Here is a 144,179-nt window from a genome sequence, read left to right on the forward strand (position 1 = left end):
AAAACCAAGTAACAATTTAGTTTCAGAATGAAAAGATCTGGGTAGAGAAGGAAAGTGGACAATAACACAGATAATGTAACTACCATAATGTTCCTCACAGTATGTTGTAGCAAAGAAAAAGATCAGAAGCTACATACTTCAGAAACAAAGGGGAATGGGCCAAAGACAAAATATTGGCATGCTAGAATTTTTTTTACCTTAGAAAATATCTAAGAAAGAACAAGGGACACTTCACATTTAACCACCCACTGTCAATATGCTCCGAGTTTACCTCAGGATAAATCAAAATGCAAGAAAATGGCCCAAATGAATTAGAAAACTTCCTGCAACTAACAAACTGTTCTCATATTTAAAGCAATATTTATCTCTATGTAGTTTTATAAAATTCCTAATAATCTGATTTATATGGAAACTTTCTCTTTGAAAACATAAGGATTGGATATTAATATCAACATATAATGTGAATGTCAATCAGATGGTAAGTTCAATTATTCTTTAATTTTAAAAGAGTTTCATGCTTTGTTCAAATGTAGCTTGTTAGAAAATTTCCCTTCTTTAACTCTCTTTTAGTAAATAAAATAGATAATATTTACATTAAATTTACAGTCTTTTTTCATTTAAAGGAATATCCCTGTGACTTGCTATAATATGTTAAACAATTGCTCTTAAACTTCACTAAACCCAAATTTAGCAAGCGAACTAAGCTTTGAAAAAAAAATCTGGTATTTTCATTAACTCATTTAAACTGGAATCTTTTTGAAATACATACTGCAAGTATGCTCCTCAGGCATTCTGGGGCTACATTCTAGTAGACTGTTTAGTAGGTGAAAACTGAAATAACTGTATAACATTTAAAAAAATAGAAGACTTGCACTAAGAAACTAAAACCTACCCAGTACCCAACAGTTAACAACATGACTTATTTAGTTGTTTTGGCTACCACAAAATAATGAGTTATGGAAACCATTACTTATATTTCAATCAGACACTGCTCTTAAAACACAATCTATATCTGATTTATAACCAGATCTGAAAAACACAGATTAAGACTATTCTTAGTTTATTTCTGTGGGAAAGAGCCAAAAGAAGACAATAATTGTACTCATATACATTCTTACACTCTCTTACACATTTAGGGGGGGAAAAGCCAGATCACCGTAAGATGAGTCAAAATTGGCAATAAACCCATTATGAAGAAAAGAGCGGCACTGAAGTGAAATTTCAGAACACATTGCTTTCTATATACCCAACTGTGATCTTATTTGAAAACAAGTATTTACAAAGATTCTAGAAAACTATAACCAATTTGACAACTAGGGTTTCATTCTTTATCTCCATAATATTCAGTTGTCAGTAGTTTCAGCTACACATTTAAACACGTAACGTGATTTTATGTCCTACTTACACTATGCAGTGTCTGTATATAAATTTACAAATATTATAAGTGACATTATGTACAATATTACTTATAATATTTTCCAGATTAGCAATTTTGACTTTAAATAAAAACTGGAGCATCTGGGCTTTAAAAAAATTTCAATTTCTAAATTCTTCTTTTTAGGAAGTCACTGATGGAGACTGAATTTAAAGTAAAAAAAAAAAAAAGGCTACCTTTTGTAAATTTTAACAAAAAAGGGATCACTATAAACAGATTTAAGTAGATACTGTTCTAGACAAATAATCAAGTAGCACTTGACACTGACAAACACTGAACTTTCTCTTAAACCACAGGAGCTTCTACTGTAGGAGCTGCAGCACAGAACCTTATGACAAACAAAGGCTAAGTGAATACGATTGTGAGAGTATGGTACAGGATAAAGAAGGAAAAGGGAATTTAGGCCAATAAACTTTAAAAGTCAATGAGTAAATTATATCAGAAAATCAACTTCCAAGAGAATATCAATAGTTAACTACCACAGCTATAGTAAATCTTTTCCTTTAAGAATGGAAGACAACAAAATAATTCTTACCATAACAATATACCAGTAGAAAAAAAACTATTCACATTCTAAGAGGTTTTTCTTGGTGTGTGTGTGTGAGAGAGAGAAAGAGGGAGAGAAAGCTTACAAAATTGAAAATGTGAACTAAAGTGTATTCATATTAAGATTTCGTGATAACAGAAAAAATTTAAGGAAAGAATATTTTCTTTGAGGGAAGAATATTTTCCATAACTGGTTAAAAAAAGCACCTATGAAACTGTGCTGTCAGCTGTCACAATGGAGGTTTTGGACTCTTCTATCAACTATAGCAAAACAAAAGACATTTCACAGTAGAACTTTAGGGAAAACATTACCTGGTTTAGAATCACACTGAAAGCAATGAAAAACTCTTAATTGTTTATAATATACATATTTTTCTGGGTAGCAGCAGTTGCTCCTGTACGTGCCCTTTTAAAAAATATGAAACAGAAGCAATAGAGTAGAAAAAAAATTGAGAAGAATAGCAGCAATAAACAGAAAAGCAAACAAATACATTAGAGTAAAGAAAGCTTAAAATAAGGAAACAGTACTGTGTAACTCTCAATTATACTGAGTAAAGTGCACTGCTTAAATTGTTCACTGATAATATTTTCCCTATGTTGAAAACATGAAATCTATTTACTGGTATTTTTGATATATATATTAAAAAAAAGACATTCACTGTTGCAGCCCTGATAGCTCTCCTCCAGTATTTTTTAACCATTCAGATGTATTTTGTGGGAATATTTATTCACATAATTTTGCTTAATACATTTCTTTCTAAACAAGACTGAATTTAAAAGTCTCTAACATTTTCAATTACAGTAATAACACATTAATAAATTATAAATTAACAAAATCTTCATGTTTGCTTTAAAAAATCATTTATCAAATGCTAAACCCCAGATTACCTGGAAAATTAAAGATGCAAATTGCTATAAATCTGGCATCCCAATTAAATTCTGATTTTTAAAAGTATATAAAAATGTCCCTCAAATTATTCCAAGTTCCACTCAAGAAAATTTTATTTTACCCTTTTCATAAGTTATTAAGTTTACAACCTACTAAATATTTTACCCAAATGTAGGAAAACTGCATGGAGATGCAAAGCACAATAAAATAATTACATGAAAAGAACAAACAAAAATACCCGTTAAAACAAAGTTACTGTAGCTGGAAGCACTTAAAATTGGTAATTAGTATTTTTTTAAAGTTGCATAGCTGCAAAATGATTCACTGCTGATTAACTGTTGAGCAGTTTTATTTAAAAAGGAAACAACATATTTAATAAACTGCAATTCTGTAGATAATCCAAATTTAATTAATTAAAATGTAATTATGTAACTTGATTTTTTTACTCTTTGGAATGCATTCTGATAATTTTAAACCTTTAATTTGAAGTATTAACATACTTTAGCTTTCCTATGTAGAAGTCTATTTTCCACTCTTGGGGGAAAAAAAAAAATCAAAGAACTTGAGATCACGGTCTACATTCAGAGAATGTTTTACTGCTTGATTACATTTCTTGGTTTCACATTCAAGACTTTAATTTTTAAAAAGTAAATTACGTGGTCTTCAATTTAAGAATAGATGAATGCAGGAACATCATATTGGGGAAAATAAAGGGACCCCAAACTAAAAACCAAAACAAATTAAAAACAACTAGTTGCGCAGCTCTAGAGAACTTAATAAAAAGTAAATCAACTTTTAAATCAGTTAACTTTGGTGTCTGAATATAAAATGTTCATCAGTATTACCTATATAGATGACTATTAAGGGATGTGCAGCATTTTCAAAATCCCTGTGTGTCCTTTATTCATGTTTGGTACACTGAGTTCTGTGACAATTGTCCTCTCCTCAGCAGATTTTTTTTTCCTGTACGATTGTCCATCTCTGCATTACTGAGTCTCACAGAACTTAGATTTCTGGCTGAGTGTGCCTGCATTTTTGTTTTTGCTTTTCCAGAGATAAATCTTCGTATCCTCTCAGCTTTTCAAGCATCTTGAAAAGACAAGGAAACCTGTGTAAAAGTGGATACATTTAGTTTAAGCAATGGTCCATGATAGTAATACAAATCAAAATACAACATCCATTTCCCCATGAACACTGCTTTAGACTGTAAATTTTCATACACTTATTTAGTATTTTAAAAACTGATAAAATTTGTTTTCTGCAAAAGAACAAATCAAGGACACAGAAGGACCAATTAAATCTTAAAATAGTTACAAAAAATAGCCACTAAGTAACAGTCGTTCCCCCACCACAATAAAGACTACACCAAACTACAGAAAACAAACACACACAATTAACTAAGCCCTCTCCAAGTAACTAAAATCCTTGAATTACAAATAGTGAACAATTTCCTAACTAATCAAGACCTTAGATATTCATGTATCTCTGTTTTGGGCTGACTGCTAAATTAGTACGCTGAAGAGTATCAGAAGTGCTACTTACATGTTGCCTTAAAAAAAGTTTTAACAACACTGAATCCTCTTCAAACCTGCACATTTTCTTTTTACATTTTTATTGGAGTATAATTGCTTTACAATGTTGTGTTAGCTTCTGCTGCACAGCAAAGTGAATCAGCTATATGCATGCATATATCTCCATATCCCCTCCCTCTTGAGCCTCCCTCCCACCCAAACCCATACACTTTTAATCTAGGACAGCAAAAGAGATAGGAAGAATTTATCATTTGACAAATAAGGGTAGTCAGAACAAAAGCAAAAATGTGAAAGAGCTGAAATATTCCATGTCTACACATTCTCAGAAATGACTCTTCAAGACCCATAGAGAAAGATTCCACTGGTTCACATTTCTGAGGGCAGCTGCCACCGAACTCAGGTTCCACAATGAAAAAAAAAAAATGAAGAAGAAGAAAACATTGATATATAGGGTAAGGAAACTGAAATACTGTTTAAAACCAACAGACATGCATATTGACCATGAGATGAGATGCATGTTCCACATATCCCATAACCTCATCGTGACACTAAAAGAAAAATTTAGCTGATTAGACCATGTAATAAAATATTTTATATCATAAAATTCCTTTTTCACACAAAAAAGTTTACTGACTAAAAAGATAGATTTTATCTATGGGTGAAAGATTTAGACATATTATTTTGATACGTGGAATACTAAGATAAAAATTTCATTTTATTAGCATTGTGGCACGCGGGCCTCTCACTGTTGTGGCCTCTCCCGTTGCGGAGCACAGGCTCTGGACACGCAGGCTCAGCGACCATGGCTCATGGGCCTAGCCGCTCTGAGGCATGTGGGATCTTCCTGGACCAGGGCACGAACCCATGTCCCCTGCATTGGCAGGCAGACTCTCAACCACTGCACCACCAGGGAAGCCCATAGCATTGGTTTTTAGTACTTAAAAAGCTTCTAAAATTTTAGCTATAGCTTTACTTTATTGGCCCAGATGTAAGGTGACCCTGAAGACATTCCAAAGTATCCTCCTCTTCAAAAAACACTTTACACAGTAAAATAAAAACATACATACATGCATGTATCCTCAAAATACCACTTCATCACCACACTTCTCTTAAACAGCAACCTAATCCCAATTCATACCTCAAATGTGTCAAGGTATGATCTGAATCATCTCACAGTAAAAGGTTCAAAAGCTGATACAGTTTACCCAGGCCTTCACATTTCACAGGCATAACCCTAATGTTATTAAGACAGAGGTCTCTCTCAATGTTGCAGCTCTTATTTCAGCTGCTATAGCTGCTATTAAGTTATCTCAAATATATTTTGTCAATAATCTAATCTGCTGCTATTAAATGACCCTCATTAAGAGGGAACAGAATTCCTTGAATGTGTTTATTATCTCAACACCTCAAATGTAAGACCAGGAGTTATTGAAATAAAAGGAAATGGGGGAACAGCACAGGACTAGATCTCAGGTATTATCTGCTCTAGTTTCCTGCCTCCAGTCTTAGACATTGAGAAAAGATTGTTGTCTGTGACTATCATGAGTCTCTGAACACAGAGGTTCTAACTCCTTCCAAAACAATTCCAAGATTGGCTAAAATATTCTGCCTTCATATAAAACACAATGTTTTATATCATTTTTGAAATGATAAAGATAAAAAGCTTTTCACATACATGAAGATGGCAATTAAGTTAACTATTTTTTCAAAGCTAAATGATGGAATATGAAAAATAGCAATACTCAAGTGAGGTTTTCATTTCAATTTGCTAAACATTTTCAAAAAATGCAGAATCATGAATAAGCTACATCAATAGTGGAAAACAAATTCTGTATTTGGTTTAAAATTCAATTCAATTTTTTTTGGTCTACTGTATAGGTAGGATACAAAAGTGAAAGATTAAATTGAACGAATGAATACAAATGTAACTTTCTCAAGAAACTGTTCCTACCTAATAATAGCAAAATAGCAAAGAACACAATCTTTTGATTCAATTCCCAGCTCTACTAAGGAACTAGCTATGTGACCTTGACAAGTTTCTTACCCTCTCTAAAACTTAATCTCCTCATCATCTCCATAACGGGAGTAGTTAAGAGTACCGAGCTCAAAGGATTGTTATACCAATTAGATGAGTTATAAATAGATGTAAAATGCTTAGACCAATCCCTGGCACATAATAATGCAATATAAATGCTAACTAATTATTACGATTAGAATTATATTATATTGCATTACCTAAAAACATACCTGGGAAGTTATGGTTAACAGTATGGAATTTGATTCTGTTGCTAACTACATGTCCTTGGACTGTTGGTGCAACGTGCTTCTTAATGTCACAGAACTTAATTACTCTGACCCTCAGGTTTCTCATTGGTAAAATGGGGTCATGATATTTACTTCATGGGGTTTTTTAAAGTATTAAACTAAAATTGAATAAGCTAAAGTGTTTTAAAGTACCAAAAATGTAGAGTTTACTTAATATATGACTCTCTTCAGGAAATCAAGAAAGTTGTTTTTATGTATCATTTACTGTGAGTTTTCTACAAAGTAGCCTAATACAATGTCTGGAACACATATACACACACACCCCCCTTAATTAATAAATGAGTGAATAAAAACGGTGGTTGAGAATGTATAACTCAGGTAACAGTTTAAAAAGCAATTAAAACAGAAAATGGGAGAATTACCTATACAACAGGAAGCTGATGCTTAATCTGAAGGGTGCTCAGGGCAAGATCTATTTACTTCAAACCATTCATCTATGCAGCTAGAAAAGAAAAAAACCAGAAAAATTGAAACACTTATGTTTAATTATTTATATCATAACAGTCATAATAAAAATGCTTATTCTTGACATTAATATATCTCTGTGGAAAAAAATTCAATATTTTTAATGACCATATTTGGCATATAGAAATAAAAGAATATGTTTATTACATTCTTATTCTAAGCAGTAGGGAAATGAATCTTTGCAGAATTATGCTATGAAGTACTTTAAAGTTTAAACAGAACAACCATTCCCAAAAGAGAACCTAAAGAACTACCACTTTACCAATATTCAAAATTAAAGGACAAATCTGGACAGATATTTCTCTCTTCAAACTAGTTGTTCATTTATGCAAATGTTAACCAGTTCATCCCATAGAGCAAGCTTTTAAGCTTTAATTCTTGACAATATTGCATTACATTTTAAAAGACCATATTTATGTGATGTGAGTATTGAAAACTTAATTTAATTCTATCCCTTCCTTCCTGCAATACATATATATATATATACATATATATATACAAATAAATATACCATCATCCATTTGTATTTATAAACTATTGCATGATTTTATAGGAAGTTAAATATTAGGGTGCATATATAATTATCATTGTAGATCTGCACTGTCCAGTGCAGTAAGCCACAAGCCACATGTGGCTATTTAAATTTAAATTAATTAAAATTAAATAAAAGAAAAATGCACTGCCTCAGTCACACTAGCCACATTTCAAGTGCTCAGCAGCCACATGGCTAGTGGCTACCCTATTAGACAGCACAGATATATAACATTTCCATCCCTGAAGAAAGTTCTAATGATAAACTCAAGGCCTTAAGGAGGTTAAGTAACTTGCTCAACAGCTAGGAAGTTACCCAAGCAGATTTTAAACTGTTCAACATTCTCACTGTTGACACATTGCAAATCTGCATATGCCACAAGCTAGAAGGCTTGGCTAATACGTTGAAGGGTAAAATTAATATTTATCCAACCTCATATCCTGACAGTTGGATGATAGGTAAAAATGATGGATAAATTTAAAAGGAAAGAAGGTAAAAGATCTCAACCATCTGACATTCTTTCAATATCTAAAACAATTTTTGTTGTCCTTTTGCTGTCTAAATAAACATGCCCAATTTGGCTTATGACACTTTTTTCATTCGGCCTGCTCTCTATTCGACTCACCTGGCTCTAGACATCCTCTGGTCTACCAGAATACCTCTCACGACAAAGTACTGAGAAATGAACAAAATACTCCAGATGTGTTAACAATTCCCAACACATCTGAATAGTACACCTCTGTGATCTAAAATGGGTACTTCTTACTTTACAATCATATGATTTCAGCTCATCTAGACAAAGAAACCATTTAAAATCCCAGGTCCTTCTTACATAAATTTCTATCAACCCACGTTATTTAAAATATTATATTCCTCTCTCCAAAATCCAGCAGAAAGTCACTCTCCTGATTTTGGTGCTTTACTTCCTTCGGCATTTTCTTACTCTAAAACTATATATATGAGTATTCCAAAACAATGTATAGTACTGTTTCCATGTTTTAAATTTTATTTGAATACTACTTCATTTGAATAAGGTATGCTTTCTTCTAGTGGCTTTTTTTCAGTCAATTTGAGGTTCGCAACTGTTAATAAATAAGGCTCTAGTTTTTACATTTTCACTGTGTATAATGTTCCATCGTATAAGCACACTGCAATTTATGTATCCATTCTTTTACCAATGGACACTTTCAGTGATGCTATGAACATTCTTATACATCTCTTAGCCAGCACTACTCAAGGGGTGGTACACACAGTGCTAATCCTTGAGCTATTTGTTACCAGTCCTCTAAACACACTGTTCTGATTGACTTTTTTAAGCACTGCACAGCTTTCTTAATGAAGACAGCACAGTATTGCTTTATTTCCTGGTAGAAGCTCCTTGATCTCACCCTGTACCTGCACACTAAGCAGTAGCAGCAGCGCTGTCCTGGGGCACAGGATCAAAAGTCCCTCCAGAGCATATACCTAGGAGTGGAATTACTGAGCTGTAGGATATGTACAGCAGACTCATTTGTATGCTTACTGGACACTTGCGGCTCCTTTTTGTGAACTGGCTGTCAACAACTTTTGCCTATTTTTCTATTTTGATTTGTCTTTTCCTTACAGACTTGTAAGAAGTTATTATCCAGATATTTCAGCTGTAACATAATATACACATTTTTGATGAACCTTGCTTTCTACAAAACTATTCACTAAAAATAACAGGGTTTATGAGAGAAAAAAACAGGTTAAAGGCAGACTCAAATAATACAACCCTGTAATCGGAACAAAGCTGTGTTCCTTCCAAACAAATAAAATACCTCTGTAAATATAGGATTTCTTTTAAAAGGGTGAGGTTAGCTTGATATAAAGAGGATTAAGGAAGGACTGATACTGTCTGAGTTACGGAGACAAAAGCCAAAGCACAAAATTTGAGAACTATGAAGTAAACAGGCACTTCCAAAATAAATCCCAGAGCCTAACTGAATTGGGTGTGAGACTACTTGGTGAATGGGCATCCTTAAAGTTAACTGTATTCTTCCATGGCTTGCTTCCATATTTGCTCTTATTTGATGGAGCAAAGCATTAATGTGCTGAAAAATATTATATATGAACCAGTATGATGTGATTATGCTGTCACCCTTCTATACCATTTACCAACTACAATGAGCTAACTGCATTACAGAAAGTTGCTGAAGGAGAGTACTGTTTCAGACAGCAAAACTTTGTTGTTATGAAAACACTCTGAGGTCTAGTTTTTAACTTCTTCACAGTATCATGATGCAAAAAAAGTTTAAAATTTTAACGTAGTCAAATTCATCAACTTGTCTTCTAACTTTTTATGGGGAGGTTATCTTAGCCCCCCAAATAATTCCTTACCATGAGGTTAAGAACATCTCTCTATATTCTTTCCGACACTTTAGATTTTAGTTTCCACGGGCAGTTAATTTGGAATTCTTATTTCAAATGTAAAACAGGATTCAATTGTTTTTTTCATATCAATAACAGTATTTTTTCATAGCAATAACATATCAATCGATCCCAGTGCCATTCACTGAATAGTTCATTCTTATGAACTAATTGGGAAACCAGTTTTTCCATTTATTCATGTCAAACAAACCTTATATAGCACCTATTATGTGCCAGAACTTTCTAAAAATAACTCATTTAAAACCTCAGAAGGGGGACTTCCCTGGTGGTCCAGTGGTAAAGAATCTGCCTTTTGGGCTTCCCTGGTGGTGCAGTGGTTGAGAGTCTGCCTGCCGATGCAGGGGACACAGGTTCGTGCCCCGGTCTGGGAAGATCCCACATGCCGCGGAGCGGCTGGGCCCGTGAGCCATGGCCGCTGAGCCTGCGTGTCTGGAGCCTGTGCTCCGCAATGGGAGAGGCCACAACAGTGAGAGGCCCGCGTACCGCAAAAAAAAAAAAAAAAAAAAAAAAAATCTGCCTTTCAATGCAGGGGACACAGGTTCGATCCCTGGTCAGGGAATTAAGATCCCACATGCTGCAGGGCAACTAAGTCCGCGCACTGCAACTACTGAGCCCGCATGCCTCACTACAGAGCCTGCGTGTGGCAAACTACAGAGCCTACGTGCTCTGGAGCCCACATGCTACAACCAGAGAGAGAAAACCTGCACACCACAACCAGAGAGAAGACTGCACGCCACAACGAAGAACCCGTGCCCCGCAACAAAAGATCCCACATGCCGCAACTAAGGCCCGATGCAGCCAAAAATAAATAAATGATGATAATTTTAAAAACCTCAGAACAACTCTATGAAGTTGGTACTACTGCCTCATTTTACAGATTAAGGCAGAGAAAAATTAAGTAACTTGGCCAAGATGACACAGTGAATTAACAGAGGGGCTGGAATTCAAACCTTAGGAATCCTGACTCCCAACAGCCCATGCTCTTAAACCTCCATGTTATGCTGTCTCTCCATATATGCATGAGTGTTTATGGACTCTATTCTTTCCCACTTACCCACCTATACCCTTTCCACACTGTCTTAATTAATAGTCCTATAGTGAATTTGTACAGGACAAGCTCCCTGCCCCTAGCATTGCTTTCTTCTTTATGAGTGTCTCGACTATTCTTGGCCCTTTGTTCTTTTATCTGTATATATTTAAGAATCAACTTGTCAAGTTACATGAAAAAACTAGTTGAGATTTGACTGGAATAGCATTAATAACTACATAGATTTGGGGTGAAGTGACATCTCTATGACATTGAGTTTTCCTAGCCACAAAAAGGTACCTGTATTTATTTTAAACCTTCTATAATCTTTCAATAAAGTTTTAAAGTCTTGAATATCCTTAAGATTTATTCTCAACATACTTTATTCCTGTTGTAGTTTCTGTTGCTGTTAATTTTTTTATTCTAAGAAAAAGTTATATATATTTTTTATACTGGGATATGAATGCAGCTGTTTTTCATGTGTTGAGCTCATATCTGGCAACCCAGCTAAATTCTTATTAATTTTAATATATTATCTAATATTTATTCTTTGCTTTTGATTTTAAATTATTAATAATATAGAATTTATTAATCTGGTCCTCTTCCTCTGTTAATGTGGTAACTTATATACATAAATTTTCTAATCATATATTTCTTTGCATTCGTAACGTAAATCCAATTGGGTTGAAAGGCATTACTTTCGGTCTATATTGATGAATTTGGTTTGCTAGTATGTTTCTGGATTTTGCATTTACATTCATAAATGAGAGTTCCTTTTAATTTTCTTTCTTATCCTGTCCTTGTCTGATTTGGGTTATCAAGTTTATACTATTCTCATAAAATAAGTGGGAGAACCTTCTATCATCTTCTACTTTTGGGGGGAATTTACAACTGTTAACATGGTGTTCTTTGGGTATCTGGTAAATTTGCTGTCCAACTGTTATCATGGGCTTGTTTTTAGGTTTTTGGTTTGGTTTTTAAAAAACTATTTGTGGTTTTTCAGGGTTAGTCTTAATAACTACTTATAGTTATTAGTCTATTCAGGTTTCCTATTTTTGTGTCATTTTGGACAGTATTATATTTTTAAGGAAACTGCCTGTTTTGTTTAAATTTTTTACTTGAAAAGTATAAAATTTTTCACAGAATTTTCCAATCGTTTTTAATTTCTGCCATATCTAGAGTTATGTGTTCCTTTTCATTCCTATACTGTTTATTTTTTCCTTCTAGAGACAATCTTGCCAGAGGCTAATCTATTTTATTATTCTTTTCAAAGAAACAACTTTTGACTTTGTCAGTCTCTACTCTAGTGTGTAATTTTTTCATTCAATCTTTTTCTTCTCTGATCTTTGTTTGCTTTGTGTTTATTCTGTTACCAATTTTCTAATTTCAGTAAGAACTTGGATTATTGATTTTCAGTCTTCTTAAAAATATTTTAAATTAATTAATTTATTTATTTTTGGCTGCGTAGGGTCTTTGTTGCTGCGCACGGGCTTTCTCCAGTTGCAGCAAGCGTGGGCTACTGTTCGTTGCAGTGCGTGGGCTTACTGTGGTGGCTTCTCTTGTTGCGGAGCATGGGCTCTAGGTGCGTAGGCTCAGTAGTTGTGGCGCATGGGCTTTAGCTGCTCCGTGGCATGTGGGACCCTTCTGGACCAGGGATCAAACCCATGTCCCCTGCATTGGCAGGAGGATTCTTAACCACTGTACCACCAGGGGAGTCCCTTTCAGTCTTTCTTTTAACACAAGCCTTGGATTTCACTATTATTCAGTTCAGAGTATTTTCTAAGTTCCCTTATGACTTCTTCTTTGATCCCAGAATATTTATCTTTTGTCACTGACATCAAACTGAGCTCAGAGAACAGCTTTCTGTATGGTACCATCGTTTTGTGGTTTGTTAAGACTTGTCTTATGGTCTAGTACATGATCAATTTCTACAATACTTCATACGTACTTGAAAAGAAAATGTACTAATTGCTGGGTGCAGACATACACATACATATCCATTAGATCAAATCTGTTAACTGTATTGCTCAATTTTTCTAGGTCTTAACTAATTTTGTGTATGTGTGCTTGACTCAGTGAGAAGTGTGTTGAAATTTCCCATTATCATGATGGATTTGTCAATTTTTTCTGACAGTCCTACGAATATTTTGAGACTGTGTTCTTTGGTACACAAAGAATTGAATTTTATATACTTTTATCATAAAATATTAATATTTTCTGCAATAAAGTTAATTTTGTCCAATATTAATTTAGCTTTGTCAGTTTTACTTTAGTTAATATTTTCCTGGATATAGTTTACTATCCCTTTACATCCATATTTTTCTATATCCCTTATGTTTAAGTGTGTTGCTCATCAACAGCATATCCCAATCTTTTGATTTCTTTTCAACTGGTTACTTTGATCTATTTGGATTTATTATAATTACTGATACTGGATTTATTTTTGCCTCTTTGTTTTGGTACTATTTACTATTTTCTCTATGTTATCCCCAACCCCCATGCCCTGCTTTTAAATAAAATTCCACATTATTTCTTTTATTGCTTTTAAAGTTATAGTTTTCTATTCTTTTTGTAGGTAACCTTAAATCGTCTTAAATCAAATTTTTCCTGAAACCAAGAACACTTTATGAAAAACCAGATGGGCTCTGGAGTCAAACAGACATGGCTAGAATCTCAGTTCTTCCATTTATTACCAGCTATGTGACCTTGGAGAGATTGCCTGTGGTTCCCCAGCTTATTTCCTCAGCTGTACAATGAGATTGTTACAAGGCTTATATACGATAACCTATTCAAGAAGCTATGGACAACACCTGGATCACAGTAAATGCTTAACAAATGGTAGCCTTTGGGATGCAAACAGATATGGGCTTAACTCTTAGTACTAGCAGGAAAAAGGTCATTTTTTTAAAACATCTTTATTGGAGTATAATTGCTTCACAATGGTGTGTCAGCTTCTGCTGTATGACAAAGTAAACCAGCCATACATATACATATGTGTGTGTGTGTGTATATATATATATATATATATATATATATATATATATATATCCATCCCCATATCTCCTCCCTCGTGTCTCCCTCCCACTCTCCCTATCCCGCCCCTCTAGGTGGACACAAAGCACCAAGCTGATCTCCCTGTGCTATGCGGCTGTTTCCCACTAGCTATCTATTTTACATTTGGTAGTGTATATATGTCCATGCCACCCTCTCACTTTGTCCCAGCTTACCCTTCCCCCTCCCTGTGTCCTCAAGTCCATTCTCTACGCCTGCGTCTTTATTCCTGTCCTTCCCCTAGGTTCTTCACAACCTTTTTTTGTAAATTATTTTAGATTCCACATATTTGTGTTAGCATACGGTATTTGTTTTTCTCTTTCTGACTTACTTCACTCTTTATGACAGTCTCTAGGTCCATCCACCTCACTACAAATAACTCAGTTTCGTTTCTTTTTATGGCTGGGTAATATTCCATTGTATATATGTGCCACATCTTCTTTATCCATTAATCTGTCAATGGACACTTAGGTTGCTTCCACGTCCTGGTATTGTAAATAGTGCTGCAATGAACATTGTGGTACATGACTCTTATTGAATTATGGTTTTCTCAGGGTATAGGCCCAGTAGTGGGTCTGCTGGGTCATATGGTAGTTCTATTTTTAGTTTTTTAAGGAACCTCCATACTGTTCTCCATAGTGGCTGTATCAATTTACATTCCCACCAACAGTAAGGCTATTGTTTTTTAAGAAATGGGGAAAGGGAGTTTCAATGAAGAAGAAATCTTTTCAGCCCTAACTACAAAAGTATGAAACCTGAGAAAGGTCTTTTAGTCTAATATCAATTTGGTTAACATAAAAATAAACTTACCCTTTATGATATATGCATAGACAAGGCAGCCGTGCTATAGTATCTCCCTGCTGCAATTCTTCAAGGCATATTGCACATTCCCCAGCATCTTTACTCAGCACATCCTCTGAGAAAAAAGAAAATGAGTTTAGGACAATAAAACTGAAAGAATTATGTGAAAGCTAACTTATGAAGAGTGGTGACTGGCATATTTTGTCAGAAATACATAAAACTCAGCACCTCTATTTGAAATGCTATTCACAAATCAGTGAATAATGTTTACCTTTACTTATGGACAGTGTCTCTCATTTCCATTTAGATTTCATTGAGGCATTGCAGTTACTAATTAAGAACAGTATGGAATCCTCCAACTTGCAAATGACTTTGCTATAAAACTTTATCAGTAAGTCAGTTATTTGGAATTTACTGTCCTTATGCTACTAATCAATATTAATCTGGTGCCCAAGCTAGTTCAAAAAAGTGTATAGAGTATAACATGGCAGAAAAGACATGAAAATACTATTGTAATTTTTAAAATAACAAAATTGCATAAGTTAAAGAAATCATCTTTAATACAGGACTTTAAAAAAAATCTGCTTAATTCAAGAAAATACAAAGGTAAATCAAAGCTTTTGTGTAGATTCTGAACGGGATTTTTGGAAACTTGAGGATTTCAGGCATTAGGCTCAACATTAATCCTTTTTTTCTTTTTAACATTAAATTTCCCAATTTTAATAACTGTACTATATTTAGGTCTTAATCCTTTCCCATGACAATGCCAAGTCTACTCCAGGCAGCAATTACACTAACTTGCAGGGTATTTTAATCACTTTGTTTAAAATATTCCTATGGTGAAACCCTTTATAAAGCAAAAATTCCTTTCGGGGGAAAGAAAAAAAAAGGCTCTCTCAATTTATGTTTTATACTGAAATTTTAATTACATTTTATTAACGTTAAATTTTAATTTTACAAGGATCTTGCCTAAAATAGAGTATATTAGCCAGACATACTTTGTGACTTTTTTTTTTTTTTCTTTTTCTTTACGCGGGCCTCTCACTGCTGTGGCTCCCCCTGCCGCGGAGCACAGGCTCCAGACACGCAGACCCAGCAGCCACGGCCCATGGGCCCAGCCGCTCCGCGGCATGCGGGATCCTCCCGAACCAGGGCACGAACCCGCTTCCCCCGCCATCAGCAGGCGGACCCCCAACCACTGCGCCACCAGGGAAGCCCTGTAACTCTTTTTAAATGAGGAATAATTAAAACATGCCATTAAAACTGTTGAAGAGTACACATTCTTAGTAAGTTTGGAGAACAAAAAGCAAAAGCAGGAACATGCAGTATAAATTTATATCACAAATAGATAAATTACTGGTTTTGGAAATAAAACCAAACAAGCTAAAGGGGAAAGGCTGCATTAATCTCTACCTAAGTGCTTAAACACAGAGCAAGGCAGGAAAGTCTCCTAAAATTAAGTACTTATCTGCTAGTCCCATACCTCTTATAAACAGCAACAAATTTAATTGTGCACATATCTGTAACAGTTCCTTCTAGAAAAGTCCATTCTATAAGTAGTTCCCCCTTTAGATATTCATTTTGAGATAGCACATTAAGATGAAATACAGACTCTATTTGGTCTACAGAAAGTAAGGTAGCAGCAGATGATTTACCCATAAGGCTAGAGGGGGTAAGAGGGCAACTTCCACAGAAAAAGGAAAGGCCTTAGCAAGAAGGCTTATGCTTTCAGAATCTAGGGAATATGGTTGAAGTAATTTTAGCTAACTATTGGGTAGCTCACAAGCTAATATATCACATCAAAGACTTAACCAGAAGAAGATTTTTGGGCAAGTGGAACTGGGTAAATGGAAAATGATGCCTATCAACACTCCCCTCAAGAGTCCTCTCCCCATTTTTCTTTTCTTGACCCTGGAGGTCCCAACCACAACCCCGACCCCACCTGCAACCCCAAGTCTTTCCTCCTTCTCTTGATCTCCATTTTCCTCTTATTGTTCTGGACAGGTTTCCACAGAGAGGGAACCAGTTTAATGTAAAGCACCTAACTAGTGTTAAAGTTAATTGGTATATTGGAACCCACAAAATGGAAGTCATCTCAGTGGCTCTGACCACATCCCAAACCTATACCTAAGTCAGCCTAAACTACAGAAAATACCTCACTCTCAAGGAAACCCAACACCAACCACAATCCTCCAACTCAGCTTTAGCTAGCCTACTTTGTCCTAGAACCTGCTAGCCTTATAAGGAAACCCCAGCCTCCTAGCCAATCATGCCTTGTTTTCACAGTGCCTCTTCTAAGGCCCCATAAAACTCACTCTTGTCCAAAGTCCCCTGGGGAGGTGCTTATTAGGCACTATAGTCCCCCAATCGATGGATTGTTTTTCCCTTGAATAAAGGATATCAAACTTGTTACCAAATTTTTTAGTTTTATTATTTAACACTAGGATGATAGCAATGAAAAAAAGAGGAAAAGATATGAAGGAAACACTAAAAGATCATAGTACAGGTATAATTCCAAATAATATGGAATTTTTTGTGGTATGTTCTCACCACTTAGATTTTTTTCACCACAAAGATATACTACATCGTAACATAAATCTAAGTCCCAAAACTAACTTCAAAAAATTAACCATCACTTTTTATCAAGCCTAAGACATCAATAATTATAAGATACACCATGAGTTTTATATTTCACCAAGAAAAAAATGCTTCCATTAAACTATGACACAAATCAATTTTAAGACATGTCTCATTTTTCAGAGCTGTTAAAATTTATAAAGTGTGTCTTAGAATTGATGGACTAGGGTATCAAATTTTCTATCTTTTGGAATACAGTAACAATGCATCTAGATTTAAGTATAAAGGAACCAAAAAAATCTCTATTAACATAAATTAGATAGACCAGCTTTTAAAAAATAAAAAGTATTGCCACATTTTTGCCATATAAATCTATGTAACAGATTCTCAACACAAAATAAAAATAGGTAGAAATCCACGAAGTAAAAGCTTCTGAATTCATTGTTCACAGAAATGTAAGTGTCTTAAACTTGCTTTTATGTTGACCTAGAACTACCAACTCTCATTTCTTTATTACAATAGGTTTTAAAAATCTTTTGAGTTGGGAAAATTTTAATATCTTAAAAGGCCTTGGTTATTCTGTTTATAAGAAAATTTATTTACAGTACAACAAAGACAAACCCAATCTGCACATAATTAACAGAATATATATTTTAAGAATATAGGGCTTCCCTGGTGGCGCAGTGGTTGAGAGTCCGCCTGCCAAAGCAGGGGACGCGGGTTCGTGCCCCAGTCCGGGAAGATCCCACATGCCGCGGAATGGCTGGGCCCGTGAGCCATGGCCGCTGAGCCTGCGCATCCGGAGCCTGTGCTCCGCAACGGGAGAGGCCACAACAGTGAGAGGCCTGCATACGGCAAAAAAATAAAAATAAGAAGAATATAATGATATGCCTTGCAGGTACTAATTTTAAAAAATCTTTTTAGTTTAATCTAGAATGACATATTAATGTCAGTCATTTTAATCAGAAGGTCCTAAAGCCCAAGTAATAAAAAATATGCAGAACTGTATTTTCTACGTTAAGATATATATATATATATACACATATATATGTGTGTGTGTGTGTGTGTGTGTGTATATATACATATACATATATAAGAACATTCCAAACACATTAATTTCAGTGCAGCCCAATATCCAATGTAAACAGTTTGTAATGAAATGATCTCTGCTCAGAAAATTAAAAGTTAACATTAACATATTATAGTCACTGCTCAACTGCATTTTGATAAGCAACTCTGAGTTAAAAGACAGTTCGTTCTCAACAGTTACTGCCCCAAGTAGCAAATGCTTAATTTTCAAATTTGAAAGTCTTATTTCCAATAGAATCTGTCTTTGAAGGTAGTTTTTATTTTTGAAAAGTTACTATGAAACGTGATTAACTTTTGACTGGAGGTTTTCCAGAGTATGCCCCTCTCCTACCCCATTGTGACACTGTACTTTCTTTCAAAGGGAAATTTTCAGCTTAGTAATGAGATACATACAGAGTTAAATAGGGCCTAGAAATACCACTAAATCCAGGACACTGAAGCATCTTTAAGACAGCTGGGTAAAGGTTATTAAAAGTCTTTAGCTAATCAATTGAAAACATTCATGAAGAAACCATCTCAGGCAATAAGGAGTCAATGTTTTAGGACTAGAATACCTTAAGGGTAGACTACTAACTGGCCAAAATTAATATGAGAAAAGCAGAGAAGGGAACACAAATAGATTTAACTACCATGGTTGGCTAGTATGGAATTCCCGCTCTCCACAAGCACTGATTAGTGGACAGATACTCAAGACTGTGAACAGGAAACTAAACTTGTGTTGCTTTTTCAAAAGTGTTGTTGATGTCCCACCTAACAGCTGGAATCAGTGTATTATTCCTTATCAGTCTAATTCTTTGATTTATTCACATGGTCTATGCATTGATTTAGAGGTACTGATACAGGAAAAGAAGAATTAAACCTAGAATAGAACAATGATTTTATCAAGAAGTAGGCACCAGAATCACTTGGGTATGTATTCTGCTCAACAGAGAAACAAAACAGAACAAAAAAACATATACCTGGGCCCCATCCCTAGAGATTCTGAAATATACCCCTGCTTCAGAAAACAACTGCTATCAAGGAAACAGCGTGCTGAAGTAGAAAGAGCGTAAGATTTAAAGCTGCAAACGATATATGAATTTCCATTCTCACTATTAGTTAGGTACATAACATCCAAAATGCTGGTCACCCTTGAGTTTCCTTTTACTCTTCTTTAATACTAGCACTAATAAAGGTATTCAAAATATTATAGAGATGAAATTTTAAAGACTCTTGTGTAAAAATTCATGTTATAAAAACACTATACAAAATATCAGTTTTTATCATTATCAGAAAAACCTTTATGGACTTCTTGAAAAACAAAGTTGGTCATTTATCTCTGTCCTCTTCTCCCCATTCTGGTTATCCTAGTTGTTGCAATTTTATAAAATGTCATAAATAATCCCATGGCCAACATAAACTTCTATAGGATACTCCTGACCCAGCCATTTCTAGAGACCTATTATAATTGCCAGACTGGTAACAACTCCATACAAACGATACTGCCTAATTAACTTTTAAACGTTTTGGCTTCATTCTATATTTAAAAGTACTATAAATGTCCACTTTGTTACATGCTTTTAGACGTACTTAAGTCTTTTATTAATCCTATGAGGTAACTAAGGTTACCTCCATTTTACAGATAAAGAAACTGAGGCTCAAATAAATTAGGTAACTTACCAGAAGTTACTAAACTAGTAAGTTCTAGGGTCAGCATTCAAATTTAGGGTAAGTCTTTGGCCCTTCTACAACTTCATGAATTTTGCTACAAAACAATTTCACTTTAAGAGTATAAATACAGAAGCAAACTGTTTTAGGCAACGTTAGGTTTGAAATATTAAAGGTGAGGATAGCTACCTACTTAGAGGAAGTATGCTTAAGACTGGTCATATGCTTTATCTTCTGGAGTTATTAAACTGCTATAAAAACTGGTATCAGAAATGAGCTCACACTTTACCGCTTACTTCCTTCTATGGAACAGGAAAATAGCCCTGTCCAATAGAACTTTCTATGATGACAGAAATAATCTTTTAACTGTGTTGTCCAAAACAGTAGCTACTAGCCACATACGGCCTGAAAATAGCACTTGAAATGTGTGCAACTGAGAAACTGAATTGTAAATTTAATTTTTGCAAAATGTGAAATCTATATATTTCAATACAGTAGATAAGGAACACACATTTATAAACTAAAAACTTCTGTAAACTGTTATTTTACTTATAGCCTCAAGCTCTTAATTTGCATCACCCAAAGAAATTACTTAAAATTCAAGCAGCCAAATATGCAAAATTAAAATATTTAGCAAGTACAAGCACATATCCATATAGTTATTGCACATCAAGACAACATGAAAAAAAGCAGACAGCCAAAATCCTTTGGGGTGGTGGGGGAGAAAAACAACAAGACCAAATTTGTTAGAGGCAGCCAACAAAACTCCATGCGAAAATTTCATAATCATCACAACCTTATTTTCAGATCAAGTATCCAAAGGTGTATGATCTTTTCAGCAAAATACAATGCCAAGCACTATTATGGATCAGGCATTTTTACCTGAAGACTTATTTTTTGTTCTTGAACCCTCAATGATAGCAGTAGAAAACAAAAGCAGCTGAAATGTGAAATAATCCCTAGAAAAGTCAAGAATTAAAAAAATTCACAACATTAGTAAGAAGCAATTACTCAAAGAATGAAAAATTGCGGCTCACAAGGTTTATTAATAAATACTTTCAGATATAGAGTTATATCTAATGGACTTAAGAGAAGTTAACATTAATATTCTAGATTATAGATCCGTGAGATGTTACTGTACTCAAGTATCATTAAGGGGAGTTAGAAATGATATTTAACAAAGGGAAACAGTCATTTTCACTGTAAGATTAATATATCAATAAAAACATGGGGATAACCTTTACTAAACTGTCTAAAACTCAAAGTTCATGGTCAGGGTCAAATTTTACCCTGTTTGGAAACTTCTTATTCTGATTCGATGAGAAACTGCGGGCTTCCTCTGCCTAGATGCTACTGACATTTACTGCATCAATGCTTTCTTTAGGTTAAATATAATTGAGAACTGGCTAAACACATAGCCACTTTTCATTTGCACTGTTAGAAATTTACTTTAAAATTAAGACTATTCTTCAAGAGGAGACAGAAGTTGTGAGTCTTCTGATGACTTTTAAGGAAAGATGTGTACTCTTGGGAATATTTTGGAAATTGACATTTGGCACCTTCTCCAAGAAAATATAAGTAAAATAAAATGGAACCCAAAGTACATACTCCAAACAGTAAAATATACAAAAACAACACTAACTAAAACTTATAGATTTAGCTTTCTTGGACCTTTTTGTTTCTAACTTGCCTAAAAAAATAGCTCAGGAATAAGTATTTTATAAAACCAGATACTGGGACTTCCCTGGTGGTGCAGTGGTTAAGAATCCGCCTGCCAATGCAGGGAACATGGTTCGATCCCTGGTCCAGGAAGATCCCACATGTCACGGAGCAACTAAGCCTGTGCGTCACAACTACTGAGCCTGCGTTCTAGAGCTGGCGAGCTACACTACTGAGCCCACGCTCCACAACTACTGAAGCCCGCACGCTTAGAGCCGTGCTCCGCAAGGGAAGCCACTGCAATGAGAAGCCCGCGCACAGCAACGAAGACCCAATGCAGCCAAAAATTAATTAATTAATTTTTTAAAAAAAGGAACCTAATAAGCTGCAAGAAGTTATACAAGTCATCTAAGAAATTTTTAAATTACCAACTTACTCCCCAATCTTCATACCAAATTAAGATGACTTTCCTTTACTCCCTCCCTGTTACAAATCGCTGATTTGCTAAACCCTGAATAAGTGTTAACCTAAATGAATTGTCCACATTAAAAAATAAAGACCCAAAAACTAAACAAAAAAATACCCCAAAACACACACATATAGAAAAGAAAAAAAAAGAAAAGAAACTCTTGAATATATACAAAAATAGAATAAAATATACTTTGAACTAAAAGGTTTCAGGTCCATTTTTGTTTTGAATCAATGCAGAGAGAAAAACATCAGTCCTAAAAAAACCAAAAAAGCTGATTTTCAAACTTAATTTATGATTGTATACTTTTAGAATTAGATTAATGTATTAAATTATAATGTAGGCTTTAATGGCAATAACAAAAGAGTCAAACAATCTGGGTAATATAATGTAGCAAATTTTAAAAAAGTGTTATTTATAGACAGTTCTAGGTTCAAATTCCAACTCTGCAACGGGTTTAGGAATATAATGGGGTAATAATACCTACTTCATACGGCAGTGGTAAGAATTAAATAATATCTGTTAAATACCTACCACTGTACCTGGCAAGGAGCAGGTATGTTCTGAATACTAGCTATGTGATTACTGGCAAGAAAGGACACTTCCTCTGAGTTTGTTTTCTCCAATCTAAAGAAATGATGAAACCTGCTAGACTTGTCTCTTAAAAGTGTTATGAAGATCTAATGAGATAACGCAAATGGAATGCAGTCTTACGGAAAAGAATAGGCCTGAACTTTGGACAATGCACAAAATTCTGAGTCTCATTTTCTTCAAATAAATTGCAAGTCATAATACCTGCATCTCACAGTCTTTCATATTGATGATTAAAAATAAAAGAACTAATGAATGTAAAAATGCTTAAGGCTCTAAATGTTAGCTAAATTAAACAAAATTCTACTATCATATTGAAACTGAAAAATGTCAATACAATGGTATTGTATTATAGCATACAACAAAACATATTATGTCAGAACTATTATCAGATTTATGAACTACGATTCTATCTATCATTCTGTTAGAACGAATCTGAGAAGGCGTATTACAATGTGTATGTATACGTACTGAGGCTAAAGTGTGATGGTGTTTCCCTGCTGCTTCCCCAAGGCTACAAGGTAATTAGCAGGCTGACTGGTAGATAATGTACAGGGTCAAAACTCAAAATGCCTAAAGGGGGATAAGCCACAAAATGTTCAAAAAGTAGCTCATCTTTTAACCTACTTCATAAGAAAAAAGAACAGCACAGTTGTGACAATAAATGCCAACTGAATTTGGCCTTAGTTTTAGGGGTTAACAGGTAATTGTGACAAACTGGTGCCCACAGTCCTATCTATCTAACTGGTGCCCACAGCTACTATAAAATGCCATGTGGGAATAAAGAGCCAGTGTGGCTAGGTATATTTAAAGCAGCTGCAAATTTAGGTTTATAGATGAAATTTCTTCATTTTCAAAATACTGACTCAAAAACATTTTTGATACTGTGTAAGCAAACAAAAAAAAGTCTGTGAGCCTAATGTAGCCAATACTTTGCAACCTCTGTATTCAAGAAGCAGTAAATTCCATGAGGGCAGAGAACCTTGTAGGTTCTGCTTACTCCAGCACGTAGCATAGTGTTTTGTACACAGTAACTGCTTGATAAATATTTTTTGAATAGCTAATGAAGCAAAAGATCTCTGAAGACTAAAGAAAGCACCAAGCAACAAATGACTGCAAGTGAAGTGCCCAAGTCACTGAAACACCAACCCTCTGGCTTTGGGGCAGAGAAAAGGCCCCAAAGCCAGAGGGTTGGTGTTTCAGTGACTTGGGCACTTCACTTGCAGTCTGGTGACTCAGCTGAGCTCAGACCTATTTTTTTTCCTATTTTTTTTTAAGTGTACTGACTTCTTCTTTATCCAGTGGTTCATATCAGCCAATCAACCAGAAAGCACTGAATATATGTGGAGTTTGCCAATAAATAATTATAGGTTGATTAGCATGTATGGGTAAAGAATTAAAAGCACTATGTATGCACAGGAGAGAGATTTTAAATGTCCACTCCTAAGATAATAAAGCAAAGTGTGAAACTCAAATGTACCTGAAGGAAAAAGCAGGAAGGTGGGAACCAGTAGCTCTGACAACAGTCATGTAACATTAACAACTCAGAGTTCTTTCTTGATCCCTCTTCACCCTGCTACTAAATGACTAAATACTGTGACTAAATTACTAAAATAACTGTAACTAATTGCTGGATCCTGGAGAATCTAAATCTAGATTCATCTGAAACTTCAGATAATGAAACCTCATGAAAAATCAAGAGACAGCAAGTGTAAACTGGGTTTATAAAAAAATTGTTTTAAGAAGAGGGGAAACACACTGATTTTGAAACAGGTTTATTTCTTTCTGCTCAAAGTTGACCAATCCTTCAGTTGCCCAGGCAACTTCAGTACCTGAGTGAATCCCACTGGAACAAGGCAAGAAGGCTGCTCTGACAGTGAAAGCACTACTGAAAGAAAGAAGCTACTAAGTTGGCCTGAGGACAGAACTCTCTCTGCACCCAAGAACAGGGAAACTTCTTTCCTCACACTTTTAAACAAAAAGGGCTAGTGTGTGCCAAGCTAATGACCACAAGGCTCACAAGAGAAGAATATCCTACATTCTATCCACTTCTATTTGAGAAAGAAATAATAGTATGATCTACATGTGTGCTAACATTATGGAACAGAGAAAGGTCATAAACTAAGTATACACAACAATGTGAATGACGGTGAAGCAAGCTGATAAACTGAAATAGACACCTACTATAATATCAGAACAAATGAATGGATGGAAGAAAGGGAGGGAGGAAAGGGATGATGACTTTACAAGTAGAAATTCCTAGAACCAAAACCCATTATTTTTTAATATTTCAGAAGGGAAAAAGGAAGGCCAATGCAGAAAACTAAGTTAGTAATCTAGAATAAATATCATGTAACTAAAAAAAAAAAAAAAATTAACAAAAACATAAGACAGAGGATACATCAAGGAGCTCTAATGTTGAAATTACAGGACTCACAGGAAGAGAAAAGGAACAGAGAAAGAAATAATAATCAAAGAAATACTAGAAGAAAATAATCCCTGAGCTGACTAAACATTTGAGTTGCTAGACTGAAAAGGTTTATAAAGTCTCAAGCAGGATTAATAAAGATGGGAGTAGAGTGAAAAAACACTTAAGTACATGCATCCTGGGGAAAAAAGAGGATTTCCAACCTTCAAAAAAAATTAACCTGTAAGCTTCCAAATGGAAAGAACAGGTAAGTTAAGATGAAAAAACAATGAGACCCAGCAAGACTTCACATCTGTAATACTGGGAGTAAGACAGTACACAATTTTACAGACTTAAAGGGAAAAAAAAAAGAAATAAAAATATCCTATATTCAGCAAAAGATAGTAATCATATATGAAGGTGAACAAGAAACACTTGGGAATTCAACAGCTCATTAAGTATACCATCCATGAAAGGCTTTCTAAGGAAATTATTCATGAAAATGCTTTTAACAAAAAAGAAAATTAAGAACAAAACCCTCAATATACAGAAAGTGAAAATTAAAGAGTACAAAAAACAGCAGTGAGCAATGAAATATGTTTAAGTGAAATTTAAATCTAAATAGATAATACTGTGACTGAAACTGTAATATAACTAAGGATTTTTGAAACAAAAGGAACATCCTGCCAGTGCAAAACTTAATACGTAATTCGGATGTAAAGTCTAAATTATTTCATAATATCCAGGACTTGGAGACAGAGGGGGAGGGGAGTAGGGGACAGGAAAGTGAGCAAGAATAATATATTAGGGGGATGAGCACAAAGAAAACTCCTAATTTTGATAGAATAAAACAGAAGTATATGTTTAAAAATATATATTAAAGCAAGGTAACCAACAAAGGAATGAAAGATGTATAGTAAAAGTTCCGAACTAATCTGAAGGAAAGGGAAAGTAACTTGATCAATCCAGAGAAGGCTGGGAAGAACAAAGTAAAATAGACAATAAACACCAAATAAGGGAAAGAACAACACTAAATTTACCAGCTATAACGTAAGTGTATGTGTGTTGAACAGTATAACAGGACATCATATAACTACCATCTAGCCTCAACAAATCACCTTATTTACTATGAATTAAAAAGAAAAAAATAAACAAAACAGGGAAACATAGAGAAGCAACTGTCCTAGAACACATGCCAAGATATAAGAGCTCAGGAATGAAGATGAAAAAGAAGAGGGAAAAAAGCCTATTACAAAATGAAGGTGAAACTAGAAGGAGAACAAGAAAGAATAGACATACCTGATATCACAGTTAGGAATACAAGGGGTCAAAACTGAGAATAGTAAACTGGAAATGAAAAAAGCTTTAATAATTACAGAAAAAAATGTTACCTAAGGAAGACAAGAAAAGGAGATCCTATTACACACCTACAGTATTATAAAAAAATAAAATTACATCACAGAAACAAAAATAGATCTAGATCTATATACTTAAATCCTAGAATTGAATTGAATCCTAGAAAAAACTTATCATGAAATATCAACACTATTTAAAATATATGCTAGTAGATATTGGTCAAAAAAAATAGAGTTCTTTGGGCACCTTGGCAAAAAGACTGTCAATTCTAAAAGGAGGTGAAATCAGGCTGGTCTCAGACATCTCCAGAGAAGCATTTTACACTGTAAGACTGGAAGAAAGCTTATAATATCCTCAAGTAAAGGAAGCGCAACCCAAAGATTTCACACCCAAACTGTTATTCAAAAACAAAAACAAAAAACACAGACAACCAATATTAAACATGCAAGCAGTCTAGTAAACTGTTTCCCATGAGCCCTTCTCAAAGGATTTATATGAGGATAAACCTCAGCTAACCAAGAGATGCCTGGAATAGCTAAAGCAAAAAGATTTGCAGTGAGAACTGAATCTACTTAACTGTAAGATTAAAACAAATGTGGGAATTATGATTAGATAATATATAACATATACCTAAAAAATTAAAAGTTCATTATTATCTATAATAATTGGGTGTAAAAAAGTATCATTTGAAGTTGACATGGCAAATAAGAGAAGTATAAATATCTTTAATAGCATAAGAGTAAAGATTAAGATAATGTAATAACTAAAATTGGGACAGAGCGGTACGAAAGGCAGAAAGAGGAAATATATTCAATTTCATCACTGTTCATAGAAAGAAATTAATAGTGTCTAAAAATATAAACTTAAGGATACTATATAGTTATATTTATGAAAACAATCTCTAAATAAACAACAATAGTTCTTCCTAAGTAAAAGAGGAGGCATATGGAACAGAAAAACTGGCCACTTGGTGAAACGTTTTTAAAAAGCCATAAAAACAGAAAGTATCAATACATAACAGAATTAAAACTAGCCATATTAATAAATGTAAATGGACTAAACCAACACAATAAAAAGGAAAGATTAGATTGGATCCTAAATGAAATTAACCCTGCATTGTATACAAGAAGCATATCTGAAACAAAAAGATGAAAGTTGAAATGAAGAGAAAACATTTATCAGGCAAATACAAACTATACAAACTAAAAGAAATAAAGAATTACAATCTTAACATTAGACAAGGCTGAATATAATGAGATGGCATTAAAGAAGACAAAGGACCGTTTATAGTACTAAAAGGTGCAACGGCACCTAAGTTATAATAGTTAGGAATAACGTATTTATTCATAGCATCAGCATTCATAAAGCAAAAAAGTATAGGCAATACAGATAAAAATAGAAAAATTAGCAATAGAAGACTTTAATTTACCTCAATGACAAATAAAGTGAGAAAAAAGATGGATATAAAAGACCTTTTAAACTGAACACAAACATGGAACACTTGCCCAAAATAACCACATATTAAACTACACAAAGAAAATCTTAATAAACTAAAATATAGAAATAGTATAGATAACATCCACTGATCACAATATAGTAAAACTAGAAAATCGCAAAACCAGAGGGAAAAAGCCCCTCAGCCCCTAACAGCTAGGAATTTAAAAACACTCAACAACTTTTGAGTCAAAGAAGGTATTCCCCCAAAATACAGAATATCTGAATAAATTTTTAAAAAGTAACAATTTTTGCAAATATCCTGTATATTAGCAAATACACTCCATCATTAAAATAAAATACTAGACGTATTACCAGGAATATAAATGTACATACATCCCTGACCAAGCAAGATTTCAAGGACTACATCCCACAGACATACCATACACATACAAAATACCAGGAACAACTTAAACACCCATCCACAAGAGACTAGTTAATTAACTGTGGTTCATCCACCTATAAAATATAAGGTAACTGAACATCCCTGGTGGCGCAGTGGTTAAGAATCTGCCTGCCAATGCAGGGGACACGGGTTTGATCCCTGGTCCAGTAAGATCCCATATGCTACAAAGCAACTAAGCCCATGAGCCACAACTCCTGAGCCTGTGTGCCACAATTACTGAGCCCGCGCACCTGGAGCCCACGCTCCACAACTAGAGAAGCCACCGCAATGAGAAGCACACGCACCGCAACAAAGAGTAGTCCCTGCTTGCCGCAACTAGAGAAAGCCCACACGTAGCAACGAAGGCTCAACGCAGCCAAAAATTAAAAAGATATATAAATTATTTAAAAAATATATACATATATATAAGGTAATAATAGTAAAGAGAACGATGAAGATCATTTGGAATAATTTCCAGGGTATATAAAAAAATCTCAAGGTTCAGAATGTTTACAGCATGATACCATGGTGTAAAGAGTGTGTGGGAACAGAACATATGTATATATTTGTTTGCATATGCATTAAATATCTCTGGAAGGATCACAAGAAATTGATAGTACTGGCCACCTCTGGAAAGGGTGACTGAGGGACTGAGGTGAGGGCAAGACTTCACGGTACATCCTTTATACCTCTCTGCTTTGGCAAACATATTACCTATTCAAAAATAAAATTTAAATTAATTAAAGAAAAAAAAGAATAAGCAAAGATAGGCAAGTACAAATAGAAAGAAACTGTTGGGGTAACAATTCTCCTTGGGTCTCTCCTGTTCAAGTCTTGGACTATCTTTTCAAGGATCTTTGTAGAGCAAACAGCCTTGAAAGATTCAGTGTCCCCTCCAGCGCAAGGGTGGACCTGCTTACTTCCCTAAGCTCAGGGTTCCTCTTGTGTAATGCAAATCGCTGAGCATGCAGATATCCCCTTGCCCTCTTCACCATCACCCTGTGGGAACAGGGACTTCAGGAAGTGGCACAAAAAAATGCTGATACTCTGGCTGCTGTTATGATTAATAATAATAGAAGTCCTTTGATTCTCTTTTCTGCCAAAATTCATGAAACTGTGGCAGACTGATATGTTACCTTACAAGTAGGGTAAAATTCTCAGACCCTTCACAGTTTCTGGTAAACCTAAGTCAAAATAATCTTGGAGAGGGCTTCCCTGGTGGCGCAGTGGTTGAGAGTCCCCCTGCCGATGCAGGGGACTCGGGTTCGTGCCCCGGTCCAGGAAGATCCCACATGCCGCGGAGCGGCTGCGCCCATGAGCCATGGCCGCTGAGCCTGCGCGTCCGGAGCCTGTGCTCCGCAACGGGAGAAGCCACAACAGTGAGAGGCCCGCGTATGGCAAAAAGAAAAGAAAAGAAAAAAAAAATCTGGGAGAAAGCAGAACAGAGAGAAGTGTACTTTATAACATAAAAAGATTCAACCCAAATAGAAAATAAGTCAAAAATAGTTTTTCAAATAACATAGCTATGAAATATATAAAGCCAGAAAAAGACTGTTGCAAGGACACTATCACCAAAAGGAACTTAAAAATAATAAGAAAAAATTAGTAAAACCATGGCCACAGAGGGGATAGATACTTAAACAAACTTCTCTCCAAATCTGTCAGACTATGTAAACCAAACATAAGCAAGGATACAGAATATTTCAATAATACAACCAAACTCAATTTACTGGAAGTACTTATATACGTATGAATTAAAAAGAATAATAGAAGTAAATTTTTTACTCTACAGAAAACATATATGCTTCTCTTATATTCATGATTTACAGAGGTCAGTGAAGTACGTGGACACAAAGAAAACAACAATGAATTTCAAAAACATAGTTATTATGGGCAGCATTCTCTAATATCAAGATCAAAAAGACTTCCCATCATACATACCCCTCCCCTCATAAAAAAATTTATCTTCAAAATTAAGAAGGATTTTTTTCTAGTTAACCTCTGAATCAAAATAGAATTAAAAATTGAAATGAGAAATTATCTAGACATTAACAAAAATATTTCATATTAAAACCTCAGATACAAATAAAGCTCTTATAAGAAAATATTTCTATTTCTAAAATACTTTTATTAAAATTTAAAAATTGGGGCTTCCCTGGTGGCGCAGTAGTTGAGAGTCTGCCTGCTGATGCAGGGGACACGGGTTCGTGCCCCAGTCCGGGAAGATCCCACATGCCGCAGAGCGGCTGGGCCCGTGAGCCATGGCCGCGGAGCCTGCGCGTCCAGAGCCTGTGCTCCGCAACGGGAGAGGCCACAGCAGTGAGAGGCCCGCGTACCGCAAAGAAAAAAAAAAAAAATTGAAAAATTGAAAAGAAATAAGTAGCTTTATTCAGTACATAATACTAATAAATTAGTAGCTTTGTTTACAACTCTAAAGTAGCTTCTTTGAAAGTATCAATTAAACATAAGCCCTTTTAACTTGTTTAAGGTTCAAAAGTACAAAAATATATAACATTAGAACGAAAAGGGCCATATAATCAAAAATATTTTAAAAATTAAAATATTTGTAAGAAAACGTTAATGCAATGCTATGGCAATTAATTAGGACATTTAGAAGAAAACAATTGTTTTCTAACAAAATACAAATTCTCAAAATTGACTGAGGAAGTAGAAGAACATGAATATACTAATAATCACAGAAGTTATAAGGACTGTCAAAGATCTACCTTAAAAAAAAGGGGTTGGGCTTCCCTGGTGGCACAGTGGTTGAGAGTCCCCCTGCCGATGCAGGGGACTCAGGTTTGTGCCCCGGTCCGGGAGGAACCCACATGCCGTGGAGCGGCTGGGCCCGTGAGCCATGGCTGCTGAGCCTGCGCGTCCGGACCCTGTGCTCCGCAACGGGAGAGGCCACAACAGTGAGAGGCCCGCATACCGCGCAAAAAAAAAAAAAAAAAAAAAAGGGGGGGGGGGTAGATGGTTTTACAGTCAAATTCTATCTGATATGAAAAGAACAGTCCTTCCTGGGTTTTTCAAATTATTCCAGAGAAGAGAAAAGATGGAAAGCTTTCCCACTTATTTTACTAGCATAATCTTTAGCTAGCGCAAACTTGGTAACATTGTTTTAAAAGATTAATAATCCATGATCAAACAGTTAAATCCAGCAACATTAGAAATCAACACAATTCAACTGAAACATCAGAAAATCTACCAACGTAATTTATCAACAAATAAAAAGGGGAAAAAGCATTTACTAAAATTAGGCTGTTTCTTGCCATAAGTAAAAGAGAATGAGACAAGAATGACATACAATAAAGATGATTTACCAAAATTCTAAGCAAGCATCTATGAAACAATGAAACACTACAGACACATAAGATGGGCATGTCCACTGGCACCACTATTATCAACATCATTTGTAAGCTTCAAACTAATGCAGTAAGACAAAGAAACAACACATGTGCATAAACACTTGAAAATGTTATCTTCATTTGCAGACGAAGTCATAAATCTAGAAAATCCAAAGACTCGCCTACAACCAGCCTTCGTTTTCTACCAGCAAAACCAATTTGATATTCAAACGGTAAGCAAATGCCATCCGTAACAGTAGCAAAACTATAAAATACTACACAAAAATTTAACAAGTTTAACACTAAAGATATAGGTTCTCAATGAATCAAAACAAATGTAGAAATAAATCATGCTCCTTAACAGATAAACTGAAAATCTTAAAAAAAAAAAAAAAAAAAAAGCATTGAGCAAGACAGTAAACATCTTTTCTTTGTAAGATTTAATATAGTGTAAAACATGTACAGTCCAGTTGAGTCTTACGTTAATGAATAATAGGCTATACTTTATATTCACTCATCTGTATTCTGTATATAATAAACATAAAATGTCTGAAGCTAGAAAGTAAGACTTCATAATAGGAGCCCTTCACTATGAGAATTCCACAATATAAAAATGCGAGAAAATTAACTCACATTTTCCCTCTAAAACCTGAGGAAGAGAAAATTATGAAGTCTTTTGTTGCTGGGGCTTACAACAGTAGCTCTCATCCCCCTAAAAATCCCTTTCATCCATTATTGAAAGGGTGATAATAAACTAAGATTACGTATTTCAAGTTATATTTGTGCCATATACAGTATGTCTTAGTGTGTCTTGGGGATACTTAAAATCAGAGAGCACCTACGGCCCATTAAAAAATTCTTTTAAATCACCACAAATAGGAACGTTAAATTTTTTTTTAAAAAAACAACTTTTTTAAAAGAAATGTCTCTTAGGCTTAATCTCCAAGTTAAACTTTTACTCTTCTGTTTTACTGACTGATTGATGGAACCAGATATATTTATTTTATATTTTGAGTTATAATCCAATACCATGCTATATTAATTTTCTTGCTCAAATTATTCACTGCGAGCTCATTCAGGTTGGCTCCTGTGCCCTCATCTTTTTGATTTTTGAGCACTTCCTTGCTTTCAGACAACACAAGATCTCCAGGCTTTTATTTTCTCTGCTCCAGCCCTCGAATCAGCCATTTCTCCAAGAAGCCCTGTTTTCTTTTTACAGGAGAATGGTATTTAGAAACCAAGATTTGGGTACTGGGTGTCAAAGATTTTTCAGCTACAGAAAGGCCTCTCATACCAAAAAGCATTACAAGGAAAGGTCTAAGAACTGAATACCAAGAAATACAGTTTAAAGGGAGCAAAATAAAAGAAATCCTAAGTAACAATAATCTAGGAGGTATTTAGAGGTCAAGAAGCCTAGAGATCCCAAAATCAGTCCAGCAAAAAATGGGAGAAATCAAGCAAATCATAAATATTATAAATATTCAGATAGCAAAGGAGTGAAACTACCTAGAATATTTTTATTATTTTTATTGTTCTATTACCTTAATACACTGTTAAAATGTTAAGAGTTAAATACAATTCACCAAAAAGGCAAAGCCACTCTGTTAATACTGCCTTCCCTGAAACCAAACCACTATCTGGGAAGATATTTCTCAAGGCCATCTCTGAGGCAAATGCAGGGCAGTGCTGTGAATTATCAGGGCCAAGATGACTTAAACGAGAGAGAAAAACCATTAAAAAAAAAAAAAGTTATACAAGTAATAAATGGTCATTGAAAAAATATTCACAAGCCATTTCTTCAATAGTCCTCTATAAAATCTTTCTTGAAAGCAACAAAATACTCAGTGACCCTAACCCTAACCCTTACTCGTTTTGGAAAAATCCTTTGAAAAGAATCACACTTCACAATTTTCACATTTTGCAAAGACCAACATCCCTGGCACAAAGTTTAGAGCAGCTAGGTATTCTCTTACAATCTCTTTACCCAAAATTGAGTCCTCCACTGCCAATCCTCAAGTCACCTGTGACACCTCCCTCCCCATTTCCAGCACTCACTAAACCCAATTCATTCTTCACCTGTCTCTTTCTCCTCCTAATACATCATCTAACCACTTCCTACATAAACTACCACACCACTCTCCAAACTAGTCTTTAAAGAAATTACATTCCTTACAAATATTTCTGCACATGAATGCAAGATTAATCTTCCAAATTCCAAATAATTTATTTAAAAACTGCCCTAAATTTATCTTCTCACCTACAATTCCCTTTTATCATGCTCTGCTCCCCTAAACTATACTACCTAGTTGTTATTTCTGAGCTCACCCTGCATTTCTCTCCAAATTTTATTAATCCTTTCAAGGTCTAGAATAAATACCTAAATAGACTAGTTTACCTTTTACTATGTACATATAAAATATTTTACGAAGGGGCAAAACTGTTGATAGACCTGAGCTGAGTCCTACGTTTGCTCTAATACAGAAGAAACTTAAAAATGAGATAAACTTGGAAATGCATTTTATTAATTTGCATTAGCATTTCTTTAAGATGAGAGTCTGCCAATACCACATCCCAACCAAAGTAAGAACTGGGACCAGAGGAAAAAATCATTTCTCTCTGAGGACAGCTCTAAAGGTTTACTGGGTTTTCTCACACTCCAAAAGTCTTTTCAATGTCTCTGTGTTGTTTCTTCTGATTTCTTATGATCAGGAAAACTTGCTTTGAATGTTGGAATGATTTAAAAAAATTATGAAAGTAATATGAGAAGAAAACAAAAGGCAAGACATAAAGATTTATGAAATGGAACTACAATCCTGCAGCCTGTGAAACAAAAACCACATTCACAGAAAGACAGTCGAAATGAAAAGGCAGAGGACTATGTATCAGATGACGGAACAAGATAAAACCCCGGAAAAACAACTAAATGAAGTGGAGATAGGCAACCTTCCAAGAAAAGAATTCAGAATAATGATAGTAAAGATAATCCAGCACCTTGGAAAAAGAATGGAAGCAAAGATCAAGAAGATGCAAGAAATGTTTAACAAAGACTTAGAAGAATTAAAGAACAAACAAACAGAAATGAGCGATACAATAACTGAAATGAAAAATACACTAGAAGGAATCAATAGCACAATAACTGAGGCAGAAGACAGATAAGTGACCTGGAAGGCAGAATGGTGGAATTCACTGTCACAGAACAGAATAAAGAAAAAAGAATGAAAAGAAATGAAGACAGCCTAAGAGACCTCTGGGACAACATTAAATGCACCAACATTCACATTATAGGGGTTCCAGAAGGAGAAGAGAGAGAGAAAGGACCTGAGAAAATACCTGAAAAGATTATAGTCGAAAACTTCCCTAACATGGGCAAGGAAATAGCCACCTAAGTCCAGGAAGCGCAAAGTCCCAGGCAGGATAAACCCAAGGAGAAACACGCTGGGACACATGGTAATCAAATTGAGAAAAATTAAAGACAAAGAAAAATTATTAAAAGCAACAAGGGAAAAATGACAACTAACAAGGGAACTCCCACAAGGTTAACAGCTGATTTCTCAGCAGAAACTCTACAAGCCAGAACGGAGTGGCATGATATATTTAAAGTGATGAAAGGGAAGAACCTACAACCAAGATTACTCTACCCAGCAAGGATCTCATTCAGATTCCACAGAGAAATCAAAAGCTTTAAAGACAAGCAAAGCTAAGAGAATTCAGCACCACCAAACCAGCTCTACAACAAATGCTAAAGGAACTTCTCTAACTGGGAAAAACAAAAGAAGAAAAGGACCTACAGAAACAAACCCAAAACAATTAAGAGAATGGTAATAGGAACATACATATCAATAATTACCTTAATGTGAATGGATTAAATGCTCCAACCAAAAGACACAGGCTCACTGAATTGATACAAAAACAAGGCTCATATATATGCTGTCTACAAGACACCCACTTCAGACCTAGGGACACATACAGACTGAAAGTGAGGGGATGGAAGAAGGTATTCTATGCAAATGGAAATCAAAAGAAAACTGTAGTAGCAATACTCATATCAAATAGAATAGACTTTAAAGAATGCTACAAGAGACACGGAAGGAAACTACATAATGATCAAGGGATCAACCCAAGAAGATGTAACAATTATAAATATATATGCATCCGACATAGGAGCACCTCAATACATAAGGCAAATGCTAACAGCTATAAAAGAGGAAATGGACAGTAACACAATAATAGAGGGGGCACTTTAACACCCCACTTACACCAATGGAAAGATCATCCAGACAGAAAATTAATAAGGAAACACAAGCTTTAAATGACACAATAGACCAGATAGATTTCATTGATATTTACAGGACATTCCATCCAAAAACAGCAGATTACACTTTCTTCTCAAGTGCTCATGGAACATTCTCCAGGACAGATCACATCTTGGGTCACAAATCAAGCCTCAGTAAATTTAAGAAAATTGAAATCATATCAAGCATCTTTTCTGACCACAACGCTACGAGATTTAGAAATCAATTACTGGGGGAAAAAAATGTAAAAAACACATACCGGCTAAACAAAATGTTACTAAATAACCAAGAGATCACTGAAGAAGTCAAAGAGGAAATCAAAAAATACCTAGAGACAAATGACAACAAAAACACGGTGATCCAAAACCTATAGGATGCAGCAAAAGCAGTTCTAAGAGGGAAGTTTATAGCAGTACAATCCTACCTCAAGAAACAAGAAAAATCTCAAACAATCTAACCTTACACCTAAAGGAACTAGACAAAGAAGAACAAACAAAACCTGAAATTAGTAGAAGGAAAGAAATCATAAAGATCAGAGCAGAAATAAATGAAATAGAAACAAGGAAAACAAGAGCAAAGATCAATAAAACTAAAAGCTGGTTCTTTGAGAAGATAAACAAAATTGATAAACCATTAGCCAAACTCAAGAGAAAGGAGAGGACTCAAATCAATAAAATTAGAAATGAAAAAGGAGACATTACAATGGACACTGCAGAAATACAAAGCATCCCAAGAGACTACTACAAGCAACTCTATACCAATAAAAACGACAACCTGGAAGAAGTGAACAAATTCTTAGGTATAACCTTCCAAGACTGAATCAGGAAGAAACAGAAAATATGAACAGACCAATCACAAGTAATGAAATTGAAAGTGTGATTAAAAATCTTCCAACAAACAAAAGGACCAGATGGCTTCACAGGTGAATTCTATGAAACATTTAGAGAAGCGCTAACACCCATCCTTCTCAAACTGTTCCAAAAAATTGCAGAGGAAGAAACACTCCCAAACTCACTCTACGAGGCCCACCATCACCCTGATACAAAAACCAGAAAAGATACTACAAAAAAAGAAAATTACAGACAAATATCACTGATGAACACAGATGCAAAAATTCTCAACAAACTACTAGCAAACAATCCAACAACACATTAAAAGGATCATACACCACGATCAAGTGGGATTTACTCCAGGAAGGCAAGGATTCAATATACGCAAATCAATCAATGTGATACACCATATTAACAAACTGAAGAATAAAAATTACATGATCATCTCAATAGATGCAGAAAAAGCTTTTGACAAAATTCAACACCCATTTATGACAAAAACTCTCCAGAAAGTGGGCACAGAGGGAGTCTACCTCAACATAATAAAGGCATATATGACAGAACCACAGCAAACATCATTCTCAATGGTGAAAAACTGAAAGCATTTCCTCTAAGAACAGGAACAAGACAAGGATGTCCACTCTCACCACTCTTATTCAACATAGTTTTGGAAGTCCTAGCCATGGCAATCAGAGAAGAAAAAGAAATAAAAGGAATACAAATTGGAAAAGAAAAAGTGTAACTGTCACTGTTTGCGGATGACATGATACGATACATAGACAATCCTAAAGATGCCACCAGAAAACTACTAGAGCTAATCAATGAATTTGGTAAAGGTGCAGGATACAAAATTAATGCACACAAATCTTTTGCATTCCTATACACTAGCAATGAAAGATCAGAAAGAGAAATTAACAATCTCATTCACCACTGCAACAAAAAGAATAAAATACGTAGGAATAAATCTACCTAAGGAGGTAAAAGACCTGTACTCAGAAAACTATAAGACACTGATGTAAGAAATCAAAGATGACACAAACAGATAAGAGAGATATACCATGTTCTTGGATCGGAAGAAGCAATATTGTGAGAATGCCTATACTACCTAAAGCAATCTACAGATTCAATGCAATCCCTATCAAATTACCAATGGCAATTTTTATAGAACTACAACAAAAAATCTTAAAATTTGTATGGAGACGCAAAAGACCCTGAATAGCCAAAGCAGTCTTGAGGGAGAGAAACGGAGCTGGAAGAATCAGCTCCGTGACTTCAGACTATAGTACAAAACTACAGTAATCAAGACAATATGGTACTGGCACAAAAACAGAAACATAGATCAATGGAACAAGATAGAAAGCCCAGAGATAAACCCACGCATCTATGGCCAGCTCATCTATGACACAGGAGGCAAGGATATACAATGGAGAAGATAGTCTCTTCAATAAGCGGTGCTGGGAAAACTGGACAGCTACATGTAAAAGAATGAAATCAGAACACTCCCTAACACCATACACAAAAATAAACTCAAAATGGATTAGAGACCTAAATGTAAGACCAGACACTATAAAACTCTTAGAGGAAAACTCAGGAAGAAAACTCTTTGACATAAATCACAGCAGGATCTTTTTTAACCCACCTCCTAGAGTAATGGAAATAAAAACAAAAATAAACATATGGGACCTAATGAAACTTAAAAGCTTTTGCACAGCAAAGGAAACTATAATCAAGACGAAAAGACAACCCTCAGAATGCGAGAAAATATTTGCAAATGAATCAATGGACAAAGGATTAACCTCCAAAATATATAAACAGCTCATGCAGCTCAATATTAAAAAAAAACCAAACAACCCAATCAAAAAATGGGCAGAAGACGTAAGTAGACATCTCTCCAAAGAAGACATATAGATGGCCAAAAAGCACATGAATAGCTGCTCAACATTACTAATTATTAGGGAAATGCAAATCGAAACTGCAATGAGGTATCACCTCACATCAGTCAGATGGCCATCATCAAAAAAATCTACAAACAATAAATGCTAAAGAGGGTGTGGAGAAAAGGGACCCCTCTTACACTGTTGGTGGGAATGTAAACTGGTACAGCCACTATAGAGAACAGTATGGAGGTTCCTTAAAAAACCAGAAACAGAACTACCATGTGACCCAGTAATCCCACTCTTCAGTATATACCCAGAGAAAATCATAATACGAAAAGATACATGCATGCACCCCAATGTTCTGTGCAGTACTATTTACAATAGCCAGGACATGGAAGCAACCTAAATGTTCAGGAACAGAGGAATGAATAAATAAGATGTGGTACATATATATGATGGAATATTACTCAGCCATAAAAAAGACCAAAATAATGCCATTTGCTGCAACATGAATGGACCTAGAGACTGTCATACTTAGTGACATCAGACAGAGAAAGACAAATATCATATGATATCGCTTATATGTGAAATCCAAAAAATGGGTACAAATGAACTTACAAAACAGAAGTAGAGTCGTAGATGTAAAATACAAACTTACGGCTACCAGGGAGTAAGGGGATAAATCGGGAGATTGAGACTGACATATACACAGTACTATATATAAAACAGGTAACTAACAAGGACCTACTGTGTAGCACAGGGGACTCTACTCAGTACTCTGTAATGACATGTATGGGAAAAGAATCAAAAAAAAGAGTGGATATATGTATAACTGACTCACTTTGCTGTACACCTGAAACTAACACAACATTATAAATCAACTATACTCCAATAAAAATTTAAGAAAACAAAAAACCCAAACAAACCAACAGTGTTTCTCAGGATTTCTTCTCCTGCATTAGGTAGAACAGGATGGCTAGAGTGGGCCCGAGTTGAGTATTACCGTTCTCCCAGGTCAGTTAGGCTCTGGTTAACTAGTTTCCCTTGAGGCAAACCTTGTTAAGAGTCCTCTGGCATATTTCAAGATAGTTCATTTTCCCATCCCCCTGCTAGAAGGAGAAGGGTATTTTTCTCTGACATTTACCATGGGAACCTGGTTCAACTCCTAGTGGTAAATCTTAAAATATTGTGGGGATCTCCCTGGAGTTTTTAAACTCTCAGATTTGTCCATGCTAAGCCCCCAGCAATTCAACATTTACAGTCCAGGTTTTCCTTACCCTGGCACTGGTTCCCACTGAGTCTGCTGCAGTAAGCTGAAACCCGTGACTCTCTGTATTTGCGTATCTCCACAATCTGCGGGGGCAGTGGTTTGCCCTGTGCCTTCCCATCTCTTATGGATCTAAGAAGAGTTGTTGATTTTTCAGTCTGTTTGGCTTTTTACTTGTTTTTAGGACTGAATGGCTACTTGCAGACTTCTTACATGTGGAACTGGAAACCAAGTCAATTCCATCTCTTTTTAGGAGATATGTATGGTAGATCTTTTGTTACAGGCTCCATGCCATGTACCTCTCTATTACACTCTGTAATTTCCTCAGATCCATCTTATACTTTACTAATTCTCCTTGCAGCTCTGTCTAATCTGCTGCTTACCCTATTAATTTCAGTGACTAATGTCTAAAGAGTTCAAATCTCATCTTATTCACAATATATCTTGATTTTTACTTACTTCTTATTCATTTTTTAATGATTTAAAAACAAACATTTTGGGCTTCCCTGGTGGCTCAGCAGTTAGGAATCTGCCTGCCAATGCAGGGGACACAGGTTCAAGCCCTGGTCCGGGAAGATCCCACATGCCACACAGAGCAACTAAGCCCGTGTGCTGTAACTACTGAGCCTGCCCTCTAGAGCCCATGAGCCACAACTACTGAGCCCGCGAGCCACAACTACTGAAGCCCACGCCCCTAGAGCCCGTGTTCTGAAACAAGAGAAGTCACTGCAATGAGAAGTCCGCACACTGCAACGACCCCACTCACCACAACTAGAGAAAGCCCGCGTGCAGCAACGAAGACCCAACACAACCATAAATGAGTAAATAAATAAATTTATTTTTTAAAATAAATAAAACCACTATTAAGGAATCCATATTTTGTGGCTAAAACTCAACCACAGGGCTTCCCTGGTGGCGCAGTGGTTGGGAATCCGCCTGCCAATGCAGGGGACACGGGTTCGATCCCTGGTCCGGGAGGATCCCACAAGCCGCGGAGCAACTAGGCCTGTGCGCCACAACTACTGAGCCTGTGCTCTGCAGCCCGTGGGCCACAACTACTGAGCCCGCGCTCCACAGCTACTGAAGCCCACGTGCCTAGAGCCCGTGTGCTCCACAAGAGAAGCCACCGCAATGGGAAGCCCGCGCACCGCACTGAAGAGTAGACCCCACTCGCCACAACCAGAGAAAAGCCCGCACGCAGCAATGAAGACCCAACGCAGCCAAAAATTTTTTTAAAAAATTAAATAATTTATAAAAAAAAGAAAAACGTAAAGAAAACTCAGCCTCAAAAATTAGTGCAAACAGATGAACAGGGTCATCAGATCAGACAGTAGATATCTTCCACAGAAGGCCAAGGTCACACAAACTTAGGCAATGATAACTACGTCCTTATTTAAAATTCTGCTCCGTAACTGACAAATACATTTTTTAACCTTAATTAAGAGACATGCCAATTTCAGAAAGCCTCCCGAATTCAGAAAGATTAAATTGTGTGTGTGGGAGTGCCGGCGGCGTGGGTGGGGGTGGGGGGGAGGTCTTAAAACCAAGAAAATGTAGTATGTAAGGCAGAAAGCAAGTTTATAACTTAAAATGAGACCCACAACTGCCTGAAAAGCCAGAAAGCAATTACAGAGGGAGAAAATACGTACTTTCTTGCAAACATGCTACACGGAGGAAAGCCAGGTCATTAGAAGATAACATGTGCACACTGGAATCAAGCACTGACTGTCTGCTGCAAATTTTCTTCAACATCCAAGTAAGCAGATAAGATACACTCTCCCACCAACAGCACAGAAGATGAGATCCTTTTCCCTCACTTTTATTATAGCACAAGTTCACTTCGAAATTGACTCAATCTTTGGGACTGACGTGTACACACTGCTGTATTTAAAGTAGATAACCAACAAGGACCTACTGTATAGCACAAGCAACTCTGCTCGATATTCTGTAATAACCTAAATGGGAAAAGAATCTGAACAATAGATACATGTATAACTGAATCACTTTGCTGTACACCTGAAACTAACATAACATTGTTAATCAACTATACTCCAATATAAAATAAAAATTAAAAAAAAAAAAAGAAATTGGGGCTTCCCTGGTGGCCCAGTGGTTAAGAATCTGCCTGCCAATGCAGGGGAACACGGATTTGAGCCTTGATCTAAGGGCTCCCACATGCAGCAGAGCAACTAAGCCCGTGCGCCACAACTACTGAGCCTGCACTCTAGAGCCCGCGTGCCACAACTACTGAAGCCTGCACACCTAGAGCCTGTGCTCCAGAACGAGAAGCCACTGCAAGCCTGCGCACCGCGACAAAGAGTAGCCCCCGCTCGCCGCAACTAGAGAAAGCCATGCACAGCAATGAAGACCCAACGCAGCCAAAAATTTATAAAAAAAGAAACTGACTCAATCTTTCTTCAAAAATGATTACTTTAAAAGAGTAATATTCATCTTACTCTCTCCATAAAGTCAGTCTTCTTTCTGATGATTTTGAAAAGCTCTCTTTTGATTCACTATATAGGTTTATAATTAACTCTCAGAAGACAAACTTATTTCAAGTTACACCTCCTTTGGGTGCACATGCACACACAGAGTACTAACTACAAATAAAACAACACAAAGATTTCTTAAATACCGAGTTCAATCACAGAAGTCTAAAATGAAAACTGAACTTTATATGATGCAAAACATGCTATGATCCAGTAAAGTTTAAAGACCAAGAAAATCAAGAGTAAAAATTTGCTATCAATATTTATTTCACATTTGTTTGTTCTGAAATACTTTAGAAGATGAGGAACAAGGAAATAGACTCTATGCTTGCAACATTTATATTACGTTCATAAGACCATACATCAAATTACTAGGTCCATGAACTAAACAATGAAGCCCATGAAAGAGGGGCAAGTATATGAAGCAGGCAGTCTCTGACTTAAGGGCTATCTATCTACGAACACTCATCGTGTCATTCTGAACTTTTTTTCCATTCTGCCAAGAATACCACCCGCAAATACATAACCACTCACATCACTCTGAATCATTCCCTGCCATGATTGCTTTGGGCCTCCTACCCGAACTTCTGCTGAGCCAGTTGCCTAAATCTTGAGAGCTTTCACCTGGCGAGTCAATTTTCTTCTTCAGTTGCCAGGACTTGGGTATTTGAATATATTACAGATTAAAAAACAATAAGAAAGCTTCTGTGGGCTAGCCTGGTAAATCAAACCAACATTCAGAATATCATCTCTGTGAATATGAATTTGAAACTCCGAATCACCAAGTTATAGTCAAATTTCTGGAATTCATCCTATTCAGGAGTTTGACTATAAATAATACCCAGCCTGAAAAATAAGCCCAACTATTCTCCTTGCTAACTGTGAATGTCTGTAGACAGTTCAATTAATACACATTTAACAAATAAATTTAAAAATTATAGATCTAGCTACTTTAGGAAAGGCTGCAAAAGGTTTTAGTTAATAAGCACTACACTGAATAAAATTCTTGTTTGAGTATTAACACCATTTAGAGACCCAATCTCTCTAATGCATCTCTCTCTACGAAATCAACTTTTAGGAATTAAAATATGAAGCTGTGAGGAGTCCAGCTGACTAAAAAGATTCCATTTCAGGATTCTCCAACTCACCTTGTTCTAAACTTCATAATAATCCTAGATTATTGCTTAGGTGTTAAAGGGGCTGGTTCTCACACAGGCTCATATCGTTGATAGATCAGATTTTGGTGACTGAAGGGTAGCAGAATATGCTACCCTAAAACATGCTTCTTTGGCATAAGGATTATTTTTTAAATGACTGAGAAATAGCAGACTCAAGAGAAGCTCTGAAAGTAGAAGTTACCCTTTAGTCAGGGAAATATACGTTTTTTTAAAAACTCTTTATTTTCTATTGGAGCATAGTTGATTAACCGTGCTGACAGTTTCAGGTGTACAGCAAAGTGATTCAGTTATACATATACATATACATGTGTCTATTTTTTTCCCATTTAGATTGTTACATAATACTGAACAGAAGAACTCTCCATTTGCAAGGGTGTCTTCCTTCTCACTACCAGGAAGAGAAGGAGGGCTGCTCTAAATCACAAAGTTTACTCCAAGAGAATCTTCTCAGTGGAGCAGGCACTAACCTATATCCACGTAACAGACCTCTTGTTTGTCATGATTTTCCTGGTGACCCCCCACAACTGGCCTCCCCACCCTCACTCTCTTCTTTGTCTTTAGCTGAAGATGCTATTTAAGCCCACACTCTAAATCACCTTGGAGATCAGCTCATTTTTCCCCTGGGTACCTCCTATGTACACCAGGAGGTATACTTGTTAATAAATTTGTATTTGTTTTCCTCTTGTTAATCTGTCTTTTATTACAGGGGTCTCAGCCAAGAACTCAGAAAGGTAAAGGGATTATTTTTTCCTCCCCTACAGGGCTCTGCCTTCAAAACCTTAGAATTCTCCTAGCCTGTGATGGGAAAGTACATTACCAATCTGCCACCTCTATCTAACCTAAACCCGTCAATCACAGCTCCTCCTTCTTTTAACTCACAGTTGGCCACTGTCCACATTTAAAAAATTCAAGAATCATATATGTTTATAAAGAAGCTGTTTTTGCCTCCTGTTGTGAATGTTTATAGACGTTAATCTATAGGTAACAAATTAAAAAATTTCAGGTCTAACTACCTTAAAGTAGGAAGCCATTCTTAAAAATGTCTGCAACTTTATTTGCTTTTTACATTAAGTTTACTAACTTCTAAATTGGAATACTGTCAAATATTTAAAACCTGAATTCTTGGATCACAGTATCCCCAAGCAGAGGGTTACATATTGCTTTTTAAGCCACCACACAAGTGATCTAGTAGAAAACTTTAATGACTTGAGCACAGTTAAATCAGGAAATTAAAAACTGCCAAATATCAACACATAACAAGACTATATCCAAATACACTACACAAAAAGTAAATAAACAGAATACTAAGATTATATGCAAATATATTATATGGTAAAAGGAAATACACTTGGCTTTTAAAATTCAAGGCCAGAATCTTAAGATTTAAGGATATTTATTTTAAAAACACTTGTAATAAACGTAATAATTATGGAGGGTAATGATAATAGAGTAAGTATAAGAAACAAGCCCAATCAATTTTACCTCAAATTTTGAACCTGAATAAAAATGTCTTTTATTTCTTAAGTAACTGAATCTCAATTAGATTATGAAAAGTAGCCAATTCAATTTCCTAATGCAGAAAGGTTTATATATAATAATCAACAGGTACATTTACTATTCAAAGGAAATGCTAAAAGCTACTTTCACTTATACACTGGAAAATGGGAAAAAGTGCTCAATTATTACTATAATAGTGTGGCTGAAGCACTACCTTATCAAGACAGAGATTCCTAAAACATTTTGCAAAAAAGCTACTCAAAATAACGTGTTCACTTCAGTGTTAAATTTTACCCCGACAAGATTTCTGTAATCTGAGGAGAAATCTCAGATTATTGACTAAGTGTTACTACATTGATTACCCTTTGGTTGATCCTAGGCTGTAGGATCCATCTGTTTTATTCATTGCTATATTCCAAGTTCCTAACACTATATACCTCATACCTGACAGGTACTGAAAAAACATTTGCTGATCAAGAAGTCGATCTTTCAACTGGCTTCACTGTTTACTGGTACTCTTCTTACTCATTCTATTTCAAACCGAATTTTACATTTGAAAAATCTAAAATTTCTCCACGGATTTTGAAGTTTGTCTTTTTATCTATGAAATTCTGGGAAAAGCTCTCATTTTTCCTTTATTTCATTCTATTCATCTAAAGTCACTAATGAACTATTCCTTTTTTTTTTTTCAAGTCTATTTCAAAATGTACCAGGACTACATTGAAAATCTCTCCCATGGTTTTGAGTATCTGGAGATTGTGGTCAGGTAAGAATGGCACAGCCAAAGCACCAGACCTAATTAGGATACCAGTTAGCTCAGGGCTCATAGTCCTTCCTGGCCTTTTAACTTTTACCTGAAACACGAAATTCATAAAATCTAAGATAATTCTAATTTAAAGTATTATTTTAAAGCACTGGACTTACCATTATAGGTTATTCTTGGCTTTGTTAAACACATCACAAGATGCAAATCCATTTCATCTGAGGGTACAAATTTTGAGCATACAGGACACTTAAATCCTAAAAAGTAAAAGAAATCCATGTTACTTCACTACTTTGAATATCCAACTATGCTTTTTAAAAAAGCAGGAAGAAGAATTTCAAACTTCAATATTACACTTACACTAATACACTACCTATGTGCAACTTAAGTTGGGAAAACAGTTTGTGACTATAATATCTGACTTAAATCAGTTTATAAACAGCACCTGATTTCAAATAAAACAAGCTTAAATGAGGAGAATTTAGTTCACTACAAAACTCTTGCACCCTTTTCTAATGTATGGGTCCAATCATTCTTGTTTCTAATTTTTTACATTAATCTGAACTTATGATTTCATTATAATAGCTGTTTATTCTGATCATCCTTGCAGAAAGTACCTTTCCCAGCTTATAGTATAATTTGAGTCGCAAGGTTTTATAGCTAGGTAGTACCTTAGAAACTATTCTACTCCACTGACCTTTACAAAATTTATCTAATGAAGAAAGTGAAGCCTTTCACAGAACAGCAAAATCAGGTCTAGAATCTATCCTGACTCCTAGTATAGTGGTCTTACGGCCATACCATGCTTCTGAAGTCACAATGCAAACAGAAAATAGCACCAAACAGATTTCTCGTCAATTTTGATACAAATATTAGCTAGTTTCCTACAATATTCAATCTGTACTAAGTATTTGCCTGAAGTACTCTATTAAAAATAAATTGGTAGAGACTGAAGGAGGAAATGTTATGCATTCAGCTCTATCCTGCTCCCTTACTTACCAAGGGTAACTGTCCATCCATGGTTCCCTGCTGCTTCCCTGCTGACCTACTGCTCCCTTCTCCAACATCCCCAACCTGCTTGAGAAGTGAACTGATCCAAGAAAGTCCATTTATGGTTTGGTTAGGAACAACAAACCAGGGTGGCACAAAAAGATGGTCTGGGCCAATTTGTTTTTAATGACTTAAGAAAGAGCAAGAGAGTACACTGGTCAGCTGTAGACAGCTGAAGCAGAAAGGTCACATGTAGGTAAAGGTTAAGAGAGACTGGGGTGGTGGGGTGTCTATTCTGTAGTCTGAATTTATAAGAGAACAGAAACTATCAGTAAGCACAGGAAAATGGTTCACATGGAGATCTTAGAGCAGATGTGCAGAGAGGAGCAAAGTGCTGTGAAAGACAACAACTAATAAGAAGGGTGGTGAAAAAAAAAACCAGTCCCTAAAGCTGCCTCAGAATCTGGTAGCTCTACTTCTAGTACATGTGTGTTCTTACAGACATTCTCTTCCCTTTGTCGTGACATGGAACTCACTGCAACCCAACATGTCAGACTAGAGTCATACCTCGTGCAAAGCTTTACTGAATAAGAAAAGGTTTTGGCATGGGTACTTAATACGGTTATTCGACTTCTTAAATGAAATACATGTTTTTGAGCACAGTTTTTCACACTGTATTAAATACATTTTAAGAGAAAGGAATAAAGGTATGTTTACTTCCCACTTCTTCAAAACCACCAAAATGAAAAAGAAGAAAAAGCAAAGGGGATTAATCTAAAATTAAACTACAAAATAGCTATAATCCCCTAACACAGACTATAGCAATACTGCAAAATATGGATCAAATGGGGAGAAGACAAAGAGACTCTCAAGCAGCATTCCTATTTCCAGGACCAATAATAATCTTTTGATTAAAATTGTAAAAACTTTCTTCCCTTGAAGTTACACAGGACTTAAAAAAAAAAAAAGGTACCCAGTTTTCCAACTGCTGATCAAAATCATCTGAGTACTGGCACATAAACTCTAAATTATCAAACAGAAGTGAAATACCATGAACCATTGAGAGCCATCCAACTGCCCACAAAGTAGAGCCTAAGGAGAGAAACTGTATGTATAAAGAACACTGCATTTCTAATTAAATACAATGAATTGATGTGTTTCTTTCTCCTTACACCTAAAATCTACTAAAAGTGAGAATAAATATAACAAGATAAAGAACTTGAAAGGAGACAGCAGCAGATGAGAACAGATGAAGGAATTAACAGGACTGAGAAAACAGACATCCTAAGTGTCTGCAGAAGTAAGCCAATTCTCACTACATAATTCTCGAAGGACTCAGGAATCTATACCTCCAATAACTTCCCAAAACAATGGTGAGGCGTGTGGTTAAAATCTAGACTGACTGAAAGACTTAATAAAAAAGATCCCCAAGTCTCCAACCCATGACATATAGCCAAGCAACTACAGTTTCCCAAATAGAGCAGGAGAATGAAGGTCTACTACAGGAAAAAAAAAAAAAAAGACCCAAAATAGATTGGCTTGAGGACACCAGGCACAGCAAGGTGAAGGGAAAAAAACAAGGGAATAAATAAATATCTGTGTATGGAAAAGGGCCCTTCCCAACAATCTCCTTTTCTCTATCTCTACCAAGACACTGGTAGAGTCTTCTCTTAAATCAAAAGTTCCACAGAATGAAACAGCAAGAGATCGTTGTCTGTTCACAAGTCTTAGTCTTACATATAGAGCTTCCAAACAGCTTTTCAGGGCTTCTCTCATAAACATAATGGAATAAAAGAAAGAAATTTGCACATGAAAACACAGCAGAAACAAATTCAAAAGACTAATGAAAATATTTACAACTCTTATCACAAAAGGACAATATCCTTAATATACAAAGAACTCTTTAAAAAATGAGGAAAACCAAACACCTGTTAGAAAAATGGGCAGAAGTTTTAAACAGACATCTCACCAAAAAGAAAGATATGTAACTAACGCTTAAACACATGAAAAACTGCAGTGTCATAATGAAAGAAGCACTTTCCTCTCAAGTTCTTCTGTTTATTTCTTTACTCTCATTTTAGTGTGTTAAGGAGGGAGGAAAGAAACACATGTGTTTATTTCACTCTGTTTTAACTAAAAATCCAGGTGGTTCTTTGTACATACTGTTTTCTCTCCTTGGGCTTTACTTTATCTCTACATTAAGATATCATTACTCTTCCCAGATTGGCAAGAACTCAAAAGTTTGACAACACATGGTTGGTGAGGCTTTGGAGAAACAGGTACTTTCATATGTTGCTAGTAGGAATGCAAAATTGTACAACCTCTACAGAGGGTAATTTCACAACATCTAACTAGATTACAAGTGTATTTACCTTCTGATCCTGCAATCCCACTTCTAGGATCTCTCCTTGAAGGTATGCCCCCACCAATACCAGAAAACACATGCACAGATAGAGGATTATGGGAAGATGGCAAAGTAGGAAGCACTAAGGGAATCTACCTTCCCACCTAGACAAAAATTGAATGGGCGGAATTTGTTTGAAGGAACTATTGTGGAAGTCTGGAATCTGTTGAAGGCTTGCAACTTCCAAAGGAAAGAAGACTTGGACAATACATTGCGGTTCATTTCAGCTCTTAGCACAGAGGCAGTTATCCTTCCCCCAATCCCAGCCACATGGCAGGCAGTGGTGCACCTGTTCCTGGAGCACCTTGCACACAGATCACAGGAGTGAGGGTAGGCAAAAAGGACCCTGTGCTCCAAATACTGGGAATCTGCGCTCTGATTGCTGATTGCTGCTTCTGATCCAGGAGGCACAGACAAAGAAAAAGGCAGTCACTGTTGTTGGACCTCCCTCTATTATTGTAAGCCCCTTCCCCTCTAGCTGAAGAGACTTCAAGGGGATTTAAAGGGATTGTGCCTCTCTGGCCCTCTTCGTTTTTCTCTTTTTTCCCCTTTGGAGAGCCAGACATTAAAGACCAGCACATTTCAAAACAATTGGTTATATGAGGAAAATTAGAAAGTGACTATGCAGATTCAGGAAAGAGTCCAAAAAGACCTGAGAAGTTTATACCTCAGGCTGATGATCCTTGGCACAGAGACAGCCTACAACACCCCCAAAAAACAATAATAAAAAACAGCAGACCCCAGGGAAGGGGCAGAATCTGATTTCCAGAGTTACCACATTATTAGATTTAAATGTCCAGTTTTCAGAAAAAAACAAAAAATAAGGCATACAAATGAACAAGAAAGTATGGCCCATTCAAAGAAAAAAAAAAAGAAACTGCCCATGAAAAAGAACTGATGGCAGATATATACTAGAAAATGACTTTAAAATGCCTGTCTTAGAGATGCTCAAAGAACTAAAGAAAGGTGTGGAGAAACTCAAGAAAATGATGTATGAACAAAATATCAATAGATAGAAAACTTAAATAGAAACGAAGAAGAAATTCTACAGCTGAAAAGTATAATAACTGAAATGAAAAACTCACTAGAGGGATTCAAAGGCAGATTTGAACAAGGCAAAGAAAGAATCAGTGAACGTTAAGATAGGACAATAGAAGTTATCATGTCTGAGGAACAGAAAGAAAAAAGTTTGAAAAAAGTGAACAGAGTCTAAGAGAGACCTGTGGGACACCAACAAGCAAACCAAAATATGCATTTGGGAGTCTCAGAAGGAGAATAGAGAAGAGAGTAGAGAAAACATTTGAATAATAGCTGAAAACTTCCCAAATTTGAAGAAAGACATGAATATAAACATCTGAGAAGCTCAACAACCTCCACGTAAGATGAGGCCACATCAGGATACATTATAATCAAACTTTCAAAAGACAAAAAGATAATATTGAAAACAGCAAGAGAGAAGTGAGTCATTATGTACAAGGGATCCTCAATAAGATTACAAGCAGATTTCTCATGATACACTTTGGACTCCAGAAGGCAGTTGGCGGATATATTTAAAGTGCTCAAAGGAAAAGACTGTCAACTAAGAATCTTATATCCAGCAAAACTTCTTCAAAAGTGAGGGAGAAATTTTGAAATTCCCAGATAAAAGCTGAGAGAGTTTGTTACCACTAGCCCTGCCCTACAAGATATGTTCAATGGAGTCCTACAAGGTGAAATGAAAGGATACTAGATAATAACTCAAAGCTGTATGGAGAAATAAAGATCTCTGTAAAGGTCTTCAGGTCAAGAGAAACTGTTTACAAGGTGCTGTACTGGAGGAACTGCACCTAAGAAGCTTCAACCATATCTGGACTTGACTTAGATAACAAGATCCTGGACTTCAAATTGATCCCTTAGTGGAATGAGATTGTCTGGGTCTTAGGAACAAAGTGAGTACACTTTACATATGGAAGGGATGTGAGTTATGGTTGCTAGAAAGCGCACTAGCAACCTACCTATATAGAAATATACATACACATACACACACACACACACACACACACACACACACACACACACACACACACACACTTATTTAGCTCAGTCCACTAAAAGAGCCTAGAAGCAATGACATTTCAGTAGCAAAAAGGATCCACCCCCAGATCTTGGGTTCTAAATATCATTCCCCCCACAAAAAGCTATCCAGAGATAGCTGCTGTCAATTTCACGCATCCTGTTCCTCACATTAAGGAGTCTAATTCTCCTCCCCTTGAATCTGGGCCAGCCTTAATAACTTGCTTGATCAATGGAATACATGACTGATATTCTGGGATTTCTGAGATAAATCTTAAGATGGCTTGCAGCTCCCATTTGGGCCTTTTGGGATGCTCACTTTGGGGACATTCCCTCTCAAACCCAGCTGACACGCTCTGTGAATTCCAGACACACAGAGAGGTCATGGGTAGGCATTCCAGCTGACAGCTCAAGCTGAACTCTGAGCTAACAACCAATATCATTAAGTTCCAGGCATACTGAGTGAGCTACCTTGAATGTTGAGTTACTCTGACTTTCAGATGACTCCAATCCCAACTTCCAACTGCAACTGCCTGAGAGATCCCAAGTGGGAAGCCCATCTACTGGTCCTACCTTACTCACAGAACCTCAAGACATAATACATTTATGTTTTAATTAAAACACACACAAACACAGTAATTTACTGAGGCACTCTTTGAAACAGCATAATATTGCAAACACATAAGAGACTCGGTGAATAAACAATTATGCATTATGCAACGGAGTTACTACACAACTATAAAAAAGAAATGAGAACGGTCTCTATAAACTGATATGAAGAGATACCCAGGCTATATTAACTGGAAAAAACAATGTGAAAAGGCAGGCGTATGTTATGCTAGCTACTGTGCAAGAAAGAAGGTTAACTAAGAATACATGTGTACGTGTATACCTGCAAAGAGAAAAACAAGGAAGGATAAATTTCTAATTAAGGTTTACAGGGGCTTCCCTGGTGGCACAGTGGTTGGGAATCTGCCTGCCAATGCAGGGGACACGGGTTCAAGCCCTGGTTCGGGAAGATCCCACATGCCACGGAGCACCTAAGCCCGTGTGCCACAACTACTGAGCCTGCGCTCTAGAGCCTGCGAGCCACAACTACTGAGCCCATGCGCCTAGAACCCATGCTCTGCAACAAGAGAAGCCACCACAAGAAGCCCTCGCACCACAACGAAGAGCAGCCCTCGCTCGCCACAATCAGAGAAAAGCCTGTGCGCAGCAATGAAGACCCAACGCAGCCAAAAACAATAAATAATAAAATAAATTTTTAAAAAAACTATTAAAAAAAAGGTTTACATACGTGTTACTTACAGGTGGTAAATGAGAATGTAGTGAAAGAAAAACTTAAAGAAGGTACTCCTGAGTCCACCTTTTAATAAAGTTTTTAATAAAGTTTGAAAAAAACTTTATTTTTAATAAAGTTTTAAAAAAATATAAATATTTAATAAAGTTTTTTTTAAAAATTTATTTATTTATTTGGCTGCGCCAAGTAATAAAGTTTTTGACTTTTGAACAATGTTAATATATGTAGTCAAAAATTAAAAATAAAAAAGGATGAGGAAAGTCCCTAGTAAAAGTAAATATAAATGGAAACAAATGAACTTAACTATATATCAAACAGATACAAAGAAAAATACACACACACACACACACACACACACACACTTATTTAGCTCAGTCCACTAAAAGAGCCTAGAAGCAATGATACTTCAGTAGCAAAAAGGATCTACCCCCAGATCTTGGGTTCTAAATATCATTCCCCCCACAAAAAGGAACCAGGGATCCTTGAAAAAAAAGCTGGTTCTAAGTCTGGGGCAGGGAGTAAAAGTTGAGCCTTGAATATCTTGTTGTGCCAGATTAAGGAAGTGCTCAAAAACTGATATGGACACACAAAAAGGCACAGAAGCCAGTTTCAAAGGGCTTCTCCCTGTCAAATTTGGACAATCTAAACATAAAAATGGATGACATAATAAATTAAATATTTTAAATTTAATAAGAATGTGAAAGTACAAATGGATAATTACACATTCTGAAATATCAACCCCAAATCACTTAATTAACAAAGATTAAAAGGTACTTTTAAAATGGAGAAACTGGCTGACATTACCTTAAACAAATGTCTAAACTTAGTATCACCAACAAAAGGGCAAGCTGACTATCTGTGCTCCTTGATATGACACACTGAGAACATGATACTTAAGTATATTTCTGCCAAATATAATTTGAACCTAAGTATGAGGAAATTTAGAAAAAGCCTCCAACATATAAGATGTACACCAAAACAAATTAATAGAAAAGGGAAACTATGATAAAAGAGTCAATGCAGAAAACAAAAAAACTTCAACACTGCTGACACCCCAAAAATCTTATAATTAAAATATTTCTATTTATTTTTGCTTCTATCTATTTATTTTTGTTTCTATATATTTGTTTTGGTGTCCACCTTATATGTTGGAGGTTTTTTCCAAATTTCCTCAATTGTCCCAATAATTCAAGATGATACTAAATCCATGAAATAAGAACAGGAGGCTATAAAACTAGGAACAGAGAAGCAAACAAAAGCTCTGGAAAATTAAACTTTTGGTAGAAATTAAGAATTCGAATAGATGGTTAAAGTATTAACTTTGAGGTAACAATGATGCCAAACGATAATAACAATTAACATTTACTATGTACCAGGAAATTATCTAAGCACTTTGGATGAATTAACTTATTTATCCTCACATCCTTTGAGTTAGGCACTGCTATTCAATATTAACCCTATTTTACAGATAAAAAAGAGAAAGGGTAATTAACTTATATAAGATCACACAGTTAGAAACTGGCAACGCAGAATTCAAACAGGCGTTCTGGATCCAGAGCCTAATTCTTAGCCTAATCCATTACTCATCTTTTTTAATCTCCCAGTAAGTAAAAGCAAAAGTCAAACAGGAGAGTAAATAATAAAATCAGAAGATCAATCCAGGTGGTCTAACATCTAATCAGCTAGAAACAGAATTGAAAAAAGAGGAAGAAACCATCAAAGACATAATTTCCCAAACTGAAGCTCATGAGCATACAGATTGCAAGAATGTACCCATACAACAACTGAAAATAAAGAGCCATACCAAAGTACACTACCAGGAAATAACAGAGCATTAAGGAATAAAGAACAAAATCTAAAAGTTTTCAAAAAGAAAAAAGATCACTGTAAAGTATCTAAAACAGTTTCCCAGACTTTTATATTCTGTCTTTCATGATAGTAATATTTTTGGAGAGTCTAGTCCAATTGTTTTTCAAAATCAGAATGGCGTTAAGTGTTCTCAACAGCAACACTTGAAAGATGTGAAGCAATAACTTCAAAATTCTAAAAAAACTTTCACTTAGACTATATATACAAACTATTACATATTCACACTTGATTGATAAAAACATATTTTCCTGATTAAAAAAGCATCAAAAGCTTTCCTTCCCATGTGCACTCTTGAGAAACTTCTAAGAACATGTTATCCACTAAAACAAGGGAGCAAACAGAGCAGAGGAAAACAAGACAAAGACAGCAAGACCAAGGAAACAAGATCTCTCATAGGAGAAAGGTGAAGGAAAGTCCTTGGATAGTTGTACAGCAGGTCTGGAAGGTTATTAGTCCGGATTGTAAGGAGAGTAGACTGCTCAAGAAGCGGGAGAAGGCAGAGGAGAGGACAGAGAAGGGGAATGGGGGGGAAGGGAGGAGAGGGAAATGCAGGGGAGGAGGGGATGGGGGAGGAGTAGGGAGTGAACTGATAAGGTCTCTTGATGTGTTTAATCATGTGGAAAACAGTACTGTACTTAGTTTTATAATTCTTTGGGCAAGTTTGGGAAAAACTGATAGGAACTTAGAAAATTAAGTAAGCAAATAGATGAGGCAATTATTAACTATGAGACAAACACATAAAAGGAAATATAATCCATAGCCATAAACAATATCAATTTAAGCAAACTGTCATTTAAAAAGACATTCAAAAGGTGGAAAGATAAAAATAAAGCCAGGTGAGGTATGTAAACCCTCATCTTCCATAATAGGCAGTTAATAGCATCTAAAGTAAAATAAAAACAGGAATATAGGCACATTATTTATAAATAGTAATATTCAGTAAATATAAATAGTAATATTTATAACCAACCAAGGTAAATGTTATAACCAACACCTACAAGTGTTGAAAATAGGCATCCCCAGAAATTAAAAACTCGGAGTTGGGGAAGGTTGATGCAAGAGAACGATGATTTTTATTTTAAGACTATTTTGTATTTTCAAAATATATACATATATTACATTAGTTTACTTTTAAAAACTATTTTAAAGGAAGAAAAGCATAGAACATATTAGCCAAGTGAAAATGTTTTTGTAGGAACATATCTCAACTGAAGCTGTAGGCTGCCCCAGATCACTTCCTCCGCCCCCTCTCCCCCACACACACACAATGTCTTCACTTACAACAGGCCCAACTAGAATTGGCTCCATTCTTTGATGAATAATGAGAAAGAATTCATTATGGGACCTAACCATTGAATCTACCACTTAAGGAAAACAAAAACATTAAAAAGGCAGATAAATTAGACAACTCAGAAAATTAACTCAAGAAACAGCTGTCATAGTTCAGGAAATAAATTAAATATAACAGTATACCGGTAACAGAAATAAAAACTACAGAAGAAATCAGAAGGAAGTAGAAATAACTAAGGATAACATCACTGACATGGACTGCAGAATTATGAAAAACAAAACAGAGATGACAGTGATTTGAAAAAAGATGAAATGTATGGAAAACAAAAGGCTAATTGACTCTCTCAAAGAAGAGACTTGAATCCAAAGCACAGAACAAAATTACCAAAGATAGTAAAAGAAAGAATCCTAGTGAATATCTACACAGAAAATGTAAGATGTCTACAATTGACAGTGAGGATGGCAGAAATAATACTGGTCTCGGAATTATCCACAGAATAATACACAGATTTTACTTGGGACACATTTTATGTGTGTGAGGGGATGGGGGTGTCTTCAGAACTCTTAAAAAGGGGGAAAAAATTAGGACTCAAGTAATCTATATCCTCAAAAGTTCAAAGACTCAAGACCCAATCAAGATCAGAAAGAGAAAAAGCAAATATCGTATATTAACACATATATGTGGAACCTAGAAAAATGGTACAGATGAACCAGTTTGCAGGGCAGAAATAGAGACACAGATGTAGAGAACAAATGTATGGACACCAAGGGGGGAAAGCGGTGGGGGGTTGGGGGGGGGGTGGTGGGATGAACTGGGAGACTGGGATTGACATGTATACACTGATGTGTATAAAACTGATAACTAATAAGAACCTGCTGTATAAAAAATAAAATAAAATTCAAAAAAAAAAGATTCCATATAAAAGTGAAAGAAAAAATAAGACCCAATCAAGAGATTAAACAAAATAAAGAATTCAGGAATGGACATGCTGTGGTGTTTTATATATATATATATATATATATATATATATATATATATACACACACACACACATACATACACACTTATATGTACATACACACATACACTGGTACTACACTAGACACATTATTACTTATTTAATTGAATAGTTATAAAGAATGGTAGGAATTATTGCTACAGTATATAAATATTAGGAATGTCAACAATGTAAAAATGATATACCTAACAAAAATTGAGATGAGAATGGCATGATCTTGTTGTGTATAAAAGGAACAAGAAAGACTGAGATGCAAGAAGAGAATGAACAGTAGAAATGAGCTAGATCACCCTGTTCTTTTAAAGCTAAGTACAGAGGTATTGAAACACTAATGTTATTATTCTCTCTCTTCTACCCTAGAGAACTTCTAGGTTGTCATCAAAACCCCACACAGGAGTCACCTTTCTCCAAGAGTCTTTCCGTAAAGGCTATAGAATGCTCCACCTCAATGCTGATTTAATCATCCCCTCCCTTTGTAGCTCTTCTGTACTTTGATGATACTTCCAATACTGCAATATAGCACATGGCACTCTAATTACTTACTTGTATGTCTATCTTCCTTACTAGCTTTAATAGTCTAGTGAAAATACAGTCTTTGAAGTCCAAAAGACCTGGGTACAGACGTGGATATGTAGTTTCTACTACACACAAACTATATGACCCCAGGGAAGGCAAGTACTTAAGTCCTCCAGGTCTGATTTTTTCCCTATAAAACATTGATAATATCACTTACATACACTGGCAATCTGATGAGGATTAAAGATTACAATAATGTATATAAAGTGCCTAAAACATAGTAGGTATTCAATAAACAGTGGCTATTATTTATTGAAATTGTCCCTTTTCAACTTTTAGACAATTCACTTACTCTTCGTTAAGTTCTTAAAACAGTACTGTTCTAAAATGACATTCTTTAATGGTAAAATCCAGATTCTTTGGACTGAAGGAAAACTTCCTGTAACAATTCAGTGAGATGTACCTGCGATATTAAAGTTACTTAATATAGTAAAATAAACACCAGTAGCACCAGTAACTGTGAATACCTATCGTTTTCCACTTTGATGACTAAGGCAAAAAGATTCTTTATATTTCCTGTGGCCCAACCCTACATTTACTTAGTATTTGTACATTTCCTCCTTCCACAAGCAATAAAGGATTGCTCCTACACCCACGTTTGGTAAATATAGTAGGCCCTCTGTATGAGCAGGTTCCATAGCTGCAGATCCAACAAACTGGGATCAAAATACTGAGGAGTGGGCTTCCCTGGTGGCGCAGTGGTTGAGAGTCCGCCTGCCGATGCAGGGGACATGGGTTCGCGCCCCGGTCCGGGAAGATCCCACATGCCGTGGAGCGGCTGGGCCCGTAAGCCATGGCCGCTGAGCCTGTGCATCCGGAGCCTGTGCTCCGCAACGGGAGAGGCCACAACAGTGAGAGGCCCGTGTACCGCAAGAAACAAAAAAAAAAACCAAAAACAAACAAACAAAAAATACTGAGGAAGAAAAAATATTCCAGAAAATAAAACCTGAATCTGCCATACCCTGGCAACTATTTACACAGCATTTGTATTGTATTAGGTATTACAAGTCATCTAGAAATGATTTAAACTGTGCATAGGTTATATGCAAATACTACATCATTTTTTATATAAGGGACTTGAGCATGGGTGGATTTTGGTACCCATGGGGGTCCTGGAACCAATTCCCCTGTAGTCACCAAGGGACACTGTACACCAATCAGCAGGAAAAATCTGCTACCACAGTCAGAATTTGTTGGGTAAGATCAAAGATGAAAGAATCAGGTACTATTATGAGATTTAAATATCAAATCGTTACTCTACAACTGCAAACAAGTCATCTAAATGCACTTGCTTAGTTGATAGCTATAAAAATACAAAATAAAGAAACCAGCCAGAAAGCGTCATACTGGAAAAGCTATCCTCTCAACCACTACCAGAATTCAGGGGGAAAGAACAGGAAGATAAACTGTGCTGGCTGCTGTGGAGATAAAATAGATGCCTGATTTTAGTACTCTTCTACTTCAACCTTTATTAAAAACCCAAATATTCTGCTCCTCCCAGGTGTGCTCACCCTTCCCAGTGCTTATCGATGTTCTCTACCCAAAGCTGGCACTCCACGTTACCCGAAATCAAATCTATTCATCTACACTTTCCCTTAAACAAAGCTCTATTCCTTCTAATCTCAATTAGGTGATTTAACTGACTAATATAATTCCTAAAGAAAACTATAGGCTTATAACTCTCTTAGGTATATGTGCACCGAAAGTGACAGACAATGGAATGAATCAATGACAGAGGACTGTATTCTGGAGATTTTTAAAGCAGGTGACCTCAATTTGCTACACCAATCTCTCCAAGTAATACACAAAACAGTAGTTGCCATTTCCTATCTTCAATATCGGAAATGAAGAATATTAAGCTCAAGGAGTCTACAGACTGTCTTGGTCTAAACTGCTCATTTAAAGAGAAGAGCAGTCTAAGTGCAAAGAAATCAAGTGACAGAACTCAGCTCTTCTGATTCCTAAGCTATCAAGCTTTCTACCACAGCATCCTGACTTGTGATCTTTTACATTACTGCACACACACACACAGGCGTACCATATTTTCCCCTACACTAGACTTTTTGCATAATCACTATTACCCTAATACAAACTTGGTGTAGGCAATTTAATCCTCTTCTTCCAAAAGAATACACCCATTCATACCTCTATGCCTTTGCTGTTAAGTCCATATCCTTTTCTCTTATGTATTAAAAATCTACTCCCATCCCTTCAAGCCCAGATTGTCTTACTACCTCAATAAAACCTTTTAAAAGAATTCAAAACCATGTCCTTCTCTGTCCTACTATATTCCATTTACTGATAACACTCATTTGATATATATCAGCAGCTACTACATTTCTTCTGTGTAGATTTTATCTCCCAAGTTTGATAATACCTGTGAGGCAGAAACTGTATATTCTTCTAAGTATTCTATACAACCACCCTGCCCCAGCATCCAGGTAGACCTATAGTCAAGACTTGAAAAATATCTAAATGCATGTATGAATGAATTGCATAGTTGACCTAAGTTGTACACAGGCAACAGTGGTGCAATTAAAGGCAGATTAGGAAATTCTAATTACTGGTAATTCTAACTGCAATTTAACAGTCCTAAACATCGTCTGCAGGAATAAACTGCACCTCTTTTTTTTAGATATTTAGTTTAAAGGTAAAATTCTAAACATGCCAATAAAAAGAAACGTAAATAAAGCAACTTCCATAAGCAAAGTTTCATACAGTATATGACACAGAGCAAAAGGTCTGGAGTGTAAACCGAGATCTCATTTGCCAGTAGGACATGTTCAGAGCTTGGCAAATATAGGATTATCTGATTTGAAAAACTTCCTCAGAAAATGTAAGCCAGTTTACCTAAAAAAAACCCAAGATAAGCTGTAGACTCTTTTCTGTCTATCATGATTTTCTAATTGGTAAAACTTCTGCTACAAGAGAAAAGATGCTCAAAAAGTCAAAGGGAAACACTTAGGTAAAATCTATATTGTTTAAAAATGACAGCTACTTAAAGACAAAAATACCTCTAACAAAACTAAAATGACAGGATAGCAAATGTTTCCACAAGATAGTAGAATACATTTTTTACCTTGCTCAATAGGCATATTTCCCAGAGTAAATGTTTAAATATCTAATTCTATAAATCATCGAAAACAATCCTTAAGAACCTACAAAATAACATCAGTGTGTATCAATTTGCATAAGGAATGTTACTGAAGAGCTTAGTTTATGTCAGGATCAGATTTTAAGTCCATCAGGGAAAGTCATTATTTTCTACCATGTACCCACTTGTGATAATTCTGTTACTTTATTATTTTTTCATATACTTTTTTTTTTTTTTTTTGCGGTACGTGGGCCTCTCACTGTTGTGGCCTCTCCCGTTGTGGAGCACAGGCTCCGGACGCGCAGGCTCAGCGACCATGGCTCACGGGCCCAGCCGCTCCACGGCATGTGGGATCTTCCCGGACCGGGGAACGAACCCGTGTCCCCTGCATCGGCAGGCGGACTCTCAACCACTGCGCCACCAGGGAAGTCCCATATACTATCTTTTTAAAAAGGACTATTTCCAATGAGAATGGAAAAAGGAAATGGAGCAATTTTAAGTGAAAATTATGATCTATTTTTTGTAGTCCCAAAGCCATTAGTATGCCTATTATGACACTAGCAGACATTCAAATACTGGATTGAATGAAAGGCTATCCAAAGAAGTTTTATTTTTTCATGTTAAATATGAGCACACTGAAATGTTTCATAAAATATTCTACAAAGGTACTTTAATATGTCCTGAAGGTTTTCTTTGTAGTTTAAAAAGCGGGGAGGGGCTTCCCTGGGGGCACAGTGGGAAAAATAATTTATTTTTCAGTATTTTATTATTTTTATTGTCTTCTAGCTTATCAATCAACTCTGTCAACTTTTTTCTCTTTCCCCCACCTCACTCCCCAAAATATCCCATTACCTTTATTTCTCATCCTATATTTTGCCTTTTCTATTATGTAGACTATTTTAAATACATATTATCTACAAATGTGATAGATTAGAGTAACTATATAAGATCTTAATGGAGGACCACAACTGACAGAGGACGCTTCTCTGTCACTGTAATTTGTGTGAGCCCTATATTACAATATACATAGAAAGATAATTCTGTTATGGAAAATCACGGCTTTATTAGAAAATAAAGATCTTCAGCAACATGGATGTTTTCTCTGGGAAAACTAACAATTAAATCTTTCTCTTTTAAACCTGTATGACTGAATTAAGAAATTAATCTACCTTACATAAGAATGCCAAATAGGATACAATTGTCTGCTCTTTTTAAACACCTGGAAAGGGGAACAGAAGAACCAAACGATATTCAGAATGGTAGAAAAGTAAACAAACTACGGTACTATGCAGCAGGTCTGCTCCTGTGGAAAATTAAATAAATTCCATGTGGCGATATAAACAAGGTGTCCTTAATTTATAGTATGAGTAGTATACCAATAACAGTATAAGGACCTAGGGATCAGTGGTTTAACTAGTTCAAATGAGTGTTGTAAAATTCAATATATTGAACATCTTTGATCAGTGAACCTCAAAATGGCCACATATCCTCACTGGGGGAGGAGGGCAGTGAGACAGGGCACTGAATGACCAAAACACAGACAAAGGCCCAAGGGAGGTAATAAGTTTTTATCCTTCATTGATGGAAACAAGTCCACTATCAGAATAGGAGGATGCCCCAGTGCCAAGGGTAGCTTTGTCTCTGAATTCTCAGTTTAGAAAACTTTAACTAGATACATGTCTTAGCCTGATACAATCAGGCTGCTATAACAAAATATCAGAGACTAGGTAGCTTATAAATAATAGAAATTTATTTCTCACAGTTCTGGAGACCAGGGTGCCAACATGGTCGAGCGAGGACCCTCCTCCTGATTGCATCTTCTCATGGTGGAAGGGGCCAGGGAGCTCTCTGGAGCCTCTTTTACGAGGGCACCAATCCTTTCCATGAAGCCTCCATTCCCATGACCAAATCATACCCCAAAGGCCCCATCTCCTAATACCATCATCATTAGGTTTTCAACATATTAATTTCAGAGGTGGGGGCCCAAATATTCAGATCCCAGCAGTATGCAAGGCACTTCTGGAACCGAGCTTCAACAGTAGTCAGAGTTTATTCATTTTTACAAATAGGACAATAATCTCTGCTCTGGAATTTTTCTGTTCGTTAGGGGAAGAGGGGAGGCAGGGGACAGAGTAATGGCATTTGCTCTGGGAATTCACATACTAGATGGAGAAATGCACCTTTGAGCCACAGCTTCTCATCCAAGGACACAGTACCACTGGCATAATGCCCACTAGCCTATGGCATCATATGTAACGTATAAGCCATATGTTAGTTTTGTCATGGCTCTAGATTAACAAAGAAATCAAATGAAGGGAAACAATTTAAATAACTATAGATTTAAGAATAATTATCACAATGAACTCTAACCACCACAGTTATAACTTTTTATACTCGCTGGCTTAAAGCAAAATACTATGAAAAATCTGTACAACTAAAATTCTCAATAAACTCAATGTCCCAAAATAGTTTGCTTCTAAACAGACATGTTTCCAGTTCCCTTGAGTTGCAGAAATCATATGACCAAAGCTCTAGAAACAGAGTATTTATCACCTGTTTCATTTTAGGTTCTGCAAGACACACATATTGCTCCTATCATATTTACATGTTGTCTTACCATGTGTTAGCTATTCCAAAACTGATCTACTAAAGGTTCAGTTGAATTTACTGAGGCTCTTTAGGTCTTTTCAAAATGTAAATGAGATCAAAATTACTACTAGCATAGTAACCAGACTTCATTAGACAAAATTTTTTCAAGAACTACAAGCAGTTAATTATATTACAGTCTTAATGAAAGTCAAATGTCTTTAGAACTTTCAAATACAGATATAAAATATACAAAATATTCTGAACTAAAAAAATAATGATTTTAAAATACATCTTCTTCATGTTTCATATCAAGATATGTACCTCTCAGCACCATGCCAAAGTACAGTAGACACTCAATAAATATTTATTGAATGAATGAACAGCAAAGTACTCCCTCTAATGTATCCTTCCTCTTGCCCAAATTTGACGATGAAGTGTGGAATTTTTTCTCTCTCCACAATTCTCTCCTTAGTGTTCAAGTTAACAATGGCAGCTCTGAAGAGCTAGCTAGATGACATTTTTAAAGCATGGCTCACTTATGTTTCTCTCTTTCTCTCCCACCCCCCCCATTCCTCCCTCCTCCCTCTACTTCTCTCTCTCCCTCCCTCCCACCCTCTCTCCCTCTCTCTCACACACAGAGGAACACCCACACACAACATGGACGTTTTACCATGCTGTCAACTATCAGAATTAAACCTAAATTAAAGACAACAAAATATGTGACACTTAATTTTCTAGAAAGTAGGAGAAGATGGAATGAACAACAGTTCACCGAATAACTATACAATAGTTATTTGGTGAACAATATCTGGCGCCTTTCTGTTGCTGTTTCAGGTAAAACATACATTTAAGTAGTTTAAATGTTCCACTCAGCCACGAAACATGAGGAGACGCAGACATAATGAGGTACATATTCTTCTGATAAGTAATCATAGTATAAATTCTCCCTCATCGACCATAAAAACATGTTTTCCAAAAAGATCAGGGAATGATATGCACATTACATTCTTAGAGGACTTACTTTTTAATTTTATTTATTTATTTATTTATTTATTTATTTTTTTGCGGTACGCGGGCCTCTCACCGTTGTGGCCTATCCCGTTGTGGAGCACAGGCTCTGGACGCGCAGGCTCAGCGGCCATGGCTCACGGGCCCAGCCGCTCCGCGGCATGTGGGATCTTCCCGGACCGGGGCAAAAAACCCGGTCCCCTGCATCGGCAGGTGGACTGTCAACCACTGCGCAACCAGGGAAGCCCCCTTAGAGGACTCACATTTTAATAAAATCCTAAAATTTTTAGTGTGCACTTTATTTCTAAGGGAGATAATCTTTTATCACTCATCCTGATCAACTAAATTTTAAAATCTTTAATGATTCCATTCACTCACATGGAATTAGAGACTTAAAGAATTCCCCAAGAATAGCTACTTAAAACAAAGAAGCAAAAGAAGAAAGGTTAAGATCCAACTGGGAAGGCTTAAAGAGCAAGAGAAAGTGTAAGAACCTGGTTCACTGGCTAAAGCAGAGCTGTTAGAACACAGGTGAGAAAATAGGAAGATAGAGTAAAGAATAAAAATATATCCTCTCTTCTCACTGTACTCTATACTGTCCAAAAATGAAAAAATAAAATTTTAATTGGAAATGCAAAAAAAATGTTGAAAGAAAAAATACTGGGGCACACATTATATACAGTGACAAAGTATTCAAAATATTTACATTTTTTAAGATTCTAAAATTAGAGTTAAATTATATTTGTGCCATCACAGTTATATCTTACACTTGAATGAGTAAACCTACTTTTCCCCATGTACTAATGTACTAATTTGAAATGTGAGACAAAAATAATAAAACAAAAATTGTAATTTAAATAGTAGCAGATATTTTTAAATATTTTAAATATTATATTGTTTTCTGTTAAAAGTAACATGGCTTTGATGTGGAGATTTCTTATCGACATAAATATTAATAAAGTAATTCACAAGTATGTGAAAATTTAACATAAATCTATTTATCACTTTCTTTACCAAATAACTGTTTCTAGATACCCAACTGAATGCAAAATGTAGCTAACAAATTTGACAGGATTTTTTAAAATACTCTTTTGGCAATTGGGGCTTTAAAAATCTTACATGTGTTTGGCTAAAAAGTATTTTCTGTTATTGTCAATAATTTAATTTTTTTATGGCCACCAGGACAAGGAGGTAATTATGAAGAGGTAATTGTTAATATACATTAACAATTTAGTACTGGGAGTTAGTTCCCTGGTTGCCCAGTGGTTAAGATTCCGGGCTTTCACTGCCATGGCCCAGGTTCAATCCCTGGTTGGGCAACTGAGATCCCACAAGCCACAACCAAAAAAAAAAAAAAAAAAAAATGTAAATTTTAGTATCACAATTAAAATCAAATGTTAATTATAGCAGTTGGGCACCTAACTGTAATCAGTATTGCTTTTTCATAGGTAAAACTCTGCCCATTATGTTTGTACTCAAAAAATCTGACTCAATGTTGCCAGTATTTCCTAATACCATGCATACATAAATTAATTCTCATGATTTACCATGTCGAATTTGATTTACAGTTAAAGGCTGATTCTATAAGCGTTTTCAAGTTTAGCAGAAGATGTGAAATCACTAGTCTATGGTATTCCAAGAAGAGCAAAGGCTACAAGAAATGCCAACTCCCAAGTACAAATCAGGTTCCTTACTACTACAATATAACCCAACTCCACTTTCTTAACACATCTGCAATTAGTCTGACAAAGTTACTGACTTTCTTTCCCGTGAGTGCTGACCTCTGGAAACTACTTCTCATTGGTATGGCGTTAATTACCTCCTTAAAGATACACTTCTTCAGGGAATTCACTCTGCATTAAATATTTCCCCAGCTATACTGAGTTTGCTGGGAGTTTCCTTGTTGCTATGTGCATTCCCTGTCTCTTGGATCCCCCCAACCCACAATGAAAGGATCAAATAATAGCATTACAGACTTAAGGATTTATGTATCCTCAGGAATAAAAGGAATTAACATCTTACAGCCTACTGGCTATTTATCTTAAAAGTTTCTGTGAAGAAACCGCACCTGGGGTAACTGGCAAACTATGGGCCTATGAGGTAAATGCAGTCTGCTTTCACACAGCCCTTGAATCAAAAACAGTTTTAGGGCTTCCCTGGTGGCGCAGTGGTTGGGAGTCCGTCTGCCGATGCAGGGGACGCAGGTTCGTGCCCCGGTCCGGGAAGATCCCACATGCTGCGGAGCGGCTGGGCCCGTGAGCCATGGCCGCTGAGCCTGCGCGTCCGGAGCCTGTGCTCCGCAACGGGCGAAGCCACAGCGGTGAGAGGCCTGTGTACCGCAAAAAAAAAAAAAAAAAAAAAAAAAAAAAAAGTTTTATATTTTTAAATGCCTGAGGAAAAAAACAGAAGAATATTTTGTGACACATGAAAATTATATGAAATTCGAATTTCAGTGTCCACTAATAAAGTTTTATTGGAACACAGCCATGTGCGTGCATTTATATATTTTCTATGGCTGGCTTCACACTACAAAAGTGACAGAGATCAAATGGCCTGCAAAGCCTAAAATATTTATTATCTGTCCCTTTACTGAAAGTTTGCTGATCCCTGGAATAAGTCATTAAAAAATTGTTCAAAATGCCTGAATATTTGTTTTCAAGAGGGAGCTAGGAAAACCACTTCAAAAATTTTGGGTTACGACAAGAACTGTTTGTAAGCTGCCAGTGAACTTGATTAAAAAGTTTAGACTATGAACGAGCTGAGGAATAATGATGATATTCCAGTCAGGCCAATATTATTACTGCTTCCCTGAAGCCAAACCTAATTATCCTCAATCCATCACAAACCTGTAGATTTTACCCCCCAAGTATCTGTCAAATTCAACCACTTCTTTAGACATCACTGCTCTGTATCTAGCTACTATATTTCCTGGACAACCGTAGTAACCTCTATACACATCTCTGCTCTAGCCCTCCCCCTCCCCTTCCCCAAACTGTTTTTATAGCCCATCTTCATAACGCAGACCCAATCTTGTCACTCTCCTGTTTAAAACACAGAGAGAAGGAATTCCCTGGCGGTCCAGTGGTTAGGACTCCACGCTTTCACTCAGGGGGCCTGGGTTCCATCCCTGATCAGGAACTAAGGTCCTGTCCTGCAAGCCAAGTGGTGTGGCCAAAAAAAAAAAAAAAAAAAAAAAAAAATACAGAGAGAAACTTTCTATTCATTACACAAAGCCTGTTCCCTCCCACTTTCAGCCTCATTTCTCTCCCAACCATTAACTGACACTTTTTAATATAACATGTATTACATACTATGAATCTGTAGTTTCCTGATCAGCATGATTCAGTATTTAACTGAATCACAAATAAAAGCAACTACTACTGAGCATTTTTTGTACTGAGTAATAACATACAGTGATAGAGTATCTAACTTTTGCCTTCCCACCTACCCTGAAAGTCACCTATACTTTCACTTTTATTCAACAATGACCAACAAACTAGACCCACTCAAAAAACACTCACTGCTGATTCATTATAAAACCATGCATGTGTTCTTAATTCTGCTGTAAGTTTAGACTGGGCTATGCTAATTTAGGGTATAAACTCAGCACACCTCAACAGCAAGCCATTAGCAGATGTGGAAGATTGCATGTCTAGGCTCTTAAAGGGTTGCTTTTAAGATTAAAGAGTCAAAATATTAATAAAATCTCTTTTAGCAGCCTACTCTGGTCACCTACTAGGACACCATTACACATGCTGATTTTTATCAGAGAAGTAATACATTTCTAAGCACTCAAAAGATTTTCTTATCCCTAAAATGATTAACTAGGTTTTACTTTTAAGAAAGCTAAATTTCTGACTTTATTGGTGAAAGAGACACTATTCAGTAAGATTATCTAATTGAATACATTAGAAGAGTGCAGAGAATTGTTGAAAGACTGTAATTCATTCAAAATCTCTCACTCATAATATTCTAAATAATAACAGTTTATAAACTGTGCTTTGTCATTATTTTAGAATTTGTACATGTTTTTAATATGTTGTCTAACTTTTTAAAATAAAAAGATGGCCCTCTAAAGATAGTCTCATCATGTAAAGAAAATGGTATGTATTTCAGATATGCACGTTTGAGTATATGGGGTGAAATGATACAGCATCTGGGATCTGGTTTAAAATATTTCAGAGAAAAGAGATAGATAAAGCAAATATGGAAAAACATAATTAACTGGTAAATGTGGATGATGAGTATATAAAGCTTATTATTAGTTCACAGTACTATTTCTACTTCTGAGGATGTTTGAAAAGTTTTCTAATAATATTTTTAGAAAGTCTTCAGTAAATCTAAGAAGTCAATTTTTTCGATAAATCTGAAAAGGCAAAATTCAACTGCAATTAAAAGTGAACTCAGAAAATACTGAAATTTTAAGAAAAGCAAAAAACAAAACCCTAAAACGTTGACAATATTCTTACAGAGCAACAACAGGAGTTCTCAAACACCACAGGCCTAAGTAAAAACTGATACAACTACACTGGAAAACTGTTAAATAAAGCTGAAGGTATACATAGTCTCTAATTCAGCAATCCACTTCAAGGTATAAATCTCAGGGCAGTGATTCTCACTCTAATGTGCCTAAGATTCACCTGAAGGGCCTCTTTCAGTTCACTGGATACCAGAGATTCTAAACCAGTAGGTGAGGGTGTGGCCCGTGAATTTGCATTTCTAGTAAGCTCACAGGTGACAACACCAATGCTGCTGGCTGGAGGACCACACTTTGCGTTAATACTGTCCTACAGAAATCTGTGCACATGTGCACCAGAATACATGTTAACAAAATATTCACAGCAGCAGTGTTCATAATAATGAAATGGAAACAAATATCCAACAATGGAATGGTTACATAAATTGTGGTATATTCATAAAATGGAATGATGAAATTAACCAGCTACTGAAGGGTAGCAGAGTATGCCACCCTGAAATATGCCACTTTGGTATACTGATTTTTGAGCTGTAGGCACTTGAAAAACAACCAATCCATAGAGAGACTCCCTCCGAACTCCTTTCATCTGTCTAAAGACATCCTCCAGAAGGAACTCAACTGGGGAGTTCCTTCCTCCCTGCCCCAGGAATTTCATCAACCAGAGAAGACTGACTCACAGGAGAGAAGAACAGAAGTTGACACCACATCCAGACAAACTTTGTCACAAACTATCATATCTTCCATCCATTCTTCTAAAAGCCCATTCATTTTTCTTAAAAATCATTTCTCTCCCCTGAGAGACCTACAATCCCTCTCCCCTTTCCTTATTAAGATGACACGTAAGTCTCAATTCTAAGCCATCTTGGAGAGTTATTCATTTTTCCCTGGGTTCCTCCCATGTATACATAAAGCATACATGTTAATAAACTTGTTTGTTTTTCTCATGTTAATCTGTCTTTTATTACCAGAGTCTCAGCTAAAAACTCAGAAGGGTAGAGGGAGAAGTATTATTCCCTCCATATACTACAAACAATATAAATGAATCTTACAAAAATAATACTGAGGAAAACAAGATCCAAAATAAGAACATGATTCCACTTATACCAAGCCAGCAAAATTAAAGATATTCTTTAGATTGCATATGTAAATGATAAAACACAAAAGCAAGGAAATGGTTATCAAAAAATTATGATTATTCTAGGAGAAAGAAAAAGTTTCATAATCAGGAAGACACAGGGGAGGGTTTCTGGGGTACTGGCAATGTTCTATCTACTTCGGGACACTGGTGATAGCTGCATTGGTATTCAGTTTGTAAATATGAATTATTCTACTTTATTCTACTTTCTTGTGTATAACAAAAAAATTAAGATATTTTCTTTGATACGATTTTACGAAAATGACTTCCCAAAGTTTACTAGTTGAAGCTCAGTGCTCTAAATCTAGCCTCATCCTTTTAATCAATTAAATTATATTTCATAATCTAAGTTCAAAGAAATAAGCATTAGTCTTGGTGGTAAATGCAATGGTAATTTATCATTAAAGTACAAAGCTTTGAGGGAAACAGCATAACAAATAGACATTGCTGTGATAAATCCTAAAAAACCTATTTCTACCTTTTAAAAATACTTAAAAGGCTCAAACACCTTGAAACTTGAAATGAGAAATAAAGCAACACAAAATCTGATTGCAAATTTAGCAGTGAAGAGTCAACAGATGAAAGCAGTATCACTTAATGGATATTGCTCAATGGATATTAAGCAATGGATATTGCAATGGATACTGAGCAGAATCACTCAATCTATAACTCTGCCCAAAGATAATAGTAATTATGTTTTTAATTTGTATAGAACAAACATCTTACAGATATCTAACTGGCAAGATTTGGAAAGATTCCAAATACTGTAGGAGGAATAAAAGTGCAAGTGTGAGAAAGATTTGTCTTCTTCCCACCCCAAAAGCCCCCCTCCTGCTCCCCCGCAACAAAACAAGAGAAACATCACTATGAAACACACAAACAATGGACGCCATTTGACACAGCATGCAAGGATAGGAATACCTCAAAAGTAAAGTTCATCAGTCTACACAGAAACAAGGCAACAATGAAAACCTGGGAAACCACAGAGACCATCTGGAGTCTACAAAGTTTTCACCAACATAGGTGAGGGTAAAAAATTCCTCACTAGGTTAAAAACTTTGTAAATCTTATTTAAATACTTACCATTAACCTACTGGTTCCAGAAGGAATAGAGGTAGCAGAGCAGAAAAAAGAGGGAAAACCCAATCAATACTAAGAATAAAAAGTGGCAACACAGTATCAACTCTAGGCACCTAGAATAAAATAGCAAATAAACAGAAAATATGAGGTTAAGCAGCCAACTTTCTAAAAGTATTGAGAGGTGGGTTATTAGTGCCCCCTTCTGCTTCTTACTCCTGTTTTGCTTGTTATTTGGACACAGTTCCTTAGCAACTATACTAAAGAGCAGACTTGGGAGGGCAAAGAAGGTAAAGTCTGTAATTTTCATTAAGGCCAACAAGTCAATACGAAACTTAAATTACTAAGGGAACCAAGAATCCTTAAATTCTATTCTATAGCAATTGGACTACATAATATTTTTGGAAAATCACCTAAGTTTATCCAGAATGTATCTATACAACTAAAGTAGTGGTTTAACATTTCAGTGAATAAAATAGATGGTTTTCTTATTTGCTGGTATGGTTCACATCTAACCATTACACTGAACAAATGAAAGGTGACAACACTTAATCACCTTACTTACGTGCCATAAGACTGAATTTTACTCACAACTTTGCTTCAACAGCTTTTATTATTTTATAAAGTATATCATATAATCTTTTACTTACTACTAGTTTTCATACCCACCATTCAAGGCAACTTGTAGATAGGATTTATTACTTTGGTAATAAGCTCACATTGGCAGAGCACTTTACTATAAGCCAAGCAATTTGCTGAATGTTACATTACCTTATCTAATCTTCAAAACCACCACATGAGGCAGGTACTATTTATTATCACCACTTTAACTGAAGAAATAAGAGGCTTAGAGTATTTAAATGATTTGGCCAAAGTCAAAAAGGCCCAACTACAGATCCAAAAATGTAAACCACTATGCTACAGAATAATAAGCAACTTAGCATAGTATTTTCACAATATTTCAACGTTATTTTCTTATTCCTGTGAGTGCTGAAAATAGGTATGACACATCAATGTAACATGAATCAAGAGTTTTATGGAGAATTTTCTAATTCATTGATTTTCTAAAGTACCTGAACCTAAAGATACCAAATATACAAGTAGGAAATAACTAAACAACACTACTTTAATCTTATTTTAAAAAAATCAAATTCTAGTCATAAATAAAAATACTAGAGAAATAAAGTTTCTTAGTGTTAACTGGCCAACTTCATCCATAACACTGCTATAAGAATTAAATCTCCCAATCTCTCTCTCTCTCTCCTCTCTCTCTCTCACACCCATGTTAAAAAGGACAAAAAAGTATATTCTTGGGGCTTCCCTGGTGGCGCAGTGGTTGAGAGTCCGCCTGCCGATGCAGGGGACACGGGTTCGTGCCCCGGTCTGGGAGGATCCCACATGCCGCGGAGCGGCTGGGCCCGTGGGCCATGGCTGCTGAGCCTGCGCGTCCGGAGCCTGTGCTCCGCAACGGGAGAGGCCACCACAGTGAGAGGCCCGCATACCTCAAAAAAAAAAAAAAAAAAAAAAAAAAGTATATTCTTGCTACAAGGAACTCAATAAATGAAACTAATGGCTTACAAGAAAGACAAAGATTTATCAAGATACCTTTAAATAACGATGTTTTAAAAGACTAGAACAAGTTTGCAAAAATACAGTCTACATATAAGTAAAAGCTAAATAAAAGAAGGCATATCTTCCTTTAAATTTAAGATACTTTTAAAACAATTGAGTATTTCCCTAAGAACAGTTAAAGCTTTACACATAATATTGGAAGGCCTAAAACTTCAGAAAGTAAGTACATTTACAGAGATAAAAAGCAATCGGTATCTCAAACAGCAAAATGTTATACCCAATGGTGTCCTGGTGAATGGGTAACAACTGCTTTCCACAGGGGAAAAAAAGTCCTGACTTTTGCTATTTGCTGATTTCCATGATTTCTATGTCTGATTTTAAGCCACTGAAGTGTCATCACTGAACACAGAACTGGGAAGAGATGAGCAGTAGCACATCGTTATATAGTATTTCCACCATATAGGTACAATCAATAGATGTCAATAACCTCAAGAACACATTAATAGTAAAATGTAATAAAAGAACTAGGAAGTGATGAGTTCTGATTATTTATTACCTTTCTTCAAAATGTAGTTTACCTAATTGTAAGTTTATATAATTTTAATGATGGCTGCCAAAATCCTGAATTTAACTATCAACTCCACGCAGAGCTGGTTCCAGCACACCACCGGCATACAGTTCCTTTTTTAATTCACCCCAGTCCTTCGTTCATTTCCCTCACTTTCCTATTATACTTTTGATGGATTAGTAAGGAAGATGTAACAGTTTAATCCATCAGTGCTTTCAATTATTTCTTCCAAGCCTATGTAAATGTCTCCTAAGTCCACCTACTCTTTTTGTTCATAAGCAAACCCCACCCCTAGGCCCTAAACATAAGACAACCATTCATTTCCAGTCCTCACCAAAGAAAAATGAAAGCAGTGGTCAGTTGCAATTGCTGGAAACATACTTCCCCCCAACCTATTCCTTCGACATGATGGTTTTTGCCTGACATGAGCTGGAAACATACTTCCCCCAACCTATTCCTTCGACATGATGGTTTTTGCCTGACACGAGCTGTTTTTAAGTCAAAAACACCAGAACAATTTACATTTACACCAGTATCACTTACAACCCCTGTCACCTGCAATGTGTCTTGCTACTACTTTCCCTTCTGCCAATCTGACAGGAATAAAGTGCTATCGCATTACTACTTTAGTTTGCATTTCCCTAGAAAGCAATCTGGCAAAATCTATTGCATTTAATAGGGAATGCTGTTCCAGGAATATAGTAGAATAGGTACTTAGGCTAACCCTAACACCCACAAAAAAATCAAAATCCAGGATATAAAAAAATCTTAAAGACATTAACAAGCTGGCAAGAAAGATACAAATTCCTAGGCCAGAATATGAGAGAAGGCTGAAAACCCGTAACAGTACAGTGAACAGCGATAGGCTTTTGCCTTGAGTAGGATACCCTCGAATGGCTACAACTTCACTATTACAGTAAATTAGAAATAACCTTCCTCTCCTTACCACCATCTCCCAAGCAACTTCAAGGAAAATCCACTGAACCCTGACACTGGGTGGGGAGGAGATGGCAAAATCACCACTGAGAACTTAGAACCACAAATAGAACTCTTGCTGCATTTGCTGTCTGAATTCATAATTCCTGGGTGGTCTAAAAACCCTACACTGAAATTCTCACACTTTAACATGCATCAGAATCACCTAGATGGCCTATTTAAACAGATTGCTGCTGCCCCCCCTCCAACAGATAAATATATATATAAAATTGGTGTAATTTCCATGTTATTTTTGACCAACTGTCTATTATTATCAACTGCAATGTTTAATATCTAGAGCTTGATGGCAACATAAAACTTTTAATGAAATTTAAAGTATATTTAAAATATATTAAGTTTTATGTATAAGTACTATATAATATACACATATGTGTATATAAATACATGAAGAGGAGTATGATAAATTGATCAATGAAGACTCAAACATAAAAGTATGCTCCTCTGGGGCAAAATTCTGTGGGGGGAAATAAAATACAAATATGACTTCAAGGTGAAAAAGAAACAATGTAAAATATCCAGCAATTATAGACTAGATTGTTCATGGATGTTTTAAAGGATGCAAGCAAATCTCCAGACAGTAGAGTATTTATATTTATATTCCATTGGATACATTTAGGAGTGATATTAATATTTTAAAACATCAATATTTTTAATATTCCTGAAATTACATCCCTGGCAACTACTTAAACATTATGATAAAAAAAAATTAGATGCCAACTTAAAAACGTAAAAGGGGGTAGTTTAAAATTTTATTTGGGCATCAAAAAATGGGCAGAAGACCTAAATAGACATTTCTCCAAAGAAGACATATAAATGGTCAACAGGCACATGAAATGATGCACATCACTAATTATTAACGAAATGCAAATCAAAACTACAGTGAGGCACCACCTCACACCAGTCAGAATGGCCTTAATTAAAAAGTCTACAGATAATGCTGGAGAGGGTGTGGAGAAAAAGGAACCTCCCTACACTGTCGGTGGGAATGTAAATTGGTGCAGCCACTATGGAAAACAGTACGAAGGGTCCTTAAAAAACTAAAAATAGAGTTACCATAGGATCCAGCTACCCCACTCCTGGGTATATATCCAGAAAAAACTCCAACTTGAAAAGACAGATGCACCCCAGTGTTCACAGCAGCACTATTTACAATAGCCAAGTCATGGAAGCAACCTAAATGTCCATCAACAGATGAGTGGATAAAGAAGATATGGTATATACACACAAGGGAATATTACTCAGCTATAAAAAAGAATGAAATAATACCATTTGCAGCAACATAGATGGACCTAGAGATTAGCATACTAAGTGAAGTCAGACAAATATATATCACTTACGCATGGAATCTAAAATATGATACAAATGAACTTATTTAAAAAACAGAAACAGACTCACAGACACAGAAAATAAATTTTGGTTACCAAAGGGGAAAGGGGGGAGGAGGGATAAATTAGGAGTTCGGGATTAGCAGATACAAACTACTATATATAAAATAGATAAACAACAAGCTCCTACTGTACAGACAGGGAACTATATCCAATATCTTGTAGTAAACGATGATGGAAAAGAATGTGAAAAAGAATATATACATATATATAACTGAATCACTTTGCTGTACACGAGAAACTAACACAACATTGGAAATCAACTATACTTCAATTTTTTTTTTTTTTTTTTTTTTTTTTTGCAGTAGGCGGGCTTCTCACTGTTGTGGCCTCTCCCGTTTCGGAGCATAGGCTCCAGACGCGCAGGCTCAGTGGCCATGGCTCACGGGCCCAGCCGCTCCGCGGCATGTGGGATCTTACCGGACTGGGGCACGAACCCGTGTCCCATGCATCTGCAGGCGGACTCTCAACCACTGCGCCACCGGGGAAGCCCCTATACTTCCATTTAAAAAAAATTATTTGGGGGATAAAAAAGCAAAAAGGTTTAAAGATCACTGCCCCAAAGTACTTGTGAACATGTGCAGCAGGAATCATGAATAAAAATGTTCACAGCAGCATTGTTTATAATAATGCAAAATGAGAAACACCACCAATTCCATCAACAATAAAAATGGATAAATTGTGGTATATTCATTCAACAAATACAATGTATCAATGAAGATGAATAAGCTACAGCTACAAACAGTAACATGGATGAAATGTACAAATAATGTCATATATTTAGAACGAATCCTATAATATTCATAACCAAGCCTATTATTTGAGGATACTTATGGTTTAGAGATGCATAACTGAGTGGTGAAGCTATAAAGAAAGATAAGGGGACTTCCCTGGTGGCACAGTGGTTAAGAATCTGCCTGCCAATACAGGGAACATGGATTCAAGCCTTGGTCCAGGAAGATCCCACATGCCATGCAGCAACTAAGGCCGTGTACCACAACTACTGAGCCTGTGAGCCTAGAGCCCGTGCTCTCCCAACGAGAAGCCACCGCAATGAAGAGGAGCCCTCGCTCGACACAACTAAAGAAAGCCTGCATGCAGCAACGAAGACCCGATGCAGCCAAAAATAAATTAATTAAAAGAAAAAGTAAACACCTTAAAAAAAAAAAAGGTAATGAAAGTATTTGTTTTTCTCAGAAGCAAGGATAATACAATAGAAAGGCACAGAGGGAGATTCTAAAAAACACCCATTTCTATTTCTTAGAATGGGTGATGGTACAAAGGATTCACTTTATTAGTCTTTAAAGATGTATATATACTTTTTCTATATGTAAAATATATTCATAATAAAAATTATTTTTAAAAATTACCCTTTGATCCAGCAATCTCCATCTGGTAATTTATCCTAGGGATAACATCAGTATACAAAGAACATATGCACAATAATTTTTATTTGTTGTAGTAGTAAAAAAATTGACCGGTCAATAAAACAGCTTAATAGTTTGTCCGACCTCCCTACTATGGAATATCTTGCAGTCATTAAAAAGAATCTTAAGTATATTCCTTGAGGAATTTTCAAAATGTTTTAAGTGAAAAGAGTAAGATGCAGACAAGTAGTCATAATACAATCCACTTTTATGAAACAACCACAAAATCCCTATATATATCCATGCATAGCACAAAGGTTCAGAAGATAAACACCAGATTAGTTTATCTGGCAGATAAAGGTGTGGGGGATAAAAAGAAAAAGAAAACAAACAAACTGGTGTGCACATATATACATGAATAAAGAGATGTACCAACTAGTGTACCAAAGTGTCAGTGGTGCTTATCTTAGTGGATTTTCAGGTAATTTTTATTTTCTTTGTTATACTTTTATGTGTTGTTTCAAGATTTTAACAACAGAATTCAAGATTTATAAATAGCATACATTACTTTACAGTCAGGAAACACTAAAGTAGATATCATTTGGGACAAAGTATTTCTAAGCTCTAGAATGAGTAATATTCCAACTGGTAACATCTATACAGAAACAGCCATGGATGATCAGTTTATAAAGCAGAGAATGAGTCACATACTGCACTAGGGAAGCTTTTTTCAAGGTGTATGCTACCATCGGTGCCTCCCATGTGGTAATGTGCATACAAATCACCTGGGCATTTTTAAATGCAGATTTCTGTTTCAGTATGTCTGGGATGGGGCCGATATTCTGCATTTCTAATAAGCCCCCGAATGTAATGCCATTGGTCCACAGACCATACTTTGATTAGCAAGGTGCTGAGCACTTGGAATGTGAGCACTAGGTGGTGAGTACTAGGCACTTTTGCAAATATTACATCATTTAATCCTTACTACAACTTTCTGAGGTAGGTTTAATCATTTCCATCTACAGATGGCTAAACTGAAGCTCACACAGTATCAGAGGAATACTGATGATAGAAGGGAAATAACGCCCCTTGGGTAATGTAGTTAATGAAACACCCTTTGAGGGCTCTTTTCCATGCTAAAAACAATTATTGTCCGATTTTTTAGATACCTTCTTTGATCAGGAAAACACTAGCATCATAATCTAACATAAAAGTTCTACAAGTTTACATCTCAAGGCAAAATGGGATTGCAAATCACCTAACAACGAGAGTACTAGGCGTGATTCTCGGACCAGCAGCATCAGCAGCACCTCGAAACTCGTTAGAAACACAAATTCTCAGACCCCATTGCAAACTTACTGAATCAAAAACTCTGGGGGTGGGGGTGAGTCTCATGCCCACTAAAGTTTGAGAGCCACAGAACATCAATAAAGGACTAATGAAAAAAAGAGTCAAATGACTGAACTAATTTGGGAAATACTGAATTAAAATGAGTTAACCAGATTTTTTTAACTGCAGAACTTTGTTGTAAAACATGCTTGGGGGGCTTCTCTGGTGGCCAAGTGATTAAGAATTCGCCTGCCAATGCAAGGGACATGGGTTCAAACCCTGGTCTGGGAAGATCCCACATGCCACGGAGCAACTAAGCCCGTGTGTCACAACTGCTGAGCCTGCGCTCTAGAGCCCACGAGCCACAACTACTGAGCACACGCGCCACAACTACTGAAGCCCGCACGCCTAGAGCCCGTGCTCCGCAACAAGAAAAGCCACGGCAATGAGAAGCCCGCGCACCTCAACAAAGAGTAGCTCCTGCTCGCCGCAACTAGAGAAAGCAAACGCGCAGCAATGACGACACAATGCAGCCAAAAAAACCTCCCAAACTTGCTTAGCTACAGGACTCTCTCTTCCAGGAGAATCTTATGGGACCAGTGTTTAAAAGGATTAAACTCTCAACGATACTGTCCCAAAGCAGATTTTGCTCCATGGGGCCTGAGGGCTAAAGGCACACACCTGAAGTCAGATAAACTTAAGTATGAAAATGAGCTCTGAAAGTATGAGTAATGGTAGTACAGGAGTAGTAATAGTAAGAATAGCAATGATGATGATACTACTACCAATACTACTACCAGTTCTTTTCTGTTTATAAAAGGTATACAGGTATTACTATAAGAAAACATATGACAAAACCTAAGGAGAAAATATAATAGCAGTATTCCTACCAGCCAGATAACCAATATTTAGTATATGCGTATTACCTTCTGGTCTTTTTTCCTTATGGACACAGATATACATGAATTTGGTAACAAAATTGCCAAAACAAAACCCATACTACTTTACACTTATTTTCACAGTGTTATATTTTTTGTTTCCAAACAATCTGCCCCACTAGACTTCTTGAGGACAAAAGTTGTTTTCACCTTTGCATTCTCAGTACCAGAAAGCCTACCAAGCCTATTGCAGCTGGTACTGAATATTTTCGACTGCGTGAATAAGAAACAAAGAAAAATCAGATGCACAGACTGTGTATGATAATGAGAACAGTTTGAGTTTCCTCCATACTCAATTTTAAAGCCAGCTAAAATACAAAAGAATATCTAAGTGCTGTGCTTTGGCTTATAAAAGTCCACTGTCACATTTTCATATATAGTATAAGAAATACTTTTTTTCTAGTCCTTGCCACTTTATAAAACTACTTTCTTAAAAAAAAAAAAAAAAACCCTTAAGACATTAAGTACGTGGATACATAGCAAAAGCAAGAATAACGTCTATGGAGTGATAGACAATTTGGTCCCCAACGGACCTCAACTTTCTGTGGCGGAAGCTTGTCAGATTTCTCAAATTCCTCCAGAGCTCTTGACTCTCCGACAGAGGAAGATTGCTTTCAGAACACCAAGGAATAATGCTGACAGAACTAGTTCACCACCCCCTCTGAAAAAAGTGAAACCACCTCCTTCTCTGAACAAGCAACAACATGCCCCTTTCTATCATTAGGACTCTCTTTAGTGAACTAACCTACAAGAGGATACTCCTCTAGGCTGTTGTCCTAATCATTTGTTCTCATACAGCAAATTTAATTACCTTTTTGGAGTTTGTAATAATGGGAACTGTCTGCACTAGTATATTCAAATCCAAGACATGGACATAGTTGTAGTTGTTTTTATAAGCCTCATTATTCTTTAGTCTATCCTGGAAATTGAAGCCCAAGAGAATGAAAGATGAAGGTCATAAAACAAGTTTTATTGACCTCAAAGTAGAACTTTTCTCACCATAACCAATGACCCTTCCAAAAATATTTAATATATAAAAAGTGAATGCAGCTAACCATGCCCCAGATTGCTTTTAGGAATTTTAGTCAGGCCCTTTTACTAGCTTTTTAAGAATACTCTTCTCCATAGGTACTAAAGGAATCCCTAGGCTGAGGTTCTGCCATCCTAATCACCTTTCTCAATCCATGTAGCTTAATACATGCATCATATAAAAAATGAGCAGATCCTCCTGTTCTCATCCTTGGTGAATAGAGAATCCATATTCAAGACTTGGTACATCTGTCTCATTGTCACAACAGCCATAAGAACTCCTTCTTCTGGTTCTTCTTGCCTAAGACTGGAATTTCTACAATGTAGCTGTTATTTTAGATTACAGTTAAGTTGCACACAAAACTTAATATGATCTTTGACTCATTTATACTTCCTGGACTCATATATGAAAATGAAATACATACACAGAAAGAAAAGTATGTGTCTAGCCACTGTCTACTTAATTTTTAAAAGATTTAGACTAAACCAAAAACATAATAAATTCCCAACTCCTGCATCTTTGTTCAACCACTTCCCTACATTCCTTGGACAAGTTAAATTTCTCCTATGCTTAGAAATACTGACCCTAAAAAAACAAAGTTTCCTGAACTTTGTCCTTTTCCTGAGAATTGACAATTTGCAAATAAATTAACCACTATATCCCACTTTGATATAGTGTATACCATCTAAAACATTTAGTATCATTCAAAAACTTTGCCAATGGACAAAGTATAAGGATAAATAAATTTAAGCATTAATTTTAAAATTGTTTCTCTTTGAGATATTTATACACTTAAGTGTTCTATTATAAATCTATCATTAGTTAAACACTTTGGGTATTCTTAGGCTTAGTGTCCACACATTACAGTGTTACTGTACAGTATCTGATTAGGGAGGGAGTAGCGTGAAAGGGATAGAGAAAATGTGAGTGGCAAGACAGAATTTTATTAACCTTTACAATGTCTCCCATTTTTAACTTACTTTACAATTACCCCAAACCCTCAACATGAAAAAGTACGTGTTATATGACTCCATTTATATGAAGTTAAAGTGCAGGCAAAACTAATCTATGATGATAGAAATAGGTAGTACTAATCAGTCTCTTGGAAGTAGTGTGGAAATGACTGAGAAGGAGCATAAGAGAACTTTTGGGGATGAAGAGAGTGTTCCCTACTCTGATAGTGTGTTGGTTACACAGTGTATTGTCAAAATATTTGTCAAAACTCTTCAAATGTACACTTAGGATCTGTGCATTCCAACATATGCAAAATAATCCTAAATTTTAAAAAAGGGGGGAAAGTAGTTGCTTCCTTTCCACAAAGAGGTCAGTTCCCAACAATAATAAAATTAGAGAAGGCTCAGGGAAAAAAAAAAAGAGAAAAAAGACAGAAAAGAACATGACAATTACCCAGCTTGATGAAAACAGGGTCCATGTTACAATTACTACTATCAGCACCGAGTATATAACAGAAGCTCAATAATTTGTTTTACACATAAAATTTCAAGTATAATAATAGAACTATATAAAAACATCAGAGAGCTTTACAAAAAAAGTCAAGAATTTAATCAGAGATGAAAAAAATTCACAGACCAATGGTTCTTAGATCAATTTAGGATGACAGACCCCTTTGAGAATCTGATGAAATCTATGGATTATTCCTACTGAAAAATGAACATAAACCACAAAATTTTGTATGTAATTTCAAAAGCTTTATGGGCCATCTGAAGTTTATCCATGAAATACTCTGGGACCTACTGACTGTAAGCAAAGAATTTCTATAACTAGACAATTTCAATATTTAATTTAATATGAATAAAAATTGTTCAATAGACTACAACAGATGATCACTGCATTTTTTTCTTTTGTTCGTAGGTTTTTAAAATTTTTACCAGCTCACTCATTTTTATTATTTCACAGAAGACTTCAAAAATACTCATTTAACCATCTTTTAGATAAAGAATTCTTTATAACTTTCTTTTAGGTACAATAGCTATCTCAAAGTACTTTCTTTACAGTTCTAACTCAATCATTTTTCTTTCTCTCCTATTGGTAACATATTATATAACTAAAAATACTGCATTTTCCTTAAACAATAAGGATATTCAAGACTTATCATAGTGTGGTAGGCAGAATAATGGCCCTCCAAAGATGTCTACAGCCTTATCTCTGGAACCGTGCTAGGTTACATGGCAAAGTAGAATTAAGGTTGCAGATGGAATAAAGGTTGCTAATCATGTTCTTAAAATAGGGAGATTATTCTAGATTATCTAGCTAGGCCTAACTTAATCACAAGGGTCCTTAAAATGTGGAAGAGTGACGTAGAAGAGTCAAAACCAGGGAGCTGGCAGTATGAGAAAGACTTGGCCCAATGTTGCTCACTTTGAAGGTGGAGGAAGGGGTCATAAGCCAAAAAATGAAGGTGGTCTCTAGAAGCCAGAAAAGGCAAGTAACAGGTTCTCCCTTAGAACCTCCAGAATCAACCTGCTAACACTTTGCTTTGAGCCCCGTGAGACCTATTGTGTACCTCTGACCTCCATAACTATAAGATAACAAATGTGTGGTTTTAAGTCACCATGCAGTCCCTGGTGGTCCAGTGGCTAAGACTCCACGCTCCCAATGCAAGGCGCCTGGGTTCGATCCCGGTCAGGGAGCTAAATCCCACATACAGCAACTAAAGATCCCACATGCTGCAACTAAGACCCAACGCAGCCAAATAAATAAGTATTAAGTCACCATGCTTACGGTAACTTGTTACAGCATCCATAGGAAAATAACACACATGGTGAAATGAAAAAAAGCACTGAACTGATTCAGAGTCATTATGAACTAACTAATAACTTTTACTGATTCAGAGTCATTATGAACTAACTAATAACTTTTAAGTCATTATACCACTTAAAAGCCAAATTTCTTAACATCTCAGAGCTTCAGTCTTCTCATTCATAAACGGAGGAAACTATGTTCTCCGACTCTTGCAAAGTGTTACTCAAAGATATAGAGTATGTAAATATGCTTTTATAAACTATAAAATATCTACAGATATGACAGCAAAATTACACAAGATCAATATGAACATGATAACATTCATGTTATCATATTAAAATATATTCAATACATACACAACTAAGAGTTCTAGAAACAAAGCTTGATTAATATTTATTGGGGCTATTTATAATATGTGTTTTTCAAAGTTTTGTGCCAAAAAAATCAGCATTTAAACTTCTAAAATATCTTTTCAGTGGTAAAGTTTTAAATAGGAAGAACTAAGTCTTCTACTACATACTTCTATATTCCATAAAGAACATACCACATAGCAATTTATAAAGATGTTATACATATAATAAATTATAATAGAGAAATTAATATTTATAGAATTATGTCACTTGGAGTTATGGACATTTCTAAATCATCTTTAATAAAACAGAAGAGGGATGATGTGGATAAATACCATCCACAGAATTTTTAAGAATTAGTGATTACTTTCGGACTTCTCCCATCATACTGCCACAACATTCTCCTCTTCTTCTTACTCTTAATTACTCTTTAAAGGAGTTCAAGTGTTCCAAAAAATGGGAAAGAGACAGCCAAGGGCCCATATAATTTAAATCTCTATTAAATTAGACCCAATATATCTAAGATATTTAAAAATCACCAAAAAATCTTGCCATTAATAAAGACCCTTTCTTCATTTATAGGAAGCAGACTTTTAAGTACCATTTTAATAATTTAAATTCATAACCCTGCACCATTAGAATTGACACAATAAATCGAATTCATAAAAATTTAATCTTAGAAGTCAACAGCCTGGGAGGAAATATTTAAAACATATAAACAGCCAAAGACTAATCTGTAGAATATATAGTAAACTACAAATCAATATAAAATAGATGAACAACCCAACAGAAAAATGGGCAGTCATTGAGTAGGCAAGTCAAAAAATATACATGGCTAGTAATAAACACATGGAAAAATGCTCATTTTCACCAGCAATCAGGAAATGCAAATCAAAATTTTTCAAGTGAAATGGAAGAAAAAATAATAACATCTAACACCAGCAGAGCTATAGAAAATTTAGTACTGTCATACACTGGTGCAGAATATATTATTAATGCCTTTGAGGGGAGTTTCAATATCTATTAATAATTTTCAACCAGAAAAGTCTACTTCTGGGAATCTGTTGTATAATAAAGAACCTGTCCGGTCTTGGTTCCTGGGTTCCTGACACAGAGCTTCTAAAACCTTGGAATTTTCCCAGTGATAAGAGTGTTTTCATTATTCACTAGCCCCTTGGATGGCACCTGACTTTATGCTAATGAGATTATTCAGAATGGAGTTAATCATCAGAAAGACCAACCACTAGAGAAAAGGGATGGGGGCTTTGAGCCAGGTCAATCTCTGCAGAGGAGAAATGCAGGTGGCCTAGGGACCCCCAAAGAGTGCCTGACATCTGAAGTGAGGGCAGTCTTCTCAGGTCAGTGCCCTTAAACCTGCTGAGTCTGACACTAACTCCAGATGGTTGGTGTCATTGTAGTATCCACCTGAGAAAAATCTGTACATATGTACATATTCATAAAGATGTTTATCCCAACACTGGAAAAGTATAAACATCCTAAATGCTTACCAATAGAAGAATGGTTAAATAAGCTACAGGTTCATGCATATTACGGAACAGTAAGTAGGTAGCAGTTAAAAAAAAAGTTGCATTTCCATGTCCTCCCACATAAAAACCTCTTAAACACATTAAAGAGAAAAAAGCAGGGTTTACAAGAATATAGTATGACCACATATTGTTATTCTTAACAGTAACAGCCTCCCTTGCAAAATCACGTACAAAACTGGTTTTCTCTGTACTTATAAGTGAATTTGTCAAAAAAGTTAGGAAGTATACATACAAAAAATGATAACAGTGACATTTGGGGGGAGAATGAGATCACCAGAGGAGGACTGAAAGGGACTTACATTTCATCTGAACTGTCTAAATTTCATAGAAATGGATTCATATTTCTTCTGCAATTAAAAAAGAGAACTTGCAGTTAATGGCTAAGACTCTGCACTCCCAATGCAGGGGGCCCGGGTTCGATCCCTGGTCAGGGAACTAGATCCCGCATGCTGCAACTAAGAGTTAGCATGCCACACTAAGAGTTTGCATGCAGCAACTAAAGAACCCACATGTCGCAACTAAAAAGATGCCACGTGCTGCAATTAAGACCCAGCGCAGCCAAATAAATATTGTTTTTAAAAAAGGATGACTGCCTGAACATGTTTACCAGCCTCTGTTCAGTCCAAACATCCTAACTAAAATCATTATAAATGTATTTTTTAAGGGAATATGCCTGTAAAAGGATGGAGTAAATAAATTAAAAAAAAAAAAAGCAATGCCATCCATTAGACTATAGAAAGAAAATAAATGAGTGGTAACTTTCACCACAGAACCAGGAAAGCAGAGTAGCAACCTGATCTACACCAAGCACGAGAATTTGCAGGCAGGCAGAAGAGGACAAAAAAGAGTAAGATTGGGCTTCCCTGGTGGCGCAGTGGTTGAGAGTCTGCCTGCCGATGCAGGGGACATGGGTTTGTGCCCCGGTCTGGGAAGATCCCACATGCTGCAGAGCGGCTGGGCCCCTAAGCCATGGCTGCTGAGCCTGTGCGTCTGAAGCCTGTGCTCCGCAACGGGAGAGGCCACAACAGTGAGAGGCCCGCATACCACAAAAAAAAAAAAAAAAAAAAAGAGTAAGATTCACTGCAAGTCCATGTAAGAAGCAGTGAGAGCCCCCCAGTTGTCCTCCCTGACTTCAAACAACGAGGCAACTGTTCCTTCTCAACCCTAGCACTACAGGTTTGAAGAGGGAAGTTTCTGGACTTGGGGACAACAGGAATAGCTAAAGGCAGAGGTACCTACTGATACTGAATCTGAAGATTAAATGAAAGTACCATATTGAGCATTAAGTCTCCCAACTTTCTTCTCAATCTGCTCCTAGAACACTGGTATAAAAAAGAATGTCGGGCTTCCCTGGTGGCGCAGTGGTTGAGAGTCCGCCTGCCGATGCAGGGGACGTGGATTCGTGCCCCGGTCCGGGAGGGTCCCGCATGCCGCAGAGCGGGCTGGGCCCGTGGGCCATGGCCGCTGAGCCTGCGCGTCCGGAGCCTGTGCTCCGCGACAGGAAAGGCCACATAAGTGAGAGGCCCGCGTACAGCAAAAAAAAAAAAAAAATGTCCTCCAGGTAAGAAAAGAGAAAAGCCATTCTGGAAAATATGACCAGCCAAGAGAAAAGACAGTAATTTACTATTCCTCAGAAAATGGCCCAGATAGATGACCTTACCTGCAGAGAGCTTCCAATCAGCTTTTCAGTGCCTTAAAGAATGAGTAACCAGCCAAAGATGATCAAACATTCGAAGAACGAACCTAATGAATGACTGAAGCTAAACAAAGGGAAAATGCCACTGGGAAGAAACTGATCAAGAAGGAAAAAAAAGCATATGCATACACACGTACACAAAAACACATTTTAATATTCTTAGAAAAAGATACTGTACCCACAAAACAAAAATGGAATGTGTGAAAAAATTCATTATAAAAAGAAAGCTTTTGGAAAGTAAAAAAGATTACAGAGACAAAAATTCACTAAAAGGTTAGAAATAAAGTTGGGGAAAAAAATCCCCCCAAAAAGAGATTGAAAGAGATTTTTTTTTTAAAAAAGAGAGAGAAAAGATAAAGCAAAAGATCACTCTAGGGCTTCCCTGGTGGCACAGTGGTTGAGAATCCGCCTGCCAATTCAGGGGACACGGGTTTGATCCTTGGTCCAGGAAGATCCCACATGCCACTGAGCAACTAAGCCTGTGCACCACAACTACTGAGCCTGCGCTCTAGAGCCTGTGAGGCACAACTACTGAGCCCACGTGCCTAGAGCCCATGCTCAGCAGCAAGAGAAGCCACCGCAATGAGAAGTCCGCGCACCACAACGAAGACCCAACGCAGCCACAAATAAATAAATACATTTTTTTAAAAAAAAAGATCACTCTAAGTGTCCAACACTGAAATAATGAGAAAGGAAATTGGAAGAAGACATAATCACAGAAATAATTTTCTAAAAACTACACAAAATGAAAGAGTTAGCAGATTGAAAGGGCCTGCCAGTATGCAGTGCAATGGATGAACACAGACGTATCTTAAGGCATACAATAATGAAATTTTATAACCCTAGGGCTAAAGAAGATCCGAAATGCTTGGGGTGGGGGGTAGAGGGAGATGTTTCACACAAAGGATCAAAAACCAGAATGACATGGGTGTGCTCAACAGCAACACCAGAAGCCAGAGAACAACAGAGCAAATATTAAAAATTAAAAATGCTGAGGAAAAATAATTTCCAACCTAGAATTCTATATCAAGTCAAACTGTCAATCAAGAGTGAGGGCAGAAATATTTTCTTTCAGACACTGAAGTCTTAATGTCTTTTACTTTACACACATTCTTTCTCAGTAAGACATAGAAGAGTGCGTTCTACTAAAAACAGTGTAATACATGAAAAAAGAAAAGACATGAGACCAAGGAACTAGGAGATTTAACCTGAGAGAAAAATGAAACTCCCAGAATGATAATGAACAGAGACCTCCCCCAATAACTAATTCAGAATGGGGTTGGTCAGAAGGCCCCAGAAGAGATTTAACAAGAACATGAAATTCACAGAATACATAGCTTATGAACAAATGTAAATATACAACTGAGGGAGGGTTTGGCGACTACATGCAAAACTAAACAAAAATTTTTTAAAATTGTACAGGAAACGAAAAGCAGCCAACTGTGAACAGGATGCTGAATTAGTAGAAGTTAATTACTAAGATACAGAATAAGTAACATTTAAAATACAACAAATGCAGGTACTTCATCTAACTTCTGAATCACATCTGCAAATAACTAAGGAAATTATCTACCCTACACACTTCTTATGAGACGCAAATGCGTTAGTGCTTGTGAAATCACTTTCCAAATCCATAAATTAATACATAAAAGTAATAGTATTAGTTCTATGTTTAAAAAGACACTAAAAGTGGTCTATAATATTAAATATTCTTCATTTACGTTTTTTCTTAAGGAAACTAGTGACATTCCTCTGAAGAACTCTTTAAGTGGCAAGATGGTGGAAAGAGTGAAACATGGGAGTTACTAAGGAACTGAGATTTCAAGGTGACCAGATGTACTTTTTGAAGACATGCTATAATAGATGGGAAATCTGAAAAATTCCAAATCAAGACCTTCGAGATCTCAGACCAGAGCATGTCAAAACACCAGCAAAGCAGTATATTCCTTTATCAAATGCCATGTCAACCAGGCTGCCTGAGATGCAGTAAATCATACAATATAAAAATGCTAAGTTTCTCAGATACTTCCCTGGAGACGTAGCATACACTTAACAAAAGGACTGACCTGCCTTAACTTCTCGCCAACCATCTCCCCCAACCATCTCCAACCACCCACAAAACATATTCAGACTGATTAAGAATGTTCTGTAGCACAGTCAAATGGTTATGAAAAAAGAGCTATTATTAAGCACAGCATAATTTTATTTCTAAGACTTTATGATTGTCCCCACTTGTATAGTCCACATTATACCTATTTTCTTTGGCTCAAAAATTCAGTTTACGTATACCTACTTTACACAAATAAAAACATAACACTTCTCTCTGAAAAAATAAGTTTTTATATATGATGTAAATAAACAATAATTTTGGTGATCATTAGCCTTGTTATCAAATACAAAATGTATCTGAAGAACACTGAATATTTACAAAGTTTTTACCATCTGACTAACACAGTAAATGCACTGTAAAGCTTAATTCGACCATTCAGGGGAGATTCGTGGAAACAGAGACATATAGAAAAACTAAAACCAAAATTCTGGATTCTTTTTTACAAAACCTGAGAAGTTGAGAAGAGTAAAGGACATGGTCTTCCTGAAGAGGGTGAGAATGAGAAGAGGGATATGAGTCTTGAATGTTTTCATTTTTGATGGAGGTTCAAATGTTAGTTTAAAATAATGATATAACATACCTTATACAGATTACTTTAAGCCTCACGATACCACAAAACAAGATTTTTATCCTGATTTTAGAGATGAAAAAACTAAGGTAAGGAGGGATTAAATAACTTGCTTAAGGTCACACAGTATGGATGGACTTTAATCCAGGCAGCCTGACTTGAAACCCCAACTCTTCCCCATAATAACAGAATAGCGCCTGCACATACAGAGAGAGCATTCCATCTCCTACACTTCAGTGACTGATTTATGGATAGGCACAGAACTCAAATCAGAGTCCTTCTGCTGGAGCTGGAGGGAAATATACCCTTCAGGCCACTCAGATAACATGTGGATGGAAGTAAGGGTGAGCCTTCAGGCCATCAGCTTAAAGAAGGCCTAATAATCAATACAAGAGGATAAAACTAGGTAACAAGCAAAAGGAAACCAGGGTGTGGATGTGCACGCACACACACAGAATTGCTCAATTTCAGCTCCACGGACCCTGGTTCCCGAACTTGTTCCTTTGATTCTGTGGGCTATTTTAGGATCCTTTCTAATAATTTGAGACAATATACTGTTTTTCCATTTAATGCTATTTTGCATTGCATATCTATCATGTGCAGTTGAAAAAGTCTTCAGATTCTCTGACTACAATGTAATATTCCTAGTTAATACTAGAGCTGTGCAGCATTGGTGATACAGTGGTGTGCACAGCTGCCTTCCTAGTTGACACTAGAAATAACAAAAGGGTAGCAAAAACAACAACAGTAAATTTACCACCTAAAAATTTACCGCAGCTACCCTTTAAAATAACTCCCACGTTAAAGAAAAAAATCTAAATGTAGTTAATATAATTATTCCTCAACAGAGCTGACTTAAAATGAAAAACGTATACTTAATGACAATGAAAATACTAAATGTCTAAAGCTGTGGGAAGTAACTGTATGTATTGAAGAGTAATCATAGCCTTAAATGCTTTTATTATTTAAAAAAAAAGAAAAATAAATGAACTAAGAAGCTAAGAGAAATTAACTACAAAATGAGAAAGAAACTAAAAGATAAAACAACTAATGAAATAAAAATCAATAATAAAAATAGTAACATTTATTGTTCAAACCAAGACCTGGCTCTTTCAAACAAATTACATGTAACAACCCACTATATATATACACACACACACACACACACACACACACACACAGATATATATATGGTTTCTTTGTTCTTTTTCTCAGCTCACATGTATACAAATAGGATAAATTAATGAACTATCACGGACTAATCACAATTCAAGCAAAAATTAGGAATTTATTAAATTCCTAATGGTCAGAATTTATTAAATTCAAATGATGCAATGTACTTACTCTTTTTTTGATATACTAAATTTCTTTATTGTAAAAATAAAAAAGAGAGAGAGAGAGAGGGAGCACACACACACACTGAATAAAATAATGGTTCTGACAGCTATTACTCGAAATGCACCTACCAATATGCACTTGGTAAGTACCAAAAACCTCATTTGAGTTTTCATGGGAAGAAAAAAAAAAATGATATGGATAGTCCTAAAAATTATACCTTGCTTGAAGAAGTTGCCCCTTCTAAAGGGCAATTTCAGCAATAAAGATCAAATGCCTTGAACAAATGCATATCTTTGGTTCTAATGATTCCTTGTCTCTGATAAATTTCTAAGAACTGGAGAAATATAACAATTTGCATGCCCGGATTTTGACAGCAATAGTATGTTTAATAGTACCACCAAACTGCAAACTAACTGCAGTTGACCACTGAACAACACAAGTTTGAACTGTGGGAGTCAAATTATCCATGGACTTTCCTCAATATAGTAAATACTGCAGTACACCATCTGCAGTTGGTTGACCCCCCACACCTAACCGTGGATGTGGAGGAATGGTGATTTCAGAGGGGCGTACAAATGAAAATGGACTGCCCAGAGCACCTGCACCCTTATCCCACACGTTGTTCAAGGGTTGGCTAATCCTTCACTCCTCTGCATCTAATCCAGTTGGCTCCATCTTCAAAGAACCGGATATCTAGAGTCTGGCAAGTCTTCACCAACGCCAGTGCCGCCACCCTGTCCAAGCCATTGTTATCTCTTGCCAAGAGTTTTTGCATCTTTGCTCGACTCTTGGTCTCTAGGGTCTACTCCCACACAGCGGCCAGAGCAATCCTTTAAGAGCCTAAGTCAGGTTACGTCAATCATCTCAAAAAAACTCTCTAATGCATCCCCATCTCTAAAACAAAACTCTAAAAACCAGGTCAATGGTTATGAGGCATTTAATGAGACTGCCCCACCCCACTCCTCTCATCTTCTACCACCCTCTGCACTCCAACTACACTGGTTTCATAGCTGTCCCCAGAACACATCAGGTACATCCATTACAATCACACCTTTGCACCTTTCTAGTTACTGTTCTTCTGCCTGGGTTTGCTTCTCCCCTAGAGAACCTTCATGGCTTACTCCCTAAGTCTCTGCTTGAATGTCACCTTATCAGAGAGGTTATCCCTAAAACCCTATTTAAAATAGGGACAAATCTCCACCCCACAATCTCCATCTACCTTTCCACTCCATTTTCTCCATCACATTCTACACCCTCTGACACACTATATATCTTACTTGTTTGTTTACTGTCTCCCCCAAGTAGAATATAAGGCCCATGAAAGCATGGAGCTTTCTTCACTTCTATATCCTCAGGACAGTGCAAGGCAAAGGTGGTCTTCATTAAATATTTATTGAATGAATTCTGGAGTAGCAGGCAGTCATTAAAAATAATGCTGTAAAAAAAAATGATAGAAGAAACTGATGAAGTAGAAAGAGCATTTTATCAAGGAATATGTAACCCATGGATCAAAGAAGAAATCACAAGGGAAATTAGAAAATATTTTTAACTGAATGTTAACAAAACACTTCAAAATTTGTGGCATTCAGCTAAAGCCAATCTTGGAGGGAAATCTGTAGCTTTAAAATATTTTATAAGAACATCAGTAAGGTTTAAAATCAAAAGAATATACAAGAATGACTTTCAAATTTTCTATCTAAGACATATATATGGAAAAAACAGACATCAGCATTTTATTCTGCTTATTTCTCGTGGTAATATTACAAATGATTTGCAATTGCTTATATGTGCCTTTCTGTATTTTCCACATTTTAGTTTTGTCTAATGAACACATATTATTTTAATAAAAAACATTTTAAACAACTTCTTTTCCTTGTGCTTTAATTGTAATCGCTGGCCTCCTACTCTGCCTGTATCTTAAATTTCTTGCTCCCCGGGGTTCCATGCTTGCTCCTCAATTTACATCCATCCCTCAGTATCTTACCCACTGTTCAGCTTCACTTATGATCTGCAAACTGACCATTTCTCAATTTTTTGTAATGTCCTAAATTAGAGACTTACAGTTCCAATTGTTTAAAAGATGCTTCTAGATGGAAATCCTCAAAATTTAACAAGCCTAAAAGGACTCATTATCATTTCCTAAAACTTGTTCTTTTCTTCTTTATTTTTAATATTGGTTAATGACAACACTACACACCCCCGTTCTCAATTCTATCAGTTGTGTATTAGAAATCTCAATCAAATCCTCTTCCTCACCTATGCCATGATTTCAATTTAGGCATCTTCCACCAGTTATATAGAGTCCTAGCTTAGCTTCCTGCTACCACTCTCCCACTCCTAACAAGCAATTTAATCATCATCAGGGCAACTGTATACAGCTTTGAAGGCTGCCATCATATAAACTATGATTGTAATGGTGCCCCTGGCCTGATCATGATACCACCCTGCTTTAAAACTTGGTTAAGTAAAACAAACTTGTAGCACTGTAAAATCCTTCAACAACTGGTTCAAGGTTATTCTTCTAGCTTCATGTTCTCATCCATCATTCCTCTTTGCACCCTACAATCCAGGCACACAACTTTTCAAGATTCTGTATCAAAGCCAAGGCTTTTGTGGATTCTTCCTTAGTCTGTACTGTCCTCCCTGCAGAAAACTTCTAAATCCTTCAAAACACAGTTCAAATGTTATCTTCCTCTGTGAGGTATTCTTAGACTGCTCTAGTATTGATACCTCAACAAAGTATTTTGTTAACAGTCCTACTTATTATTAGCACCTGTTACAAGTGTATAATCATCTCAAATTCAACTAAGAGCTGAGCAAGAACAGCAAGAAGCCCCATGTTTGTACCCCTGACAACTACAATGCCCAGCCCCTAGGAGGGGGCTCAATTCATGTTTACTTAAACAACCCTTAACACCTACAATATTACAACTTCTTCAAAGTAAATAAATAATGAGTTCAAAAATATGGTTAGAACAATTGTATGTTTAGCTGGTCAACCTAAGTCTATACTCAGTGTGACCACAGGTGATCCCTGCCTCCTGATATTTACACCTTTCTGTCATTCCCTCCCCCTTGAGTATGAGCAGGACCTGTGACTTGTTTATAACCAATGGAATGCAGCAAAGGCAATGGGCTCTGTGTGATTACATGTACATATTTACATAAGAGTGTAGCACCAGCCCATCTTGCTAGCCTCTCCTTTGCTGGCTTTGAAGAAGCAAGTTGGCAAGAGCTTAACAACCATGATGAAATGAATTCTGCCAGCAACCTGAGGGAGGGAGCTTGAAAGCAGACCCTTCCCCGGCCCAGACTCTAGATAAACAACCCAGTCCTGGCCAATACCTTGATTGCAGTCTTGCCGAGGACCCAAACTAAGCTGCACCCAGACTCCTAACCCATAGAAACTGTGAGATCATAAAGATGTGTTGCTTTAGGCAGCTAAATTTGTAGTAATTTAATAAGCAGCATAGAAAACTATCCGCAACTGAATACTATCAAACCTAAGGTATTTCTGAACACTTTTTTTTCATACAAAGGGCATGTTTGCCCCTATTTCTAAACACTTAAATAAACGTAGAACAAATTTAATTCATTAATAACATCAGTCAAGTACATACATGCAAAATTAAAACATTTAGGAGGTACTGTGCTACAAAAAGCAGTTCCTATACTTCTTTTTTAACTCATTTGCTAAAATACCCGGTTGTACATATACCCAGTATATACAGTAAGTATAACATTAAGGCAATTCTTACAAAAACAAGATAAATAATAAACTGAAAAAAACTGGTATCTAATTAGTGGTATTGGCAACCAGAAAATAAATAAGAACCTACTTACATGTTACCAGGCAAAGCAATCAAATTGGAGGCAGACGAAGGACTTGCTGTAGACACTACCTGTGAGTAAAACAACAGAGCTCTTTCTGGCTACGTGGACAGCAAGGCATCAAAAGTACTTAGGTCAGGCAGCTCTCACATCAGATAATGCCCAGTGCAACACAAACCACTCCTCCCTCTGGCACACCTTCCACCTTGCAGTCAAGAAAACTCAAAATACTCCCAAAGCAAAGACTTCCATGGCAGAGTCCACACCTTAGCATAACAAAGCATACAACACAAGGTATCTCCCTAGAGTGTTTAAAGATTATGTGAGACTACAAGTGAGAAACATTAACCATCAGAATTCTTGTGGGCTGCTTTTTTGTGTGTGTGGGGGGGGACGGGATAGTGGTTAGAAGAGTCATTTTTCTTCAGAAGAAGCAGATATTTCTCTTCTACCACCCCATAAAAGCCTTCAATTGAATAAAAGAACATTCAGGAATAGAAAGTAGATTAATCACAATATCCCCAGTTCAAACATTTTAGCACTAGATACTGGTAAGAAGTAGTGACTGAGTACAATTCAATAGTTAATTAATGTAGATAATCTAACACCTGAAAACCCACATCCATCTTGAAGATTAATAAGTCTGCCAAAAGTATAAATTTTATTTAACATATTGTTTTAAGTGATAACCTAAACTCCTTCAATAAAAGGAAGCATGTTTCCTAAGTAACAGGAGGCACCTGAATTACAATCAGACGACTGAAACACTCATAGGCACAACACGCCCAAAGAAACTCAAGCCAATCAATTAGGAGGAGGCCAAAAGCAACCCAGTACCATCAGTAAATCGTCTAGATTAATTCATTTTACCTTTTTACTTCCAAACTCATGGATGTAAGAGAAGCCCACATGGTTTCTCTAGAAATGAACTCCACTGACTGGTATAATTTTATAGTCCAATTTACCTCTGCCATCCTTGCTGGATCATTAAACACTATTTTACCACGCATATAATTGGTTTTATGAACATTTAGCAACTTGATAGTGGAAAAAATGTAGACACACAATAGAGCCAAAAAAATCCTAAGATACCACCAAGTGTTTTAAATATTAGACTATTCCCTTAAAGACCTGTTTTAGAACAAACGTGATAAAGAAAAGGCTTTTGTTCACTGTAATAGTATTAAACTCAGCACTCTGAAAAGAATAACAAAAAGAATAAAAACCTACTTGACCTAAAAACTCCTACATGTTTTATAATCATATTCTGATATACAATAATTCAGTTCTAGGAAGTTCTAGGAAATCTCTGTAAACTGAAATATGTGAATTAAGCACCTCTCTTCCGGTTCTCTAGAGGGAACTAAGTAAGAGCGAATATAGCCAAAATACATGTCCCAAAGAGAGAAAAACATAAACCAACACAGAAAACCTCATTTAATTTGGTAATTCATTATGACGGAACTAGTAACAATTCAACTTGTCAGACTTCTAAATTTTTTTTTAGAAAGTGGTATTGTTTAGGTTTTCCTTTTCTATAAATTACATGACACCCTCTAAAGGAAAGCTAATTTTGAATCTTATTAGCACCATATTTCCCTATTAGGAGACAGTAACAATACAAACATCAATTAAAATAAGTTTTATAAACTTACAGAAATAACTTCCCACTAATTTAGAAATATCCCTTTTCTCAATTTTCAGATGGAGTTACTTTATAATGCCCAAACATCTGTAAAACTCGTAACTGAATAAACACATTAACACTATAATAGATACTAAAAAATTAACTCAACACGGAGTATAATAAAGCCTACGTTTTAAAATAATAAGATTCATCACCTGGTTCCCTAAATCTCAGAATGATGACAAACATGCTTCTATTAAGTTTCCCTAATGAGCCCATCCACTGAAATACAGGTAAAAATCTCATTAAAGCAAATGCTTCTGGAAAGATGCTTTTTCACCTTATTCCATCTTCCGGTCTTAACTAGGATTTAAGGTACTGGCACTTTGATCTGCTCCCATCATTTAATAAGAAAAAGTAATTTGTGATCCTCTTCCAAACTTTCTCAACTGGGGTTCCTCATCTGAATTACCAAACACAAGATTATGTGAATGACTGTTTTCTTAAATTTCCTAAGAAAGATATATAACTAGAAACATTCTAAATCCACAGGAGAAAAGAATTAATTGCCTACAATAGATGCCTTAAGACATTAGGGCTCCATTCTCTAGAGACTTCGTTAAGAAAGGCTGCCACAGTTCTCAGTGTCACTGTGCTTCCACCAGGCCCCAGTCATCCTAACCCCCAAAATACTAAAAGGACTAAGTGCACAAATCTAGGAATTTAGATAAGAAAAAAGATAAACGCTTTACTTCTCCAACTTTCAGCAACTAGGTCTTCTTCATTTGCTCTTTTACTATGAATTAATAGCACAGGTGTCAACTATTTGCCCCTGCTCTGAATGAAACATATTTAAGACAATAAACCCATACAAATATACTCTGTTAAAAGAAATTATCAGCCCTATAAAAAAAACTGAATTAAGACGCTCCATCAGTATACCAAAGAAACAAATACTAATTTAACAAACCCTTTCCTATTCCCCCTTCTTTAGCAAGCTTCTAAATAGACATAACTGCTAAATGCAAATTTTAATCTTAAAAAGATAATCATTTTTTAAAAACCAGCTTATTAGCCTTTACTCTTGCACTAATCTTCCATTCTCAAGAAACTGTCTTTTGTTATTCTTCCATGTGGTGACTACAGTACCTTCAGCCGTGTTAATTATGAATCACAAATCACAGTATGGTCAGCACTAATTCTTTTTCTCAAAAACAATTTTTTTTAAGGGCTAATCTTAGGAAAATTCAATCTTTTTAGTTACATGGCAGAAATCACTTTAATAACAATTAAAGTAAGGTGACTAGAGAGTTGTTCTACATTTTGAATATACAAACCAGTATTAAGAAGATGGAAAAAACTAGACATGTCATTCCCATTTTTAATTTATGCTAAGGGGAATGCTGATAGTACAGAAGAGAGCAGATAAATTACATTATTGAATATTCCACTTTACCAACCACCTACTCAAATTTCTCACATTTATAAGCACATGAGTAAAAGGGGTACAGAAATGGAAATGATGGTGTTTTCACTATTCATCTGTGCTCAACTGTGAATGCAGATAATACGATGCGTAACGCGATGATATGGAAACGTTTATCTTCTATAATCTGCATCTCTTGCCAGAGTTAACTTCTACCTCTTTTCATGAACTGGGAAGCGAGGGTGTCTTAATTCATTTATCATTAACCGTTTTGACAAAAAGTTCATAAGCATAAAACATAACTGAAGAGGTAGAATTTGTTTTCCTCAGATCAGGGGCACCCTTACCCCTCTGTTTCTACATAAACACATATCGTTTAACTACTAAAATTTCCATTTTTCAGTGTCTTTCCCTGAACTCTAGTGAACATGGTTTTTCAAAAGCACCTAGGGCTTTTACTGCATCTTGCAGGCAGAGTTATGATAATTAGTTTATCTCCTTAAGAAACTGTTTTCAATTTTTTTATGCTCTGTCCAAATTAAGCAGGACTCATATTAACCATTATCTAAAGTAGCAGTTTACTGGGGGTTAAAAATATACTTTTCATTAACACATTCATCCAATTAAAGTGTACGCAACAGGTGGGACTATTTACACAGATATAAGAATTACAGTTCTATATATTAACAGTCACTCCAAAGACGATAACTCCCTTCTTCTTCAAATACTCATCTGTTCATTTCAGACTCTGACTTTTGGCCTTTAAAAACTGCTCACCACTCGAGTCACCAGATAGAACTACATTTAGCAACGGGTCTTCTCCTGACTTCCTGCTACTAAAACCCACAAGCACCAGAGCTGTTGCGTCGGTTTGTTTTTAAAACACTATTTGCTCCCTTCACCTCCGGGGGGCAAACAAGGTCCTTCTGGACTAAGGAGCCGCGAAGAGGTGAGGGTGCACTTTGTGTTAAAAAAAGAAAAACCAAACACAAGGGTCGCGCGGCAGCGGCGCTGCAGAGGTTAAGAGGCGATCTCCCTCCCCCTCTCTCTCTCTCTCTCTCTCCCCCCTCTCCCCCCTTCAAGAGGGGTGACCCGGCCCGGCAGCGCGGCGAACCCCCGGCGCCCAAGCTGAAGGAGAAAAGGAGAAGGGTAAAAATAAGCGCAGCCGCGGCCCACGTGCCGCCCGCGGGAGCCAAGGAGGGAAGGGGCCATACCTCCAAACATGTGCGGCGAGAGGTGAGCTGGTAAGGAGCCGATCACCAGGCGTGGGCCGCCGGGACCCCCACCCGCCGGCCGGTCCCTGCCGCCGCCGCCGCCGTCCTCGGGGCTGCTGTGAACCGAGTCCTGGGAGCCGTACGGGCCGCTGCTGCTGTTGGGGATGCTGAAGGTGGACTGCGCCGCGCGGGCCCCCGCCGCCACGGTCCCCACGGCCCCGCCTAGGGAGCGGCTGCGTGGGGCCGCCGAGGCCGCCGCGGCGCCACCGGAGGCGCTGGGCTGGTGCGCGCCGGGCACCTGAGCCGGAAACCTCCCGGCGGCCGCGGCTCGCGCCCCGCCGCCCGCGGTCCCGTTGGCCCCTCCGCTGCTGCTGGAAGGTAAATCCGAGCCCGAGTACGCGCGGGTGCGGCCGTTAGCAGCGGCCGGGCCGCTCTGCTTGGCGCCCATGTCCGCCCTGTCCCGGGCCGGGCCCGCGCGCAGCGCCCGGAGCGCCGGGAGGGGGGGAGCGAGCGCGTGAGCGAGAGGGCAGGGTCGAGGCGCAGAGGCCGGCGCAGACAGAAGCCCGCACGTCCAGGGCCGCAGCCCGGCGCCCCGAGGGGCGGTCTACGCCCGGCGCGCTCTTCTCGGGGTTGACGGGCGAGACCTGCTGCCTGACACGGGGCGCGGGAGACGAGGAGAGACGGAGAGGAAGGAGGTCCCGGCTCCCGTGGGCGCCGCTCCCTGGCTCCGGCGGGAGGGGCGGCTCAGGTGGCTGCGCGGCTGCCGCTGCTTTCGGTTCTAGTGCGCCGCGACGGGCCGCTGCCGCTCTCTGCAGCCGCCGCGCTCTGCGCCGAGAGCCTCGGCACCGCCTCCTCCCGGGCGGCCGCCGCTACCGCCGCCATCCTCCTGCTCCCACGGCGGCTCGCGGGTGAGTGGGAGGCGCCCGCCCAGACTCAGCCAAGGCCACCTTCCGTCCTCCCCCAGCCACCCAGCTGTTATTAACGGAGAAAGAGGAAAAACGGGTGGCGCGTGAGGGGAGGACGCCGGAGGGGAGGGAGGAGCGGCGCGTGCTTCCCGGCAACCGTCACCGCGCTCCCCCGGTGAAGGAGGGGCGGGGGTGGTGGTGGGGGGGGGGGAGGTGGGACACGAAGGTAGGGATGCCCAGGAGGGGAGGAGGTTCAGCGGCTCTCTCACCGGAAGGCGGAGAAGCTGCGCTGCTCCGGGATGCGCCAGGGCCCGAGTGTTTGGGTCGCGCGCGGTGACCCCGCCCCCTGGCGCCGCCCAGCGGATTGGCTCCCGCCAGCCTAGCCCCGCCTCCGCCAGCCGCGGCCTTCCCGCTTCGGCCTTGTCTCGCCTAGGTGCCTTGGTGTGGTAGGTGCTGCCACCCGCGGAATCGGTGATGGATAGGTCGCTGGCCCCGCCCTCTCATGCAGGGCGCGCGCCCCCTCTCCAGCGCAGGGCCTACGCCGATTGGAGGGACCGAGCCCCTCGGAGCGCCAACCAGAAGGCGGCCCCTCCTGCCGCACGTGGCCCTCGGACGCCGGACCTGACCGTGGGTCTACTTCAGCTTTTTCCAGCCGGGACTGGGAATGGCTCGGTCCTGTGTCCCGAGTCATTTAGTTTGGGTGGGTGTCAACTTCCTCCTTGGTGTTACTCCGAGTGTGTCGTTTAAATAAAACAGAAGCTCACCAATGCTGATGATAAAAGACTGAAAACAAAAGAAAGAACCGAGGAGGCATAAGCCAACTTGATCTGAATTAGATCTATCCCATTTAAACACTCTGAGTGTGGAGAAAGCACAGAGTTGATAGAACTAAGGATAATCCAGCCTGATCTTCAGTTGTAGGGCAAAAACTGTGGCGCAGAGAAAGTACCCGATTCAGGAGACCTGGGGTCTAGGTCTGGGACCAAAACTAAGTTACGTGTAATAAGCAAATTATTTCACCTTTTTGAACTTTAGTTTCCTTACCTGGGATCTTGGTATCAAATCTCGAAGGTACCTGCTGTTTTAAAATCCTGTAATTTCTCTAAAATGGCAATTAATAAAATTCTCACTCCATTCGTAACTGTAATGTGGTGTCTTGGTAGCAAAGCATGGTCTGGATACCCAGTGGACAGCCTGCTCTGACCCTCCCATTTTTAAAATGCCTAAAAGTGTCCTCTATATGAAAATAATTGCAACGGGTGTTTTTTGTACAAAATGCAGATGTAAATACTTTGTCGTTTTTCCATATTTGTAATGAGTCATTTATGTAATCATTTGTATCAAGCTTTGTAATGATTTTTATCACTTTGTGGTATGAGAATCAAGTTTTTAAACAGAAGTGAAGGATATATGTATAGATATTGATGTATTTTGTGTGTGTGTGTGTGTGTGTGTGTATGTATACACACACACACACAAAGCTACTCAATTCAAATCTAACATTCTTTCATCTTGGGTATGAGCTTACTGAAACCAACGTTTACTTGGTAAGCAAAGAAAAGTTTGAAACGCCAAAGTGTTACCAGAATGACAAGCTCTCGTTTAAGAAGGCATCTAGTGATTTGATCCGATTTAACTTTTATTGAATGAGGCCTTGGGTGCAGAACTGTCGTTCAGCAGGAATTTGTCACCAATATGGCAAGAACTTACTGTTAATAGAGAAAAGTAATAAACTATGATTTTTAAAAAGGAGTAAAAGACTTTTGCAAGTCTCTGAGGAGCTAACAACTGATAAAGAGTTTCATACTCATCATTATATACTCTATCACGTATAAAATTTTATACATCATTTATACATTATGCATTTTAAAAGTTTAGATGACTATAATATGGAATAAACCCCATTTATTAGTTAAAACTATTCAATGGAAAGATTTAACTCTGTGACTCTTACTCATATCCAGATTTAGTTATACTTTGCTTCATCACATCCAAACCTATATTTTTAAGTGATTTTTACCCAGCCATTAATTACACCTGAAAAGCACTCAACATTTATTCATTTATTCCTACCTAGGAAAAAAATCCCCTTATAGTGCCAGGTTTCCAGCATTCACACCACTCACAACAGTTGGAATTTTACATTTGTTTGATTATTGATACCCGTTCCTCACAAGACTGTAAGTTCCATGAGGGCATGGAAAGTGTGGTTTTTTGGCTCACCGTTGCAGTGCTTGGCACGCAGTAACCTCTAGGTAAGTATTTGTTGAATAAATGAGTAGTGAGAAGGCCATTTACAGGCTGAACATTGGATACAGACGATAAAAATTGGAGTTGTAATGATCATTCATTCAGCTCATAGATATGTGCTTTGTGTTCCTCAGTGCCAGGGACGGCATCTTAGTCAAGGCAGGCTAAGCCACGCAGTGGAAACAAGCCCCTCAGCCTCAGGGTCTTGATGGAATGAAAGCACGTTACAAGTTCACTTGGTATACCCTCTCATCTCCCTCCGAACAGTTCCCCACTTAAGTGGCAATCCTGGGTGTCTCTTCTCCAAGCGGTGACTCAGGGACCCAGGCTCTTATCTAGTGTTAAGCAGGCCCCTGGGCCCCTCACAGAGTCCGTCACTAGATCCTGTGCACCTGGCTGGCCAAAGAAAAGGGGCAGATATTGGAAGAAGTTTTGGCCAAGCCTGGAAGGGTTTGCATCCCTCTGCCCACTATCCATGTTGGCAGAAATCGGTCACATAGGCAAACCTACCTGAAAAAGGGGTCAGAAAATGTGGTTTTGTGTGTGTGTCCAGGAAGAGAAGGAAAAAATTTTGGCAAGCACATAGCAAGCATGTCTTTGCCACGCACACGAACAATTGTCTGGCTATCAAATATCTAAGCTAAATATGAAATCTTAGTAAAACATTTTACAATAAACAAAGTTACATGAAAATATTCAAGTGTCAGTTCCTGTTATTAAGCCATCAAAATGTCATAAAGAAAAATTTTTTGTGTCTGTGTGGATCAGCTAAATTCCTTCTGCTTTAAACTGTGTATCTAGAAACACCATCTAGCACAACTGATTAGTTTCAAAACAGAACATCATGTTAAAATGTGGTTATCCAAAGAAAATAAAAACACTAATTCAAAAAGATTTTTAAAAAAGTGGTCATCATCTTGATTAAATTCCCTCTCCATATGGATCTCCCCTGTCACCCCACTCTTAACGCCATCGTCACAGGCTAACTTCTGTATTCCCACTCAGTGCTGTGTTCATAATCCCTTCACGGCACTGATCTTCACAGCACGATTGTATTATTATTATTGATCTTCTGGCTGTCATTAAACAACACTGTCCATGATAGGCCTCACATCTGTACCCCCAGCATCTAACACAGTGCCTGGGACCTATGATGGTACAATAAGTGATCTGTGAATGAATGCATAAAGGAGTGAATGAATATTCCAGCTTCAGTGATTGTTTCCTGAAGGTTGCACATGACCTAATCTTCCTTGACATTTCCCCTGTGGCAGATGCCCCTCTGTTTCCTCTCTGGGTGGGACTTTTTGTTTCTTTCACCTCAAGGATTCTGGAGTTATGAAACTGGCCTGCTATGTTCTCTCCTTGGCCCTCTTTCCTCTCTCCTCTGTCTCTCTCCAAACAGGAATCCACATTAAACTGTCACTGTGTTTTCTTGTCAGCCAAACAGTTCTGACTTCATTTAAAATTTGTAGCTTCTTTATTCTACCCTACCAGTTCTTCAAAAATTAAAAGTGCTGCTTCATCCAAATCAGTATACATGTATATAACTGAAGAAAGTTTTATGAGGTCATACCCATGCTACGTGGGATGCACTCCAGTTTCTAGTCTATTCCATTTCACTTTTGTAAAATGCTGGTTACTGCCTGCTGAACTGACTTCATAAGCCACTAATGGGTTGTAATCTGCAGTTTGACAGACGATGGTCTAAATCAGTGCTTTGCAAACTTTAGTGCATGAAAGAATCGACTGGAGACCTTGTTAAAACAGACTGCTGGGCCCCACCCTCAATGATCCTCCTTCCTTAGGTCAGGGTTGGACCTTGAGAACGTGCATTCTAACAAGCAGCCCAGTGATGCTGATGCCACAAGACGTCTGACCGTCTTTGGAGAAGTACTGGTCTAAATGACACTCTCCTGTACATAATCAGAACTGTTGTTTTAACGTCTCAGAGACCAGAGCCCCAGCTCTTTAAATTTTCTAGTATTTGAAGCTTTTTTTTTTTTTTTTCTGCGGTACGCGGGCCTCTCACCGCTGTGGCCCCTCCCGTTGTGGAGCACAGGCTCCAGACGCGCAGGCTCAGCGGCCATGGCTCACGGGCCCAGCCGCTCCGCGGCACGTGGGATCCTCCCAGACCGGGGCACGAACCCGTGTCCCCTGCATCGGCAGGCGGACTCCCAACCACTGCGCCACCAGGGAAGCCCCATTTGAAGCTTTTTTATGCTTTGTTTTTCTTCCTCCTGACAGGGTTAAATGACGATATTTGACCACAGACTTTTGGGGTTCACAATTAGTTTGTATTGTTAAAGCACTTCATGCTGACAAATTTGGTGACCTGAAACCCACACTGGAACAGATAAGCTAGTTGTGGGATCCTCAATAAAAATACCTGACCAGTCATTTCACTGTTATCTAGTTGAATTGCAATTGGAGTGAGTCTCTTCCCTTTGGCACTTACTCTTTTTTGTGCTTATCTTTCCTCTGTTGCCCACTCTTTTAAAGCTGTGATGGATCAGGCCTTTGACATGTAGGACAGCAGATCTGCACCGGGCAGAAGACCTGTCACACCCCTTAATCTGCTCAGTTAGGCCCATAGCCTCCCAACCATGCTGTCATGCAGTCAGCACCAGCCCTACACTGTCTGCTAAAGTCTCTGCCATCCCACTTTCCTCTCATTATAGTATTTAAAAGATGGCCGTGGTTTCGCCTTCTTTTTTGGGGGGGAGGGGTATTATATACTACCTAGTCTCCTCACCAAACTATAGGACTGTATGTATAATTACCTATCTTTAAGTAGGCTTTTTTCCTATTCTTATATTTCATTTTTAAAGAAATAAATGAGGCATCTAAACATTAAAATTTATCTTAATCCACCCTACAAAATATTTTAGTGGTGATTAGAAATTTAGATCTTAATAAAACTGAAGTCAGTTTAGAGGAACATTTAGGAATCGCACTGTTGGGTAATTTTCCAAAGAACATCAAAAATTTGGATAATATCTTTAACACACTTTTATTTTTCTGTCATGAGTAAGCCAAATACTTCCTTCCCTTTACTCTCATTGATTCTTTAATCAATCATACCTGTCTTCCAAAGGATGGCGCCATCATGACAGGATTATAAGCACACACCAGGAAGTAGGTAAGCTCAGGCCAGCGTTCGCCCCTGGCTCTGCCTCGCACTGCTGTGAGGTTTAGGTCAAGCCACTTAGACTGGTTAAACCTGTTTTCTCTGTAAAATGCAGATAATCATAATACCAGTCTCACAGAGTAGTTGTGAGTCTCAAAAGATTCAGTCTCTCTTTACTTTGAAATTTGTTAATAGATACACACATTTTAATCTCAACGTGGTTATCCCTAGCAGGTTGTAATAATTTACATACTACCTCTAGCAGGTTGTGATATTGTGCGGTTTAATATATACTGACACTGACTGGGACTGATTTTACCAATTTGTATAATTGTTTTTAATTTATTTATTTATTTATTTTTGGCTGCACTGGGTATTCATTGCTGCGCGCAGGCTTTCTCTAGTTGTGGCGAGCGGGGTCTACTCTGTTGCGGTGCGCGGGCTTCTCATTGCGGTGGCTTTTCTCTTGTTGCGGAGCGTGGGCTCTAGTCGTGCGGGCTTCAGGAGCTGTGGCTCCTGAGCTCTAGAGCGCAGGCTCAGTAGTTGTGGCACATGGGCTTAGCTGCTCCACGGCATGTGGGATCTTCCCAGATCAGGGCTCGAACCCATGTCCCCTGCATTGGCAGGCGGATTCCTTACCACCGCCCCCTGAGGGAAGTCCCCTGTAATTTTAATATATATTGGCACTTGAGAATTTATTGGTAATAATTGTTTAGCAGTAATTTACTAATAAGTGTATATCACTACTCTAATTTTGATGACAATATGACATGTCATGATGACAAACCTACATCTTTCTATCATTGGATGGATGAATGTGTATGCATGCACGTATATGTATGAAATGTGAAAAGAAATTGTCATTAAGAGACCAGGGACTAGCTATTTGAAATATATCTAAAGCTTTTAAAAAAAAACCTCTTGGGCTTCCCTGGTGGCGCAGTGGTTGAGAGTCCGCCTGCCGATACAGGGGACACGGGTTCGTGCTCCGGTCTGGGAAGATCCCACATGCTGCGGAGCGGCTGGGCCCGTGAGCCATGGCCGCTGAGCCTGCGCGTCCGGAGCCTGTGCAACGCAACGGGAGAGGCCACAACAGAGAGAGGCCCGCATACCTCGAAAACAAACAAACAAAAACCTCTTGATTCTATAGGATAATTAAATTACACTTTCACTAAGGAGTCTTCGGAGTCCTGAACAGGACTAAATGTGTTGTGAAAGCATTTCATGTTAATTAATCAGTGGCCAGATCCCTAAGCTATGTCAAACATGGATTCTGGGATCATTTTCCTCTCCAAAAATAGCACGAGATACAATGTAAGCAACTACTAATAAAAATAACTTAATTCTTGCTTATCAAAATGATATGGAGTATTAATAAGAGCTTAAATATTTATATTATGCTCTCTTCTCAATTAATCCACTTGGGATTGCAAAAAGCATTTTAAAAAAAATCTTTAAAAGCCCTTGTTTTAAAACCCTTAATACAAAACGACCACAACCAATGATGATTTTCCTCCATTATGAAGAAAACTCTCAGATTCCATACAGAATGTTTTAAAAGGAATCCCTGCTCTTTATGAGGGGCATACTGTTGTAAAAACACAACATTTAGTGGACTGGTGTGTCATGAGGTCAGTACCGAGGGGCATTTCCCTGCCTACAGAAATGAAGAACAGCTTGGAGAAAAAATAGCTCTCTGCTACATAATGCATGTGGTGCCTCCTCCAGTGCATATGCCCCACCTCCCTGCTTCCTGTCACTTGCGGAAATCACTATGGTTATACATGAATGATTAAATAGGATTATAAGACATTTTCCCTTACCACTTCCTCCCTTACCCGGAAAGGTAGCCAAAAGCCCCAATAAAAGCAAGCCCCTTATTTTAGACCTAGATTGCATAAGCCTCCCAAATACAGAACTCTGTTTCTGTTTTATTTTTAACTCCCTACAGTGCCTGCTTCTGAGACAGTCTGCACACAGGAGACATCAGTAACTGCTGTGGATCATGAGAGACAGCAGTGACAATACCCGTCCTGAATCACTACTGACTTAGCAGGCTGTCATTACCGCATTAAGTTTGCATGTGTCCCATTTGCCATCTTCTACACTTTTCATCCAGGGCAGTCCATACCTTAGGTGGCCAATTCCCTTTGAGTTGCTATTGATTGACGTATGCCCCCAGGTTTGGCCAGGTTGAAAGTGGTAAACTCATAACTTCAGGATGATCTTTCCCTGGCAACCAGAAAGAAAACAGAGCAATAAGAGCTACTGTTCAGGGCTTCCCTGGTGGCGCAGTGGTTGACAGTCCGCCTGCCGATGCAGGGGACACGGGTTCGTGCCCCGGTCTGGGAAGATCCCACATGCTGCGGAGCGGCTGGGCCCGTGAGCCATGGCCGCTGAGCCTGCGGGTCCGGAGTCTGTGCTCCGCAATGGGAGAGGCCACAGCAGTGAGAGGCCCGCGTACCGCAAAAAAAAAAAAAAAAAAAAAAAAAAGAGCTACTGTTCAACTTGCCCCACCCTCTATTTCCCAGAAACTAGCTGGGCTCTGGCTGCACTCTAGGGATACAGGTCTAAACCGTGTAGGTTTTGGAACATAGCCCTGAACCAGGTCATCCCTGGTGCATGGAAACAGCAGAATACCTTGGGACCTGCACTGGAGATGTCTTCATCCCTTAAGCAAAAAGTGACTGCACATTTGTCATTGCCAGGCCCTGTGCTTATCACTGGGAATGCAAAGCTAAGCCAGACAGGGTCTCTGCCTTCAAAAACCTTACAGCATAGAGTCAGAGGACATAGATATAAATAACGAGATGATTAGAGTACAGCGTGGTAAATACATGCTGGGGCAGAGTGTAGGGATGGGGGTTGGGTGAAGGACAAAGATGAATTCCCAGAAGTGATACTGAGCTGAATCTTGAGAGAGAGAGAGCTGGCTTAAGCAGCCACAGGCATTCCAGCCTGAGGGAGCATGAAGCAAGTGAGAGCTTTGAGCATCTGAAGAACGGCATGCAGTTCATTACAGCTGGAACGAAGAGTAGGGAGGCGATGAGGTGCGCGAATAGGCTGGAAAAGCGGGTCTTGAGGCAGAGTCTAACTGGCTTGGTGTGCTGGGTTAAGAGGTTAGAATCAATCCAGGAGACAAAAAGGAACCACTTTCATAAACAGGGAAGTAGCATGAGTGTATATACAGTTTAGAAGGATAACTCAAGCAGTATTTTGGAGAATTTCTTGATAGGATGGAGGAAAGCACAGTGAAGTGGAAGACTAGTTAGGAGACTGATGTAGGGCAGATTCAAAAGCTATTAAGAGAATAGCCACCATAGGTCTTGGAGACCAATTGGATGCTGTGCATGACTGAGAAGGGACACTCAAGGATGACAGGTAAGCTTTTGGGTCCCTGGGAGCACTAGGTAGGAAAGATCAATTTGAGAAGTGGGAGATGAATTCAGCTTTACAAGGCAGAACAAAACCAGCTTTTAGGTTGTAGCAAGGCATGGGGTTAAGTTCTGTTGGCTTTAGGCATCCAATCCTACACTGAATTTGCACGGGGCTATAAACAGCTTTCTCAGAGCCCTGGATTTCATTTTGCACAATGTTTCTCAGTGCAGGAACCATGTCTCCTGCTCTCCCTGTGTCTTCACCCTGAACCAACTCAGGGCTATTCCTAGGATCGACATCCTGAAAATGGGGAGTCACAGGGGGTAGCAGAGGTAGTGCTGTGCACAGTCAGGTTGGAGGGCCACCAATAATGCTGGGTGTGGCAAATTTATTTCTCTTCCTTGTTAACATTCCATGACTGAAGGAAATTTAGGCCTTATTATTTTCCCACACAGTTTACTACAAACAGCAGTTTTCTCTCACGTGGAATTAGGCTATTAAAAAGTTTATCACCTCAAAAATTGCATCTTATAGTATTTTTATTTAAAATGATGACTGTGATAGGCAGAAAAATGCCCACTAAAGATGTCTATGCCTTTATGCATGGAACCTGTGAATATGGACTTTGCAGGTGTAAATAAATGAAGGGTCTTAAGATAGGGAGATTGTATTGTCTGAGTGGGCCCAATTTAATGATAAGGTTCCTTATAAATGAAAGAGGGAGGAGGAGAGGCAGAGGCAGAGTGATGCAGTGCAAGAAGGACTCAATGTGCCATTGTTGGCTTTGAAGACAGAGGGGGCTACGAGCCAAGGAATGTTGATAGCTTCTAGAAGCTGGAAAAGGCAAGGAAATGGATCCTCCCCAGATCCTCCAAGAGGAACACTGCCTGGCCAACATCTTGATTTTAACCCAGTGTGACCCATTTAGGATTTCTGGCCTCTAAAACTGCAAGGTAATAAATTTGTGTCATTTTAAGCAACCAAGTTTGTGGTCATTTTTTACAGCAGCCATAGGAAATTAATATAATGACTGTTCTTTGAGACTTCAGAAGCTCCCTGATTACAAGCTGCCTCAAATAAATAAATAAATAAATATTCCAGTAAACGTGGTCAATGAAATCCTTATGCAGCTAATCATAAATATTTTTTCTTGGCTTCCTGCCCTACTCTTGAGCCATGGTAGCATAAGATACTTGGTTTCCTGAAGCTGGGCACTACAGGTATCTGAGGTCGCATGTGCTTTTAAAAGACCCTAAGTAGGGCTTCCCTGGTGGCGCAGTGGTTGAGAGTCTGCCTGCCGATGCAGGGGACACGGGTTCGTGCCCTGGTCTGGGAAGATCCCACATGCTGCGGAGCGGCTGGGCCTGTGAGTCATGGCCGCTGAGCCTGCGCGTCCAGAGCCTGTGCTCCACAACAGTGAGAGGCCCGTGTACCGCAAAAAAAAAAAAAAAAAAAAAAAAAAAAAGACCCTAAGTGGAACACAGCTGGGACTTCCCATTACCAGCCTCAGAACAGCCTGGTAGGCTGCCTTCCAAATGCAAGCACAGAGATTAGAAGATTACAGCATTAAAACAGTACAGCCTTTGGTTCAGGGTTTCTGTGTTTTAAAAGAACTCTGAAAAGTTAAAATGTGTAAGTATATAATATATTTGGTGAAATTACAGTTCTGAAAATAGCCCTGTGTTTTCCAGGACTTGGGGAAGGACTCAGGGTGCTGTCTGGTACATCTCCTGCAGAGATAGGGTGGCGGTCGGAAAAGTCCACACTGACATCTAGTGATAACAAAACTGCACTGCCAAAGGCTCCAAACCTGAAACCATTTGTGTCAACGGGCTCCTCATTTTCTATGCACTTACCCCCCCAAGAGGGTTCAAGAAGCAGCGCGGACCCGAAGACGGACCAGGTGACGTCAGCGGCCGTGGGCAGAGCCGAGACTGGTCAGACTCCTTTATGCTGTGTTCACCGGTACAAAGTCAGCCATCTAAGAGTTTTGCATCTTACTTTTTAGAAATTATCATTTCTGCACATTATAAAGCTACAGATTATACTTCTAAAAGCCTTTTTGTGCTTCTGGTGGCCAGACACTTTAGTGCCAAATGAGTTTAAGAGCATTTATGTTTTCCAGGTTCACAAAACAATCCCTTAGACTGTGATGTCCAGAGCAAGAAATAATCTGCCTCAGGGATGCGCAAGTGCAGCAGATACATGCCCTTCTTTGCCCCTGGAACTTTATCTGCATTTGATCTTCATCAGCTGTGTAGCCTAAAGCACAGAAGAAATGGCAAAGAAAGCCCCTTCCATTTCTTCCATTTTTCTCCGATGCATGGTGAAAATAAGTCAACACAGATATTCAATTTCTATTTCTTTCCTTAAAGGGGGCAAAATTAGAAGCAAGACTGGATTCTGAAGGCTGTACAGGTACAAAATGATGATGGGGTTGCACAACCATGTGAATATACTTAATGCCACTGAACTGTACACTTACAAATGCTTTGGACAGGGCTTCCCCGGTGGCGCAGTGGTTGAGAGTCCGCCTGCCGATGCAGGGGACACGGGTTCGTGCCCTGGTCTGGGAAGATCCCACATGCTGCGGAGCGGCTGGGCCCGTGAGCCATGGCCGCTGAGCCTGCGCGTCCGGAGCCTGTGCTCTGCAATGGGAGAGGCCACAAGAGTGAGAGGCCCGCGTAAAGCAAAAAAAAAAAAAAAATGCTTTGGACAAACAGCAAGGTCCTACTGTATAGCACAGGGAACTACATTCAATATCCTGTAATAAATCATAATGGAAAAGAATATGAAAGAGAATATATGTATGTATAACTGAATCACTTTGCTGTACAGCAGAAATTCACACAACATTCTAAATCAACTATGCTTCAATAAAATAAAAAATTTTAAATGCTTTAAATGGTAAATTTAATGTTATGTATATTTTACCACCAGAAAAAAAAAAAAATGAGAGGCTGACCCACGTCAGTGACAGTGGCAATGGAAGAAGAGTCTACAGATCTAACGAAATGATTAGATGCAGATTCATTTTCATAGCATGGGCAAATTGTGAACCAATATTAAACTCTAAAAGATTAATGCCAACACGCTCTTACAACTGTCTCATTGAAACAAACAGACTTAAACAGTACGGAATAACTGAATCAGATTTTACAACGAAATGTATTTCTCTTCATACATTTAGAACATTTTCTTTTATGACATATAAATACCAAGCTTCAAGTAAATCATACAGATGGGAAATGTGCTGCACTAAAAGCACACAGATTTAGCAGAGAAAGGGCAAAAAGAAAACACACACACACGGAACACTCCATGAGGCATCTCTGATTCAGTGTTGAGTGTCAGAAATAAGAGAGAGGTAAAAACATTTCCATAATTGAGCTCCTTTGGTGAGGCAAGCAAAAAAAGGAAAAGATATTTGAATAAGAAGGAACTTCAGACATGACTTTTGCAAACAGCAGATTCATACGTTTGGAAATGACAATTTGTTACTTTTTAGAATTTGTAATACATTGAAATTGTGATTCATTGAAATTCCAGGGAGGAATTAGGAGAGATCTAGAATTTCTTCAGTAAAACACAACATTTCAATTAAACGTTCAGCCGTACATCTATCCGATTTCTCTAGTATGTCTTTCCACAAATGTCATGCTACTTATAAATTTTGCTCTGTTTCTTCATGCCTGCCCCCCTCCAATGATTGGGTGACATGAAAAATACTGTCAAGGCCAATATTAATGAGGAGAATGGCAGCTACAATTAAGATTTCATTTTAAAACAGCAGGATTTTTTTCTACTGAATTATAGTTATTTGATAATAACTCATACTTTTAGTAGCAGAAGAGTTTCTTCTGGAACTCACAAAGACTTGAATATGTACAATTAAAAAAATTTTTTTAAAGCCCCACCATGCAGGAAATTTACTTAACTTGATACATATGAACTTCAGAGAAGCAAGAGTTTTGGAAAGGAAGATCATCTCTAGGATGTTTGTAAACTCAGTCATTATGCAGGGGAAAACAAGTGTCTGTTATCTTCAGTGTAAATATTAGAATGATAATAGCCTATAGTCAAATTTGAAATGGCGATGGCTTGATAAAGTGAATAATAGAAACGGTCTTGTTTTTCATAATTTAGTGTAATCAAACTAATGGTTTTTGTATACTTTTCCAAACTACTTACTGGATATATATATATATATATTTTTTTTTTTTTTTTTTTTTTTTTTTGCGCTACGCGGGCCTCTCACTGTTGTGGCCTCTCCCGTTGCGGAGCACAGGCTCCGGACGTGCAGGCTCAGCGGCCATGGCTCACGGGCCCAGCTGCTCCGCAGCATGTGGGATCTTCCCGGACCGGGGCACGAACCCGTGTCCCCTGCATCGGCAGGCGGACTCTCAACCACTGCACCACCAGGGAAGCCCCTTACTGGATATTTTATGATGAAAAAATAGTTATCTTTCTTGTCAGGCAAAATATAAAGAATCCAGATTTCCTCATCTGAAGGGTAAATAGCTTCAGGAAGAAGTTTATATCTGTTGGAGCAGTAATTCTAGGCACTGATCTACAGACCAATGCAGGTCTGTGATGAAGTTTTCCCAGTGAACTAAGAAAAATTAGGACAACGCAGTAGTTGCTTCCTTATCTAAAAAAAGCTAACTGTCTTCAAACAGTATGGTGGTACCTCCAAACATTAAGCATTCAATTACCATATGATCCAGCAATCCCACCTCTGGGTATATACCCCAAAGAATTGAAAGCAGTGAATCAAACAGATTTGTTCACCCTGTTCATAGCAGCATTATTCGAAAGAGCCAAAAGGTGGAAGCAACCTATATCTATCCGTGGATGAACGGATTAAAAGAATGTGGTATACACATACAATAAAATATTATTCAGATATTATTATTTTTGTTTTGTTTTGTTTTGTTTTGTTTATGCGGTACGCGGGCCTCTCACTGTTGTGGCCTCTCCCGTTGTGGAGCACAGGCTCTGGACACGCATGCCCAGCGGCCATGGCTCACGGGCCCAGCCACTCCGCGGCATGTAGGATCTTCCCGGACCGGGACACGAACCCGTGTCCCCTGCATCGGCAGGCAGACTCTCAACTACTGCGCCACCAGGGAAGCCCCAGATACTATTTTTTTTTTACTTAAACAATAGACATTAATTTCTCACAGTTCTGGAGCTGGGAAGTCCAAAATCAAGGTGCCAGTAGATCTGGTATCAGGTGAGAGCCTCCTGGTTTGCAAAGGGCTATCTTCTTGTTGTATTCTCACACGGTAGAGAGCAGAGAGAGAGCAAAGAGGAAGGAAATTGTGACACATGGTACAACATGAATAAAACTTGAGGACATTATGCTAAGTGAAAGAAGTCAGTCACCAAAAAATAAAAAATAAACGCAAAAGCAAATACTGTCTGACTCCACTTATATGAGGTGCATAGAGTGGTCAAATCCATAGAGACAGAAAGTAGAAGTGTGGTTGTCAGGGGCTGGGGGAGGAGGAAATTGTGAGTTGTTAAGGGGTACAGAGTTTCAGTTTTGCAGGATGAAAAGTTCTAGAGATTGGTTGCACAACAATGGAACATAATTAACACTACCAAACAGTACACCTAAAAATGGTTAAGATGATAAATTATCTGTTACCAAATTTAAAATTTCTTTAAAATTTCTTAAAGCTAAATTTATTCATTTCACAAAACTTTCCTTTTGTTTAAGATTATGTCCTTTCTAATCTTATGATAGTTGTAGAGGGATTTGGGGGATTTGCTTTTTTGTTTATTTGTGATTCTTTTACTTCCTTATTTGACACAATGAAACATTGGCACCCTGATATTGATTCCCAAGCTCATTTTGAATTTTTATTGGCCCGTGAAACCTAAAAGGTGGGGAACCATTGCTGAGGAGATCAGTGGTTATCACCTTTGTTTTCCCTACCTTTCCCAACACACTGGAGTAGTATGATACACTTCCATCAACCAGAGCCTCGATACAGCATCATATTGTCAGCTGGAATTTCGGCCTTAAAGGGTCAGGGTGCATATCAGAATAGCCGGGAGTCATGTACATTAGACAAAGGCCCTGGGTGATTCTAATAAGGCCCTCTCCCCACTCCCAGGTGGGAATGACCCCTTCCCAAACCCAGCTAAACTGAGAATTCCTGCTCAGTAGTATTAATATAATAGGATATTTGAGTGGGGCTAGAAAGAACCTGGACATCTCATTTCTTAATTCACCATCTTGCCTTCTTTACAGGGCTGTGACTTAGCCTCCCAGAAAATGGGTAGGACTTCCAGGGAAGGCAAGTCCTTCTGAAATATCCAGCAACCAAAACCATACAGAAGGCTTTCTTTGTTTCTGACACCAATCCTTCCTACTGGAATTTGAACATATTTTTCCTCACTCTTCCAGGCTAAGTTATTTCGATATTCTGGGTTATTGTTTCCTCAAGGAAAAATGAAAGGGATTAAGTCAGGTCTTCCAAACTGCAAGTTGTGACCCATTAGTGGTGCAGGAAACCAGTTCAGTTAGGCATGACCAGTATTTTTTTTCCTAACGAAAGAAAAGAGTATTGAAAGACTAGAAAACATCAAAGTGCATCACATGTAGTGAAGGTAAATATTATTTCATTGTACTCATCAAATCGTCTTTATAATCTGTTATAGCTTCAAATTCTATGACTCTCAGTTTCATAGTAAACACAGAACTCTCCCCTCACCCACTCCAGCTCACCATCCCCATCAACAAATCCAAGAGCTCCTATTTGCCCTCGAGACTCATGCGGTGTCCTGGGAGCAATCTGCCTTGTTTCTTTCATGCAGACTTGGACGTCAGGCTTTTCTCTGGATCTCCCCTGGCCCACGGGATAATGATTTTCATAGTGCTTGCTCTACGATATTGTAATTGTTTTTTCATCTCCCCATAAAGCTCTGCCTATACTTTGACGAAGTCAATTGCACAAAAGAGAAATGAGTGAAGGAAGGAAGGAAGGAACCAACAAGCTATATTTGCTTAAGGGAATGGTTCTCAGACCTGGCATCACATCAGAACCCCCTGGGAAGCTTTTTTTAAGCTCAGTACCCAGACCATACCCAGACAAAGCAGAATTACCTTCAGTGGAACCCAGGCATCAGGATTCTTTCAAGGTCCCTATGGAAGTCCAACGTGCAGACAAGGTTGATACCCACTGGTTTAGACCAGGACCTGGGATCTTGTTACAATGCAGATTCTGGGTCCCTAGGTCTGGAGTGGGGCTCAAGAATTTTAGAACATACAATGCTGCTGGTTTGCATCATTGCTGACTTTGAGGAGCTATGGAAGAGTATCTTATGGATGCTGGCAATATAGAATGAACCAAGATAACAAAATCAGACAGACCTGGAAGATAGCGAAGGTAGTGACCAGGCACGTAGCTTCTGGGGTAAACTGCCTGGGATAGTTCATTACTAGCTATGTGACCTTGGGCTAGTTACTTAAAGGTTTTCCCATCTGATAATGGAAACGTGACAGTATCTTAACTTATAGGGTGGCTGTGAAGACCAAGCAGCGTACTTCATAAAGACCCTGGCACATACGTGTGCTTTATTAGTATTATGATTATGTATTCCCACTCCACTTACTAGCTTTGTGTCCTTGGGTAAGTTACTTAACCTCTCTGAGTTTCATTTTTCTCAAATATAAAATGGGAACTCATAATATCCATCCCACAAGATTGGCTTTACATAAAGAAATGGTATGTAAACTTCTTAGCACAGTATTTGACCCATGTTACATGGTCAATAAATGGTTCTACAAATCAGTTTCATTTGTACTGGAATAAATCACTCTGATCCCCCCATAGGTACATTCTCTATTTAGCCATCTGCCAGATCTCAGAATCTCCTCCTGCCCCTACCCTCCACAGGCCCTAGGCTGTAGGGCCAGATGACAAAAGATGGAAAGCTCATCTCTTCATTTCAACATGTTATAGTTCAACAGCAGGACTTGTTTTTACTACCCTATTGAGTTCACATGGGTAGGTTTTGGTAGAAGCAATTATTTTCCATATTACTTTACAGACGAAGAAGACATAGACTTGGCTCTGACATGTCGGATTTTCTCAAGCATGTCCCATATAGAGGATAAAAGCTCTTGATTCTAATCAGAGCCAGAGAAAATACTCCCAGCTTCATGCTTCTCTAAAGCCACTTTTTCAAAACACTTTGAAGACCTGCAATGTGCCAAGTGTTGTACCAGTTTCAAACAGAGGTTTGAACACATTGCTATAGGATCACAGGTGGGGGTCTGGGGGATAGGGGGAGGCAAGCTCTGACACGTGGAGACAGGGCCAGGCAGGATATGGTATTTCACAGGAGAGGTGCTATTTTGGCTGGGCAGTGAAGGTCAAGGAGGAGTCGGTAAATGGGAAATGGGGGGAAAGTTGTTCAGGAAGAGGGAATAGCGTGGACAGTGACGATGAGGTGGCAATAGCTTGGTGTGTTTGGGGAATGGCCGGTGGCCAGAATGGAAGAATATGGAGCCAAAAAGTTAGCCTGGGGCCAGATTGTACGTCAGAAAAAAGAGTTTGGATTTTATCCTGTCAGCCATGGTAGTATGACCACATAATTCATCATCCAAATGGGTTGTTTTTGAGAGTAGAAGGGCATGCTAACCAGATGGGATAACAGAACACCCCACATAAAACTGCACTTTCCAGAGCTAACAGGGTCATTCCGTCACCCTAGCTTTGGGAAACCTCTAAGGCCTGACACTGTTCAGATGTGTGTATTATAGAGGGGGTTCTGGTAGCAATGCAGATTGGAAAGCAGAAGGGGTGCCTATAGTCAGGAGGATAGCTAGGAACACAGTGGGGATGGAGAAGAGAGACATCTAGGAATGGTTTATTCAGAAATGGAATGAACTGAATATATGGAGAGAGAGGGAGAGGGAGGGGGGGAAGGGAGGGAGGGAGGGAGGGGGAGGGAGGGGGGGAGAGAGAGAGAGAGAGAGAGAGAGAGAGAGAGAGCGTGAAATGTAAGGACTCAGCGTTTCCAAGCTGGTTGATGTGGGGATTAAGGAAGACAAGAAGAGAAGCAGGTTTGGGGGAAACAGCTTGTACAATCTGAGGCATGTTGAGCTGGAGATATTTGCTAAATATCAGTGTCAAGCAAGTAGAGCTGGAGGCATGGGGCTCACAAGTGGAGATGGGAGATATAGGGGAACAAAGGAGCGAGTTATTCATTCAGCACGTTCAAACAGGTGGAGAACGATAAAGACTGACATCATCCTTGACAGGACAGCATCCCTCACTGTTGATCTTTTTAGAGTGGTGGAGGTGGAAGCCAGGCCATTGCTTACTGAAGACTGCTTGGGAATGAGTACTAGAAGGCAACTATAGACCACTCTTTCCAGGAGGTCAACAATGACCGGCAGGAAAAGGAGTTACAGCAGCTTGAAGGGGAGGCAGTTTCCCTGCTTCATTTTCCTCATGCTGTTTACTCTTAAGTCTGGTATAAGATGCGGTTAGAAAAAGCAGCTGAATTTACCCCAGGTCCCCTGGGTCTCACAGTCACAGTCAGGAGAGCTGAACTTAAAGTGCTTTTCCTTGTCCAGATTGATGGTAGCTTTAAGCAATTATGTTGAGAGTGTGTTTTCCAGTCCCAAATCTTGAGGTCTTGTATTCAGATGTAACTTGGTAATGGCCCAGTTAGGACATTTCAGTGCATAATGCTTTTGCACATGTGTTGTAGGCCACTTTAGCTTAGCTATTATAAACAGTGAAAATGTCAATTAAAAGAATTTTATATAATGAATACTCATGATTCTGTATGTAAGACCAAAGATGGATGAATCAGTGCCCTCAGAGCTTGCAGAAAGCAGTGACTTTCCAAAGACAAAGATAGTGTGGGGCACCTTGAATTCTCAAGGCCTTGACTAACCTTGGTCTGAAGACATGCAGGTTACCAAACTTGTCCTCGTGGTGGGTCATCTCCAGTGACAGAAAGTTGTGGGCTCTACTCTAATATAAAGCTAGAGAGAAACCCAGGTAATATAAAGTTCAGAGAATGAGGACTCCCTTCAAGAATGAATAGAGGGTAACTCTATGAGAAGATACAGCTATCAAAGCTGCAATTCTTGCCTTCACCTCCTGATGCACGAAGGGATGAGTGAAAATAATTTGTTGGCATTAAGAAATGTTCCTGGGCTTCCCTGGTGGCGCAGTGGTTGAGAGTCTGCCTGCCGAGGCAGGGGACATGGGTTCGTGCCCCTGTCCAGGAAGATCCCACATGCCGCGGAGCGGCTGGGCCCGTGAGCCATGGTCGCTGAGCCTGCGCGTCTGGAGCCTGTGCTCCGCAACGGGAGAGGCCACAACAGTGAGAGGCCCGCGTACCGCAAAAAAAAAAGAAATGTTCCTACTTGGACTTCCCTGGTGGCGCAGTGCTCAAGAATCCAGCTAAGCCCTTGCGCCACAGCTACTGAAGTCCGCGCACCTAGAGCCCTGCTCTGCAACAAGAGAAGCCACCACATTGAGAAGCCTGCATACCACAACGAAGACGCAATGCAGCCAAAGTAAATAAATAAAATTAATTAATTTTAAAAAAATGGTTCTTAAAAAAATAAAGAAATGTTCCTACTGATAGACCATATTGGTTATATTGATAACAGCTCTCCATTTTTTATCTTGGTATAATTTTCATATTCTTACAATTCTCATTTAAAAATTTTTGGTCATCTTCCACCTTGAGAATTTCTCTACAACTGCTTTATCATACTGGCTATGCATATAATAACTTTTATTTCTCAAATTTCAAACACTGACATTGCTACCATCCAGCAGTCTCAGGTAACTCCTCCTCAGTCATGGGGGACTTTAGGCACCTGTTCAATATCCTTCTCTCCCAAGTAGTATCAATCAGGAAGATTTCAAAATCCATATGGACACCCTCTGTCTTAGTCTATTTGGGTTGCTAAAACACAATATCATAAACTGAGTGGCTTATAAACCACAGAATATTATTTCTCACAGTTCTGAGTCTGGGAAGTTCAAGATGAAGGTGCCAGTAGATTTGGTGTCTGGTGAAGCCCTGCTTCCTGGATGGCCATCTTTTCACTGTAACCTCACATGATGGAAGGGGCTAGGGAGTTCTCTGAGGCCTCTTTCATAAGGGCACTAATCCCATTCATGGGTACACCACCTTCATGATCTAATTGCTTCCCAAAGGCCCCACCTCAAAATACCATCACCTTCAGTGTTATGATTTAAACACATGAATTTTGGGAGGATATAAACATACAGACCATGTTACCCTCTCATCAGCCTGGCCTCAAAAATCCACTACCTGCCCCCTCCCCCACAGCAGTAACATTTACTTACACTCTACTCCAGCTATCCATTCCCAGCTTACCCTGGATTTTGTCATTACTTGAAACTATTCCACTATTTCAAAACGTGTACTTGTTTTCCCCATTAAGACCTCTTTGGAGTAATGTCAGTGAAAATGGCAGAGTAAGGATCTCCGAAGATTCTCTCCTCCATAAAAACAATGAAGAAACTGGCAAAAATTGTCAGAATCAACTTTTTCAAAACTCTGGAAATTAATCAAATATTGCAGCAATCCAGGGAGTTTTTATTCAAGAAAAGCAGTTGAATCTCGCTAAGAACACAGTGAGCTTAATTTGCCCTGTTCCCATTACCCACATCTCCCAAATCTGTAGCCTTGAAAATCAACAGCCAACAAGCACAGTGAAAACCAGCATGCTGACAGCAACTGGAGAGGGTAAAATAAAACCAGAGCACTTTCAAAGACTCATTCTCATAGAACTGTCATGATTTGACCTGTCTGGTGTTTCCCTGGAATATTCCAATCGTAAGGCAGTCTTTATTTGACTTCTTTGGAGCTCACCCAGTGTGAAAAGGACTTTTCCCTGAGGACTTTTGTTGAAAATACTTAGAGGCAATTATTTAATTTCATTACTACTTGAGGCAGTGGATAACTGTTGGCAAACAATAGGCTAAACTAGAAGCTTAAAAGGAAAAGATGGGGAATGCCCATAGGGACTTTAAAAAACTCCAACACACTTCTGGGAAACTAGAAGGCCATGTGCATGCATGGGGCTGTACACAGGCTCAAGCTGTGCAAGTGGGCGAGCTCAGGAAAGACCCGAGTAGGCCCTGAGTTTTCACCTCTGTGTAACCTAAACTTGAAGCTGTGTGCAAGCAGGAAGTGTAGGCTAAGGCAGAGTTGTCAATTGCCCGACTGGATATTGAAGGCATGACTCAACACGTACACAGAGCCCCCTCTGTAAAGACTGGGAGATTCATTGGTTCCCAACATTTAAGGAAATCTCTATCTAATAATTACCTAACCACTAAGCTAACTGAGGAGAGACTTAAGTGTCAAAAACAAACAAACAAGCAAAAACTATCAGAAACGAAGGAAGAGGCAATTTAATAATAATATTTGGAGACTTCAATATGACACTTTCAATAATGGATAGAACAACTAGAGAGAAGATCAATAAGGAAACCAGAAGATTTGAACAACACTTTAAACCAACTAGACCTAAGAGACATTTATAAAACACTCCACTTGCCAACAGCACAATACACACTCATCTCAAGTGCACATGGAATGCTCTGCAGGATAGACTATACTGTTATGCTATAAAACAAGTTTAAAACAATTTTAAAAGATTAAAGCTATACAGCATGTCTTCTTGGGCCACTATAGAATGAAACTGAAGTCAATTAACAGAAGAAAATTTGGGGAATCCACGAAAATGTGGAAATCAAACAACACATTTCTAAATAACCAATAAGTCAAAGAAAATCACAAGAGAAATTAGAAAATACTTTAAGAGGAATAAAAATGAAAACACAACATACCAAATCTTACGAGATACAGTGAAAGCAATGATTAGATGGATACTTTTAGCTGTAAACAACTATATTAAAAAAGAAGAAAGTTATCAAATCAATAAAATAACCTTCTACCTTAAGATTAGAAAAATAAGAGCAAAATAAACCCCAATTAGGTAGAAGGAAGGAAACAATAAAGATCAGAGTAGAAATAAATTGGAGAAAAACAATAGAGAAAATCAATAAAACCAAAAATTGATTCTTTGAAAATATGATAAAATTTACAAACCTTTGGCTGGACTGACAAAGAAAAAAAGAAAGAAGAATCAAATTACTAAAATCAGAAATGAAAGAGGGGGCATTACTACCAAATTTACAGAAATGTAAAAGGATTATAAGGGAATGCTATGAACAACTGTTATGCCAGAAAATTGGATAGCTTAGATGAAACGAACAAATTCTTAGGAAGACACAAACTACCAAAATGGACACAAGAATAAATAGAAAATCTGAAGAGACCTACAAGAAGTAAAAAGATTGAATTAGTAATTTTTAAATTTCCGTAAAGGAAGGCTCAGGACCAAAAGGCTTCACTGTATGAAGAAACTGATGAATTCTAACAAAGGTGTACAATCCTTCAAAACGCCTTTGAAAAATAGAAGAGGAAGGAACACTTCCCATCTAATGCTACGAGGCCAGTATTACCCTGATACCAAAACCAGATGAAGTCATCACAAGAAAAGTATATTATAGACTGGTACCCTTATGCAACCAGATATAAAAATCCTCAACAAAATATTAGCCAACTGAATCCAGCAATATATAAAAAGGAGTATACACTATCATGACCAAGTGAGTTTTATTCCAGTAATACAGTGTTGGCTCAACATATGAAAATCAATCAATGTGCTACACCGTGTCCATAAAGGACAAAAACCATATGATCTTTGCAACAGAAAATACTCGGAGATCATATATCTTTTTTTTTTTTTTTTTTTTTTTTTTTTTTGCGGTACGCGGGCCTCTCACTGCTGTGGCCTCTCCCATTGCGGAGCACAGGCCCCGGACGCCCAGGCTCAGCGGCCACGGCTCACGGGCCCAGCCGCTCCGCGGCACGTGGGTTCCGCCCGGACCGGGGCACGAACCCGCGTCCCCTGCATCGGCAGGCGGACTCTCAACCACTGCGCCACCAGGGAAGCCCCCATATATCTTATAAGGTCTGCTTTATAGGATATATAAAGAACTCTTACAACTCAGTAATAATAAGACAAATAACGCAACTGAAAACTGAACAAAGAATATTGACAAATGTCCAACAAGCACATGAAGAGATGCTAAACATCATTAGTCATCAGGCAAATACAGATCAAAACCACAATGAACTACCACTTCATACCCACTAGGGTAACTATCATAAAAAAGACAGACAGGGCTTCCCTGGTGGCGCAGTGGTTGAGAGTCCGCCTGCCGATGCAGGGGACACGGGTCCGTGCCCCGGTCCGGGAAGATCCCAAATGCTGTGGAGCAGCTGCGACCGTGAGCCATGGCTGCTGAGCCTGCACATCCGGAGCCTGTACTCCGCAACGGGAAAGGCCACAACAGTGAGAGGCCCGCGTGCCGCAAAAAACAAAACAAACAAACAACAAACAAACAGAATGGTCAGAATGGTAAAGTTGATGTTATCTGTATTTTATCACATTAAAAAGGGGGGAAGAGAGCTGAAAATTATATATATATATGAAATTCATGCCTCTTATAAAAAGTTAAAATGTTTAGTGTGTAACTTATTCACTGTTAGCAGTTTAATGTGCTAGTCAGTGTGTATATACTTAGTTTGTTATGTTATAATTTTTGCTTTTCATTAAATGGGATCAATAACATGTCATAACGTCTGTCCATTCCTGTACATCTAGAGCTACAAGGTTTAGTACTAGAATACTTAGAAAAAGACAAACCTATTTCTTTCTGTGTTTAGGAATACTATGGAGAATTAGTTTCCCTAAGGAGTCCAGACGCACCAGCCCTTATACTTCACAAGGTGTATGGTATATTAATTGGTGATACACTCAGAACAACAGTCATGGTAGAGAAGAGGGTTGTAGAAGAAAAAGTAGATAATCCCAATCTTCTGAGGTTACCTTCAGTTTAGTGGAAAGTGCTAATAGTCTGAGTTGGGAAAGAAATATTAGGGTGGGGTTAGAACGGGGGTGAGGAAAAGAGAGGAAAGCACTAGCCAGTTAGGAATTCTCTCTCCAGCCAGGAAGTAAGTGCAGAGAGGGAAGGTGGGGCACGGCAACGATGTCTTGGATAGTAAAGAGGTAAGGTTTAGATCAACAATTTGCTCAGAATCAACCCCATTTTAGCTAACATTAGTTACCTCTAGGCAAACTAGTTGGCTGGATGATGGTGTAAGAAGAGACTTTATACCATGTGCCCTTTACTTTCGGATTGTGTACCATTTGACTGTATTAAGTGAAATGTATGAGAGTTTCCCAGCCTAAGGACTTAGTACCGTGTTTTTTACTATCTGTCACAGAGTGTAACTATAAATCTAAAATCAGGTACATTTACAAGGGATCATAGATCTCAGACATAGAGGAGATCCCAACAGATTATTGGTCTACCCATTGCCACCAGCCAAGGCCCCACCAGCCAAAAGACAATGTGTCATGGTGGTTCAGCATGCTGGCTCTGGAAACAGGTTCAACTAGGTCTAGGTTCAACTCCTGGTCCTGCTGTTTGTTAGCTGTGTGACTTTGGGCAAGTTATGTAATCTCTCTGTGACCCAGTTTCCTCAGTTATAAGTTAGGGATGATAATATAATAGTACCTACCTCATTGGGGGGTTGAAAATGAATACATAGGAAGACCCCAGCTATGTGTTTGCTACTTTGTTGTTGTTATTGTAATTATTAATTTAAGTAAGTAATTGAGGAAAGGGCTCCCGCTTCCTAGTGCTTACCTTTCCCACCATACTGTTAGTAAATAATGAGAATAATAATAAAAATAGCCTATACTTAATTATCAGTTGCTGTGTGCCAGACACTGTGCTAAATTACTTTGCATACCTTCTCAATGAATTTCATGAAGTGGGAGCTGTTATTACCCCCATTTCACAATCGACAGAACGGAGGCTTAGAGAGATTAGATAACTAGCCCAAGATCACACTGCTAGTAAGTGATGGGTTAGGATTTGAAGTCAGATGTGGCTCCTGAACTTCTACTTTATACTGACAACGCAACAAGCAGAATTGTCAAGTCACTTAACAGAATACAGGTTAAGTAGCCAAAAGCTATCTCCACCCCTCCACCATCCTACTGCAGTTTCCTCTGTATTTTCGCACACGATCCTTCAATGGCATTTTTCTACGATAAGCATTAGCAATCAAGTCACTCACTGTTCCTTTTAAACCTGAAAGATACCATTATTTCTCTAAATCTTAATGATTTTTTAAGGCTCTATGCTCTCAACCCATGTGATGGTTCATTTTATGTGTCAACTTGACCGAGCTAAGGAATGCCCAGATGATTGATTTCTGGAAGAGGTTAGCATTTGAAACAGTAGACTGTGTAAGGAAGATCAGCCTCACCAATGCAGGTGGGCATCCTCCCATCCGCTGAGGAACTGAGTAAGACAAAAAGCTGGAGGAAGGGAGAAATCCCTCTCTCTGCTTAGCTGGGAAATCCATCTCTTCCTGCCCTTGGACATCAGTCAGTGCTCCTGGCTCTTGAGCCTTCAGACTAGGACTAAATTACCCCACCAGCTTTCCTGGTTCTCAGACTGCAGACGGCAGATCAGATCATGGGACTTCTCGGCCTCCATATTCACACGAGCCAATTCCTATAATACATCTCCTCTTATATATATCTCTATATATCCTATCAGTTCTGTTTCTCTGGAGAACCCTGACTAATGCAGTCCAGTACCACAAGCACATCAACCCCCTAGAAGCCCAAAACACAACACTTTCAGGTCGAACTGCAAAGCAAACTCTTGGTTGTTAGAAGATTTGGTTACATTATCAAGGGCTGGTGATTTCCAATGAAAGCACACCTTCTAGAAAGGAGAGTGTCCCTGAAGACAAGATTATTTAACATTTAAGGAAACTTGATTTTTATTTTTTTAAAAATGGCCCATAGCCAGGCAGTGGAGTGATAAGGAAGCAAGGTGAGTGCCCTCTCTGTTCCACTTCCCATCCATTCAGCCCGTCACAACTGGGAACATCAACACCTTCAGGTCCAGGGAGCTCAGTTATGACTGGAAGTAGTGGTGATTTCACAGTCATAATTTGTATTAATCTACCATGTCTTCTAGGTGAAGCCCAGTGACAGATGTTGTAAATTCTACCGCAGTCATGATAGACTGACTCCAGGGGATTTGAGGGTGACAGTTGGTTCCAGGGCACGGGGGAACCTGACATGTTGGCCGTCTGTTGCAAAGAGAATAAGTGACTACACAGGGAAAGCCAACTTGTAGGGATTTCCCTGTTCATAGTTTTTAGAGACACATGCTGAGTAGCGTTTATTGCTCATTAGCCCAGATACCTCTAAGAGATTCTGCCTAAACTACTATAAATCTCTTATTCAAGCAGCATGGAAATGGCCATGTATATTCATGGGGAGAAAGAAAGAGCTGGTGTGTGTTTCTGAAAGGAGAGATCAGCAAAAGCCAGAGAGGTCAAAATGTGGCCCCATGTCACCTAGAGGATAACAATGAGTATGCCACATATACACGAGTATGCCCCTTCTTGAGCCCTTGGCAGACATCGCTAATCAATCATTGTAGATGATCACTGCTGAGACTGGTCTTCGAACCTATTTCAGCTCAGGGCACAGAGCCACTACCTCTTCTTCAGCTTTAATTCTCCTAAAGAAACTTTGCCACCCCTGGCCTAGTTTCCCCAATTCATTGGGGACAGCAGACTAAGTGTTTTTTGCTGTATTTCCTGCTTTTCTGCCACCAGCCTCAGATTCCAGCTCTCCTTTCTCAAGGCATCCTTCATGCCCTTCACTCTTTGTGACTCTCTATGGTCACAACTTACCCAAGAGGCACTGGCAGAGTTAGGGAAGACATTTAGTATATTTAGCAACTGGTTCGGCTCAGGTGCTCATCAACCAATGGCTCCCTGCCCATAAACAGCCACGAAGACAGCCCTGCAATGGTGCGGGTTACCTTGAAGAAGCATGGCATCCAGCCAGGGCGCTGGTATTTTCGGGCAGCATTTAAAAGATATGCTGACGTGTACACTCAATAAAAACGGAACCGTCTGGAAATTCCAAAGGACTTGAATTAGAGTGACTGCCGGTCCAGATTTATGGCCTTCATGCTGAGGGGCCCAGCACATTCCTTGCCCTTCTGAAGGGTATGCGTAAGGCTGTCCTCTATTGGATCTTAAGCATTACTTGGTCATCACCCCTCCCCCACCTCAACCCTCTGGAATTTTCCACAGCTAAGGGTTTTTCTCTTTGGCCCATTTTTCATACTGAAACATACCAAGAAAGTGAGTTGTTATTTGGAGGCTTATGCACTTGCATCTCAGCACTACGGTGAAAAAGCTCTGTCCTTTATCTCTGTCGGTTGAAAAAAAACAATAAAGGGAAAGCCTCCACTGAGCAAACAAATGATTACATACCCTTTGAATGAAATGTATCTTAGAACTGTTTCCTGATGTGTGCTCCTTGGATCCTTTGCCTGCACTCAGTACCCTGGTTTGTTTGTTAAAATACTGATTCCAGGCCCTCACCCCAGGCCTGTTGACAAGAGGGCAAGGACTCTACAGTTTTAACTAAAGTTTGCAAACCTGTGGCTTGAAGACTTTTAGTCATTCTGCCCAAAGACTTGGCCTTCTCTTGAACTGACTCCTTAACAATAAAGTCCTGACAATACAGAACATTAGCCTTTCTTTGTCATCATCACAGTAGAATTTAATCACAGATAAAACAAGGTATCAGACCTAGAAATAAACACTGGCCCATGTATCACTGAATACAAGGCCAATTGCTGGTTATGGCCCTGGAGGACAAATGAACCATTTGTTTCTATGTCATGAAATTTAGTCAACATCGATCATTCTTATGGACAGAGGGAGAAGCAAGGATAGGTTATACAAAAGAGGAGATAATCCAGAATATTTACACCCAGCTCTGGAAGGTACTCAGGGCCACAGTGTGTCTTGGGCACTTGGTCTCACTTGGCCCCTGGCCTTGGAACCTCTTCAGAGTCCCTTACACCCTCCACGGACCAGAAGAGGCCCTGGTGTCAACGGATTAACCAGTCCTGGTCAACCCAGGATTGTCTCTGTTAACGGTGAGTCTCTGTGCCCCTAAAATCTTTTCATAACTTCTTTTTAGACAGCAGGATTAAAATGCCAGTCCCCAAATAGCCTTCAGGTGACATCAAAAGTATATCCCAGATTAAAATATGTGTCCTGTGGTTTTATTTTGAGAAGTAAGCTAGTGAGGCTAGAAAACCATGGACTTTGGGCTCAGACAAACTGAGTTCAAATTCAGACTGCTGTCGGTTAATAGCTCAGGATCTTGATCGAGTGACTTGTTTTCTGAGCTTCAGATTTTTCCCATTTTAAATTGGCATAATACTTCCAACTTCATACAGTTACTAAGGAGATTTAATGCAATAATGGATATGAAAGCACCAAATGCAGTTTCTGGCACACAGTATACACTCAGTGAATGTTCTTAAGAAGCTGGATAGATTTCCAAAGCTTAGATTATCTCTGCTAGCCAAAGGAAGTTAATCATTGACTGACAAAACCAGGTCACAGAAGATCTAGGAAACAATAACAAGGTTGTCCTTCAGCTCAGTGTTTCCAAGCAGACTTTGGAATCTTATGGACAAGTACATTTTATGGATGTTAAAAACACCAATTTAATGCCAAAAAATAGGAAGAACATTATATCAGAAGAAAGAATAGTTGGCAACAATATGCACATTCACACATTCACATACACACACGCACACACACACACATCCCACATTTATCCTTTTTTTCTCATTGATAGAAAGACCCCCTCGGAACTGTTTTTTTAGGAAGCCACTGTTCTAGAAGTAACACCATATCTGTCTTCTCAGGCCACAGAACCCCATGAATCAGCATCTCGCTCTAGAAACCTTCCATGGACCCAGCAACAGAGGTGCCACAAACCCCTGGCAAGCCTGTATCAGTGTACGGCCCTGAGGTCAGGCCTCTCCATGGAAATGGCAAAGCCATGCCACTAATTCCAACAGCCTTTGCCAAATTCCTCAGGACAGAAGTAGAAAACGGTACTCTTTCCTTTTCACATACGAAAAAAACCAAACAAACACAAAACCAGACATAAAGAGGTTAAATAATTTTTCTAATTCACATTGATTTAGTGGTGAAAACAGGATGCAAAATCCTATTTTAAAGCTGGAACTGATATTCAAAGATTTGAGAGCAATCTACCAGTCACCTATCCATGCTGCAGACACACAGACAGAATAAGTAGGGCGACTGTAAATCTGCCAGCATCAGTCTGGACAGCAAAAACAACATTAATGCCTTTTTTTATTCCCAAGATTATGTGTACTCTATAAGCCAATTATTTAAAGAAAAGTTTACATGTGAGTGTTTTTTTTAAGATATAAACATAAATATTTATTTAGAGAATATAACAAATGTTTAAAAGCTGATAAATCATAAATGTCACAAATCTAAAAATGATATTATCTGAGTCTTAATTAAATGCCTGACATACTTCTATACTCCTTTTTTTTTAAACATGTGAAGGATTTGGGCATTATTGATGTCAGAAGAGTTGCATTTCAATCAAGGAGTTTCAGGGTCCACTGAGGAGTAGAGTAGGGGAAGGGAGTAAATCATCTACAGAGGAAGAACACAGGCCCAGAGCGGCAAAGTGACTTGACTGGCGAAAGTTGGATTCTGGTCCTCATTCTGCCAAAGGCTCACTGTGAGATAGCAGCAAGTTTCTCAACTTTTGAATCTCAGTCTAATGTCCCTAACATTGTGCTTCACATTCTAAGGGCTGAGGTCACTAACATGTTTGCCCGAACACAAAGTAAAATGCTTTGGATTTATATAAAGAAAGCTTTCATCACGAGTCAAAGGCTTACTGGTGACAAATAGTTATAGACCATTTAGTAGTGACGATGCTTTCTGCTGCTGGTGTCTGTCCTTCAAGAGCTACGTTAGCACTGCAGATAGAGATGAGAGGCAAGTTTTACCCGTTAAAAGTGTCTCTGCCACAGGCTTGTGGTTGCCAAGGGGGAGGGGGGGTGGCAAAAGGAAGGATTGGGAGTTGGGGATTAGCAGATACAAACTATTACATATAGGATGGATAAACAACAAGGTCCTACTGTATAGCACAGGGAACCGTATTCAATAGCCTGTGATAAACCATAACGGAAAAGAATATGAAAAAAATATATATGTATAACTGAATCCCTTTGCTGTACAGCAGAAATTAACACAACACTGTAAATCAACTACACGTCAATAAAATTTTTTTTTTTTTTTTTTTTTTTTTTTTGCGGTACATGGGCCTCTCACTGTTGTGTTGTGGCCTCTCCCGTTGTGGAGCACAGGCTCCAGATGCGCAGGCTCAACGGCCATGGCTCACGGGCCCAGCCGCTCCGCGGCATGTGGGATCTTCCCGGATCGGGGCACGAACCCGTGTCCCCTGCATCGGCAGGCGTACTCTCAACCACTGCGCCACCAGGAAAGCCCAATAAAATTTTTTTAAAAATTGTCTCTCCCCCCTCAGCATGTGCCAGGGCCTGAAAGTCCCACCATTTGTCTCTTCTTTGGGTCAAGATGGCGTTTTCATTCATCTGTTCATCCATGCACTTACTTGACAGCTACTAACCGAACCCCTGTGTGGGCCGGGCACTGGGTGTACAGTGGCGCGGTGTCCTCGTGGTGTTCATCATCTCCTGGGGGAGATGGGCATTAAGCGATTATGAAATTGTTGTGATATTTGGTAGCAAAATCTAAGAAGGAAAAGAGCAGAGCCAGGGCTCAGTTGGGGGAAAAGACTTTGAGGCTGAGATTGAAGGGTGGGAAGGAGGTAGCAGCTGAGTGGGGGTGGGAGGGGGTCCTCTGGGCAGTGGCAGCAACACTGGAGCAGGCCAAGGTCCGGGGTAATCAAGAGCTTGGTGAGTTTCAGGAATTGCCCTTGAGGCTGAAGCAGAGCATGTGAGAAGGAAAGTTGTAGGAACTAAATTGGAGACTTTACTAGGGTCAGGTAGCTCCAAAAAGTAAGTTTACAATTAAAGAATGTTGGCTTGAGTACAAGCAAAGCCCACTGGATAACTTGGTGTGAACGAGTGTATCAGGTTGGCAAGCCTCAGCAGGGGTGTGACAAAGGACCGTCAGAGCTGATGAAGACAGAAGAAGGAATGGTCTGAAGGGACACTTGGGTAGGAGCCCTATCTCTCCCCATGGGCTGAGGCATTGGATAGATGTGGGTACAACAAGAGGTGGGAAGACTGATGGGTGTCAGACTTCACCCAGGGCCACGGCTGAGTCACTCCCGGGACTGTGGGCTAAGGCTGCTTAACCAACCATATGCCTCCATCAGGCCGCTCTGAAGCTGAATTATAGTCATGGCATCTTGGAGCTGAAGGGACCAGGGTGATAGTCTAGTTCGAGTTCCTCATCTTACAGGTTACAATTCTACGGCCCAATTCAGTTGAAGTGAAAGCTCCCAACTGGTGGTGAAATCGAGGTCAGTTTCCCGACTCTCATGCACCATGCTGCACCCACGGGCCTTACGGCTGATCATGAGCTTCTCCACGTAATCAGAATCAGCTCTCAAGGGAACTGGGTTAGATACAGTCAGATAGTATGTGCTCAAGAAATACTGGTTGAAATAAATTATTTCCCTGCATCAGATTTTCCTTTAGTTTCTTTTCAAGTTCATGTAGATTAAAAACTAAACCAGATAACTATAGTCCTGTACTCACATGAACTTGTGATTCATCAACATCCTTCAGAAGAATTGCTGTTTTGCCAGTTAAAACTAGTATTTTGGGTAGAGAATATTTAAGGAAATGAAATACATGAAATGTATCATTATACTCATCAAAGAAATTGAGTAGAATCTGCAATAGGTTTCTTTTTAGTTAATAAACTAAATGTATTGAGATCTACAGTATGTTCATTTAAGGGGTGGGAGAAAAGTTGGAAGTAGGTGAAGGGGGGAATAATATCAATAGATTATTTCACTTCCAGGAGAGATTATGTTAAAGAAAAACCTAAAATCAGAATTTTTAACATCAAAACAAAGGACACAATAAATAGCAATTGGATGGTAGGAATTAGTAAAATTTTGGCTCTGAATGTATCTTTTTAGAAGTATAAAGAACACCAGCAGGAGAAGGCATAAAAGGCATTTCCCTGAGAATATATTAATCTGCTGTGTGTGTGTGTGTGTGTGTGTGTGTGTGGTGTGTGTGTGTGAGCTCCTGACACGGTGGGCAAGTGCTGTTTCCATGGCAACTGCAGGGGGGGGGGGAAGTATGCCTTGCCATGAAGCAATCTTTTTAGATTCAGACACACTTACAAAGATCTGTGAACTGAAAGCTATGGAGGAGAGATTTTGAAACCATAAGAAAAATTATTCTAATATTCTTTGAGATGACCCCCAAGAGGTCTAACTATCACCCCTGCTTCCCTCAGTCATTCTCAGTGCTGGATTATCTGCTAGCTCCATGCTGAATTTGGGGTATATTTTTAAACACGTGGCACTCTGTTTCCCCAAATCCAGCCTAGCTACAACCTCAGTCACCATCTACTGTATCCCTGGGGGTTTCTCAAGCCTGGCCGTAGGATAGGACAAAGATCTCATAATCATTGCTCCTGAATACAAACTGTTTTTTAAAAATGTGAGAAATTTGACTATACATCCAGAGTTCCTACAGTGGTAGTCCTTGGTCTGGAATGTCTGACTCCCTTTTGAGATGGTTAAAAAATAAGGAAGACAGGGCTTCCCTGGTGGCGCAGTGGTTGAGAGTCCGCCTGCTGATGCAGGGGACACGGGTTCGTGCCCTGGTCCGGGAAGATCCCACATGCCGTGGAGCGGCTGCGCCCATTAGCCATGGCCGCTGAGCCTGCGTTTCTGGAGCCTGTGCTCTGTGACGGGAGAGGCCACAATAGTGAGAGGCCTGCGTACCGCAAAAAAAATAAAATAAGGAAGACAGTTTGCAGCCCCACATTTTTATTCTTGGACATGAGGTTTGCAAACTTTTCCCTTTCTTCTGATCTCACCTTCGAGTGTTAACAAAGTTCAATGAAAGAATAAATGTCCCTTTTGCCTTCAGTGAGAAACTTGATGTTTGATGCTCTGCCCAGCCCCTGGTGATCTTTTCTGAGCTTTTCCTCAAAGATGTATAAGGTGATTTCTAGCAGTGGCTCCTTGTTGAACTTTTGTTACTTCTACTTAATTCTCAAAAGTATTGTTTACTTATTTCATTTTATTGTCTTTCAGGGGCTAGAACTTCCAGAAATAGTGATCTTGATTAATAAGAATGCCTTGACTTTTTAAAAACATATTTTGAAGAGACACTTACCCATAGTTGTTTCCGTACGGGAAACTTGGTTCATGCTTTCTTAACCTACAGTCTGATATTGGCCGCACAATTTGGCACCTGACAAGCAGGAGTGTATAGATCTTCCAGAATCTTCCAGTCTAGATTCTGATGCTTAGAATTGAATGCAGCATTAGAGTCCACTTTTTTTTTTTTAAGATGTTGGGGGTAGGAGTCTATTAATTAATTAATTTATTTTTGCTGTGTTGGGTCTTCTTTTCTGTGCGAGGGCTTTCTCTAGTTGTGGCAAGCGGGGGCCACTCTTCATCGCGGTGCGCGGGCCTCTCACTATCGCAGCCTCTCTTGTTGCGGAGCACAGGCTCCAGATGCGCAGGCTCAGTAGCTGTGGCTCACGGGCCTAGTTGCTCTGCAGCATGTGGGATCTTCCCAGACCAGGGCTCGAACCCGTGTCCCCTGCATTGGCAGGCAGATTCTCAACCACTGCGCCACCAGGGAAGCCCCCAGAGTCCACTTTTGAGAGTCGGCTCCATTGAGAGTAATGTCCCCTTAATATAAGATGATTAAGGAGGGGGGTAAATTAGAAGGTTGGAATTAACATATACACACTACTACATATAAAATAGATAAGCAAGGACCTACTGTATAGCACAGGGAACTAAACTTCATAGGTTTGTAATAACCTATAAGGGAAAAGGATCTGAAAAAAAATACATATACGTGTATGTATAACTAAATCACTTTGCTATACACCTAACACACAGCATTGTCAATCAACTGTACTTCAATAAAAAAATTTTTAATAAATAATAAAATATAAGATGATTAAGCAGACAACTAAGCAGAAAGCAAGATCTTCATTCAACTGTGAACATTCAAGATGGTGTGCATCTCGATAAAGAACAATACCAGGCAAAACTCAAAGACTGTAAGCTAGGTATACAAAGATGAATAAGATAGCACAGTGCTGGCACACAAAAGTCAGTCGGTAAATATTGCTGACACTCATCTCCTGCCCACACTTATCCGTGAAGAAAGGTCAAATGATGATCCAACCCATCTTAACAGCAAAACACTTCTTTGCTATATTTAGAGAGGATAAAAACACCAAGCCAGAGGATGACTGCCTTCCTCACTATGTACAACTCATTGTCCTTTCATGAAAGAGGATGTGAATCAAATCCATCTGGCCACTTTTGTTTTCTGAATAAGTATCTTATATGGAATCTATAGGAAAAGAAAAACCCAATCTCCTTTCAGTTCTCATAATCACAAGGTGTCCGTCGTCATAGGGATCAGGAACAGTTAAATAATACGTGCATTCTTTTTCTCCTTTTATTTGCATTTCCCAGTGGATTAAAATAGTTAAGAGTTCAGCTTGGAAAACAAAGAAGCAAAGGTTCCAACAATACTGTATTTCTATGGACTGTGCTCACAGCACAATCACGAGGATAAAGTTATAAATGATATGGCTTTGCTAGTAAGGCTCACTTATTTGCATGCCTACACTGAATTCAATGATATAAAGAATAAAAACAAAGACATTATTATGTCTTCTAGTTTTACAATTGTCGTGCTTTCTGTTGAGTCATTATAAGTATAGTTCATTCCTAGCTGGCTCTATTTCTCAGTTTTTTTAATCACCGTTCACAAGTTCCTATGTTCTGTTCCTCTTTTATAAAGCAGCTTTCTTTTCACCAGGTTCCAATTGGTCTAATGACTGGGTAGACCGGCAGTGTGGCTTTATGTTCAAAATTCATGCAGAATCTGACCTCTTCTCACCATCACAGGCCGAGTCAAAAAAAAAAAAGCATCATCTCTTATCTGGATCACTGCAGTGGCCTCCTGACTGGCCTCCCTGCCTCTACCCTGGCCCCTTGGAGTCCATTCTCGAAACAGCAGCCAGGGTGGTCCTTTCAATTCAGAAGTCAGAACCGGCTCCTCCTCTGCTCAGAGCCTGGCAGGGTCCTGCACTTCACTCTGAGTGAAAGACAAGTCTGTACAATGGCCTACGAGGCCCACCATGACCGGGCACCCCATTACACTCTGACACATCTCCCATTGCTCTCCACTGCGCGCGCTGTTTTTTGAACACACCACGCATTCCCTATTCCCTCTGCCTCCCTATTCCCTCTGCCTGGAACGCTCTTCCTCATGTAAAGGCATGGTTACTTCCCTCGCTTCCTTCAACATATGTACTCGAATGTCACCTTCTCAACGAGAGCTCCCATGACCACCTTCTGCACAAGTGGATCCTGTCCCCTCACTCCCACTCCAGCACTCCTGGTCCCCTTTACTGTGCCCTATGATTCCTCTTTTCCATAGAGCCTATCACTTTCTAATATATTATACTATTTCCTTAAACATATCTTGTTTATTGTCTGCTAGGCCCAGTGTTCGCTAATGTGCTCCGAGCACAAAACAGTGCCTGGCCAGTAATGAACACTAGGAAATATTTGTTGAATGAATGCACTCATCCCCAGTGCCCAGAGCTGCTCTTGACACAGTGGGCTCTCAATGCTTGTCGAATGTCTCTCCCCTGGGGAGGAACAGGACTGTGTCAAAACAGAGGGGACCCAGGCAGCTTAGGCTGGGGACTCAGAAGACTGCAGGTTCTCCTTCAGCTGGCTTGGAGGCTTGGCTCTGCTATGTCCTCGTGGTCTGACCCGGGCAATTCACTTCATCTCTCTGAGACTCTGTTTTCTAAACTACAAGTTGGAGATCATAATAGTACCTTCTTTGTAAGGGGCTTATGAGATTTAAATGTGACAATTCAGAAGAGAAATCTGGTAAATGCTCAATACATTTGAGCTATCGTTATGATGAGGTCTTGTTATTTACCCCTCTTCCAGGGAAATAACGTCCACATTCTTTCTTACCTCTCACGATTATTGGCACACATATGCAACACTTTAAGTGAAAAACGCTTTGCAAACCATACACCACTCTACACATGCTAGGGATTATGACGATGATTCTTCCGAATCCCCCAGAAGACCTAGCACCACGCTGCACATACAAGAGGTGGCCAGGGAACACTACAGACTCTGAAGTCTGTCAGCAACTGGGGAACTGTCTTAAGTCCGAAAAAAAAAAAAAAAAAAAGATACTGGCTCTAGTCCATAGCTAGAATCCCTTCTGCAACAGAGCTCCTTCCCTGTGGCTCCCCAGAGGCAGGAGGAAGGCTACGGCTGTATTTCAAAACCCTCCTCCTTCTCTTTCCTCTTCCTCCCTGGGCTGCCAGAACCTTCGTTTGCCGTGAAAGCACAACTGTATTGCTGGAAGTGAAATTTGCTGTCTGCCCTATCCGGTGGTTTCTGCACGGGGGCTGTTACTGTGTTCAAAGTATTAAGCCGTCTGCAAGTGGATTATTTACAGAGCTTCTCTCTTCCCAGAGCCGCTAATATGCGGATGTACTCCGACCCTCTTCGCCCTACCGGACACTTTTTCTCATGTGTCCCACGGAGACCCTTTGTTTGCTGCCAGCAGCTGGCTATGCTGGGTACTTACTGGCACAATTCTCTCCAATCCCTAGAAGACGCAGCCCTCGCCTACCCACCAGGGAGGAAATAAGATTTCTGCTCAAAGCTAGCAACCCTTCTCTGAAGTGGTGTCATACTGAGACGGAAAAATAAATGTGCTGTTTCTGCTTTTAAATGGCGTTGGATGATAAGTCAGCCTTCCAGACAGACTTTTGACACCAGGAGGATCAAGGTATGATTGCCTTTGAGTATTCCTCGCACAGAAAACAGCTCCTAATTGGACAAAAGAGAGAAAGGAGCCAGCTGCTGCTTTCATGTTTATTTCAACACCCCCCCCTTCCCGACAGTCAGAAACGCCTCATTGTTTCACTACCATTGAAATTCGATTGCCACTACATTTTCTACTGGCCTCAGCTCCCCTCTATGCAAATTGGGCAGAAGAAAGAAATTCATAAAGCACTCCTTTGGTTTCTGAATGTATTGTTTGCATATAGACATTGGCAGCGGGAAAATATCCTAGCAAGGAATGTCAAACTGACAACACCGTCTGTTTTTCTACTGTTCTCTCTGAAAATATAATTGTTAAGATATCCATAAAGGCAAGCCAGATTGTGTTTTATCAGTATTTTAGTAGGAGCCAAGAGGCTTGGTGGTTCAACTGTGGGCATTGGACATTCATGAAAATCATTTCTGGGAGAGTTCAGTTTATAAAAGAATTCAGCCACTTGAAAAAAACATTTGTTCTGACCCTCTGCTGACAGTTGATGTTTATGCTGGTGGCTGAGTATTATATAATGATTTGTACAGCACTTTACAGTTTTTAAAACATTTTTGCCTCCGGTATGTCATATGACACTCCCAAGGACCCTGTGAGGGAGGCAAGGGCAGTTTTCTTATCCTCATTCTACAGACGAGAAAACTGGTTCTCGGAAAGATGGGGACATACAAATTGTCACAGAATATGCCCCATCCCTCATAGGTCTTAGAGTGCCGCCTTCTACCTTGTTTTGTTGGCAGATTTCTTACCCTTTGAAGCTTGAATAAAATGTCTCCTCTTCTCTGAAGCGTTTCCTGTTTCCCTCTGCTCAGCCCCCTGAAACTCTTAATCCGTCTAACCAATATCAATGAACAACCATTACATGCGTCCCAGGCAGAGATGTGGCACTGGCGACATAATCGTGGGCCCACAGCAAGGAGCTTGTTGTCTGTCTAATGACAGGGAATGTCTAACTCCTGGGGTCCCCTAGGGAGCCAAGAAATAGCACCCCTCTATCTTGACCAAATTCCAAACTTATTGAGAAGTAAATTGGAATATTGGCAAATGGGCCCCACACGTGTCACGTACCTGGTAAAGGCGAAGTCGGAGAATGGCTCAGTGGGAGGACCAAATGCATCTGTGACCTGAGACCCAAACCAGCCAAGCCTCCCTGCCATCTTTGCAGGCAGAGCTGGCCTGGGAGGGTCCCCACAGGGCCCCAGGATGGGCGGCAGCCTGCCCCTGGGGCCCAGACAGAGGGCCAGCTTCTCACCCGCTGAGGCTCCCAAGAGGCAAGACGAGGGAGCCGCTAAGCCGAGCGCCCAGCAGCACCCAGCTCCTAGTTGTTCTCCCAGATTTACCGCTCAGATCACACCCGGAGGGAGTAAAGAGTGTCTTTCGGTCAAAATGCCTCCTCCGGGAGGCAAAGAATGGGAAAGTGTCCCCCTGTAACACCGTTCTAACTCACGCTCACTCCGTGGGCTCAGACGCAGAACTTACAGGATGGAGAGGCTCACGTGCTCCCACCGAGCTGCCCGCGGTTCTGACCTCTGTGATGGCACCTACTGCGTGCTGTCAGCGTCTCTGCCCACTCCATAATGTGAGAGATCCCGGGGCAGAGACCATTTCTCAGTCAGGGCCCAGCGCAAGGCCTGGCCCCAGGGCAGTGCCCGCTGTGGCTTGCTGACTGCCCGTGCAGCCTGGGGACTCATCCCTGGTCACCAGGGGACAGAGCCAGAGCCAACAAGCCTGCTCCCTGCCTCAGGGCTCTCTGCCCTGTGCTGCCTCAACGGTAGCTACTCCCTGACCCGTAACCCACATCCCCTCAACCCAAAAAGGAGAGGAGGGCTAATAATGCAAGCAGATAAGGTAGGGGGTGGGGGCGGAGAAAAGGAACCAGGCATGGCTTTCTTGACATAAGAGAAGCCATTTTGGCCTAAGCCATTTTGTGATCTAAGCCTGGCCACAATGCTTGCCCTTGAACAGGTGTCAGTAATTAATGATCTTAAGAGAACAAAGGCATGCGGGAACGGAAAAAAGGCCTTCAAAGGATAGTACAGCGACAAAGCAGAGTCCTAGTTCCTCCTCAAGGGGTAGACATAATAACATACCTTTGAGTTCTGCAGGAACTAAGGCTCCCACTCAGGTGGAGGATGGAATGATAATGTTGACCCTCCTGACTTCAATCAACTAAAGCTTGGGCTCTGTTGACCTTTGCCCCAATTCTATGCTGAGTTCCCCTCTGTTTAAGCCCCTTCATGACTATGTATGTACTCTTAGCCTAAAACTACCCCAGTTTTGCTGTTCAGGGAGATACTGCTTCGGGAAAGATCCCCAGTGTTCTCCTTACTTGCCGCAAGTAATAATAGATCCTTCCTTCTGATCTTTGGCCTGGTTCTGTCTGTTGGCTCGACACCCACCAAGAGGCGAACCCAGTTTTCGGGTGACAATAACACTAATAATAGTTAATGCTTATGAGAGCCCACTGTGTGGCCCTGGTGTTTACACACACATACCTCTGTCGACCCCTTTGAGCTGGGTACTAATATACCCTCATTCTGTGGATGAGGAAACTCATGCTTAGAGAGGTTTAGGCACTGGCCCAAAGCCACAGAGCTAGTAGTGGCCCTGGCTCACACCTGGACTCTTAACTCTCATAGAATGTGTTCAGGAATTTGACAAAAACAAAGCAACCCAAAGGCTAAGCATTTGCATAGTAATATCCAGGGATATTTTCCTGATCATCCATCTTTGTTATAGATCCTGTATGACATGGTACAGAGCTACTCAAAGCTGGTCTGAGAACTGTCACTGGTTTAGAAACTGTGGTGGCAACTTGACACAGCTGCTATAGCCAAGTGATCGCCATTTGTCTTGCTGAGCGGGGGGAGACCTTTTGGATGAAATGACCCCATACGATGAGCCACAAGTGGCCCGAGCTGTGTACTAGTATCTGATTGCAAATTGTAAAAATGGGTTCTTTACCACAGTTTTCGAAGCACCAACACCGTAGTACTATTTCAGTTAGCTTGAGCATGGACGATGGAAAAAACCCAGCCATAGCTAGGGGACTTCCCTCTAGCTCTCCTTGCCTCCTGTCTGGGTGACCTGGGACAACGCCCCTTAGGACAGCTGTAAAGTAAGGGGCTTGGGCTCAGTTCTCTCTAAGGTCCCTCTGGTTCCTATGCAGTGGCATATGCACATGCATATATGTTTGCTACCGAGCTGTGGACGAAGAATGTCACCTGCCGTTTCAGTAAACAAAGGATGTTGCAGCTCTCGGCCAATGCAGCCGCCCCTACAGTGCACCCTGAGGGGATTTGGGATGGAGAAAAACAGGATACTGGCCCTAGGTAGTTACAGGGCCTATCAAAGGAATAATTTCAACAAGCCCTGATTCTTGCATCTTCCCATACATAGAAAAGCACTAAAATTAACTTGAGATGTCTGGGTTTTTTTTTATGATTAGCAGTAATCGTTAGATATTTGACTACCTGTTTCTTTGTTTTTTTCTCCCAGCAGAAACTCCTATATACCCTGGCTCTTCCTTTACCTCTTTGGAACAATTCCTCAGAGCTATCTGAGAGGTGCTGTCCCCAGCTATAGTCTTTGGTAAGGCTAACTTGTAGGTTATGCACTTTTTTCCAGTCAACAGAGCAAACCGTTTTTTTTTTAATTACAAAATTTTCTGTTTATTGAAAGAGGATCCTTATACTTTGACATTTATCGTCTATCACTCTTGTGCATTCATATATCAAAATAAAAAGTGAAATAAATTGGTTCAAGTATTCCTAAAATTTCCTATTCACCGTTTGACTCTTCTAAGTCACTCCTAGTTTTTGGCATCCTTCCCTTCTGCCCTCCCCACAGCACTTTGTTCCGTCAAGGCTGTTGCTCTTACAGCATTTCTTTAAGAGTGCTCCATTATCGTCACCAGGATTTTTTGTCTTTAATATTTATTTATTTGGTTGCGTTGGGTCTCGGTTGCGGCAGGTGGGCTCTTTAGTTGCGGCATGCATGTGGGATCTAGTTCCTGGATCAGGGATTGAACCCGGGCCCCCTGAATTGGGAGCACGGAGCCTTAACCACTGCGCCCCCAGGGAAGTCCCTGTCACCAGGATTTTCTTCCAAGCCCTTGCTAGGTTCGACGCACAGGCTCCAGTGGCAACAACACTTCATGACTACTACCCGACCAATGGTGATTGAGAAATGCATTCTGATTTCTGATAGGTTAAAATGTGAATAAAGATATACATTTTAGGACTGATGAAATATGGTAGCTTGCTCACTGTTCTCCGCCTTCTCCCATCTTTGCTACTAGTAGCACCAAGGGACCATAACAATCTCATCGGAGCAAATCATTTTTACCATCCTCCTCTACAGAACAAAATTATTTTCAGCACAAATTCTGTAGTAATCAGAAATTAGCACAATCTCCTGAATTTGTTCTTTAATTTAAAAAACAAATAAATAATTTTAAAAGAGTGATTTCACTTGTTTTAGAGGGATTTCATTTTAAAAGATCACTCAACTGTGATAAAATATATCATGAACTAAAATTTGCATCTGCAAAAGAAAACTATCACACCTCACACTTCACCTTCTGTTAGCTGTTTTAACTTTAAATACTAAGATGAATTCCCGGAAGTCACACAGAATTGAAGTAACTCAAGTTTCGTCTCTTTGTCTTTACAAGCCCTGAGCTCTCATCCTTGCTTCTGAGTCTACTGTTTTCACTCAGGAGTGTGAAGGGCTGCAGGGGTTGGAGACAAACTGAAGGGATTGAAACGTTAGCACCTGAGTCCGGAGTGTCAGAGGCTGATTGTATAACCGGGAGTTCTCCAGTACATAGCTAACAAAAACATGCTAACATGAAACTAATTGCAGCCATGCTTTAGAGCTTAGCAAATAAGATGGAAGGGGGAGGCTATTTTATCACTATTGTTTGGAAATGTTGGCACCTGGTGACAATAAAAAGCAGAGCAATTTTTAATTTTACTTGGGTTTTTAAAAAATTATTTTAAAAATTCTCTAGCGACAATGGACCCTCTTATTGCTTGAATCCAGGGCAGACCACCTTACCCCAACACCTTACTCTTGATTTGCTGCTGCTTCCAGTTATAACAGTGGGTGTATTTTAGGCGATTGGTTTTAAAGAATTTCAACAGCAAGGCACTTGCTCTGCTGTTTCAATAAATTTTAGTTCTGGGCCAAGGAAGAAAAAAAAGCAATCAATATTAATAATAGTCAACACTTACTGTGTATGTGCTTTTTGCCAGGCACAGTGCCCAGTGTAGGTGCACTCTCTCTTCTTTTCTTCCAAAGGCACCCCTAGGAGATATGTTCTATTACTGTCTCTAGTTTACAGATAGGGACACTGAAGCTCAGAGAGGCCAAGTAACTTCTCCAAGTTCACACAGTTAGTTAAGTGGTAGAGGATGGGTCTGGGCCCAACAGCATGACTTCAGGGTCTATGTCCTTGACCTTCAAGCTCTATCCCCTTCTACTATGCGTCCACCTACCATATGCCCATCAAACAGAAGACAGCGTGCCACAGTAAAATTGTAACCATTTGGGGGTATCTCTTTAGGACTAGGAACTGTCCTGAACTACCATATTTAACCCAAACAACAGCCCTGCAAGGGAGGGATTTAGTACACCCTTTTACCTGGCAGGAGAATGATAGTAAGGTTGTTTTTAGATTACAGAATCAGTAGATGACGGAGCTGGTATTCAGACCTACACTTTTCTTCTGTGCTTTTTTGTTATCTCACACTCCCTGCCTAAGACACCCTATGGTGCCTTGAACTAGAAATACATAGGCGCACACACAGTATGAGATTAACCCTATGCGTAAGAAACAGGATGCTGTCAATCTAGATGGAGAGCTAGGTACTTGATTCCTCAGCCTGCCTTGCAGCTTGTGTGGGCGGCACAGTCCAGGCCAATGAGATGTTAAAGGGAAGTTGGCTGGTGGAGGTGTGTGGGTTCTTGGAAGACAAGTCATGAATAAGCAGTTGCGATGAAGCAATGTAAGTCAGAAATAAGCAGAAACCAAGAGGTAGAAAGAAGGAAAGTTGAAAAGTTACAGGGTAACAACAGGAGAATTGCAACTATGGCATTGCCTTCAAGGCAGGAAGCCACTAATAGCTGCTACTAAAGGACAAATAAGGTGGCCAGGCCCCTTCCCTGTCAACCTTCTAGAGCTCTGTGGCGCCATGGGAGCTACTATGGTTCCAGGCTGATCACTGACTAGGCTCTGTGGCTGGTGAAGCCATGTCATCTAGCTTACCTCCCCAGATACACTCCCCGTCAGATCACATTAGTCCTGGTAGTCTGAAAGAGCTTAACCAACATGTTGGCAACTCAGGGTCATCATTCCCATCATCATCAGTCCTCGTGATGTGTTGCACATACACCTATGGAGCCAGAGACTACACACAGGGTGCCTGTGGGCTGTATTTGTCCCAAGTATATGTCTTGTTTAGCCTATGTGGTATCTTAAGATGTGTACTTGGATGCCTTTGGATGAGGTGTATGCCCTTCAGTTGGTCACGGTCCCTACCCCTCTCTCTTTCTAATACTTGCTCTACTTTGCGCATTCACATTACCTGCTTGGTCCCTGCAGGCACTTGAGTTGCAGCCTCTGGCAGACAATTGCAAAGGCAATCAGGTCACATATGCTGCCCAGGTGCTCCACACAGCTGACTTCTCCTGGCAGCAGCAGCCCCGTGCCCTCAAGGCAGGACAGGAAGCTGCTGCTTTCGCCAGGATCTTCCTTGTTTCTAAGGGCTATTGAAGAGAGAGAGAGAGAGAGAGAGAGAGAGAGAGAGAGAGAGAGAGAGAGAGAGAGAGAGAGAGAGAGAAAAGAGAGAGAGAGAGAGGAGAGAGAGAGAGAGAGAGAGCTTGTTACCACTCCTGCAGACAACAGACATCTTTCAGTCACTTCATCATCGACTTACTTCTCCACTGCAGAGTGTCTGCTGCTCATAACTCCTGTCATCACTTCTAATCACATCCAAGTACCACTTAACCACCGCAGCTTTCTCCTCTCCTGGCCTTCTGTTGTTTTTTATCATACCTGTCTTACCGGGTGTTCTGTGGTTGATCTTTGTGGTCATAACCAATTAGTGGGCACTTCTCCTTCTGCCCAGCAAACCCTGACTCTCAGCACACTGCGGGTCTGGGACGGTGGCTCTGGATAACAGTGTTGGTGAGCTGAGCCCTCAGGGCTGCGCTTTACTGTCAATCAGTTCTGGTTTTGTTTTCCCCAAGATTTCTGGAGTCCAGAGGGATTCTAGAAGCCTGACGGATCTGAAAAATGGGGCCAGTACAGAGGTGTGGCTTACCTCCGAAAATAACAGCCCGTGAAGATAGAGAAAGGAGAGATTACTGGGACGTATGTGAGGTGGTAAACAAGTTTTCTTTACAGGATGAGTTAAACCAGAAGAACAAGGATTACAAAGCACATCCCAAACTGTAGAGGGGCAATAAAAGTGGGTGACAGTGCAGGACATGGCATATACACACAGGAGTGTGTATATGTGTCCGCATGTTTGCTTCCACATTTGTGCACACGTGCATGTGTGTACAGAGCAGGGTTAGCACTGGAGAGCTTTGGAAAATCA

At 38.7% G+C, this 144,179-nt stretch overlaps 1 protein-coding gene and 1 long non-coding RNA gene across 2 annotated transcripts; one reads left to right on the top strand and one right to left on the bottom strand.

Annotated features, from left to right (window-relative positions):
• Window positions 1-1,043: 1,043 nt before the first annotated feature.
• Window positions 1,044-100,108, bottom strand: ZNRF2 (zinc and ring finger 2). The gene is made up of 5 exons (XM_032643199.1): window positions 98,762-100,108; window positions 46,388-46,483; window positions 15,022-15,127; window positions 7,090-7,169; window positions 1,044-3,978 (listed from the first exon to the last, which is right to left on the bottom strand). The coding sequence occupies exons 1-4, from the start codon at window positions 99,207-99,209 to the stop codon at window positions 7,112-7,114; spliced, it is 708 nt and encodes a 235-aa protein (XP_032499090.1). The 5' UTR covers window positions 99,210-100,108; the 3' UTR covers window positions 1,044-3,978; window positions 7,090-7,111.
• Window positions 99,030-100,807, top strand: LOC116759431. The gene is made up of 2 exons (XR_004351443.1): window positions 99,030-99,139; window positions 100,100-100,807. It is a non-coding gene; the product is annotated as an uncharacterized LOC116759431 (long non-coding RNA).
• Window positions 100,808-144,179: the final 43,372 nt, after the last annotated feature.

Source organism: Phocoena sinus, chromosome 9 (genome assembly GCF_008692025.1).
Source record: "Phocoena sinus isolate mPhoSin1 chromosome 9, mPhoSin1.pri, whole genome shotgun sequence".
NCBI classification, from domain to species: Eukaryota; Metazoa; Chordata; class Mammalia; order Artiodactyla; family Phocoenidae; genus Phocoena; species Phocoena sinus.

Excerpts from the sequence above, each read along its gene's own strand:
- ZNRF2 (XM_032643199.1), bottom strand. The coding sequence starts at position 99,209 with ATGGGCGCCAAGCAGAGCGGCCCGGCCGCTGCTAACGGCCGCACCCGC. Across the intron at positions 46,484-98,761 it reads CTCGCCGCACATGTTTGGAG|GATTTAAGTGTCCTGTATGC; the intron begins GTATGGCCCCTT and ends TTTACTTTTTAG. Across the intron at positions 7,170-15,021 it reads CTATGCATATATCATAAAGG|CTGCATAGATGAATGGTTTG; the intron begins GTAAGTTTATTT and ends TTTCTTTTCTAG.